The sequence below is a fragment of the Neomonachus schauinslandi genome, chromosome 10 (assembly GCF_002201575.2).
Source record: "Neomonachus schauinslandi chromosome 10, ASM220157v2, whole genome shotgun sequence".
Taxonomy (NCBI): Eukaryota; Metazoa; Chordata; class Mammalia; order Carnivora; family Phocidae; genus Neomonachus; species Neomonachus schauinslandi.
Genome location: NC_058412.1, coordinates 52,937,286 through 53,081,464, shown reverse-complemented (window position 1 = coordinate 53,081,464; position 144,179 = coordinate 52,937,286). Strand labels below are relative to the sequence as shown.

At 45.0% G+C, this 144,179-nt stretch overlaps 2 protein-coding genes across 4 annotated transcripts; both read left to right on the top strand.

Moving 5' to 3' along the window:
- The first annotated feature begins 1,133 nt into the window (after nucleotides 1-1,133).
- On the top strand, nucleotides 1,134-9,968 carry PROKR1 (prokineticin receptor 1). Its single transcript, XM_021699229.1, has 2 exons — nucleotides 1,134-1,618; nucleotides 9,216-9,968. Exons 1-2 carry the CDS (start codon nucleotides 1,134-1,136, stop codon nucleotides 9,910-9,912), a joined length of 1,182 nt encoding a protein of 393 aa, XP_021554904.1. The 3' UTR covers nucleotides 9,913-9,968.
- A 42,971-nt stretch (nucleotides 9,969-52,939) lies between these two features.
- On the top strand, nucleotides 52,940-139,416 carry ARHGAP25 (Rho GTPase activating protein 25). 3 transcript variants are annotated; one of them, XM_021699086.2, is made up of 11 exons: nucleotides 52,940-53,050; nucleotides 92,214-92,413; nucleotides 101,028-101,115; nucleotides 105,315-105,431; nucleotides 119,516-119,723; nucleotides 124,862-124,994; nucleotides 128,304-128,377; nucleotides 129,831-129,952; nucleotides 130,767-130,963; nucleotides 133,752-134,284; nucleotides 137,330-139,416. In XM_021699086.2, the coding sequence occupies exons 1-11, from the start codon at nucleotides 52,990-52,992 to the stop codon at nucleotides 137,535-137,537; spliced, it is 1,941 nt and encodes a 646-aa protein (XP_021554761.2). In that variant the 5' UTR covers nucleotides 52,940-52,989; the 3' UTR covers nucleotides 137,538-139,416. The 3 variants fall into 3 exon arrangements, with proteins under 3 accessions (XP_021554761.2, XP_044774509.1, XP_044774508.1); XM_044918573.1 differs by lacking the exon at nucleotides 52,940-53,050 and adding an exon at nucleotides 78,238-78,246; XM_044918574.1 differs by lacking the exon at nucleotides 105,315-105,431.
- The last annotated feature ends 4,763 nt before the right edge of the window (nucleotides 139,417-144,179 follow it).

The window sequence follows — 144,179 nt, the reverse complement described above, 5'->3', positions numbered from 1 at the left end:
CCTCTTGGTTTTGGGTCCCCAGCAGGGTAGGCCCCCCCCCCCCCCACCCCGCCCTCAGCCCCCATGTGCTTCGGTGGAGTCATCTGGTCAGGATTCCCCTCCCCTTCCTTGTGGCTGACTGAGGAGGCCTGAGCACTCAATAGTAATTCTTTGCAGTCCTAGGGTGTAACACCCTCCCTCTCTAGGGAGCTCCGTGCTTTACAGATGTTATTGATCTGCTGCCTGGAGGATGTTGAAACCCTGAGTGTTTAAGCTATTTACCTCAGGACACACAGCCAGTCAAGGAAGGATTTTGCTCCTGAGCCCCCCTTCTAACCTACTCAGGGATTTAGGCTGTGATTTCAACCCTGCAGCCTCTGCCAGGGGGGCAGGCCTTGGTAAATGCTGTGCCGGACTACCAGGGTCGCAGCGGACTTGGGTGTGGGGACAGGAAACCAGTGAGCAGAGGAAAAAGGGGTCTGCTAGATAGGCTCCGGGATTTTAGAGCTGTGTTTTGCCAGAGGAGGGAGACCAGCTCAGGGGGAGCAGACACGGTTGTCTCATACACGGCTGATGGATGATATTCAGCATAATTTCTCTTAAGCCCCACAGAATCGGACAATTTCACAAAGACCAAGTTCAAGCTGTTAGGACGGGGAGTAGAGTTTGGAGCAGGGCACTTCCATTCTCTTTAGCTTCCCCACACTCAACTTTGGTCCTTGAGCAAACCGGCAGCATTTCAGATCTTCAGTAGAAACGAAATACACTGAGCCGGCGCCTGGTTGTCTCTACAGCAATGCAGCCTCCCCTGTAGGAATGGGTCTGTGGTTTTTGTGCATCTGTTTTCTCTCCCTGGTTCCTTTATTTCCGCTTCATCACTCAGTGTTCGCTCTGAGCAGGTGGCTAATGGGTCTGCTTGGGTTACAAGATGGTTTTGAATTTGGCCAGTTCACTCACATGTGTAGCCAACTGCTTGTATGTCTTTCAGAGGCTTAGGATGGAGCTCAGATACTGTCCCCCAAGGATGCTGGCAGACACATTCTGACTCATTAAAGGAGAGCTGAGTGTAAGCAGAGAGGGGAGAAGACATCAGCCTCCCACACGTCACCTCAGAGGAATTCTAAGGAGCGCTGCTCAGAGCACCACCTGGCCCGATGGAGATCACAGCAGGGGTCATGGATGAGGACGCCAGCAACACCTCCACCACCTTCCTTTCTGTGCCGGCCCCCCCTGGAGCCCACGCTGCTTCCTTCCCATTCAACTTCAGCTATGGTGACTATGATATGCCTTTGGATGAAGAGGAAGATGTGACCAATTCCCGTACTTTCTTTGCTGCCAAGATCGTCATTGGCATGGCCCTAGTGGGCATCATGCTGGTCTGTGGCATTGGCAACTTCATCTTCATTGCTGCTCTGGCCCGCTATAAGAAGCTGCGCAACCTTACCAACCTGCTCATCGCCAACCTGGCCATCTCTGATTTTCTGGTGGCCATTGTCTGCTGCCCCTTTGAGATGGATTACTACGTGGTGCGGCAGCTGTCCTGGGAGCACGGCCATGTCATGTGCGCCTCTGTCAACTACCTGCGTACTGTCTCTCTCTATGTCTCCACCAATGCCCTGCTGGCCATCGCCATCGACAGGTGAGTAAGGGGGCACAGAGACAATAGGAAAGGGGCATTGGAACTGTCCCTTCCTTTACAGCAGGTGTGGACTGATGAGAGAGTTTATTCTCCATCCATGTGGATGCATGGGGGGTTAAAAAGCGGGCCCATTGACTGAATAGTAAGGAGAGTTCTAGTTTCCCAGGTGTGGGCAGGGACAGTAGAGCTCTCCAGAGTTGGGCAGTTGGGAAGGCTTTTGATCCCTCTGCTATGGACATGCGCCTAGATGTATCCGGTCAAGGTCTAGAGGTACATAGGTAAGCGGAGCGTGGAGGGACAAGTTCAAGTTCCAGGCGGGTACCTCTTGAGTCAACTTAGAAATCCTGAGGAAGATTTTCTCAAAATACAAGCAGCCCTTCCCCAACCCCCAGCACCAGCTGATTTTAAAATAAGATTGATGATTTGTTTTGAACAAAATAGAAAAAAGAAAAAGGAAAAAAGGTAACATACTTTTACTTGTTCTTTTTTGTTGTTGCATTAATCAGTTTGCTCCTTTCCGTACATTTGCACATGACGGTATAGAAGACCTGTTTCTAGTGATGGGAAATCAAAGCAATAAGAGCAGTCTATGTAGATCTTTCTTCTGTTGTGTTTAGTCTCCTCGTTTAGGACAATCACTTGTGCTAAGAACCAGGATGGGTTTTGTTCCCTCAGGACAATCTTTGCAAACCTCTCTGCCCAAAGTTTACTCACATTTACGAAGCACCTTGGTATAGTCCAGAGCCAGTTGCCTGGAGGGTCAGGACCAATGTGTACTTGGATCTGAACAGCCCGTCTCTCTCCCTGAACCCAGAGAGCCCGGAGCCCAGATGCCCTCCCAGTTTCGAGGCCCTAGGGCTCTGGTGGAGTTTAGCCTGCCCCTCGCCATCAGGACATCCCAGGGCAGTGTTCCAGGGAAGAGCACAGCAGATCGAACCTGTTTCCTGAAGCCAAAGGCAGAACAACCAGAGATTGGATAACCTGGAAACAGGCCACTACCCAGGACAGGGAGTCAACCCTATTCTCAAGAAGAACCCTGGCTTTAAAAGCATTAAGGGTTGGGGCCTTTGTCGCCTTTCTCCTGGGAGGAGTGATAGGGAGTTCACCGCTTAACCAGCCCCAGCTCTGTCCCCTGTGGAAAGAAAGTGCTCGGAGTTGTCATCCCTGCAGAGGGCTACTTTGGCCAGGGTCCTCCATAGGAGTCCGGGAGCTCCACGGCATTTTAGCCACCCAGGAACAGACCCTGAATCAAGAAAGGGGCAGTCAAGTAGAGTATCTGTCCCTAAGTCCCTTTCAGGGCAGTCAAGGAAGAGCTCCAGGAACCTTGTCTCTGATCTTTCTGAAAGTAGAGGCTGAAAGCATAGAAGGTCCTTTCCCGAAGTTTCACTCCAGCAAGACATCTTTGCGGAGGGGGTGCTCCCAGCCACTAGAAGTGGGGTAGGTTACTGCCTGCTTTGGGGCAGGCCCGTGTTCCCTAGGTGAGATCCATTTTAGGATGTAGGGGCCCATTGTTGGAAGGGGTCACACGGCAGGAGGGCATGGCTTCAAGGGGGACAGAGGCCAGGATAAGTTAAGGGGCCTTGGGTTATTCTGAACATGTAAGAGGTGATGTCTGTGTCAATCAATCCACCTCGAGCTATTGCATTTTTTCACATTCGTATCCTACTTATGTACCAAACTCAGCTGTCTAAAATCCTGCAGGCATTTCTCTTGCAGTGTGAGTTTATGTAATGCAATTTAGATACAATAAAAAAGTTCATTGGAGAACGTGTTTTGCATCGTGGGACTGCTAGTGTTTACAGTGGGGTTGTGATTGGAGACTTGGAAGCCAGACACTGGAGGAAAGCACTGTTGGCCTGCACAGGCCGTCCAGGGCCTTGGCCAACTAACTGGCTGCTCCAAGGTGTGAAGTTACTTTACTGATGTTTGTGATCCTTGCTTCAAAGTATCTGTATGCGTTTTTACCATCTAATTTCACTTTTGTGGTCAGGACCCCATTGATTTTTGTCTGGCCTTGTGTGTTGTTCAGGATGTGATCAGGGATTTTCAGGTTCTATTTGGTTAGTTCGGGACAACTCATTTTTATCTCGATCTAACAAATACACTCCAGTTATAAAAATGCCTTTATTTTTGTTTAATGAAATTGTAGGGGTAATGTTAGTGGTTATTCTGCCACTGCTGCTGCTGTACCTGCTAGCGGCTGGGCCCCGTGTGAGTTCTTTAACGCCTCTCTGCCTCGGTTTTCTCATGTGTACAATGGGAATAATAAGAAGACTGAAGGATGGGTTGCCTTGAGGTTTAAAGGAAGTAATACATGTAATTGTTTGGAACACGGCTTAAACTGGAGTAAGCAACAAATAAACAGTGGATCTTAGAATTTTTAAATGAACGCTTCCAGGAACAACAACAAAGCAAACACAAGTAAACTAATGGAAGTTTTCTATTGAAGTGATTCATTTTCATTGACGTGATTGTTTTTAGGATGTGATGTTTAAAAAAGGATAATGCAAGGTTTCTAAGAAATGCAGTTATGACGCTGTAGCAGAACAGAACTACTTACGTTCTAGCTTCTCTGTTTCTGAGATTGGTTCCGTGGTTCTCGCAGATATCTACGCTAGCACGGCTCTGTTGTCACGGCTGCTCTCTCCCTTTCTCCAGCATGCCTTTGGTTTAAAGGACCTGTCAGTGCCTACTCCACCCCCCCCACTCCCTCCCACGGGAGTGGAGAGAGATCACAGTCAGGCAAACAAACAAAGGTAATTTCAGAAATGCTCTGAACAAAAAAGACAAACACTGAAAGTGACGGAGGATGGGAGCTGCTCCAGGTACGTCATCAGGAAAGTGTCCCTGAGGAGAAGGCATTTGAAGGGAACTTTGAAAAAAAAAATAAATAAATAAAGCCAGCCAGGTGAAGATGGGGAAAACGCATTCCACACAAAGGAAATTATCAGTGCAAGGGCCTGAGACAGGAACAAACATGAAGGGTTCAAAGAACAGAGAAAAGGCTCCTGTGGCCCAGGGAAGAAAGCAAGGCTGCAGCTAAATTAATCTTCCATCTTGTACGCATCTCCCCTCTCTTGCTCAAAAGACCTCTACGAACTCCATTGTCTACAAAATATGGCTCAAATCCCTTCACCTTTTATTATGATTATTGAGTCCCAGACAGCCTCCCAGGCTCAGGCTAGGTAAACACATTTATGTCCTGTTTTCTAAAAGAGGTTGCAATCTTTTTGAGAACTGTCACGATGGCTTGTTACATTTCTATTCATCCAGTGCCAAGCACTTGCTGAGAGTGAAGGTTTACTAAAATCCTAGGTGCCCAGAATTCACTGACAGTAAGAAGTTACAAAAGAAGTAAGACTGAGCTCTGGAGGAGCTTACCATCAGGGGGAGGGGGATGGGGATGGTGGAATAACACTTAGTAAACAGAACATAAAGTAAAGGATGAATTCTAAATGAAATTTACAGAAGGGTGACATCATTGTGTACTAGAGGAGTCAAAGGAGGCTTCATGGAGGAGGCTGACTTTTAACTGGCCTTCAACTAATGATAGTCAGTAAAGGACAGGAGAGGTTTTCCATGAGGGTAGGGCAGTGTTTGCAAAAAGACGAGGTGGGAATGCTTGAGGTATGAGGTCCCTTGGGGAGGTCTGTGGGATCCTCGGGGGCAAGGAACAGAAGCAAGAGTCGAGATCAGAAAGGATAGGGTCATATTCCAGAAGATCTCAAAATCTAGGTACAGGAAGTCAGACCTGATGGAGCGGGGAGCTGAAAAAGATCATCAGAGGACTCTGTCCCCCAAAGTCTGGGTTCCCTCTTGGATGTGGAGACACCTGCACTGGACTCAATGTGTAATCCATAGATCCCAGGGGAAATGACCAGCCAGCCTGCCCACTGACCGCTCTTCTTTTCTGTCTGCATGGGGCCAGCTAAGGTTTGAGTACCTGTGCTCAGCCTTAAGAAGCACAAATGCTCCCCAGTGAGTTCATTGATGGGGCTGACTGGCCTGGGGCGTGGGTTCTGAATTCCCTGATGATCTCATGAATGGCCTAGAAGCTGCTGCAACCACCATTTCCATGGTTTGATCTGGGGCTGGGTCCTGGGGATAGAGGAAGCCCAAATTTTCTTTGCTTAATCACCTAGCCCACCCTCATCACACAATCACTGCTTAGATGTTTCTTTGTCCAGCAGCCTTTATTCTTTGTTCTCTGGGAAATGTAGGCTCTAAGTGGATCTGGACCTGAGCCATTATACTGGTAGACACATAGGGCAAGCCAAGGACATACACATAAGTAGAGAAAAGTAGCTGCCATTGCCTGACTCCTTGAAACATCAATAGGTAGAAATCAACTGCGATGGAGAGAAAAGAGAAAAAGGATGCTAGGATTCTGGTAGGATGCCAGGAGGGTAGAAAGAAGGGTAGAAAGAATTGCTCCAACAGGAAAGGGAGGGAGGGGACAAGTGGCGTATAGGAGACCCAGCTGGATTTGGAGCAAGACATGGATGGCTCTGCAGCAGGTTCTGTCAATTTCTAGCTGTGTGGCTTTTGGCAGGTTATTTAACTTCTCCGAATCTCAGTTTGCTCATCTGTGAAATGGTCATCTTTGTTCTCTTACCTATTCAATAGACCTAGGGACAAGTAATGAGAAAGTGGATTTAAAAATGCTCTGTATAGGGCGCCTGGGTGGCTCAGTTGGTTAAGCGACTGCCTTTGGCTCAGGTCATGATCCTGGAGTCCCAGGATCGAGTCCCGCATCGGGCTCCCTGCTCAGCAGGGAGTCTGCTTCTCCCTCTGACCCTCCCCCCTCTCGTGCACTCTCTCTCTCATTCTATCTCTCAAATAAATAAATAAAATCTTTAAAAAAAATGCTCTGTAAATTGTAAGCTGCTTTACAAACATAAGCAAGTATTACTATGCTAGAGTTCTGGAGTTCTGATCCTAGCATAGCCAAGACTGCTGGCAATCCTTGAAACAGTTTTGCAATTTTCTTTTTGGTAAATGTATTTGGAGGGCTTCTTGCACAGCTCCTGGTGCTAACCCTGGGGTTGGAGTCGGGGTGAAGGCCAAGAGAGCCGGGATGGGATAAACATCTGATGGGGAGTCACAGGTTACCCTGAAGATTAATTTTGATGTGAAGATAAATAGATCGAATAAAATAGCAAGTAGCAGAGAACTTGAAAATGAACTATTTGCCAATAACAGGTAAAAAAAAAATTGCTGTGTATACCGAATAGCTCTGAAAAAAGACATTTTAGGTTGCTAACCATTTCTTGTAATTAGAAACCTCTGGTTGTTTATGTGCAGTTGATGCCGGCAGGCTGGGTCTGAGCGCCCAGAGGGGGTCCCGCAGGACCAGCCAAGAGGGGTCCCTGGCTGCACGCAGGACAGAAGGCAAACACGAGCCAGCACGAGGTGAAAGCAGTTTATTGAAGGTTTAGAGAGAGTGCAGGGACAGACAGAGTGGGAGACTCAGAAAGGAAAGGAGGGACTCTCTCCTTTGTTCGAGGTCTGGGGATTTTATTGGGGACTATGGTCTAGTATACGTGTTCTCTCAGGCATCCAGGAACTGGTTAGAACAAGGACCAGGGCCCAGGTGCTACTCCTTGGAGCTGGGGGTCTTCGTGTTGAGATGTCTGGAGCCGGTGGTCTGGAATATGCATCTGATGGCTTTGTCGGGTCATTCTCATGTGGCCCTTCCTTAGGTGATGTCTATTCTAAAGAAATCATTAACTCCTTGTCCCTTCCAAGGAGGACATATACTCTTTGCATTATGAGGCATGTGTAAAATGGGGGTGCAGTTCCTAGCAAGAATAGAAGCAGGAAAAGGAGGAAAAAGCAGATTTTTATGGAGTCCTTTAGTTCCCCTATGTCACACTGTCTAACTGGAACCTTACAGTATCTCTGTGAGGTCGGCGAGGCGGATGATATTCCCATATTACAGATGAGTAAATCGAGCCCATAGGGCTAAGAAAAGTGACTCAAATTCACATAACAAGTTTGTGGCAAAGCTGGAATTAGATTCTTGGTCTTCTGACTCCTAGATCGTCATCCTCTCCTGCTGGTTCATTGAAAAAAAAAACCGCTCTGATCTTGAAACATCATAAGGACTTAGGAAGTTGCCACTGAGAAAGGAAGGAATAGAATTATACAGTGAAAATTCATATAGTAAACAAGTATAAATATAGAAATATTCTTTGACAGAATAATCAATAGAACATGGTGGGGCAGCTAAAGAGGGAGAGAGTGAGTGAGAGCAAAGATACTAAACTCTTAGTACTTGTTATGAGTCTGAGTGAGTTTGGCGCAGTCATTGTAGTGGGAGCACCGCGGTCTTTCTGAAGGGCCCATACACGTGCATTGCCAGGAGCATTGCCAACACCCTGCAGACATTCCCATCCCACCCTTCAGTGCTCGGGAGATTGACAAGAGTGACAGGGACTGTTGCCGGTGGCAGAGGACATCAAGCAGCCAGCTGGGTGTACAGAGGGTGGACCCAACCCATCCAACTTCATCTCACATCTCTAGAAGAGAGCAGGAGTCTCACTCCAGCGAACTCTCCAAATGACACTCAGTGGAGCTGGCTGCCTGTGTTTGGGGGAAGAGGGACACAAATAGCAGGAATATAATCAGGAAAAAAAATAGGAATGAACTTCTTCCAATCAAAATCCCAAGAACGATGACCTCAAAGGCATTGGTTTCAAAGGAAATAGAGTAGGTCTGGCTTTCCTTCAGGCTTCTCTCACATTTGCTCTTGGCTCTACCTGGGAGAAGCCATGGACACGTGAGAATATGGCATTGTTTAGCCATTCCCTCCCACTTCACTCTCCATCTTTCTCCTTCTCTAACTTCTACCCCCTGCCAGACACAGAAAGTCTTCCAGGAAACCAGAACTCTCTGGGAAGGAGGCTTTCATACCACACAAATGACTCATACCCCCAGAAAGTGCTCTCTCTTTGTTCCTGGACCACTGTGGCAACAGCAGTGTGGTTTTTTGGGAAAGAACAAAAGCAGTATCTTTTACTGTCTGATGCTTTGTGGTTAAAAAAAATACATTCAATGTATATTCTTGATTGATTTTTCACATCAACCATGAGATGAGGTTAAATGTTTTCTGTCGAGGGTCCTGGGGTATATGACCTTGAGAGTGTCACTCATCTGTCTCCAGATTCCATTTTTACACCTGAAAAATAAGGTACATTGTACCTTATTTGCGCTCTTCCTTCACTTTTGCATACGGAACAATATTTTTAAAAATGTGGAATGAAGACAAAACTTTGCCCAGGGCTCCCACTGGAAAGGGCAAGTTCTCCTGACAACTCTTTGGAATTATCAGGCCCTCTTAGCTCTAAACGGTGGGGTTATTAGGATGAATGGCCCTGGACACAGGAAGGACCTGGGAATAGTGCCAGGCCAGAAGCCAATGGGAGGCATTACTACTACACTTAATAATAGTTACCATTTATCGAGTATATATCATATTTAAAACTGTCTCCTTCACACGTACTTGTCAGTTGCACCTTCTAATATTGTTGCCGAAACAATATCACCCAGAACTTCCTCCTCACAGTCGTTGACCCTATTTCTGTTCTTGTCCTAGATATCTGGCCATTGTCCACCCGCTGAGACCCAGGATGAAGTATCAAACAGCCACTGGCTTGATTGCCTTGGTGTGGATGGTGTCCATCCTCGTCGCCATCCCTTCCGCCTACTTCACAACTGAAACGGTCCTCATCATCGTCAAGAGCCAAGAGAAGATCTTCTGTGGCCAGATCTGGCCAGTGGACCAGCAGATCTACTACAAGTCCTACTTCCTCTTCATCTTTGGCATCGAGTTCGTGGGCCCCGTGGTGACCATGACCCTGTGCTACGCAAGGATCTCCCGGGAGCTCTGGTTCAAGGAGGTGCCAGGCTTCCAGACGGAGCAGATCCGGAAGAGGCTGCGCTGTCGCAGGAGGACGGTGCTGGTGCTCATGTGCATCCTCACCGCCTACGTGCTGTGCTGGGCGCCCTTTTATGGCTTCACCATCGTGCGCGACTTCTTCCCCACCGTGTTCATCAAGGAGAAGCACTACCTCACCGCCTTCTACGTGGTCGAGTGCATCGCCATGAGCAACAGCATGATCAACACGCTGTGCTTCGTGACCATCAAGAACAACACCATCAAGTACTTCAAGAAGATCGTGCTGCTCCATTGGAAGTCTTCTTACAATGGGAGTAAGTCCAGTGCAGACCTCGATCTTAAAACCACAGGGGTGCCAGCCACGGAGGAGGTGGACTGCATCAGACTGAAATAAGCCGATGGACCTTTCAAAGTTTAAGCAAAGACAGACCTTTGGGACACTGACCAGTGTACTAGGACACAAACCATCAACCAAGAACCCTTGGTTTGCTGCAGAGAGCAGAGTAAATGGACAACTGTGTGAACACTGTGCCCAAGGAGCTCAGAATTTCTAAAACTGATGTGACTAGGTACCAGCACCAGTGGCCAACATTCGCTAAATGTCTAATTTGTGCAGAGTAGGCACTGGTGAAACGTGTATGTGTGGACAACATTTAACTGGCAGAAAGAAATAGGGATTAAGCCAAGAAAAATACTGGGGCATAGAGAGCCTGAAATGAGAGATTTTCCAGAAGGGAACCCAAGTAGGCATCTAGGACTGCGGTACATGTGTTTGTAGGGTAATGGTCTCTCTGACCATCTCAGCTACTCATCAGATACTGATGTAGCCCATCTCTAGGATTGTCCTGAGGCTTGAGTTCACTCCTAACATTTGTGGAGTTGGAGCAAGAATACAAAACAGGCTCCTAATTCTTTCTTCAACCCTTCTATTCTCATCTCTGGTCCTGATTCTCACTGTGAGGAGCCTTATGTGCATGCACATGGACACCCCAATATGCATGGGCAAGTTCTGTCCAAACCCTCCTCCCCAGCACTGCTCCATGGCTACCCCTTGGGCTTATGGCTGTGCCCATACATGGTGAGACTCATCATTAGGAGAAGCCACAGAGACCCTGGAAGCCATTTGGTCAAGGTATTAAGGGGTTCCGGATATTTTGACTTGCTCCAGGGAAGGCCTAGGCTCAGGATGAATATGTTCTCTTGGCTCCATGGACTTCTCATCCCAAGGGGAGAAGTGCAAATGGCAGACCTCTAAGAGCTTGTGGGGCTCAGGACAGGAGCTCAGGTTTTCTGGGTCAAAGGATGATACTGCTTCTACCTCTCAGTTATTCTGGCTTGGACCTATTAGGCTTCCCCTTACATCCTTCTTTTCCTTCCCTTGTGTCCATGCTTGTGAAACATAGAATCTTTGAAAGTAGACACAACACCTCATGGATACGGCTGTTAGCCATTTCCCATTTCCACCAGCTCTCACCCTCACTTGTTACGATTTGAGGGTGAGATGTGTTTCTCACACCACAGTTATTAATCCTTTGGATTAAGACTTGCTTTTCTTTTAAAATGGATATAGTCTTGGGACAGATAACCTGTCATATTTCCACTCCTCATGTAAATGAAGCCATGTGATCCAGTGGCAGGTGGTGAAGGTTGGTGGTACAGCCCTGGGCACCCAGGAAAGACAGGGACATACAAATGGGTGGTGGGCGCCCAGTGGGATTCAGTGACTCCACAGGCTTATTGAAGGCTCATCCTACTTTCTAACGCACCCTCATTGTTTGGTGTTTCAAATTGTAGAATTTGGACTTGCGGAACAAGAAGATCTGATCCAGCCTTGGCTCTGTCCCCTGTGTGACCCTTGGGAAAGCTTCTCAAAGGGGACAAACATAATACCTGTGATAGCTCCTGATGAGGTGGTTGTGAAGAACCAATGAGATAATACGTGGGTAAACTCTTTTCGGCCACACGAGTAATCAAAGGAACGGACCGATAACTGTGTGTAACGTGCCTGACAAGGAAAAACTTGTCGCCTTGGCTTATGTATCTAGAAACCTTATCATCTCCCCCTTTCCATTATTCTTTGTGTGAATTATTCCTTTACCTCTCTTAGCCATGCTATATGTGTTACGTTCCTAACAACATGGGGTTCAACAAGGCAGTGAAACTTGGTGGTAAAAGTGTAACAGGGAACGGCAGTGTCCTCAGTTAGAAGATGAGCTCAGGGTTTTAAGAATTTCAGAATCAGAGCATCTTTATAATCTTGGAAGTGTTGACCATGCTCCTGTGCCTGTTCCCAGCCAGCATGAATCTGGGCAATGTGATATTGTTTCTCAATCTTTTTTCACTCTCATGGGTATGTGTACCTAAAGAATAGATGTGTCCTTTTCCTCTCAAATAATTTGAGAGCAGCACATTTCTAAGGCTATTTAACTAACAATTGTATGGCGTTTCCCCTCCAAATATAGTCAACTCTTTATTTTTGGCAGCAAAGTTCATTTTTTTAATAGTTACTTATTTCCCTGGAAGACACATTCAAATACCTATTTATTTCTTCCTATTAATCATCCAGCAGACTTATTCTACAGTGCAATCAGAATACTCTCAGAGAATAAAAACTGATTAAACTATTATCCCAAATCCAACATGCCTTGGAAGGCAATTCTTGTTTCTTATAAAATTACATGTTACATTCTAAAATCGGGAAAGTTAGCTTTGGACCAAAACATAATTAAAGGACATAATATGTTGTTGTTCCATTCACCTTTTCCATTAGAAATGCTAAGCAAGAATCGACTATTAAATAGGAGCTTTTTATATGTGACAACCACGCTTCTTTTTGCTTTTCAGCCTAGAATGTATCAACTTTTCACTTGTTGAACTGTCTGTAATATTTTTAGATGTTGTGTCTGCTTGTGGTTTTACAGTGAATGAAAGTGTTGTGATCAAGTGAAATAAAAAAAAATGCACATATATAATCATGGACCGTAGTGTGCCTATAATTTTCATCCCTCTTCCCCATCCTCTTCTTAGTTACAGTGTGGTGCTTCTTTCAGTGAGCACTGAATAGAGGCTGATTCCATGATCAGCAATTGTGAGAACAGTACTACCTCATACCCCTTTTGCCTTCGAACTTCTCTTCTCTGTCCTAAAGAGATTTCACTGATTTACATCTTCTTCCTATAAGCCTGCTCTGGTAAAACCATTAATGCTTTTTAGCATCTGAATGCCAAGACTTGAAACCTGAGGACCCGTTTATGCCTCTTACATAAGCTACGGCTAACCCTTTGAATAGGCTTAATGTCTGCACATGTGAAACGAACCAGGAGATGAATATGAAGATTCCACACCATGTTCAGATGAGTGGCTGACCCATTGAACTGAGTGGTAGCCTGCCCAGCTGATGTTCTCCCCAAAAACTGGGGGTGAGCCCAACAAGGTGACACTGGTGCTTATGTGTTCCTTTGCTGTTTTCTATGCATTTTCGATATGTAAAGAGATGTGCACATCGTCATATACAGAAGGATAAAGACGTGATTTTTAAAATCAAACCATTTCCTTAACTAAAGCAAAGGAGCAGGGTGGATTTACAACAAAGCTTTTGGAAATTTTGCCTAATGATTACACACTTAAAAAATAATTTCTTAAAGGGACGCCTGGGTGGCTCAGTCGGTTAAGCGTCTGCCTTCGGCTCAGGTCATGATCCCAGGGTCCTGGGATCGAGTCCCGCATCGGGCTCCCTGCTCCATGGGGAGCCTGCTTCTCCCTCTGCCTCTGTCTCTCTCTCTGTCTCTCATGAATAAATTAAAAAAATAATAAAATCTTTAAAAAAAAAAAAATTTCTTAAAGACACTAAAACTGGGGCGCCTGGGTGGCTCATTCGGTTAAGCGTCTGCCTTTGGCTCAGGTCATGATCTTGGGGTTCTGGGCTCAAGCCCTGTATTGAGAGTCTGGTACCCACCCCCACCGCGGGATTGTGCTCTCTCTCTCACTCTCTCTCTAATAAATAAAATCTTTTTTTAAAAAAAGACACTAAAACATGGCAAGGTGGCGGTCACCATGCCAAGCCCTCAAGCGTGAAACAAGTTCCATGCTTATGGAAAAGAATGCTAAAGAATTTGTGATGGCCAGAAAATTCTAAATATGAATCCTGTTTCTTGAAAAATCTGATACACTTTGGAATGTATCCACAAAGAATGAGTCCAGTTCCGCCTAGAGTGTAAGTGAGAATATTAAATTCATCGAATTCATTTTACCGTTAGTGAAACTGAAACCCAGAACGGAGAAGAGAGGTTCAAGTTCTGATAGCGGGTCACCATGACAGCCAGGGTTAGACGTCAGGGCCCCCAAAGCTGGGTCCACGGTTTTTCTACCCCAGCCTTCATGGGTGCAGGAAGCATTTTTGGAAGGGAAGGATCTTTCCCAAGAATCCTTGAGGTGACTAGTCAGCTCCAGTCGGGCCTTCTCTGGAAACCCTTAAGGAGTTAAGCAGAAACATTCCTGGTTCCTTTGCAAGCCAAATTTAGCTCATCTTAATCCCCAGGAACTCACAGCACAGACAGGGAGATCAGGAGGTTTTAAGGGAAGAACTGCTAAAAAACGTCCACCGCTGCTCTTTCTTCACATCGCCTAATTGAGGGTGCGAAAGAATATAAAAGGAAAGATACAAGGCTGTTCGAGAGAGCGGCAGCCCTGCCCCAGCAAAGCAGGAGAGAAAGAAGCCGTGCTTTGCTGAATGTCCACACTAGAGGGCAGGCCTCTGTGTTCAGGGTTCCGTGGCATCAGAAGCCTACCTCCTGCTGCGGCAAGAGAGGACAGAGATGGGGAAGCTTGGATGAGAGAGGACTTGAACTGGACGAGTGGGGTGTAGAGAAGCAAGAGGGCGAATACTCCACATGAGAAGAGAAATGTCTGTTTCACCTGCTCTTGGTAACAGAAATGGATTTTTTCCGGGAGTGGGTTCGGGGGGTGAGGGTAGGCTTCTCACACAATGAAGGGATTGTCATCCCTGGAACAGTAACCGAAAAACTGAAAAACACAGGGACATAAGGAGAGACAGACACTAGCCTCTTGAAACAAGTCTGTATGATGGGGTGAGGGATGCCGCTCACAATAGGAAGACAATCAGTGAAGGGCTATGGAAGAGGAAGCTGGTGAACACAAATTTGGCTGACTTGAACTCTAACAGCCAGGAGCATCTACCATGTGTTGGGGCTGATCCAAGCAGGGCACAGGAATGTCTCACTACATCCTCACAGTGCCCCCTCTCAGAGCAAACGACCCTCATTTACAGATGAGGAAATCCAGTCTCAGCTCAGAAGGGTTGCTCAGGGTCACACGAGGAGTGAATGGTGCTCTGAGATTTGAACCCAAACCCACGCTTTTGATCGCACTATGCTGCAGCCTCTAAATGGTTTTCCTCCACCTCCTTGTGCTTTCTAGAAAACTAGATAAATGCCTCTCTCCTTGAGTGCAAACATGAGGTGATAAATCATCTTCTAAACTAACTAGATTTGTCTCAAAAACTGAAAATAGCACACTCCCACCTTTGTTTGTCCTTCTATGAAAAGTTTTGTTCACCCTCAACAGCTGATCCTAATGCGGAGGTCCTTAACATTTGGTGTCATGGGTGCTTCTGGCATCCAGTGGATTATAGCCCATTCTCAGAATAATGTTTTCAAATTTATTAAGTAAAATACATAGGAATGTCAAAGAAATAAATTATATTGAAAAGAGATTAAAATATTTTTAAAGTTTATGATATAATTGTATAAATCTTTATATCAGATTTCTTTGTATTAAATCTTTATTTAATGCCTTAAACAAGATTTAGCATCAGGGCTAACAACTACCATAATTCTGAAGTAGTGATGAATGTGAATGAGTATTTAGGTCTTTCCCCAAATTGCAAGGTAGCATAAAATATCCGTGATCTTTCCCGGGGACAGTTTCAGGGACTGCTAAGACTAGAGTGGCTTGCTGCCTAGGTCATAATGGCGGGAAAGGCTCGAGCTTGGTTACAGGTTAGTGAGAATAACAATGAATTTTTTTCATCCATGTTCCTAGCTCTGGAACTGGTTAAGAAGACCTTCCCGAGGGATGCCGAGGCAAGCGCAGCCTGGAGTGGGTACTGGTAAAGATTTTTTTTTTAAATTTTATTTATTTGACATAGAGACAGAGAGAGAGGGAACACAAGCAGAAATGGAGATTGCAGGAAGAGGCACACACATTTAGATGGAATTAATCAGTAGAACTTCACTGGGTGCTCTTCTTGTGAAGACACCTCCGTAGGCGTTGGGGTTCCCTGACTCTCCGCCCTGTGCCTTCTCGGGGCTCCAAACCTCTTCCGTGTGGCAGATTCCTCTGAGAAACCGACAAGCTCTCTCTTTATAACATGAAGATTCAGGACTCTTTTACACAATTATTTAACAAACATTTATGGTTGTAGGTTGTGATGTTACAAAAATGAATGACACAATGATAACTCTTGTCCGTTGATGACCTGACTTAAAGAGATAGGATGCTTTGGTTGTTGGGAAGCACAAAGAAAAATCCTATAAAAGCAGCGTTGCAGATTTACTTATCAAGTTGACTGCTTTGCTCTCTTTTCTTTTGTTACTTTCTGATGTTATATTATTTTGTTGCTGCTTTCCTCGCTTTAATCTTTTGGTCTTACCTTCTTGAGTTGAACATACACGTGTTTTTGTTATTTTTTGTGTTACTTTAAGGGAGTGAGTTTCCTTTGAACAGAGCTTTACTCTTGGTTGGACATATAGAACATCTTTAGCTCTGAAACACCCCTTTTTATTTCATCATTTTTGATATATGTATCTCTTGGGTCATGGTTTCCATATTCTCCTTACGTATTTAAAATTCCCAGGATTTGTTGTTTTCCTTTCTTTCCCATGATATTTCTTTCTTTCAGAGTAGACTATTCCGTTTTCTTTTGCAGGCTCTAGTCTTTTCTTTTTTCTTCCCTTCCTTCCTTCCTTTCTTCCCACCCCCTTTCCTTTTTGCATAATTGTATACAGTTTTTCTATTGCTTCTTTTCATTTTGCCCACCTTGGACAATACACTTGATATTATATCTGGTTCTAAGGTGAATATTTATATAGGTATCTATCTATCTATCTATCTATCTATCTATCTATCTATCTATCTATCTCTCTCTCTCTCTCTCTATCTGTCTGTCTATCTGTCTGTCTATCTCTATACCTATACACAGTTGACCCTTGAACAACACAAGTTTGAACTGTGTGGGTCAACTTCTAGGCAGATTTTTTTGATAAATACAGTACAGTACTATAAATGTATTCTCTCTTCCTTATCATTTTATAATAACATTTTCTTTTCTCTAGCTTACCTTGTTGTAAGAATACAGTATATAATACATACCAGCTATGTGTTAATTGACTGTTGATGTTATTGGTAAGTCTTCTAGTCAACAATATACTATTAGCAGTTAAATTTTTGGGAGTCAAAGGTCACACTCGGATTCTTGAATGTGCGGGGAGTGGCCCTCCCCCCCAGGGTCAGTGCCCCTCCCCCCCCAGGGTTGTTCAAGGGTCAACTGTGTATGTTACTGTTGTTTATTTCAATAGGTTTTATGATCCTGTGTCTCCTTCACCGTATTTCCCCAGAAGTCTATCATGTTTGTGTAGAAGAGTGCAATAGGACCACTGATATATTAGAAGGATTAGTGGCTGGAAGGACTAGAATCAGAAAGACTAATAAGGAGCAAACAAAAATACAAAGGAAGAGATTGTTGCAGTGAACGTTTTATAGGGTTACTGGAGATAAGGAAGGAGGCATAGGGATGGATGATGCTGATGGAAAATTCAGGAGCAGGAGCTGGTTTAGGGCAGATAATAAGTTTATTATTAGATATGTTGATTTTGAGGTACTGATAAAATTTTGATGTATAGCCAACGAGTAGTTAGAAATCTTGATGAGGAATTTAGGAGAAAAGGGGAAGTTAGAGAGATGTGGCTACCATCCACATTGAACTATCACAAAGGGTCAGATTGTCAAATTAGACTCATAAATTAGAGCTCTTATTCAGTGTCAAGCTTTGCTAGTCATCTCAAGTTTCAAGAGATCAAGAGGCTCAGGTAGAACAGGGCTTGTCTAATACAATGCAGTGACTATGCACATCCTTTTTGGTATAGCCCTTCACTAGGAGATGACCTTGGATTATCCAGATGGGCCCTAAATGTAATCACCAGTATCCTTATAAGTGGGAGGCAGAGGGAAAAAAGGTGATGTGACCATGGAAGCCAAGATTGGAATTATGTGCTTTAAAGATGGAGAAGGGGTAACAAGCCAAGGCCACTAGAAACTGAAAAAGTCAAGGAAATAAATTCTCCCCTCTGAGTCCCCAGAGGGAACCAGCCCTGCCAACACCTTGACTTTAGCCCAGTGAAACTGATTGTTGGATTTCTGACCTCCAGAACTATAAGATGACACCAAACTCTCCTTAAGATTGTTGCCTTGAGTTTACCCTGGAGACTTTAGGTTTCTACCCAACCCCTCAGCTCTGCTTCTAGAATCCGCTTAGGGGAACTCCAGTGTTGGGTCTTGGCTGCTTCTCAATCCCAGGCCCTCAACTCTGGACTCCCTCTGCTGTTGGATTCCAGGCTCCAGCTGCCAACCCCGTATTGTCATGCTGAAGATGCCTGCCAAGTTTTCCTTGGGGGACATGGCATTTTTGGAGAATGAGATTATTATTATTTGTGGTAAAATGAGATATTTGGATTACCAGTGGATTTCTTTACATTGTCCTCTCCATACCACTTACTACAATGGAGATATTCCATAGGAGTTGACAGTCTAAATACTCTTCTCAAAAAAGTCTCCCTCATGGTTTAAAGAAAATCCATCTCCTCCGCATCCTTATGGCTTGGAACAGAAAGAAACTAGCTGGGAAAAGGCAGATCAGCACTGCTGATCCCTTCTTCCGACGTCTTTCTGAGCCATCATCAAGAATCACTTTCCTGGAGAGCTTAGCTCATTTGGAACTGAGACTCCTTTGGCCTTGGTGTGTCCCAGTGGAAGCATTTTATTCATGCAGAAAATGAGCAGAGGCAGCTGCTGGCTTGTTTACATGCTTAGCTAATAGAAGTGCTGTGTTGCTCCCCTTCCGTGCCTAAGGTTCTGCCAGAAGGGAGATATCTCTGGGGCTCACAGAAGAAATGTCAAGAGCAAGTTGTTCAGGCCAGATATTCTGTTTGCAGCTACCCCCTCCAAGGCTTATAGGTGTCACAAAAATTAAACCAATTTCCTTTGTTTTTTGTCCAAACTTTTACTTTACTTTGCAGATTGAAAATTCAGGGATTCTATAAAAATAGTCATTACAGTTGGTATCATTGTTTTTATCATGTAACATTATTTATTTAACAAATATCTATTTAGTGCTTACTATGTACTAGTACCATGTAGGTTTTGGGGATTCAACAGTGAACGAGACAAAAATTCCAGCCCTTATGGGGCTTATAGCCTAGATCAACCAACCAAACAAGCAAATAAGAGCACATGCATAGACATGTAATTTCTGACAGTGGTATTATGAAAAATGTAGAGCAGAATAAAGGGCCAGCAAGTGACAATTCATGGAATGAGACAGAAAGGGGTTGGAGGTAGTTTAAGTTGGGAGGTCAGGGACAGCTTGGCTTCTTGGAGACTTTGCTCTGCCAAGATCTGGGAGAAGAGTTTTATCAGCAGAGGGACCAGCAAGTGCAAAGGCCCTGAGGCAGGAGCAAGTTTGGCGAGATGAGAAACAACAAGATGCTTACATGGCTGGAATGAGTGAGGAGGAAGTGACCAGAATTGACTTTTGTGAGGGGGCCATACATCAGATCATATAGCCCCTCATAACTGTGTGAATTTTATATTAAATGTGAGGGGAGTTTGCTGGAGAGTTTTGAGCAAGGAATTAATGTGACTTTAAATTAGGCTTTCGAATTAACCACTGTGCCCATTGCACTGGGCCAAGTTTGGAAGCCAGGAGACCAGCTGCAAAGCTATCCCTTGCTCTACTTTCTGGAAGATTTCCATTCCATTGATTCTATTTTCACTTATGTTTCCATATTTGTAATTGTTAAGATTTTTTTTGTTCTCTTCATACTCCATTTTATAGCATTCTTTTCTTGTTTCTGACATGAAGTTCCTTCTCTTATATTTCAAAGGATATTATTGGTACTTTTTGAAGTCCTATTTTCTCTGAATTGTCTCTATTGCTAACATGGGTGTTTTATTTTATTTACTTATTATTACTTTTTGACTTAGTTGTTAACAGCATCGATTCAAGCCACATTGTCTGGTTAAAATAAAGCTTCCCCACTTACTAGTTGGGTGAATGTGGGCCAATTACTTAATGTCTTTATGCTTCAGATTCTTCATTTGTCAATGGAGATAATAATAGTATTAAGTCAAATGCTGGTTGTGAGGATTAAATGAGCAATTGCATAGAAAGTACTTAGAACAGTGCCTCGCTCCTATAGGGGCTCAATAAAGGTCAGCTTTTACTTTTTCTATTTGGTTTGGTCTACCTGTTATACCAGATGCTTTCCTCACATGTATGGGGATTCTTGCCTCTCTGTTCAAACTCAAGACTCTGAACAGCCTCAAGAGCCCTGATTTGATCAAGTCGAGCAGATTTTCTTTGTGATTTCAACAGCCAAGGGCAAAGAGCCCACTCTGGCCTTCAGCTTGTTGTTAAAGCCTGAGAGAGCTTGGAAAGTTCTACTCTCATCTTTCCCAACTTCTTAACCATGAGGTTGTCATCTGTCCATGGGAGAACAAGTCAAGTTTCTTATTCTCCCTCACAGTAAGCTAATACCTGAGGGAGGCATCTCATTCTACTAAGTCAGTTTTTATAAAGAGGATAAAATTCCCCTGAATGCATGAATAATAGGATAGATATTTCCTCTCAGGAAGAGAATCCAGCCAGACTATGTGTAGAAGACAAAGCAATACGATGAAATACAGGGGATGAGTTTGGGGAAATGGAATCAGTGGTGACCCAACCAGTGCCAGGATCAAATAAAGCACATTAAGAAGAGAAGATGAGTGCTATAGCAGGACAGGCCAGGGGTGGGGTGGAGGAGGAGAAATTATTTGGAAAGTTTTATCTGCTGATGATTTTACAGTTTGCATTGTGAATATCCTAATTATGAGAGAGAAGTTCTTAAAATAATATGTCTCAAAAGGCTTAACTCTTGATTATTCTGTGATTCAGAACAGTAGACACCTACAAGGCTTGGCGTCTTATGGATATCTACCTGCCAGCCTGGAAAAACACTTGGGCACAACCCTGGCCAAGATCACCCCTGATACACGATGACCTGCAAGAAACCAACTATCAAATGGATACTGCAACAACTGAATACCTCAATGGCAAAGAATGAACCTCAAGTCTTATCTCTCTGTAGAAACAAAAATTAATTTCAGATGGCTCAAAGACTTAAAAATATTAGCAAGAACTATAAGGATTCTGGAAGAAAACTGAGTATCTTCAAAATCTTGGGGGTCAGAAACAGATTGATTAGGACATGAAAACCATAACAAAAAATAAAAATGTAGTAAATTCAATTCATCAAAATTAAATATTTCTGCACATTTGAAGGCACCTTTAAGAAAATAAACAGGCAAGCCACTGCCTGAGAGAAAATATTTGCAAAACATATACCTGACAAGGGCTTGGATACAAAATATATAAAGAATTCCTAAAAATTAACAATAAAATGACAAACAACCCAATTAAAAATGACAAAAGACTTGAACAGATACTTCATAAAAGAAAATATACAAATGGCTAATAGGCACATGAAAGGTTCTCAACATCATTTGTTATTAGGAAAATGTAAAATAAAACCAGCTGATGCCAATTCCCACCAACTAGAATGGCTAAGATACAAATATTGGCCATACTCTACATTAGCAAGAATGTGGAAGGGCTGCAACTCTTTTTTTTTTTTTTTAAGATTTTATTTATTTATTTGACAGAGAGAGAGAGAGAGAGATCGAGCGCCCAAGCAGGGGGAGCGGCAGGCAGAGGGAGAAGCAGGCTCCCCGCTGACCAAGGATCCCGATGTGGGGCTCAATCCCAGGACTCTGGGATCATGACCTGAGTCGAAGGCAGGTGCCCAACCGACTGAGCCACCCAGGCGTCCCCGAGGGGCTGCAACTCTTGTATATTGCTAGTGGGAATGCTAATTGACACCGCCCGTCCCCGCAAGATGATGACTTCTGGGTCCTTCTATAGCTTCCTGTAAAAATGATCCCTCTAAACACCTCCAGTGCCACATTCTGGACCACCAAGCACATAGAACACACAGCTGGATATGAGTGTCGAGCCCCTACCCTACCACACACAGAGGAAAGGGTATCTTAGTTACTGTGTATTTCCTAGAAAAATATGAAATTTCCATGTCAATTTAAAGGAAAGCTATGACTGCACAGTCTTTCACCATTTACTCCATTTTCTCCCTTTTCAAACTGCACTGTGATCTCTTCATTTCTGAATCTCCAGAACCTAGTACAGTTCCCAGACTATAAGAGGCACAATAACCATGGGTTTGGTCACTTTCATGTGGAACCCACATAAATGGTGGAAATAAATTGGTTAGAAATGTCACCCATTCATATTATTCATTTATTCAAAAATATTTATGGAGCTATTATTTTCTGCTTATTGATTTATGATTATTATTTCTTTTTTTCCTTTTCCCTCTCCTTTTCAAATTTTTATTTACATTCTAGTTAGTGCAATATTGGTTTCAGTAGTAGAATTCAGTGTTTCATCACTTACATATAATACCCAGGGCTCATTATTACAAGTGTCCTCCTAATACCCATCACCCATTTCAGCTTATTAATTTAAAAAAACCTTGGGCTTTTGGAAGAAAGACCACATATCCGCCATCTCTTAGCTACCAAGCAGAGCAGAATCAGTAATTAGAAGAAATGTGTTTTATGTGAAATTTTTTACTCACAACAACACTGTAGCTGTAGCTGAAATTGACATCACATTCTAAATAAGGGACTAAGTAATTCTTGTATGAAATGTAAGTCTGGTATGAAAATTTACTGCTTATCTATAACACTTCTAGGGAGCCATTTCCTCCCAAGGGGCCATTTGGTTTGCATTCTAGGTCACTGCTGAGAAATTTAGGTCATAAAATTCCTTTATTCCATGTGACTTGTATTACTTAAAGTTTCAGAGTTGGAAGGGACCTTAGAGACCACCTGCTCCAATCCCCCCTTTTTCAATTGAGGAAACGCTCCAGGGAGGTTAACCCCAGATGAAGACCACACAGCTAGTTGAGACTTGGGATACAAATCTGGTCTTGCAACTTCTTGTTCATTGTTTTTCCTTTACCTCAGGGAGGTTAAGAAGAGAAATCCTGGGAATGGCTTATTTTGGGGGGCCTTGGGGGACCAAGTGTCAGCTTTGGGGAGAGTAGGTTTATTACAGAGCTTTCCAGAAGCCCTGTTTCTCAGAAGCCAAGCTATGCATCTTCTTTCCTCCTTTGCATGTCTAGGTCAAGTTGTGGGAAGGGGGTGCTGGATACTAAAGGATCTAGAGAGAATGAAGTTCAGCAACTTATTTCACAGAAGAGGAACTGAAACCAGAGAGGTTAAGCAACCTTCTTTTTTTTAAAGCAACCATCTTCACCCTCCTTCTTAGTGAGAGCTAATTCTGTTGAAGCTGATTTTGAATATTGCATTTAATCATGATCTCTGGGCTATGTGCCTTATTGTCACGAGGCTCTCATTTTACTGATTGATAAAGGAGAAAAACAGAGATGTGGTGTGCTGTGATGAGAATTCTGGCAGGAAATGAGATGGCCATTACCACTTGGGGCTCTCCTCTTTCTCTCTCTGCAAGGCTCCTTTTGAAATCTTCTTGTGTTGCCTTCCCATTGAGTAATTTAGCAGGGCTTCATTTAAATTGTGCTCATCTGCATTAACTCTCATAATGAGGGAGTATGTTCCCAACTGGACTGGAACAAATCCTGTGGTTACTTTGTGCCTTCTGCACTGCGTCCATTCCCTGCGGGCCTGAGCCCATCATCAGTCAGAGTAGGAGCAGAGGAAGGAGGCGACTGGCAGGAGCAGACCGTGGATAAATGGAATAACATAATAGGTGCCCTGAAGCCTATATCATAGTCAATGTTTGTGAGCTCCTAGTATCATTGCAGAATTATCATGAAGCACAATACAGCAAGTCCTTTGGTTCAGAGGTGTCATAAGGCCTTATAACTATTAACCAAGCTAACGAGTTATTGTGAGTTATTGTTTTAGTCCATACTTTTGTTTTAAGATCTGAATATTAATTCCAAACAGATATTTGATCATTTGGGGTTTTTTTTAAAAAGATTTTATTTGTTTATGAGAGAGAGAGAGAGAGAGAGAAAGCACAAACAGGGGGAGCGGCAGGCAGAGGGAGAGGGAGAAGCAGGCTTCCCCCTAAGCAGGGAGCCTGTTGCGGGACTTGATTCCAGGACCCTGGGATCATGACATGAACCGACGGCAGATGCTTAACCAATGGAGCCACCCAGGCATCCCAATCATTTGTAGGAATGTTATGGGGTAGAACCTTCTGGAATTGACATCAGAATGACTAAAATGATAAGGTCCTTGTGTTCACGCATCCTAACACATAGTAATTACAAGCTGAAAGTCAGTGGTAAGACATGCTTCTCAACCTCCGATGGAATACAAGGAGGTGTTCACAGGGACCTGTGTTGTTCCCAACACATCTGACCTGGCCTGGGCTCTGCTATGCAGGTAAAGAAAGGTGCAGTCCCTGTACCGAGACCCCCAGAAATAGAACATTTGGGGAGAGAAGCCAGTTCTGTAATGTCGCTGCATTTGGGGAAGGTCTCTAATTGATTCAGGTGCTTAGCTGAGGACAAAGCTTTCCAGAAAGTGATGTTCTCTCTGCACCCAGCCTGTGAGCTCTTAGCCAGGCTTTAACCAGCAGGAATGTACTAGTGAGCCAGATTCCCTGTCAACAGCTGGGGCAGAAGGGTCTCACCCTTGTTTCTCCTGAGGAGCTGGCCTGGAAAATTTTTGTCTAGGTGGAGGTGATAGCTCTGGACACTTGTCTAAACATGCTATTGAAATTTGAGGGACAAAGAGCAAATAACAGAGGTGACCAGACCTTCGCTGGGTCATTGGTATGTGTGGCTTAGATAACTCAAGGTCTCTGGGCCCCCTTGCTCAGTGATTTCACTTCAGTCCTCACAGTTTCAAGAATTCTCATGCTCTAGGCTCAGGCTTTAGTTACTGTGGCCCCTTCTGTTATTTTTCAACAAAATCCCTTACCCAGATATAAAAGAAGTGGAGGGGTGTTTCCTCCCTCCCATTTTCCTTGTACAATACAGATGAAATCAAATAATGCATATGCACTCATGATTTCTGATCCTCCCTCTGAGCCTCCCCTTGCCCATAAGGAACATTCTGGAAATTCTAGCGTTGTTGACTTAGTATTATTCCTTTGACCACACCCCTTCTACTCCCCTTCTCCTCTCTTTATTCTTGCTCCCTCCTCTCCTCCCCATCGTCCTTTTTAGTATTATGAGGATCTAGTTTCTTAGAGAACAGAAGTGTTAGCTAGACAACTTGTAATGGAAATGAAAGAAAAAAAGCCAATAAATCTAAGAATGAGGTGAAGTGCTAGAAGAGCCCCATAGGGTAGACATCAGAGTTTTAAGTTGGGAGCTGAGTATGGGAGGCAGAATGTTCCCAGGGAGTATCTCCCATCCACATGGAAGATATTGAGGATGGAAGAGCTGAAGAGAGAGGGTGCTTAAGATGTTTGAGTCTGGGGGAGACTGGGTGGCTCAGTCAGTTAAGCGTCTGCCTTCAGCTCAGGTCATGATCCCTGGGTCCTGGGATCGAGTCCCCCATCAGGCTCCTTGCTGAGCGGAGAGCCTGCTTCTCCCTCTCCCTCTGCAGCTCCCCCTGCTTGTTCTCTCTCCCTCTCTCTGTCAAAAAATAAATAAAATCTTTTTGAAAAAAAGAATATTGAGTCTGGCTTAAGAAGGTGGTTCCTCAAGAGATGCAACAATATTTCAATTAACTTGAATTGTTTTTAATGACTATTTAGTTGTCTTTCTTTGAATTAGGTGGTATTTTTGGAGTTTGGTCCACGGGTTGGGAGCAATTATATAAATGTTCTTCAAAAGAGAAAAACATGGTGAACCCGTCTTTGCACCAAGTGCAGAAACCATGTCTGAAGAGAGAAGGGACACGTCTTTCAGTAACCCTTCAGAAGGGTGGCCAGTGCCTTTGTGTGCTGGCCTCACCTCCTGCCTCCAGAGCCACTCGTCTTTGGGAGCTGGGAAAACTGCCTATGTGAGTTGCTTTCCCTGCAGCAGGGACACCGTGCCTCACGGCTGCTCATGACACTTGGCTGACTGTGCAGAGGTGCAGTCCCTGGCCAAGAGCCAACTCACGCCGTTGTCGTCAGCCTGTCCCCCCTCACCCAGCGCCCCTCCTGATGGTGCTCCAGGGACTGCAGGCAGTAAAGTCTTCACTGAACCCAAAGAGTCAATCTTATGGGATGCAGGAAAAGAAAAATATCAAAGAACCTAATAAAAATTTCCAAATACATTTAAAAAAAACCTGGTTTAGCTGAAAAAGAGACATAAGGAGACCCACAATTGTAGTTGAATATTTCAACACTTCACCCTTAGGACTAGATGGAACAAGTAAGTAAGGATACAGAATACTTGAAAGAAGGCGTCACCTACTTTTACCTAGTTAATAATGATAGAAAAATCCCTCACCAGAACAGAATACACTTTCAGGTGCACATTGATCATTCATGAAAATAGGCAATATTCACAAGAAACTTAGAATTTTAATTATATAAAGTGTGCTCTCTGAACAAGTTGAACTTAAACTAGAAATTAAAAAAGTAGAAACATACCTGAAACATCCTCAGATAACTGAAAATTAAGCAATACACTTTAAATAACCCATGGATGAAAGAAGAAGTCACAGAGAAAATTGGAAAATATTTTGCATTGAAAATAAAAACAGCAGTAAAAGTGATGCTTAGAGGGAAACGTATAGCATCAAATGCTAATTTTGGAAAAAGGATAAAAAGTCTTAAATAGGTCATTTAAGCCTCCATCTTCAGAGACTAGGAAAGGAAGAATAAATGTAATAATAATAGGAAATAATAAAAAGTAGGAATTAATAAAAACAAGAGCAGAAGTTAATAAAACAGGAAACAAAAATACAATAGAGAAAAATCAATGAAAAGCAATAAAACAGTATACTGTTGCTGTGAAAAGGCACAAAAGTCACTCTGACATTCTCATCTGGACTCTGATTTGCACATATCCCCCACAAGCAGACCTTGACAGATATTAAATTTTGTTACTATTCCTCTCTCAGATTCTATTCCTAGGGGATCGGTCACACCCAGGGCAGCTAATTTAGTTGTTGGAAGATTATACCTTCCCTCTGTGTGCCAGTCAGTTCAGGATCAGTGTCCCTGCACAATACTGGCCAAGAGGAATCAGACATTGACAAATCTTAACCACTTTATTGACCTGAGAGATGGTCCTGGGTGGTCATATTTAGTGACCCACTTTAGAAGTTATCGAACACACAAACTTCGTTTTCAAAGACTTCCTTTTAAAGGGATGATGTGTAAAACTTGCCTATTTTATATTCTATTAACGGCCTCACAGACATCCCAAACTTCTTATGTCCAGAACAGACCTTTGGATCTCCTCTCCCCTCAGCCCCAATTCGTTTTGGCTCCCAGTCTTCACCACCTCAGTAAGGGACATTAGTAAACACCTATTGCCCACTATAAGAAAGAGGACGTCAACTTGCTTTCTCCTCCTTCATCTCCTTCTTTTAATCCAACAGCCAGACCTGTGTCTCCCATTTCCAGTACAGATCTAGGATCTGTCTCTCCATTCCCACTGCCACCGCTGTGGTCCAAGCCACCGTGATCTCTCCCCTGAGCTAGGGCAATAGCCCAATAGCCTCCTCTGTGGACTTTTCACATCCTTCCTTGTCTTCTTCCAGTCTGTTTCCTCCACAGCAGCCAGAGTGGTCTTTTAAACACACAAATCAGGTCAGGTTACTCTCTGCTTAAATCCCCACGTGGCTATACAAGGCACTTAAAAATACCTGAAATTCCTATTTAGGATCGACAAAGTCCTGTGCTCGCTTCGGCAGCACATATACTAAAATAGGATCGACAAAGTCCTGAATGGTCTGACATTTAGTCATATCTCCCAACGGATCTCAATCTGCTCTCCCTCTAGCCAACTGTGTGCTAGTATTGTTGGCCTTTTCTTCTCTTCCTGGAGCATGTCAAGGGACTTTGGCAATCCCTTCTCTGCTAGGAACATGCTCTGGGCCACCATACCAGCTGCCTCGATAGTATCATCTTCTGGCTGAGTGGCAGCTCTTCTGAGGAGCATTCCTGACCATATTAAGTAAGTTAGTTTCCCTCCCACCCTCATCACCACCCTTTCACTTCAGCCTGTGGGCCCCCTCCTCACAGGCTTTGTAAGTGCCATGACAGTGGAAGTTCACACCCATTTGGCCTGCCGTTATATATGTGGCATCTAGCCAAGTATCTGGAAACCAGCAGTTGTTCAGTAAAGACTTCAGGGCTTTGTGCCTGTTGTTTCCTGTTTTGAAGAACTCTTCCCCCATCTTCACAAGGCCTGCTCTTTCAGGTCTGTCCCCTGGGCTCTGCTCACCAGTCACCTCCTCAGAGAGGCCTTCCCTGACCACCCTGTAAGGCTTCTCACCATACACACCCATCGCTCTCTTTTCCCTAGTTAAGCTTTCATTATCTTTATTCTTACCGCCTGATGTTAAGTGAATACTATTGTTGATTGTCCATTTTCCCCTAGGGAATGTGACTCCACAAAGGCAATGACTTCGTTTAGTGCTATATCCTCAGCACTGAAAATAGTGCCTAGAACACAGTGGACACTTCATAGATATTTATTGAGCGAATGATGCAGAAAGCCTGGCAAGGTCATGCTAAATTCCATAATGAAATGGTTGTGAAGATTAGAAAATGAGCTGGCACTGAGGCCCAATTAAACCTTAAGCATTTGGGGGTTTAAACCCCTTCCCTTGTCTCCTGGGCCCATCCCCTATGAGCATAGGAAACGATTCAGAGTGTTGGTCTCCTTAATTCTTTCTAGTACCCAGTGTATTTTCACTTCACTTTGGCAGCTTTGTGTGAGCTTTGCATTCATCTTTTAGCTTTTGGGAAGAGAAGATAAAGTGAATGGAAGAAGGAACATTTCAATGAGAAAATAGGAGCGTTCTTAGTGGATGCTTGAAGGTGTGTGTCAGTCTTCCTCTTGGAGAGTCACAAATGGCTGGCAAAGCATTGTTGACATGATAAACAAGAGTCTCCCAAATCTGGTGCATGACGGAGCTATAGTATATTGGTAATAAAAATATATGTTTTAAAAAAGATATGTCTCTGACAAACCTAGAGAGCTTTATCTATATTTATCTCAGGACTCCTTTTCCCATTCATAGAACATAGATCATTTCAATGTATTGGTATTGGTATTTTTCAGAAGGTCCCTCACAGGGGATTAAATTTGAGTGCTTGTGCATTGTGCCATTAATTGAGTTCTTACAGGTATTTTGGGTTAATATTTGTCAAAACTGAAAGATTATTTTCAATAATCAAAGAGCATATCTTAAAGATGTTAATCTATTTTTTCAAAAAATTTTCTGATTTAAAAATTACAGGTTTATGTAAATATATAAAAATGTGTGTGTAAGAATATATATAGATATATAAATATATATACATATATGCATATATATATATACACATATACACACAGAGAGACACACAAATCAGTTGTAAAAAACTGTTGTAACAAGTCAACACATTTGTGGTTATGAAACTTGGTTGTAAAACACCTATTAATCTGCTTTGTAAAGAATGAAGGGTTATAGGAAAGTATTACATTGTGTGTATAATATTTTCTTAGAACAAACTGTGTGTTTTGTTCTGTTGTCTTTTGTGTACTTTGGCCCATGACTATTTGGTACAAATTTTGAGTTATTTCCTTTGGTAGGAAATAACCAAGACCACACATTTGTAAGGTGTCTGGCCAAGGTCTTGGATATAGCCTAGAGCCCTGAAACCATTTTCCTTGGGGCAGCTCTCACTGGGGTATGTAGAATTTGAGTGCTGCCCTGGCCAGTGAGAAGCAATCTCTTAGTCAATGAGCCGATGTGCCAAGACCTCTTCTCTTGCCAGGGATGGGTTTGATGTGCAGACCTCAGGATTATGGGGTCAGTATGCTGTGTGTGTCATTCAGCACCGTGCCCCATCTTCCCTCTCATCATGTGCAACGAAGAACATGAATATTTTGGGAGGTGTGACCCTTCTGTCATTGAGTGGCTGCTCACCAGCTTCAGAAGGAATGCACTGACATTAGCAAAATCCTTAAGAAGAAGAAATGAGGAAACCAAAGATGAGAAAGTAGCAAGGCTCAGAAACATGAGTGCATGCAATGCTGAACGCCTCTCTGAATTGCTATATTCGTTCTGAAAATCTTTCAAGAGGATAGAAACTGGAAAAAAAAATAGTGGAATTTGGGGTTTTTTAGCCTGATCAAGCAAGGCTATAGGTGCCATTTATTTATTTATTTATTTATTTAAATTTTTAAAAAGATTTTATTTATTTATTTGAGACAGAGAGAATGAGAGAGAGAGAGAGAGCACATGAGAGGGGGGAGGGTCAGAGGGAGAAGCAGGCTCCCTGCCGAGCAGGGAGCCCGATGCGGGACTCGATCCAGGGACTCCAGGATCATGACCTGAGCCGAAGGCAGTCGCTTAACCAACTGAGTCACCCAGGCGCCCTATAGGTGCCATTTAAATAACCAAGCCTATTGGGTCAGGTTAATATGCTGATTCTTCCCTGCCCCCGAAGCCTGTAAAACAGATACAAATTTGAACTGTAGGAGCCAGAATACACACATTAAATATAAAACAGAACTTTTAGGACCTGTGGTTCCTAACCAGGAGGTGCAACAGCGTCACCTGGGATTCTTTTTCTGAACAAACAGGCCTGGGCCCCCACTCAGGCTTACTTCTTTGTAAGGCGGGCTGGAGAATCAGCATTTTAGTTTGCCCCCGCCATCGGGTTGGCCCCTCTTCCGTGTTCATCGTTTGGTGCCCTGGGTTCCTTGAAAAGGTTTTCCCAGTCGATGTGGCCCTAACTTCCCTCTTGGCTCATGGCTCACGTTTGGCCCGAAGTTGGCCCACTAGGCATCCACCGCACAGGATCTGGTAGCGAGAGGACAGATGGTTTTCGGAGAGGCCAGCAGAGGGAGCTGAGAAACAAGTTTTCCTCTGGCCACGTGCCCCCATGGCTACGGAGGTAGACAGGTACTTTTTCTCTGTCAGATGATAATTTGGAACAAATTAAACCAAGATTCCTAAAATCCTGAAATTTGGCAAGCGAGTGTGCCTGGCATTTCAGCCCCACTTTGCCTCCCCGAGCCAGCCGTGCGGTCCTTGTCCCTGAGGGCTAAAACACAAACGTAACACCCTGGGAGCCAGTGTGGACGTCCGTGCTGCCTTATGATCCTCTTCGGGAGGGAGACAAAGACAGCGGAATCACACTGGATTCCGGATTACAAGACAAAAAAGACCAGTACATTTCCCTTCAGGTTTTTTTCTCTAATAAGTTAAAGAATCGCTTTCCCTAGGGTGATAATGTTATTCTTTTTGAGAGATGCCTTTTTGAAAGGCCTGACGACAAGCTCCTCCGTTTGATCCAGAAAGGAAACAGCTAATTACTCGAGACAGATAACACGAGGCTGATTTTATGCTAGGTCTGCCGATGAGTCAAACAGGTAATTTATACATGAAAAGGAGAATCAGCCACAGAAAGGGAGGAAAAAACAATAATTCGACCTAGCTTTACAATTGCAAAGGGAAATGGAGATACTTAAGAAAAAAAAAAAAAGATGAAACCCGAATTGTAAAAGAAATGTACTGATGAGTGGGATCTTTCAGTTCCTGAGCAAATGGAATAATAACAATAAAGTTGTGCTAGTGGCAGAACTTTGGATTATTTCCTGGGTATTAGTGGGAAATGATGACCAGCACTAAATGGAACATAAGTATTATTTGATCAGAGTCCCTATCCTTCAGATGGTGAATGAAATAATGATTTTAGAGTGAATCAGGCTAAAAACAGCTATAGGGCTTTTCTTTCTTTCTTCATTGATTCAGACATCTGCGATGGGTCAGATTTGGCTTTTCTGGTTTCTGTGTAGATAAATGGCAACCTAGGAGCTCTGAGAGTTGTTCTACCTGAAGGACACACTCAGTTTTTGGCCTATAGCTCCCGCCCAGGTGGCTCTGGACACTGCTAGACCACTGCTTCTCCCAGGAAGATGTCTCTGAGTGACAGCTCCTTCTCAGGAGGTCAGAGCCCCCAGGTACCTGGCAGCTTCACAAGGCTGAAATATTTGCTCCCTCACATGAGCTTGGTGGTCTTTTCTTGTTCTTATATAACTGGGTGTCACCTGAGGGCTGGGAGACATAGGTGAAATCTTCAACGCTCTCATAACGGGGCGTCCCTGCAGCAGGGAGAACCTCACGTTATTCTGAGTGTCCTTGGTCTTCTGTTTCCTCCGAGGTTGTCTGAGTTGTCCCATGTCAAATGTGAAACATAGCTGCTTTAGTTTCCACCACAAAATATCACTCACACAGGATGGATAAGACTCCTAGCTGAAGAGGATCCTGGGAAAATGATGAAGGATGTGCAGGTGAACTCAAAATACAGCCCATCCCTCTCAATGGTACCATTTTTCTCTCTTCCTCCTCCCTGTTCTCCACTGGATTTCCTTGGGAGGTCTGGCAGTTTCTCCCCTTATTTGCAGAGCATTTCAGTCTTTTTCTCCTGAGTCTTGGTGCTGGCCTTCATGGAGGTCTGTGCTGGTGGTGGTGGTGACCTGGGGAGGAGTAGAGGTGAGCTTTTCCCTAGATTCTTGTCAAATTATTTTCCAAAAATGAAGAGTGCCATTCTTAAGACAAATTTTGGTACAAACCGTAGGTTAATAGTTTATCAACCTCATTATGATGATTTTAGCTCAATTACTGGTATCTTTGAAAGATAACCACTTTCATGTACATGAAGCTCGATTCACAACCTTGATCTTGATAGGTACATAGAAACGGCTGGTTGGAGAAAGGAAGAAAGTTGAGACTATTTAGTAGGAAAAACGTGCACTATAAAAGTGTTCTTATTAAAGAATTATTATTCAGTAATACTGGTGAAAAGAAAAAATCCAATCAATTCAGATGGGCACATAAGCAAAATAAAATATATCATCACTTCCTTTCTCCCCCCACCCCTCCCACTTGCTTCCCTGAGATAGCCACTTGTGACCATTTCTGCTTTTAATTCTTCTGATGGTTATAATCATAACTTCCCTGAAGGAGAGGGTTGACTAAGCTTTGAGCATGAGGGCAGGCTGCATGCACCAGAAGGCTTAACTTGAAACGTGGGTGGGAAGTCACGGTAGAACCACTCAAAAGCCTTTCACTGTTGGCTGTCTCCTCAAATCTAGTGATGCTTAAACCAGCACCATCAGCATCATCTGGGAGCTTGGCAAAAATGCCAACTCCCCAACCTACCCCGAGACTCACTGAATCAGGACCTTGGGGGGGTTCCCAGAAATGGGTTCTTTCAACCAGTTCCCCAGGCCATTCTGATGCCCACTCAAGTTTAAGAAGCACTGCTCTGAGTCAACCACAGAAATTCCAGTCCTCTTGCTAGTGACTGGTTTAGGGGTGGGCATGTGACCCTGTTCTGGCCAATGAGATGTGGTAAGAGGTTGGTTCGGGGGGCTTCTGGGAAAAGAGCTCTTGCTCTTAGGAAAGAGGCATGGAAGAATGGGAGCCATCCTCAGTCCTCGCACCGGATGTTGTCACATCTTGGGGGGAGGATGGAAGTGCTACCGGCATCTTGCGGTCATGGGTGAGCTGATGCACTGAGCAGGGCACCTGAGAGACGGAAAGAATCTATGGGCCTCCTCATGTCCCTGAGCTCTGAAATGAACCATCTTGGAATCATCCTACCCTGGACTTGTTGTGTGAATGGGGGAAGGAGGGGACAGGAAAATGAGCCTACGCCACCATTTCTTCCGCAGGCATCTGTCTGTTCATTTTCATACCAGCTGTCCCCGAGTCCCCTGCCCCTGTTCTTTGCAGGTTTGTCTTGGGCATGTTCTGAGCTGATGTCCCTTTTGCCGTGTTCATTCCTCAGTAGATTTCTACCCAGTGACTGTCTTCCAGAGATTCATGAAAACCCTTGGCCTGCTGATCATCTCCGATGCCCTCCATTCTTCTTTGCCGGTCAATACTGTCACGTAGATGGGATTTGGGGAGGGCAGAGAGAGAGGAATATGCTTAGTTTGCCTACTTGCATCAGAAGGCCCAGTTTGTTTGTTTGCTCTTATTGAGATGTGGCACCCATTTCAGTAGAAGGAAAGATGAAGTATATAGAGAAAGAGAAGAGCTGTTCCTGTGAGGTCTCCTCTGGTATGTCCGTGTAACCCTTGTGGGACACACACCGATGCCATGGAAATTATTCTTAACTCTTATATGCCGTGGCTTTTCCCAAAATGTGGATTCTTCAAGATAGACAGGAATAGTGCAGCGAGGAAGCATGGCAGTGAAGAAGGCCAGCAGGGCTCCAGAGCTTGCCTTTGGTTGCTTTTTGCTTCACCCCCCCTGGAACTTGGGTCAACATCCTTCCCTCCCAGCTCAGAAGCTGCGGAATATGGGTCCTTTTCCCGTCATAATTCTATAAAACTGAAGTTTCAATTGTCCAGCACATGACGATTGAGAATGTATATATAGTTTTATTCCAAACCTCAACCACATGATGTAAACTTGAGGTAGTACTTACATTGGTGAGAAACCACCATGGGGTCTCTAGGGCCATCTCAGATAGGCATCTGTATTCTATTATATAGAGTTTTCTGACCTAAACTTCCTTCAACCTGATGTGGTTTTGCAACAGCTGCTATTTCACTTTACTCTTTCACCCTAGTTTATCAAACAATATGTGCGATTCTCTCTCTTTAAATGTCAGAATGTGACATTCTGTTTGTTTATAAGTGTTTGCCTTATGTGTATTCCTGACCGCTTCTCTTAGAGTTACATATATGTTAAACCATCTGTCTTATGCTGTTTCTAACCAGGGACCCCCGTGAAAGAATACAGCTTGGCAGAGGCACCATGATCTGGTGTGATCATGGGGAGGCTTCTACTGGTTCCAGAATCGAGTCAATTCACTCCTTTCTTTTTGAGCTTCAGATTCTTCCTCTGCAAAAGACAGAGATTAATCACAGCCTCTGACAGGTTTGTGGTGGTGAGGCTTGACAGGAGTGGTAGGTAACAACTGCTGTGTTGTGTAAGTAAAACCAAAGGTCTGAAGCATAAGCAAGTACACTATCACCACCACCGAGAGTGGTATCAGCCACTTGACCTTCAATTCTTCACCTAAAAACCAGATGCGTATCCTTATAGCTTTTCTTGTCTACGTGTTTGCTATGTATAATGCACTCACAGGACAATTTTGGTTTCTTTAAAATGGGAGTGAAAATTTGAAGGCGTATTTTAAAGCATTCTAAGTGCAGAGAGTTTTAGGATTCCCCCCTCCACTTACTCACATGTGATTTGACATATTTTATAGTGATATACATTTTCTCTTTCCAAATCCATTAACTGAATTTTCATAGAAAGAGCTCTGTGTTTTTTCTTTGCACTCATATTTCATTGGTTTAAGTAATCAACTTCGTCATGTAATTAAAATAGTAAGCACAGCTTGTATTACCCTGGGATGCATTTGCTTGGGAACAGATCCAACTGAGATAATATGTACAGTTCACTTGGTGGGAGTGAAAGTGAATGATGTACCACTAGTCATGAGCACTCTGCAGACCCTGGGCACCCATCAAGGAATTTTACAAAGGACTGGATAGACTTGGGAAATTGCTTAAGGGCAAGTCCATTAATGGAGGCTCTTGTGTGCTATTCAAATGTATTCCTTTCAGAGTGGTCCTCTAGAGCCTGGCTACTCAAACTGTGGCCTGGGGACCAGCTGCACAGCATCATCTGGAACATGTTAGAAATGCAGAATCTCACGCCTCACCCCAGGCCTCCCGAGTCAAACCCAAGTGATTCAAAATCACAGGGAAGTCTAAGATCATTACTCTAGTGTCTGCTTTAGGGCTTCTGTTCTTCTCACTCCTTACACGCTCCTTGGTGAGCTCATCTACTTTTGAACCTGGCACGAAATAGGTATGTCATAAATATGTGATACTCCTGTTCTGGAAAAATGAGAAAGTTTGTTTTGCTCGACATTGCTTCCAGAGTCAGGTTATGGGCCACCCAAGAAAATTAGTTTTATAACCTTTGTATGAGTTTCTGCTTGCTGTTGTAATAAATTACCACAATCTTAGTGGCTTCAAACAACACAGATTGATTCTTAGATGGTACTGGAGGTCAGAACTCCAACATTGGTCTCGCTGGGCTAGAGTCAAGGTGTCAACAGGATGATTTCCCTCTGAAGACGCTGGGGGGGACATCTGTCTCCTTACCTTTTCCAGTTTCTAGAGGTCCTCTGCATTCTTCGGCTCATGGCCCCTATCTCTGTTCGTTCGTTCGTTCTTTCTTTCTTCTTTCTTTCTTTCATTCAAAGATTTTATTTATTTATGAGAGAAAGAGAGAGCGAGAAAGCAGGGGAGGAGCAGAGGGAGAGGGACAAGCAGACCCCTCGCTGAGCATGGTGCCTGATGCAGGGCTCCATCCCAGGACCCTGAGATCATGACCTGAGCCAACACCAAGAGTCAGCTGCCCAACCGACTGAGCCTCCCAGGCGCCCTTTGTCGCCCCTTTCTCACCTTATTCCATACTTGCATCTATCTCCCCCTGCTTCCTTCTTATAAGGCCCCTGTGGTTACACTGGACTCACCTGGAAAATTCAAGATAGTGTCCTCATCTCAAGATCTTTGACTTAATCATATCTGCAAAGCCCCTTTACCCATTCTCAAGTTCTGCGGATTAGGATGTGAACATTTTTAGGGGGCCATTATTCAGCCTTTTACAACCTTGTTGTCAAATCTTGTTTAAAGGAAATTTAGCATTATTATCATTACTATTTAACAATGCCTGCTATGTGCCAGGAGCTTTCCATACAGGGAAATCTTCACAAGTATAGCCCACAATAGCTATCATCAACCTGTCCTTGTAAATGAGAAGCCTGGGGCTCAGAAATCACAATGGAATGGAGCAGGGATAGTTCTCATGAATCCAGGTTTACTGAGCACCTCTTGGCTCCTGGCTCATGTCACCAACATAATCACCTGATTTATTCCCAAACTTAGCATGCGTGATGTCAGACAGCCCAGGGTTGTCCAGTTACCCGTTATGTCCATTGATCTGAAGTCCATGCTTATTTTGAGAAGGAATCTTTAAATGTAACCCAGAGACCAAAGTGATGGTTTTGGTGAAAAGCTCTAGCAACTTCCTGTGCACTATCATCTGACTGATCAGGACTCATTTCTAGAAATCACACACCCAGACAGGGAGGGTCCCCATCTTTAAAATCACAGGAGCCAGCAGAAATACTGCCCCTTGGCAGGAGGTGGTTTAAGAGATGCCACGTTGACGAGCTTCTATGATAAATTGTGGCTCCAACTTTTGGTGGAGCAGAGGAATGAAGCTGGGTCAGAACAGAGATCACAGACATGGAAATATTTCAAATAGCTTTTCTTAAAAAAATAATAATAACTCTTCTGCTTGCCCTGGAAGCTTTGCTATGGGCAGAGATCAAATTCCCCTCAATTATGTGACCATAATCACTTTGTTATTGGAATCATCCAAAAGTGCATGTTGTTGGTTCAGAAGGACCACAGTGTTCTTTGAAGATTTCTCCATCTCCCAGATTCAAATGTTCTTTAGCAAGGTGGGCAAAATCCATGTGGTTTTAAAATGTATAGGCTATTTTCTGATACGCTATGCCCCCAAACCCCACCAGATGTTTTGGAATATTTGAAGGTGATCTTGATAGACTCCTCTGCTTGACCAGTATTATCTTTCTAGAAGGAAATACGTTTTTATAGAAATCCAGCTATGCTCACAGATGTGATTGAATGCAGAAATGCTTAAGACACCCTCAGACTCCAAAGTCTTGTTCTTTTTTTCCTCATTTTTTTTTTCCTTCCCCATGGTCATGAAGCTTCTTAGTAACAACTTTAATACCAACTTTACATTAACATCACAAACAGTTATGTCTCAAATGAAAATGTGTACAAATCTTAATTACAATGGCTACTTAAAATTTCATAAACAAAGCCTTTTTTGAACAACAGGTAAAACATGGTGATTTGTTTTCGTTTTATGAAACTGACCAAAACTAATTTCCTCTTTTTGCCATAAGAACTAACAATCAGAAATTAATTCCTTGCTTTATTTCGAATTTTATACTTTATTTCAAGGGTTATATTGTATATTTTCTGACCATTAAGATTTGCAACAACGCAGTGCCCCTGGGTGGCTCAGTCAATTAGCCTTTGGCTCAGGTCATGATCTCAGGGTCCTGGGATTGAGCCCCACCTCAGGCTCCTTGCTCAGCGGGGAGCCTGCTTCTCCCTCTCCTGCTCCCCCTGCTCTCTCTCTCTCAATTTCTGTCAAATAAGTAAATAAAATCTTAAAAAAAAGATTTGTAACAACTCCTGGACAAAATACAGATTTCTGACTTGGCCCTTAAGCAAATTGCCTTGCCGGTTCATGCCTCAGTTTTCTTATCCGTAAAATAGGTGAACGATATTTGCCCTATTTACGTGAGGGGAAAATGGATTTGCAGTGGGCCTGGAAGTCAAAGTGTTCTCTTTGCCAGTGTGTGGAATTAGTTTAAAGTCAAGTTACATGCTTGTACTGACTCTTCTCTTGCCCCAGCGGGGTCTGGCTTTCATGAAGTCACATGAAATGCAGCTTCAAGGGCTCTTTGTGTAATTATTCAATGTGAACTGTGGGTTTCGTATCTTTGGTGAAATCAGCTGCCTTTGTCACTTCCTGTTCTGGCAGCGCCCTGCTGAGCATCTCGTGATCTCAGGAGAGTAGAGGCAGGCTGGCAGAGCAGTCCAGGAGTGGCTTAAAAATAGAATTTTCAAACTGTTGGCTCAATGTTCCTCCCAGCGAATCCCCACGTAGACCGAAGATGACAGGTTTGCCTGTCTGCAGCTTGGATCCCATTCCCTGTTCTGGGTGTGCGGGTTGGAACTCTCCCTTCCTACCTACTTTTCTCCACAACACCACTTCCTTCCTCCCAGTATGTCCAGGCTGATAAAACTGGGTGTGTCATGGTGTGCACAGGTGCGGGCTGCCGGGCGGGTGGGAAGGGGCTCTTTAAACCACACCACGAGTTTGTGGTCCAGAGTCGGTCTCCATCCCCAGCATCTCAGCACCACAGAGCTTTGTGGACAGATGGCGGCCTCCCTCATGCCTTTCCATGCCCCTCCCCAACTGGTCCAAGATGGCTTTGCCGCCTGATGAGCCTTTGAAACAGGAAAGGGCAGGTCCCTCCCGTACCCCGGGTTGAAGCAGATGTAGCATATTTTAACTTGTTAGCTATCAGCTTACTTTCTTAGGAAGTGACATGAAATGCAGCTTCAAGGGACATGTAATCTCACCAGTGGAAATTATCTTCTTTTTGCACATTTATTAAGAGCTCGCTACATGCCGGACACCATGTTGAGTGTTTTCCATGTGGTATCTTATCTGATATTCTCATCAGTTCTACGAGATAGATATAATTCCCTTCATTTAGCCTATGAGAAGAGTAAAGCCCAGGGAGGTTAGTCAGCATGCGCACCGTCACACACTTAGTGGAGGAAGTAGGATTCAAACCCAGGAGGCTGGCTCCGGGTCCTCTGCTCCCTGTAATGCTTCTCACCCCGGCTCAGGCTCCTGAACTCCCTGACCCTCTCACATCACTGTGGGCACATGAGCGCTCAGGGACAGCTTTGTAACGCACCGCGAAGGACCCAGGGCAAACACGAGCATGTTTCACTTGGTGCTGATGCCCTCGGGCAGGCGGTCAGCAGACGCAAGGTTTTCCCCACTCTCCAGACTGGGGAGGTGATCTTGGTCTGGGCTCAGCTGGATGCACATGGGCTTGTCCTCCAGCAAAGTGGCGCTACCTCCTCTTTGCTCTCTCTTCTTATGGGGCACTGTGACGGTGGTTGTGCTTTGCTCATGGGCTGGCCATTTGCTATGGTTGATAAGGAGTGTGGACCAGCCAGCAAATTCCGCGATGCTGGGCCCACTGGCAGGCAGTGGTCATAAGTGGGTTCCTGTAGTCAGAGATTCCCAGCAGATGACAAAGGAGGTCAATTATAATCTAACAGTCTGTGGCTACCCATTTGCGAGAGGTGGCAACTTCCTGCCCTAAGAATGTGTTCAAGAAAGTGAAGCCCTCTATTTGGGAGCAGGGAGCATATAAGGTTAATCTGCTAGTTGTGGGCCAGGCTAGAGCATCAGGGAATTAATCCCCATTCACATAGCTGGCAAGCAGGGCCTCTCAGTGTCCAGTAGCTTCCTTGTGGCTCTTCCCAGTCCTCGGAGGCTGTCTCCCCATGGTGAGCAGGCATCCTGCCGGCCTCTGGGGTCTGCTGTGGCTGTACCATATGGTGGCTGCATCCGAAGCCTCCGTGGGGTTTTTCATTCCAAATGCTTTTCTCAGAAACGGTCCCTCCTGTGGAGCACAAGCCTACACTTGTAGGCTAGAGGGGGAGTCCGTGGGTACCGGCTGACCCCCCACCCGTGGTTCCAGTCTGCACCAGTGACGGCACCAGAACATTCTAGGGCAGAGTGAGCTGATGTGGAATGAGTGCTGCCCAACTAGATGTGTATAAGGGATCAACAGAGTCCTTCGCACACCCGCCCTCAGGTTGAGCCGGACTCCCAGTGGTCAAGTCTGCATACCTGTGTGGGGTATGTAACTTCCCAGAGACCCCGGATACAAAGTTGAACACCCTTGCTAAGACCACAGGGACCCTGAAGGCTCAGCCTTACATACTGTCGGATCCCAGACAGGATGGGTACAACTCCCAGGTCTCTACCCAGGAAAGAGTTAGGAGATGAAGGGTAGAGGAAGCTCAGAAACGGAAAGTGGGTGCCTGCCATGACAGCCCCTCACCAAAACAAGATGGCTACCAGCATTTTTGATAGACAAGAAATGGAGGAGTATCTAATTCTTAAACCAGGGGACAATACTGAAAGCCTAAAAGGGAAAGCCAGGCTCAGCTGGGTCTGAGGAGAACCGGGGCAAATGCACATGAGTGCTGTCTCTCTGGGCACTTGGCTTGGTTGGCCTGCACAGGGCAGGAGGACAAGTCTGGGCTTGAGAGCCTGTAGGCAGCCACCTCAGTGTCTGCTGGTTAATGGCAAAAAAGACTCAACGGAGCCAAGATGAGGAAGGGGGCTTTGGTCATTCAGGGTGACAGGTGATCCAGTGGTCTGACCACACTGGGCCTCTTGGGCAGCTTGCTCAGGCCTGTCCCTACTCCAGGACCAGCTCAAAACAGAAAGCCAGTGGGCTATCCCAAATCCTGGAGGGGCCTTTGGAAAATTATAGGAATGAGCTACATTTATTGGGAACCTGCTTGCGGCGGTTTGTAATCATTGGGAGAGAGTACAAAGGGGTAGATGCAAACCTAGAGCCGTTGTTATAAGGAGTATGACCGTCCAGAACATGGTCAAAGAGGAAGATGGGTAACAAGGGCTCCCTTCTTGTACTGGGGTTCCCTCTAGGGATTAGGGAGCAAGCACCACCCCCTAGGTTCCAAGGGCTTGGAGGGAAAAAAAGGGACCTGAATGTTGGCATCTTGACCATCTCAATCTATTTTGGAGATCTGTTGTGAGCTGAGTGCTTTGGAAATGCAGATGCAGGGACTTGCTGAGGGGGCAGTCAGAAGGCCTAGACTCTTCTGCCATAGGGAGACTCCTGGACCTGTGATCATGGAGATCTGAGTAATGGCAGGTGGGAGAAGCTGTGTTTCCACCCCCTTGCTTACCTGGCCTTCTTGGCCCAGGTCATCCGGCAGATTGCTCTGACCTCCCATCCTGGAGGGTGGTGTCCAAATCTGCAGGGCACTTTTAAACATGCCTGAGCGTGGGGGAGGGGAAGGACACAGACACACCACTGCCTATAGTTTGGGATGGACATATCAATATGCTTTGGGTGATTTTACTAACACATTCTCTGGTCCCTGGAGTCATCTGCGGTGGCAGGATGGAGACTCCCGATCCCCACAGAGCTTATTGCTCCAAAGAGATGAATAATCTGGCTCACTTTGGCAGAGGTGAAAGACCCCAGGTGGTTGGGCAAGGATACTTCCAACACTGGCAAGTGGGTGGGGTGGGGTCAATAATCTCCCTCCTAATCCAGATACAACAGAGCTCTGTCCCTGATAGATGAGCTGCTGGGGTCAAAGAGCAGGACGGTGAGCTGGGCAGGACTGTCCAATGAGTGACCTGAGGAGCTCTCTGCACAGCTGCGGGGGATGGCTTCCTCCTTCCAGTGGGGAAGGTTGAGACCCTCCTGGCCTCAACTTCCCACCATATCGGGGCCTCCAATTTGCCAGGTGTTAGGTTGCTGACATTCCTTCCAAGTTCCCTAAACCTCTGGCCTGTAATTTAGACTGCTTGACATCTGAGCCTATCATGTTGGTTTCTCCTGGGTAAAACCTCCCTCATATTAGCCCCATAAAAAAGGAGAATGACACTGGGCAGCCACCAAGCTGTCTCTTGGTCGTATTAGGCTTGCTTCCACCTCTGGTGACGAGGCTCTTGCGCTCACTCTTCCTTGTGCTGGAAGGTTCTTCCACAGATACTTACCTGGCTCAATCCTCACTCTCCTTAGATCTTTACTCAAATGTCACCTACCTAATGAAGGCTTTCCTCGCCGGCTATTTCAAACTGCAAGTACCCCTCCTGAAACCTACTTCTTCTCTCACTTCCCATGACATACTTACTTTTCTCCACAGCACTCACCACCAACTAGCTTGTTATACTTATTTCATTTATTTAGTTATTGTGTGCATGTCTGTCTCTTCTCACACAGGCTTCACCAAACCAGACATTTTTGTCTCTCTTGCTTTTGGCTACATTCTCTGCATCTAGGACATTGTCTGATACATAATAGGTGAACAATTCATTTGCTATTTGTTGAGTGAATACGTGGCAGGAAACAGAGTGGGCCTCTTACAATGAACCCTATGAAACTGTTGTGTTTGCTGGTCAAAAGTGGTCAAATATCAGCAACTTCATGTGGTTCAACCAAATATGCAACCCGTAACTGGCCCAAAGGAGGTGTTACGTGGGGGGAACATTTCCCCCGGATTTGCTTTGTGTGCTCTGGTTCAAAAAACTCAGGTTCTGTTTATAATCCCGTGGTTATACATTTCCCGTTTAGATAGACATTCCTCTCTCTTACGCCATGACCCAGGGAACAGTGTTCCTCTAGTCAGAGCGTTGGCAGTGACAATGGCAGCCTTGGCCTTCAGAACTAGAAAGATTTCTTTATTTCTTTCTTTCTTTGGCTATGATGGGAAAAGAGTAAAGTTTAATAGACTATCAAACTGTGACCAGACATCAGAACCAACACCAGGGACCTCGGCGGAGATGAGATCAGTAACAAGGCCATGTCACTAGGCCCCAGAGGGACAAGGCTCTGAGCCAAGACACCTCTAACTGGTCCCCTGAACTCCAACAGAGTGTTCAGAGCACAAAAGTCTCTTGCTCTACCAGAGTTTTTTGTTTTTGTCTTTGTTTGGATTTCCCTCATGCAGCCAAGGGAAAGGGAATCAAATCTTGAACTTGTGCCTTCTAAATTCAGCTTTCTTAGAGATATAGACTATCCAATCAATATGAAAAACATCTTTCTTTTTGGTGTTGGCAAATGCCACGTTCCAGGAAACACATGCTGGGGAATCAATCAGCCACGAGCACAAGTTGTACCCATGAGCCCTGCACACGGGAGTAGCTGCTAGAAGTGAGTTGCTAGGCGAGTGTGCCCTCCGTGTGGGACCCCACTACAGCGCGGGAGCCAAGTGCGGGGTAGAAGCAAGCGAAACTGGCTGGCCCACATCTGCAAAGAGACATGTTGTCTCCCAACTTTTATGACCTCAGACTACTTTTTTTCCTCCCCGCTTTTGAATGAGACATGGGTGGGTACCACGGATTACATTTTTTCTTCTTCAGTCTGTTCCAAGGAAAACAACAGTACACATGTGCCTACCAAGGACACCCATCCCTGCCTCTGGAGAATGGAAGGGTTTGGGCCAGCTGGACCTGTGTGAGGAGGGTCAGCCTCGGCTGAGCTCCCGCTCCCGTGGTCTCGGGGGCATGCAGGTACTGCATCACTGAGCGTTTCAGGAAGCCAGAAACCCGCATTCCCATGTGAATCTCCTATCTAAAATCATGCAATTAATTCTAATAAAAAAAACCCTGTGTGAACAGACAGGGGGAGAGGTGTCAAAAAAGTGGGTGCTCTACGCAGGGGACTTTTAGGGCAGTAAAACTCTGTACAGTACCATGATGGTGGACGCGTGTCATTACAGATTTGTCAAACCCATAGAATGTGCAACACCACGAGTGAGTCTTAATGTAAACTCTGAACTTTAGTTAAGAATAATATACTCACATTGGCTCATCATTGTAACAAATGTACCACACTAATGCAAGATGTTGATAAGAGTGGGGATGCAGAGTGTGTGGTGAGTTGAGGGGAGAGGTGGCATATGGGGACTCTGCTTTCCATTCAATTTTTCTGTAGACCTAAAGATGCCTAAAAAATAAAAGTCTATTAATTAAAAAAAATGGGTGCTCTACTCAAATTGTCAGGATTAGCTCATTAAGATGCAGGCTTTTAAGGCATTTATTTTTATTTTCATTTATTTTTAGAAGTTTTTATTTACATTCCAGTTAGTTACCATATGGTGTCATGTTAGTTTCAGATGTACAATTTAGTGATTCAACACTTCCATACAAGACCCAGTGCTCATCACAAGTGCATTTCTTTTTAGCATAGCGTCCTGCAGGCTTTCTGACCGAGCCATCTAATTCAGATTCAAGGCCCGTGGAAGGAAGAGGGGGTTTCTTAGACCACCACTGGGGAAAGTGGGGTAGGGGCTTGGATAGGAGTTCAAATCCTTGAGAAGCTGGGGTGGGAAGGAGTGGGGTGGTGTGGATTTTGCAGGTGGGTGGTGTAATCAATCAAAATACACAACACTGGCAGGTTCCACAGCAAGGAGAGAATCCCCTGTGGAGGAGGTGGGATTATCATCAGCAGGGGCTGTGGGGACCTACCACGGGGGTGGGGGTTGGAAGTGGTCCAACAAAGGGAAGGAGTATTTAGCACAGACATTATTTAGAATTACTATGCATGGTGATGAACTTTTAAGTAGGTGGCTTTTAGTTTTGTTATACTTTTAGGGGGGGGGGGAGGGGGGATGGGTTAGCCCGGTGATGGGTATTAAGGAGGGCACGTACTGCATGGAGCACTGGGTGTTATACGAAAACAATGAATCGTGGATGTATTGTATGGTGACTAACATAATAAAATTAAAAAAAATAGAATTATAAAAATAAAATAAAATAAAATAAAATAAAATAAAATTCTCTATGGACAATGCACTCAGCTGCCTGATCAGAGCAGACCCTTCCCATTGCTTCCCCCTCTTCCCCCACTGCACACTCACCACTGAAAAACAAAGACATTCGATTCACGGAACTGCCACCATGATCAAGGCCTTAAAATTTCACCAAGCAACTCTTCAAGGACTGTGGGAGACAGGTGTGATGGAGGCCAATCCTCTGCCACCTCTTTATATGCCAAGAGTTTTTTTGGTTAAATAGTAAAATGGAAAGTCCCTTCTGTTTAAGCTCCAAGAGGCTCAAGATTCATCTTCGCTCATGTCCCTCTCCCAATATACAATTAGTTCTGTTAAAAACAGCATCAGCAACGTGTTTGGGTAGCAACAAAGTTCCTCTTTGTTCTTGGTAAGGAGAAACTTACAGAAACAGGGAATGGTCAGGCCACACAAGGAACCCAGCCCAGAGAAAGCTCCCTGGCTTTGTCTCATGAACAGAGACCTCCTGACGAAAGTGGGCACTCAAGCGTTGTGACTCTCCTGGAGTCTACTCAGACGCTCCAACTGTGGATAATCCAGAAAACTGAACTCGCTTTCTCTGCCATCTGTTTCTCTGATGCTGATCCGTGAGGCAGCTAATGTATTGTCCTTCTGGCCCCTCCAGGCATTGTTACGAATCCTTGCAGAAAACAACAGCCACGACGATAATGATGATGAGGATGATGGTAACAACCACCACCTAAAATGGGCAACGGGGAAAGAGAGGGAGGGATTTGAGGGCAAGGGCATCCCTCCAGCAAATCTAATCGCTGCCGGGAAGGTGTGACTGCTTTTTTTTTTGCAGAGCATCCCTTAAAAATTCCTTAGAGCCAGGCAGGGGGTAGGGGAACGTGGCACTTCAGCGGGAGCGGAAGCACATAGGAAAAGGACAGCTGGAGATTTGGGATGATATTTAGCACAGTGTATATCAGCTTTCCCTAAGGAAGGACTTAAGTTTTAGCTGAATACAGTCTTACACAAATGCAGATTCCCCGTGGCTACATCTTTGGATATTTCAAGAAGCAGAATTTAGGTTTTGGAAAACCAAACCAGCCAATAAGCACACAGAAAGATGCCCAACATAATTAGCCATCAGAGAAAGGCAACCCACAATGAGATGCCACTTAATACCCACTAGATTATTAATACCCACTAGAATGGCTAAAATCAGAAGGACAGATGATAACAAGAGTTGGGGAGGATGTGGAAGAAATGGAACCCTCCTACATTGCTGATGGGAGTGTAAAATGGTGCAACCACTTTGGAAAATGTTCTGGCAGTTTCTCAAAAAGTTTGAAAGTGAGTCACCCTATGACCCGGCAATTCCACTTCTAGGTACATATCCAAGAGAAATAAAAGCATACGTTCACATAAAAACTTGTACACGAATGTTTATAACAGCATTATTCATAATAGCCAAAAAGTGGAAACAGTCCAAGTGTCCATCAACTAGTGAATAGACATAGTGTGCTACATCTGTATGGTGGAATATTATTTGGCCATCAAAAGAAATAAAGTTCTGACACCTGCTACAACATGGATGAACCTTGAAAACATTATGCTAAGTGAAAGAAGACTAAGTGTCACATATTATAGGATTCCATTTATATGAAATGTCTAGAATAGGCAAATATATAGAAACAGAAAATAGATCAGTGTTTGCCCAGGGGCTGAGTTGCGGCGAATGGGAAGGGGCTGCTCATGGGTATGGGGTTTCTTGGCGGGGGGGAGAGTGATAAAAATGTTCTAAAATGGATTGTGGTCATGGTTGCACAAGCCTGTGAATATACTAAAAATCACTGAATTGTACACTACAGATGTGTGAACCGTATGTTATGTAAATCACATTTCACTAAGGTTATTAAAAAAACAAAACCAGTGAGATGAAGTACAAATTGTCTCAAAATGCAGAGGATTAGTAATCCAGGTGACAAAATGAAAGGCAAGGAGGCAACAAAGTGGAGGGCTAGCATGCAGATAACCAGAAGTTCCGAAGGAGATACTGGAGCCAGGAGCCTGAAAGTCACAAATGAAGATTGAAGACTCCCCCGCCCCCCATCTGCTGGTTCCTTGCAAAATCATTCAGACACACAGACACCTAGATGTATCTGACCCCTACAAATGGCCCATAAGCACATCCAAAAATAACTTGCGTTGCACTATTTAGTGAGGGATTTTTTGCTTCAAGAGTTGGCAGTGGTTTGGTTTGGTTTGCTTTTGAAATAAAAATGCCAGCACTTAGTGAGGCCAGGAGGGAACTCGCCCCTGAGGGATTCAAGTAGAACCTTCTGGAGGACAGTTTAGACATATCAAGTCTTAACATTTTCTCATGCGCTTTCCCAGCATTTCCACCTTGAAGAACCCACCTAGGGGTGGAGGGGTTTTGGGGAGGGAATGGATTTCCCCAGACATTTAGCTACAAGAATATTAGGAAAACTTGTATACATCTCACACGCTCAGTGATACCGAAATTTGTTGAATAAATTATGCTCTCACTACGTAATTACAGACTATGAGGCCATGAATGATGTTTTGGGAAAACGCTTAATAAGGTAACTATGCGTTTTGCTTTGTTTCGTTTTTGTCAAGGGAAGATAACAGCTTATAAAACAGCATACACACTAATTTTTAAAATTAAAATACATATACACACAAATAGAAAAAGAGTGATGGAGATCGAAATGCGAAAATTCTCCTGACACGTTAAATGGTTAACAGTGATTTTTTAGTTCTTTTTTAAAAAATATTTTATTTATTTATTTGTCAGAGAGAGAGAGTGAGCACAAGCAGGGGGAGCAGCAGGCAGAGGGAGAAGCAGACTCCCCGCTGAGCAGGGAGCCCAATATGGGGCTCGATCCCAAGACCCTGGGATCATGACCTGAGCTGAAGGCAGACGCTTAACTGACTGAGCCACCCAGGCGTCCCAATTTTTGTGTTCTTTATGCTCATTGAAATCTTCTCTGAAGATCATGCAGGGACTACTGTAATGGTAAAAACTACAATAAAAGGGATGTTTAAAAAAGCTCTCCAAAGACCATCACCTCAGAGCGGAGTCCAACCCCTCAGCCCGCGCATCAGGCGTGGGTCCAGCAGGCCTGGCCCCCTCCGCCTGGCTCCCCCTCTGGCCTTAGCCTGGTGCACCAACCCCGGGACTTCCCTGAGAATGAGTCTGTGTTTCAGCAGCCATCTGCTGTTTCATCTGCCCAGGAGTCCTCCGCCTGCTTGCCTGCCTTGCTTCGCGCCTGGCTGCTCTCCCCTGAGTCCCCTCTCCTGGGAAGCCGTCCCTGGCCACCCAAGCCGAGCCCACCGTTTCCTGCTGTCACCCTACCCTGTGTGTGCACTCTTTTTATACCTCGAACAGCACTGCCATTATGTTTATACTTCTCTCTTTCATTGAGTCATTTGGGGATTAGGCCAGGATCTTAATCATCCTTGTTTACTCAGAATCCAGCCCAGTCCTGGATAAATGTTTATGGAGTGGAAGAGTGAACGAATGAATGAATGTGTTTGCTGAGCTCTAGGCTCAGGGCAGCTGTGCTCCAGGGTCCTACAGGTCTCTGAATGCAACATGCCCCAAACTGAGCCCAGCGGCTTCTCCCTCTGGCAACTGACTCCCCGCTAGTTGCTAGTCCTTAGCAACCTCCTCAAAGACCCTCACTCTTTTGGTGCACTCTCTGACTTTGTGGTGGGAGTTCCATCCACCTCCAGGGACTGGAGCCAGGACCAGGCACATCTGTTTTCTTCCCACAGAAATTCCCCTGGGCAGTCAATCCCACCACCAGAATGGTTCTTGCCTCGTTTTCCCTTCTTTGCCTGCACACTGCTGCTGACCTCTTTCTCTCTCCCTGGCTCTCACCTGGCCGTGTGCCACAGCCCCTCATCCCAACCCCAGTAATAATGTATACGTGGTTTCTCTTTCCTCCAGGGTAAAGTCAAAACTCTTTAGGAGGCTTACCAGGGGTCCATCCCCAATCCAGCCATCTCTCCATCTCTCCTCCCTCCTACCACTTTCATCCTTTCCCGGAGCAACCTGATGAGTTCTTTCCTACCTCTGTGCTTCTTGCATGCCCTTTGTTTTGTCTGGAAGGCTTTCCCAACCCCCTTGCCTCCCTAAGTCATTCATCAAGCCTTAATGTAAATGACATTTTCCCCAGGAAGCCTTCCTTCACTCCCCAGATCCCTATTAGGCACCTCAGATGTAAACTCCCAAAGCTTCCTACACTTCACCCAACATAACCTTTCTCATGCTGTATTTAACTCTTCTTCTCAATGAACCGTTGAGAGCAGAAACATGAAAGCAGAAACAAAGTCTGCTTGTTCATGGACATTCCTCCAAAGTCTAGCAAAAATGAAGTCCTTACTCAAGAAATGGTTAATATTCAGTAAGCAAATAGATGAACGGGGTTTTGCTTTTGTTTTTGCTACTGCAGATGCTGATTTAAACTTTGGGGCCAGACAGGACATCCAGTTCTTCATTCCCTGAAGGTCAGGAAGAAGGGGAGAAGCCCCGCCACAGACAGCTGCTCTCTAACCCTGCCCAGCAGCTGGCTGACCCAGAGTGGGCTCCTCAGAGGGAAGCCTGCTGGGTTGGGCCTTTCCAGGGGTGCTTTTCATCTGATTGTCTTTCCAAGTCACACCCAACTTCCGCATCGGTCATGAGTTTTTCCAAGACTTACAGGAACCTACCCTAAAGAGCAAAGGAAGTTCTCTGTATGTTTCTAAGTGCTACCTTCAAGATATTTTCAGAGTTCCAGAGTTAAAGCTCCCAGGACTGGAACTCTGGATGGTGTCAATTCCCTGTGGAGATGCTGCTGGGCTGGGGCTCAGGATGGTTATCCACTGCCCCTCCCCTCCAAGCCAAGATAGAAAAAAGAGCGTTGGTGTTTGGTAGTAATGCAGAGTTGGGGCTCCAAAGTCTCTGGTAGGATGTGTCAGCTTCAAAGGAACCCAGCACCCCTGGGGAAGTTGGAAGGTAGCTAAGTGAACTGGGTTCGTGTGATGGATTGGAGTCTTGATCAGCAAATAACCACTCCCTTCTCCCCTCCCCCACCACCTCAGGACTGTGTGTACTTCTTGCCTCCCTGCCTTTGGACTTGGCCACGTGATGTGTGTTGGCCACTGCAATGTGAGCAGACATGATGCAAGCAGAGACATGAAGTATGCGTATGTGGTTCTTCCCCCTTACGCTCCTTTCATTCGCAGTGAGAATATGCCTCAGGTCACCATTGTTCCTTCAGCTTGGTCCCCTGAACAGAGGTTTTGGACATGATTACTTTCAGATGGTAGTGAGATATCTAAGCAGAGATGTGTATGATTGGGGGCTTGGGGGTGGTCTGGGCTAAAGGTCTCCGCTGGCACGATCAGCAGATGCATGGCATTTAAAGCCTTGAGGTAAACGAGCTCACCAAAGTGTGGGTATGGATGGAAAAGAAGTCCTCCAATTTGTAGCAGTCAGAGAGATGAGAAGGCACCAGCAAGGAAACAGAGATGGAGTGGCTGGAAAAGGCAGGCAGATGAGCAGGCCAGTGAGGGATCCTGGGAGCCAAGCGGAGAGAGAGCTCAGAGTTGGACAGAGTGATCGGTGTGTCCAAAGCTGCTGGTAGGGCACTGAGTTGACATGCAGAATTGAAAGTGATTTAGTGACAGGGATGCTGTCGATGTCCTTGAGAAGAATATATTCCATCAAATCCTGAGGGCAGAAACATCAACAGAACAGTTTCAGGAGAGAATAATAGCACAAGCATTTGCAAGTGTAGACAATTCTTAACAAAGTGCTGCTCCAAAATGAAGAAAAGAAATGGGACTGTAGCAGGAGGAGGAAGTGGAATTTAGAGATTTTTTTTAAAAACAAGCTTGAATGCTAACGGGAACAATCTAAGAGAGAGAAGGAATTGATTCAGATGGAGGAGTGGTAGGGGCACTTGGGTGGCTCAGTTTGTCTGACTCTTGGTTTTGGCTGAGGTCATGATCCCAGGGTCTTGAGATCAAGCCCTATGACAGGCTCTGCACTCAGAGTGGAGGCTGCTTGGGATTCTCTCTCTCTCCCCCTGCCTCTCTCCCTGCTCATGCTCTCTAATTAATTAATTAATTAATTAATTAATTAAAATCTTTAAAAAATGATTGAAAAAAAGATGGAGGAGTGATGTGGTTCATCCACTGTAACTAGAAGTTTGAGTGTGTGGGCTTACATGTAGGACTTAGTCAGATGCAGTGGTGGGAGCTTGCAGACATCCTCTTCCAGTTGTACCAACTTTTCTCAATAAAACAGGAAGTCAGGTCATCAACAGAGAATGAGCATATATGAGGCGAAGAAGAAAGTATGACAGAGTCATCCAGAAGGGTTGAAGAATGAATGGACCAAGGACGTGTAGCTCGCATGCTGGTGAGCAGTGCCTCTTGTGAGCCCTTTTACCTACTATCTAATAAAGCCTCACAACAGTCATATGAAGTAGGGCCTATTATTTGCCTCATTTACAGATGAGGAAATGGAAACACAGAGTGGCCAAGAAACTTGTCCAAAGTCACACAGCAAGAAAGTGATGGAACCAGGATTTGAACACAGGACATCTGGCTCTGGACTCAAATACTTAATCATTAGATTAGGCTGACCCAGAGCTGAACTAAATGAAATAAAGGTTGAATTAACATTTGTGGTACAGCCACCGTGTGCCAAGCTCTGCACTAGATGCCTTCATAAGTCCCTGCGGTCATGGTTATTATCGACCTCATTTTACTGCTTGAGGACATCAAGGCCCAGAGAGATTCAGTTGTTTGTGAAAAGCTGCAGAGCTAAGGAAGAGGAAGATCTGCATTTTGAACCCATGTCAGTCTGATTCCTAATCCTGTACCCTGTACACAATGCCAAAGAACCATTATATCATGTGAGTGGGTCTACCCAGCTAAAGCTAACTTAGTAGCTAAGAGCATCAGAGCCCTCCCCACATGAGGCTTTATCCCGAGCTGGTGGAGAACTTACTATTTGGTCCTACTAGCAGAGAGAATTTAAAAGAAGGAAACTTTGGGGAGGGGGGGTGATGCAGGTTGTCTTACTGACCATTTTTGGATGCTTGATCCATTCAGTTGGGAGGAAGGCTTAGAGGTATATGGTGGGACTCTTGGAATTTTGTATTTCTTTTTCTTTTGATCAAAGCTATAGCCTTATATCATGAGAGCACTTATTCTACTTATATGAGCATTTCCAGAAACGGTTTTCTCAAGAAAGAGGGCTCATAATGCATCATCTATACCGAACAACCACCCACTTCCTCAAATGCAAGGAAGCAGACAGTTAAAAAAAAAAAAAAAAAAAAAAAGCCAAGACGCAGTTGTTTATCACGACCTCGCCTCAGTGAGGCCTGAGATTCTTTCGAACAGGAGCTCTGCTTCTCATGACGCAGAGTGAAGTTATCAACTTGGATATTTCTGGTAAAACTGAAAGCAAGAAAAAGCAAGGTGCACACTTCAGGAAGTAGCAGCCCCCGTGGGACAGTTGGAGGCCTTGGGGGGATTTGGGTGCCATCCCCCAGTGACATACAGATGGATGGACCTTTCTTCTGAAAGAAAGGAGGACACATGCTGGCAAATCAACCTCAAACCCAAGATTGCTTGTGAAGAAATCATAAAGGGGAACACACACACAAAACCTAGAGGGAAAGAGCGAAAAAGCGAGAAGGGCGGGAATCGAGGCAGACCTGTCGCTTCAGCAGCTACTCACCCGAAGCGGGAGCAAAATGTCCCTGAAGTTGCCGAGAAACTGGGATTTCAACCTGAAAGTGGAGACTGGGAAAATAGGTATGGTCAATGTCTTTTTGTTGCCCTTGGGCTTCTTATACTTGAGCACCCACCATTTGCATGTTGGTCTGCAGGGAGCTTTGTCTACTTAAAAATAGATCTCTCAGCAAATCTGAGTTTGGGGAAAATTTGCATTCAAGTTGATATGTTGGCTCAAAGTTCCCAGACCCTGAGAGGGGATTCTTTTCTGTTTGGAGGTGGTGTTGGAATGGAGCTCGCTAGTGTGAGGCCACGATGGGGTACTTCGGATGGGCTAAAGCTACAGATCACACACAAATCTGAGAGTTTTTCTCTCTTTTTCATGAAAGGATAATTTCCCTCCTGTTTGGACACTTGTCCATAATTTGAGAGGTTTTTCATAGGAGCACAGAGAGTAGAGTCTTTTTGAAGTGCTTGATCTGTGAAGAAACTCAAGGGGTCTGTGAGGCAGAAGGAGCAAAAAGTAAACAATGAGGACCAGGCAGGAACGTAGAGACAGTTGAAGGTATAATAGAGACACTTTTAGTTAAAGGGACAGAATGGGAGGGAATTCTTAGTGAAGTTGTTCAAGAGAAATGCATTATAAGTTAATTAAGGGATGATAGAATGTTTTCTGAGATATTCTGGCCTTGAATCCAAAGCTCTTCTTATTAATGATAGTAGTGACACATTGATTTTAATCTGCTATATAACTGTCATCATAAGTTTCTTTATATGGGTTTCTTCTATTATTAATCGATCACAGTAATTTGGGGGAGAGCAGTTGGGCTGAAAGTGATTTCCCTGTGTTTTACACTCACACCTGCACAGTGAGCTAACTTCCTTGACATTAGATAAGTGGGGGGGGTGTTTCTCATGGCTTGGAAAAGTTTTGCTTGGAACAAGGTTTAGACGTGGTCTTCTACTGGGGGTTAATGTGTTCCTAAAATAATTCCTAAAATAAGCAAAGCCACACAATGAAGAGTTAATGATGTAGGTCTGAGAAGAGATTTGAAAAAAAAAAATCGAGAGTAATCAGAGAAGCCATTAATCTTGGTGTCCAGGGAGGATTTGTGGTCCCTAATCAAGCTAGGAATCACTGCATTCTGAGGTTAGTTCCGAGAATAGGTAGTGTGCATACCTCTTACATAAGCAAGAGTTTTTTCTCCCAATTACTGTTGATACCAGTGTACTTGGCAAATGCTCATTTTATTATATGTCATAAAAATTAGTTTTTAGAAGTAAAACTGCTATGGTTTTGTTCCTTTTTAAGTGTCCTGCTTCTATCTACACGGGCTCATTCTACCCTCTCACCATCTGTGTTTGAACAGGTCTTACTCTCCTCTTTAAAAATAGGAAACATGAGATTAATGATTAAATGATTAATTGATTAAATGGATAAATGATTTTTCCCCCCTAGGGATATAGGAAATGACCACATTACAGCTCAGGTCTGCATGTTCTCAGACCTGGGGTTAGGTTGGGTAAATTTCATGATTTTATCAATGTTTATTAAATCATGGTCCCGTGGATAACCTATGTGAGAGTCACCTCAAGTACTTGCTAAAAATGCAGGTTCCGGGGCATTTTCCTGAATTGGAAATCAGAATATCTGGACGGGGGCTCATGTGCCTGCAATTTAACAAGCACCCCTCCCTCCATCCCATCCGATGAAGAAGTCCTGCTGTAGGGGCTATGGTCTAAGTTAGTGGACTCGAAGAGCTACCATTCATTTGGCATAGAGCACAGTGTCTGGTCCTAGTGGGCACACAATAAACATTTGTTGACTAAATGAATGATTGACTATAAGTGGATGATATAGTTTAGTATTATTTAATGAAAAAATAATAATTACATCATGAAATATAAAGAAGCCCTTCTCACTATCCATGTCATTTACAAGTTTATCACCCCAAGAGATTGGATGCTGCCAGAGTATCTTTCATGAGTGTCACACTGATGAGAATTCAGATCACAAGGTGAGTTCTCCTAGGAGAGAGAGTCACTGACTCAGCCACAGGACCACTGGTCCACTCTCCAGCATCCTGTGTCCAGCTGGGACTGTAAGAACTGGCTTAACCATATAGCAAAGAATCCCACAGCTATTTAAGAAGACGTGTGGAACTGGGAGTCATGTCAGGGAAGTCAAGGACCAGCCTGTGTAGTGAGGAGTAGATCAGGGTTTCTCTATTAATATTTGGGGCTGGATAATTCTTAGTGATGGGGACTCTCCCGTGCATTAGAGGATGTTAGCAACATCCTTGGCCTCTACCCATTAGACGACGGTAGCACTCTCCTACTACCACCAGTTATGACAGCCCAAAATGTCTCCAGACATTGTCAGATGTCCAGGGAGAGACATCTGCCCTAGCTGAGAACCACTGGAGTAGATGATCATCCCAAAGAGTGGAACCCAAGTATTACCTCATGATTCACTGCCTGGGTCAATTTTCAAGAGACTCTTGGTAAGCTATAACTTCAGGGGGATGAGCAGTAGCCTAGGGTGGAACTTAGGGAACTAGCAAGGCTCTGACACATTATGTGACCCAGGAGGGGATCCTAGCTATTTCTTTTTGCCAGCTGTGTTTCCAATTTCCCCTAAATCTTGTGAGTGAGGAGACTGGGCTGGAGTGAAAGTGAAAGTCTGTGAGAGTGGGGGAGGGGATCCCCCATTGTACTTCCAACTCAGAGAGCTGAGGGTGGGGGAGGGGGGAGCATGGCGACTGGCTGGCAGGGCTGACCCGGAGACCGCCAGCATGGGCCCAACAGTCCTGGGGGAATGTGACCAGGCCAGCCTGCATCTGCCTGGTGATCCTAGTGGACCACCCTGGAGCAAAGGGGAATGGAGAGCAAACAGATTTGACTTTAGGTGGAGCCCAAAGCGTGCATTTCTTTGATCCTTTATCATCTTCCATTTAGTTCAACAATGAAAACCATGACAGCCTTCCACTGCTTTCATGCTGTTAGTCAAATCTCCTTTTCCACATATTCGTCCTCACTGAATCATAAGCTTCAGAGGGCAGGTTCCAGGGCACAGCATCTTCTCTTGCACACAGTCCGGGGGAATCTGGCACATCTGGCACCCAGCGTGCAGAGGGCATTGACTGTCCAGAGAATGCCCCCTTCTACCCCGTGGGTTGGGAGCATTTAGTGGGAAGATTACCTGTAAATTTCAGGACCACCCGTATTGCCTTCAGTCTCGGGTCCATCTGATTTGGTTCTCAGTTCCCCCAAGTCCAAATGGGAAGCAGACCTTAGAGAGCATATGGACTCTGAGACTCATAATGAGAGGAACTGTGGACATGGTGTTTTAACGTTTCTTTTCCTCTCTGAAATTTAATGTTGAAATCAGAAACAATTGAGAAAGAAAATTTCATTATTCTAGTCTCCCAAGGAGTAAAGGGTATAATGACAATGGTGGGGCTTCTTTTTCCTACTTGATTTTTGTTTTCTGTTTGATAAATCGTTATTTGTCTGATATACTTTGTCTAGTTTGGCTCTTTAGAAAATCACAGTAGAGGGAATGAAAACGTTTGTTCCTTAAGACTCTCATTAACTAGACCCAATTAATAAAACCTAAGGTTTTATGCAACGAAGGTTATTATTCTTGTTAAAAGAAGTCAGATTTGAAAATATAGTTTTAGATAAATAGATGCATCAATAGATGCACAGATACACAGAGATAGAATTCATATATAAAGCAGTCCTATGAGTCAATAAAAATGATAAAAGGAAATAAACATGAATAGGAATTTTACAGAAGGGGAATGATACCACCAGTAAACATATGGAAATATGCTTAATTGCAATAATCAGGAAATGTAAATTAAAAGCATGACAAACTCGTTGTCACCCACCAAACTGGCTAAAATGAAAGTTTGACAATACCATGTGTTCTTGAGGACATGGACCAAAAGGAACTGTCTCGTACACCGAAGACACAACCATTTTTGAAAAACAACTTAGTGAAATTGATGATGCACCAACCCTCCGAAGCAGCCATTTCACTGCGGAGCCGGTCCCTCTGGAGAAGCTCCTGTGCATGGGAATCAGAAGAGACACGGAGTTTCCAGAGTAGCATTGCTCATAATAACAGGGGACAGGGAGCAAGCCAAATGCCCATCAGCAACAGGTGGAAAAAGAAACTGTAGTATTCTCATTAAATAGAATGCAGCATAAGACCAAAAAGAAATTATAGTTACGTAGTGAAATGAGATTGAATAGCAAAAACTTAAACTTCGGCGGAAAAGGAAAGGCACAGAAGAGCAGAATGGGAGTCATTATATTAAGGTTAAAAACTCTTATCTGTTCACAGCTGCACTGTAAGGAACAGCAAGGAGCTGACTAATATAAAACTCAGGGTGATGGTTACTTCTAGAGGGAAAACAAGAGAAATGCATTTGGGAAGCTTCAAAGGTGCCTAACTATAGTGTTAGGTACATGAGAGTTTATTTTGTTATTTAAGTAAAATGAACAAAGAAATGAACATGTGCATAAACCCTCAAAAATCTGGAAGGATGTACACAATTTGTTAACAGTAGTTAACTATGGGTGAAGGATTTATGGGTGAGTTATACCCACACATATATGCATAATTATTATTAATTATTATTATTATTATTAGTGTACTCCTTAATCCCCCCCACCTATTTCACCCATTCCCCCCACCCTCCTCCCCTCTGGTAACCATCAGTTAGTTCGCTATCGTTAAGTCTGTTTCTTGATTTGTATCTATTTCTCTCTTATTTTTTCCCTTTGCTTGTTTGTTTTGTTTCTTAACTTAAACGTATGAGTGACATCATATATTTTCTTCTCTGACTGACTTATTTCACTTAGTGTTAGACATTTTACCTCCATCCATGTTGTTGCAAATGCTGAGGTTTCATTCTGTTCTATGGCTGAATAATATTCCATTGTATATATATATATATATATATATATATATATATATATATGTATATATACACCCAGAAGTGTGATTACTGGATCATAGGGTAGTTCTATTTTTAACTTTTTGAGGCATCTCCATACTGTTTTCCAGAGTGGCTCTACCAGTTTGCATTCCCACCAACAGTGCAAGAGGGTTCGCCTTTTTCCACATTCTTGCTAACACCTGTTGTTTCTTCTGTTGTTGATGTTAGCCATTCTGACAGGTGTGAGGTGATATCTCATTGTAGTTTTGATTTGCATTTTCCTGATGATGAGGGATGTTGAGCATCTTTTTATGTGTCTGTTGGCCATCTGTATGTCTTCTTCAGAAAATTGTCTGTTCGTGTATTTTGCCCATTTTTAAATTGGATTATTTGTTTTTTGGGTGTTGAGTTTTATAAGTTCTTTATATATTTTGGATCCTAACCCTTTTTTAGATATGTCATTTGTAAATGTCTTCTCCCATTCTGTAGGTTGCCTTTTAGTTTTTGCTGATTGTTTCCTTCGCTGTGCAGATTTTTATTTTGACGAAGTTCCAATAGTTTATTTTTGCTTTTGTTTCCCTTGCCTCAGGAGACCTATCTAGAAAGAAGTTGCTATGGCTGATGTCAAAGAGGTTACTGCCTGTGTTCTCTTCTAGGATTTTTATGGTTTCAGGTCTCACATTTAGGTGTTTAATCCATTTTAAATTTATTTTTGTGTATGGTGTAAGAAGGTGGTCCAATTTTATTCTTTTGCATATGACTGTCCTGTTTCTAAAGCCATCTGTTGAAGAGACTATTTCTCATTGGATATTCTTTCCTGCTTGTCAAAGATTAATTGGCCATATAATTGTGGGTTTATTTCTGGAATTTCTATTCTGTTCCACTGATCTGTGTGTCTATTTTTGTGCCAGTACCATACTGTTTTGATTATTACAGCTTTGTAATATAACTTGAAGTCTGGAATTATGATGCCTCTGACTTTTTTTCTTTTTCAAGACTGCTTTGGCTATTCAGGGACTTTTGTGGTTCCGAACAAATTTTAGGATTCTTTGTTCTTGTTCTGTGAAAAATGCTGTTGGTATTTTGATAGGGATTGTATTATTATTTTATGAATGTTTTCCAGGCTTCCTTTGATGAACAAGTATTATGTTATTAAAAATACTTAAAACTAGGGGCGCCTGGGTGGGCCAGTCAATTCAATGTCTGCCTTAGGCTCAGGTCATGATCCCAGGGTCCTGGGATTGAGCCCTGAGTCGGGCTCCGTGCTTAGCAGGGGAGTCTGCTTCTCCCTCTCCTTCTGCCCCTACTTGTGCTCTCTTGCTCACTCACTCTCCCTGTCGAATAAATAAATAAAATCTTAAAAAAAAAATACCTAAAGCTAAAACAATTCCAAAGTGCTTGGTTAAGCATGTTGGCATAAGATATTACAGGCAACACATGCCCTTTGGTGATCTGCAGCCAGCTGCAAAACCTTCATCTGACTGCAGAGGTTGGAACAAGCCAGGACCCACAGCTGATTATCTGTAGACTTTCTGCACCTCTAGACCCAGGATGGAAGGTTTTCTTGGAAGAGCTACATGGCCCCAAAGTCACCAGGCCTCCCCATTTGAGCATATTTCTCATTTTATATGAACACAAAAATGCTGGTTCCCCAGGTTGGGAATTCCAAGACCATGAAGCCCATGGTGAGCTGGTCCATTTGGCATTCAACTTTGCTTTCTTCCTTTTATTTTTAAATGATTTTATTTATTTGTTAATATCATTAAATGATATTATTATTTATTTGAGAGAAAGACAGAGAGAGCTCAAGCAGAGGGAGAGGCAGAGGGAGAGCGAGAAGCAGGCTCCCCGCTGAGGGCGGAGCTTGACACGGGGCTTGATCCCAGCACCCTGGGATCATGACCTGAGCCGAAGGCAGATGCTTAACTGACTGAGACACCCAGGTGCCCTGGTTTATTCCTTGTTTGAGTAAAAATGCCTACCCTGTGTTGTCATCGACTTATCTTTAGGCATCAATTAAATTCTTTCCACAAGTTGCATATCTCTTGCTGCCCAGGCTGAGAGCCTCCTGGCCATTTGGGGAAGAGAGACTGATGCTATTCTAAACAGCAGCGGAGTGAGGGGCAACTCGAGTGGTAACAGGGAGTCAAAATCTTGTTTTCTGTTCACTCATTGACAAAATCCTCCCTGCAGAGGCCAGGCAAGGTCGATTTAGATTCTGGACTTTGTGTTAGACTGGGAACCAAAGTATACTTGGATGGACAGAGGTGAGCTCAGTGGCCTGGTGAGTGTATCTCGGAAAACGGGTCCCGAGTGAGATACCCCATGGTCCTCACATGGTATACACAGCCAAGTGTCTTCTAGTTACGGTACTACCGCTGTCTTTGGCTCACCATTTATAAAGTATCTGCACAGACTGTCTAGTGGGGAACCATGTAGAGACTTGGCCTGTCCACTTCAGAGCTGGAGTGTGGTCCTTTGGGTAAGGAATGCACGCTTTGGGGTTTTGGAAAGATCCTGGGAATGATTGAGAAGAATAAGCTGCTGCTGATGACCCTTCACACACAAGATGCTTGAAGGGAAAAAAGTATAGCCTCTCATGAAGCAGCCCGCGGTTGGCTAACTGGATGCAAGAGAAGGGAGTGTGTGAAGAGCTGACGTGCAGCCCCGGCTGTGGCCACAGCGATTAAGGCCCACTGGCAAGGCTGAGGAACCGGGGGCAACACCAGGGGACATCCATGGGGAGGCACAGGCCAATCGAGGGATTCCTTCCAGGGGATGGTATGTAAATTTTGTAGAGTTCCCAGACAGGAACTGAGATATGGAAGTTACAAAAAGAGACAATAATTTACATTTCTTGTTTTATGCTTTACTTGTCACCATGTTTCTCCTTGAAATTTTTCCTTTGATCGTTTTCTAAAAAACCAAATATCACTTTACAAAAAAATAATTTTACCCATAGGTCTGGTAGCCAAATATAAAGATAGTCTTGCTCTCTGCTCCTGCAGGGCTTACAGGCTAGTGGGGCACAGACAAGGAGACAATTATAAGACAAGTCCTGTGTTGAGAATAGCCAGGGGAGGGTGGAGGGTGCCTATGAAGAGGAATTCTGGTCCAGCCACCTCCCCCATCTCTGCCATTCTTTTCTTTAGGATATAGACATGTGCTTTCTTTAGTGAGTCCCAGCCTTGGCATCTTTCTCAGGCTGGCTTTCCTGTACTTAGTTTCTGTTTCTTTGGAGAAGAAAAAAGCTTTGTAATTTTGTATAGCTCCTCCTGGTGAAGGGATTAAACTCAAAGTCCTTAGGATCTGGCCCTGCTCACCTGCCCACTTGACCCTGCCATCCCTGCTTCCCGAGGCAAACACACAGTCATACTCCAGACCTCAGCCACATCTGACCTTTCTCAGCTCCCTGCTCTTTCTCATCTGCCTGGAGCCCTCCGTAGTCAGGGCTCCCTTTCTCCCAATTCCTACCCATGCTTTGGTTACAGCGTTGACATCTTGCCCTCTCGGAGACTCTAAGTCTTCCAGTTACTGGAAATAGAGTAAAAGAATCCTTTCTCAAGCTGCTTAAACAGAGAGGCTTATAGATTAGAGACTGTGGACTTCCTCTGAGGTGAGCTCCATGAACGTTCCTGAACTTGCCTATATGCGTCAACTCCACCAACTTATGGTTTTTGAACCACAGAAATTTGTCTTACTCTGAAATATGCAAAACCAGTGCTCTAGGCCCTCCCTGGAGAGAACAAACTCGAATTGCCTGTAAAAATTGTCTAAGGGACGAATTGCTCATTGGCTTTTCTTGATAGGAGTGTAGGCGGGTAAGAGGGTGTGTGGTAGAGAAAAGAATTCATGTGTTTAAGACCCTTCTGCTAATTTTTAGTGAATCCCAGGACAAATTGCTTAGTTATCAAATAGGATAATAATACATGTGTTGAGAGGAAAAAAATATTTCGCACACATAGCCCATGTTTAGGTGATCAGCAAACACCTCTTTCCTTTCTCTGTAGATAATCTCATTTCCAACTCAGATCAAACTAGACACTGTACTTGGACTACACGACCTTTGCATCCTCACAGAATGGGCTCACTGAGTTATGCTTCCACATTGTACGCTTGGTTTTTATCTTTACTGCAAGTAATGACTTCATGAAATTTGCCCCTGATTTGTGTCATAAAATGAGAACAAGGAATGGACAATGCCATTGCCACCTATGTGAAACTCTGTGTGAGAAAACTCACTGAGAATTCAGCGCTTGGAAATACTTTGTCTCCTTGGAGGGACTGGTGCACTTTCTCCTTTCTGCACAGTTGTGCAAGTTATTGTGTTTCTCTTTTTGTCTTGGCTGCCAGGAAGCTCAGAGCTAAGTTGAAGCTCGATCACAACTTTTACCTATTCACTTCACACATGTATATTTCCTTTGTCTGTGATATAACTTTATGTGTTCATTGCAAATGAGTTTTCTCTTTGAATATGAAAAGCCAATTAAGTCTTTGAGGAAGGGGGGGTAATTATAGGCAATATATTAGCACACAATTCCTCAGATTTGCTGTGGCTAGGTTTCCTACTTATTAGTAGCAACTGGGCATGACAATTTTTTTAAACAATGGTGTCCAAAGAATGCCAAAGCTGAGAATGAGGGTTTTTTTAGTTTATAAATGCAAATGCAATTCTATGACCGCTTATATTCTTTCCCTGGAGTTTTATGAAATGATGGTATCCTCAGTACATTGGGGCTGGTCACTTCCGTCATTCATTCATAAAACGTTTATTTGCTGACTTCGACATGATAGGTCCTTTTCAGGGAGCCTTCTCAATGTTGTGCTCCTCATGCTGATAACACACGCTCACTCACACCTCCATCTTTCTGGAAAAAAGTGTTTTCAAATGTTGGTGCCACCACATTTTCTCCGTAAGCTGTGAGGTGTCAGTCACCAGGACTGTGACTGACTCAGGTCACAGCTGCTTCACTTCCTTGCTTCCTCCTTATGCTACCCGCCCACCCCCCAAATGTGAGCACACGGACCTTAGTTCCAGATGGGGCTGGTGATTCTCTACTGCTGGACCCTGGCCTGTGGCTTCTGAACCATTCGTGTGCTTCCTTGTTGGTTTGGGAATTTCAAAGTGAAAGAGGAAGTGCTACGGTATAAAGATTTTAAGGCTAAGTAGAATTCTTTTAATATTTTAAAAGGAGCCAGCTGTAGATGTGGTACAGTAGTTTGAAAGCTAGCTTTGGAGTCAGACTGCCTAAATTTGATCCCACCATCACTAATCGCTAGCTGTGGGACTTGGATCCTCAGTTTCTTCATCTGTAAAATGGGCACAATCATAGGGCTAACCAATACGGTTATTGTGAGGATTAAAGGACATGATCTTTGTAAAACCCTTAGCATAATAGCAAGCATTGGTGTGTGCTGCATAACTATCACTTGTCATCATCACTGCATGGGCATGACGACACTGTAGATACGGTATCAACTCCTTCTATCAAGTCAGCGCTGAAAGTCCCGGCCAGCGGTGCTAGCGTTTTGTTTGTCTTGGTCCAGTTAAGTTCTTCTGTCTTTTCTTTAGACAAATGGTCTTTGTAACATCTGCTGATCCACTTTCCTGCCCAGTGTCGGTCCCTGTCCCACAGCAACCAAGCTGCACTGTTGCTGACTGTCCATCTCTTGTTTCTTACTCCTTTTATCTCCAATCTTTGTGCAGTCCTTCCTTGCGTTTATATGGCTTCTTTTTTCCGTTTTCTTTCTCCTTGCTTTTCTTTTTTGTTGTTGTTTTTTTAAAGATTTTATTTATTTATTTTAGAGAGAGAGAGTGTGTGAGTGGGGGGAGGGGCAGAGGGAGAGAGAGAATGTCAAGCAGACTCCAAGCTGAGTGTGGATCCTGACACGGGACTCGATCCCAGGACCCCTGGGATCACAACCTAAGCTGAAAGCCACCCAGGTGCCTCTCTTTTTGCCTTTCTTCCTTTCTCTTTCTCTTCCTCTCTTTTTCTTTCTTTCTTCCTTTTTCTTTCTTTCTTTCTTTCTTCTTTCTTTCTTTCCTTCCTTCCTTCTTTCTTTCTTTTACCATTTCTTTCCTAAATCAGTAAAGTACCTGAGTTATAACTTTCCAGAAAGCCTAATGGGGAACTTGTGCTAAGTTCCCTGCAGAATGCCTGTGGGAGAAATGTCGCCGTCCCTGCGTTGTGAGAGGAGAAGTTCCTCAGACTTTCCTTACTTTGGGGAGGAGAAGAGTGACTCTGGGCTGTGCACGGCCTGGAAGACCCTCCCCCATTACTGAGGAACCACTTCCTCCTGAGCTGCTAACCTCTCCCTCTGTCACATGTACCTCTGGCCACCGAAGTGAGGTTGTAAGTTGTTTGTTTGGGCCTCACTGGAGTCCGCGTTCAATGTTGGTGATCACTTACATGGGGCTTACAGGCACAACAGGCCAGTTTTTCAGGTTTACTGTAAGAATCTTACTCTTGTGCCTACTATTCATTTTTAGATCATTATTTTTAGATATAATTACGAGGAAACAGCAGGCCCTTCAAAGTGAGACTCCCATTTTCCCTTGGCCTCAATTCTGCTGTTGTAACTCAAGGGTTTTTGTGAGTGTATTCCTTCCCCTCTGATATCCTTCTGCATTGTATCCTGTGTGCTAAGAACTCAGAAACCCATTTTGCTGGTGGGTGAAAAATCTCACCATGCACACCACCTAGAGTTGTGATGATAACAGAGACAGAGTATAGTTGTCACCTTCTCGTCCAAGGCCCTTTGTGCTGTGTCCTGCCACTGACCTGCCTTCTCTTCATTCGGCACTGACCTCCTTGTGAGCCGTTCTGAATTCTCCCCCTCAGCTAGGGTGACCAGCTGTCCTGATTTGCCTGGAACTCGGTGGTTTCTGAGCTGAGATTCTCATTATGAAAACCAGGAAAGTCACCCTGCTCTTAGTGCTCAGTCTGAGAAAATAAGGTATTTTGAGAACATTGTGAGAGGTGCTCTGTATATCTATCGAACTGAATTTCGGTGAGGTCACACAGTTTAGGGTAAAAATGAAATAATAGGAACATTTCTTTAAACCTTGACTTGTCCTTTTCTTTCAGTGCCCATGGTCGGAGGAAGTCCTTCCAAATTCTTTCTTCAGCCTACGTGCATCTGCTATACTAGCTTCCTCTACCTGCTTTTATGAAATTTTTTTTTATTCTTGCTCATACTTTCTCTGGAAGGATTGGGAGCCTCGCCTGTCAGCCATATGGCAGGGTAAGTCCTTCCAGAATCACACACACAAAAATCCCTGTCCTGTGGGATCTCTATACCTGCCCCCTAGGTTTGCCATTCTACTTTCTGGATTTTCTTTTTGACTCTAGTTCCCCCACTGCCATCACCATGGCCACCACCCATCGCCTCCTGGAAGCCTTCCTGAATTGCCCAAGTGGATTAGTCCCTCCTGTTCTGTGAAATTCACCACTTTGTTCATTTTCCTTCTATTCTGCTTGACACATATTTATTGGACGCCTACTATATGCTGGGCACTTTACTAGGCTCAGGATATAAGAAGATGAAAAAGACTAAGGTCTTGACCTCAAGTAGCTCACAGTCTCAATGGGGAGACACTCAGAGGGAAGCAGGGCTCTCCCACTAAAGAGAATCAGAAGTTCCTAAGTGAAGTAACTGCTATTGTGAAATTTATTTTTTTTAAAGATTTTATTTATTTATTTGAGAGCTAGAGAGAGAGAGGGAGCATGGGCAGGGGGAGGGGGAGCGGCAGGCAGAGGGAGAAGCAAACTCCCCACTGAGCAGGGATCCTGATGCGGAACTGGATCCCAGGACCCTGGGATTATGACCTGAGCCGAACGCAGATGCTTAACCGACTGAGCCACCCAGGCGCCCGCGATTGTGAAATTTAAAAAGTTTCTGTAACTAAAGTTTCCTTGCCCCACTTGAACCACAGCCCCTAAATATCTACTAGGGGCAAGTTTTCACTTGGTAATTCAAGTCTATTCTCTTCCGAGAAGAGACCAATCAAATTTCTGATCCCAGGCTGCTATTCTGATTGACCGTCCATAGGGGGCGCCCGCAGACAGCGTAGTTGCATTTCTACCCCTAAACGTGGTTGTTTCTATTGTTACTCTCCAGAAAGCCCTGGGTTTAACCAGTCTCTGGGCAGCACAGCGTTGTCTTTATATCTTATCCTTCAGTGGCTTGAAATGCCCAGCGTTATAATGAAAGCAAATGATAATTTAGTCCCTTTTGTGTCTTTACAGATAAAAAGTGAGGTTCCACATAAAACGTGTTTCTTGAAAGAGAAAAAAAAAAGAACCCACAAACAAATTCGAGTTAACTAAGAAGCCAGACCTGAGTGTAGTTGGGGGTTTGGGGGGGAAGGTTTTTAAGAACACAGCCCTTGAAGTGAAATAAGCTGGATTTGATGTCCAGCTCAGTCCTTGGTCACCTGTTTGACTTTGGGCAAGTAGCTTTAATCTCCCTGTGCCTCAGTTTTTTCATCTGAAAAATGGGGGCAGTAGTCCTGCCCACTTTATAGACCTATTATAAGAATCAAATAATGTTTGTACACGTCACTTGGCACCGAACTGGTGTTTTTATTATTGGTAGTATCTCTCCTTTGACGGCCCCATCCCCACTAGTACTTTCTCCACCCTGCTCAGCTGCTCCTAGTCATAATTAAACTGTGTCATCCCCTACAACTGTACCATCCCCGAAAGCTCACTTTTAGGCTTCCCATGCTGTGGTGCCCAGTTTACCCACTTCAGTCAGTCATTCTCTGACCTCAATGAGCTACCATTCCATTGGCTCTACCACTTTTTCACCGCTGAACAAACGCCCGTGAGCCCCTTGCTTCTCTCCCACAGTCATCCCCACGGGGAATATCCCCGAACCCTGTTTAAGCCCAGTGACCCCCCTTCTGGGTGCCTGTACCTAGACAGCTGAATGTGGCTGAGGAGAATCAGACCACTGAGCCGCCTGGATTGACTTCAGTTTGTGACCAATTATATCGGCTGGATAGTCAACAGAGCCAGACAAGCCTACCATGCCTACCTCGTAAATTTACTTTCCTTTTCCCAAAAGCCTTTTTTTCTCTCTTCAAGGCTTTACCTCCTCCTCCTGCCTTCACCCTCACTTTTATATTTCATAGAGAAAAACACGGGTGGCTGTGTGAAAACCCCCTCCTTTTCCTATCACCCAGTGCTTTCACCTCCAGCACTAACCCTTAGACCTGGGCCACATGGCTCCATCTGGAGGTCCGGCCCTGCTCTGGTCCGGCTGCAGCTGTGTTCTCCTTCCTGGGGTGAGGCGCCTGACCAAGGGGACATGCCCTGCTTGCTTCGAGACCATGTGGGACCATAAAATTCCCTACACAATTGGCCAGAGCTGTTTCCAGACTCGCACGAATGTTTTCCTAGGACCCCCCCACCCCGGGGTGGTTGATTGCAGGGAGGTCCAGAGCACAGCTAGCGTGTCCGGGCTGACGTGCCCCCAGGCACGTGTGTGAGGCCCCTCACTGTGAGAAACAGAGCTGGGTGCCGAGAGAAGGGACGTGGACTGCAGGATAGGGCCTCCATTTGTGCTCTCGGTGGTGGACCCGGTCACGTCTTGTTCTGCAGTAACCTAATTAAACATCAGTGCACACCACTCCACCAAGAAAGTCGTCATCAAAATCGCTAATATTTGTACCTTGGCGAGCCAAGGGTGGACTCTGTTCTCTTCTCACTTGGCTGCTCTGAAAGCTTTGACTCGGTCAGCCATTTTCTCCTGGAGATAATGTCAAGGCTTCCTTGACAGCACACTCCCTGGCTTCCCTTTGCCTCATTAGCCATTCTTTCTGGGTCTTCGTGATGGAATCTCCTACTCCCCCTGACCTCTTAACTCTGAAGTGTCCCAGGCAGAACCAGCCACAGCATTTGAGGGGCCCGGAGCAAAATGAAAATGTGGAACCTCTTGTGCCGAATATTAAGACTTTCAAGAGGGCAACGGCAGAGCATTAAACCAAGTGCAGGGACGGCGTGAGCGTGGGGCCCAGTAGGACTGCACAGCCTGTATGACGAAGAAGCCAGCCCTGGTCCCAGGCTCAGTTCCCTTGTCCTGACTCTCTCCTCACTAACTGGGTGACCTCATCCCTTCTGTGGCTTTACATTCCTTCTGCCCTGTTTCATGCTAGCCCCACCTCTCTGGGGGATTCTAGACTGCCCAATACCTCCCCCCTGGAGGTCTCATGGGCTTCTCTCTCCCAACAAGTCTCTCTGTCCCTGCCCCTCCCCATGCAGTGCACCTGCCTCAATAAAGCCTCCACCATTCACCACATTGCAGAGATTCAACACCCACAGTCCTCTTCCATCCATCTTCCTCTCTCCTACCTTGCATCTAATCCACTAAGAAAAACTTTTGGATTCATTACCAAGTAAGGCCCCCAATCTAATTATTCCTATGCCTCGGGTACTGGAAACACATCATGTCTTGCTGAGTCTACTGCGATCATTTGCTAACTAGCTTTCCTGCCTCCACTCTTGTCCCGTATCTTCTCTCTGCCCTGCGGCCAGACTCCATACCTTCAACAGAGAAATCAGGTTATGTCATGTCTTTTTTGAAAACTTCCGTATACGTAGAATGAACTTCAATCTGAGGATCCCTGCCTGTGGGATCTGCACCCCACCCCCTCTCCCCACCCATCTGCCACACCTTGGCTCTTCCCACACTGCCCTTCAACCAAGCCCACCTTCTAGTTCCTTCAACACAGGTGCTCAAGGCTACTGCATGGCCTGCTTGCTGCTCTCTCTGAAACACGCTTCCCTGGGTCTCCCCGTCGTCTTTCCTCCACCCCATTCAGTTTCACTTCAGATACCGGCTCTCTGAAGAGCTCTTTCCTGACCACAGCATCTAATATGGTCTTCCTGCTCCAGTCTGTCTTTATCCCAATATCTGATTTTATTTTCTTCATAACACTTTTTATAGCTGAAATGGTATTTACTTGTTTGTGTGTCCGTGGCCTCCACCTGCCACTAGACTGTAAGCTTCGCGAAGGCAGAGCTTCGTCTGTTTTGTTCCCTTTGACGTTATCACTGCCGACGATAGTGCCTGACGTACAGCTGCTGATCAAGGGATTTTTGTGGGCTAGCTGGGGACTGGCCTGTGGCCCGCTGGCTTTCTTCCATCCCAGCGAAATGAAAAAAGTCAGAGAGGCAGTTCTGACTTTCTTGTGGAGAAAGAGGTAGAACTTTTGGTTCCTGAAGCTAATTAGGACAGCATGTGGATGACAGAGCATTTGCCTATTCTCGAGAGAGATCACAGGGCTCACATTGCCGAGTAGAGTCACAAGGGATACTTCTTGCCCCTATAGTCAATCTTCTTGATGACTGAGACTGAAGTGTGGCCAACGAATTCCTTCACCTCAGACTCAGGGGGCTGGGAGCCATGTTCACCAGCCTGCTTCCTTCCCTCTTCTCTTTAACTGGACACCAGTTCTCCTCTTTAGCATCCAGGGAGCTCCTAACTCAGGCGCAAAGCAGCTTCACTCAGGAAATGCAAATATTTTTTTTTTTTTTTTTTAAGATTTTATTTATTTATTTCACAGAGAGAGACACAGCGAGAGAGGGAACACAAGCAGGGGGAGTGGGAGAGGGAGAAGGAGAAGCAGGCTCCCCGCAGAGCAGGGAGCCCGATGCGGGACTCGATCCCAGGACCCTGGGATCATGACCTGAGCTGAAGGCAGTCGCTTAACCAACTGAGCCACCCAGGCGCCCAGGAAATGCAAATATTAAAGTTATATATCTGTGCTGTCATACAGTCAGATAGTACAGTGGATGGCTGAGCTAAGGAGCGAGGACGAGCAAGGGAGAGGAGGAAAGGTGGGAAGCCAGAGAGTAAGAGAGAGGTCCTAGTCTCCTGTAATACCCCCAGCTAGCACTTCAGTGGCTCCTTCCAAGGAGCAGAACATCAGTCCAGGGGTCTTCCATTCTAGTCGTCTCTCTCCACGCACCCCCTGCTCCACCCTCCCTGCTCTACAAGTGGCCAGGATGCCCTCCCCAGGGATGGCTGTGTGGACACGTGAACTGTGCTGTTACGCACGGCCCCGTGCTCACAGAGTCCTGAGTGTGCTTTAGTGCTCTGCTCTTGCCGTCTTGAAAAGTCAGTATTTTTAAAAAATATGTACTTATTTGAGAGACGGAGCGCGAGTGAGAGGGGGAAGGGGGCAGAGGGAGAGGGAGAGAGAGAATCCCCAAGCAGACTCCCTGCTGAGCGAGGAACCCGACGTGGAGCTTGATCTCACGACCCTGAGATCATGACCTGAGCCAAAATCAAGAGTCAGACGCTTAACCAACTGGGCCGCCCAGGTACCCCAAAAGTCAGTCATTTTTGAACAAGGGGCCATACATTTTCATTCTGCACTGGACCCTGCAAATTATAGAGTTGACGGTCTTCCACTTTGTAATCTGGAAACTGGGTCATCTTTGAGTCCACCCTTGAGCTCAGGGCCTCTTGCCCCTCCAAGTTGTGCCTATCAGTCTATTGGCTCTGCTTCCTGCCCGTATTGCAGATCTGCCCACTTGTCTTCTCTCCATTTCAGGCCCAGATGACACTGCAAACCTCCTAAGCACTGTCCAGCCTCTGGTTTTCACCATCTTTAACTCGTTCCCTGTGAGCTCCCCAGTGCCTGCATGTGTCCCTAGTTCCAGGATCACAGCAATCGCCCCACAGCTCACGGAAACCACGTGCATGTGGTATCCAGCTCAGGGGTGGAAGCTCCCCTTCACCTCCCCTAAATCACCGCTCAGCAGACATGGATGCTAGTCGGAATTGCCCGGGGAGGTCTTAACAAATTTTGCTGCCTAGGTTCCCCTCCAGAGGTACTGATTGAAGTGGCAGAGGTGTGGTCTAGGTATTTGGGACTATTTATTATAAGCTCCTAAGGGACTAGCTACGCAGCAAAGATTAGGGTCTACTGCTACGAGTGCTTCCGAAGGGCAGGGCCAGCAGGCGCTTCACCTGCTCGAAGCATGCACGGCCCAGGGAGTGTCCTGGGAGCACTTGCTTTTGCAAGAACACTGCAGACTCAGCAATTGTAGGCCGCTTCTCTTTCCATGATTTTCACCTGTCCACAGTGTCTCTTCTAGCCCCAAAGGGATTAAGGAATGCTTGTCCTCAGTCAGAGCCCAGAGAGGGTGTGGGACTCACTTACACCCACCTGGGTGAGTTGGGGTGCTGGCCTCATCCCAGCCAGTCTTCCCATTCCCACCTCGGGACTAGCTCCTGCTCTGCCAGGGACTCTGGACAGAAACCACCGGGAATGGGGAAAGCCGGGAGAAACTCAGACCTGTAAATGGGGACCCGTTGTTAAGGGTGAAGGTGGAGGATACACAGCATGAATAAATATGGGTCAAGAGTCATATGGGCATTTGACACATTCTAGAAGACAGTAAGGGGCTTCAGATCCTTCAATTACCCGTGACATTTTTCCTTTCTGTTTCAAATGACTTCAGAGGTGTGGTCTAGGTATTTGGGACTAGAGCGGCTTATGATTATACATTTAATACCCAACTAACATCTTTCTCAGGCCTGTATTTGCTGCCCTTCCCTTTGTGTCCTGGATTGGCTTCAGTATGTAAAAAAAAATGTGTGTGTGTGTGTGTGTGTACATGCAGATTTTCAATGGGATCTGCGATCTTATAAAGACTAAAACCACTGCTTTATGTTTCCAAGCACAGGAAAACATCTCAGTAAGGAGCTCTGCGATCATTAGGCATAATGTGACGGGCACATGGCTCCCATCCTCTGCCCTGCCCCTCTTGCCCAAAAGTAATTATTGGGTGCTGTGTGTAGAGAGATGTGAAGAAACAGATAAGGCTGGCTGGGAAAAATCACATGGGTTCCCCAGTCCATAGTCTTTTCCTGACCCAGTCTTCCTGGCCTGGGCCAATAGGAGGGTGACAACAATGGGGACATTCCTAGAATTGCTTCTTGTTCCTGAACCACAGGTCCTTGTCCGCCGCAGAGCCCCATCCCGCCTGTCGACCTGTAGAGCGAGGCTGGCCGTGGGCACCAGGGGGCAGCACGCACAGCCAGGGCTGGGACGGTCTGCGGGCGCCGCCAGACCCCTGCAGCTGCCTCTGGGAAACTGGGCCGGTTCCTGGCGGCCATTTCCTTCGCTTCAGAATAACGTGACCGTGGGGAGCCGTTGATTGACTTTCAGACCCCGCGTATTGTGTCGGAGGAGGGATGTACTGTACTTTCTGATATCTCACTTGGTCCTTCTATCGTAAAGGGTAGGTAGCAAAATTACCCTCCACATCCTGACAGCTCTAAGGTGTAACTTGGAACAGCCATAAATATGCAGAACTTATTACAGCTCATGCAATCAGCGATGCAAACTGGGAAACATCCGTTATGTGGCAGTTTAAAAATTGCAAACTATTCTTCAAGACAGAACAGAAATTAAAAAGAAAAATTATAAATTCCATTTGAAGGAGAGACCTGCCATTTCCTCTTCCAAGTGACCCGAGGCCCCCAGTCATTTATTTAACTGAAGGCTTCTGGAGGCTAGGTGGCATTATTATCACTTTCCTGATAAATATAATAGGCCTCCTGGGGGCTGTTTCCCAGCTCCCCCCTCTTGGAAGGCTTCCAACACAGTCTTCATGGGTGGCACAGGCTTGGCCTTTGTAACCCTGCCCCCTTGGACAGAACTGACAGGAACAGGATGAACAGCTGACTTAAGCTGCGTCTGTTTGGTTTTCTCTCAGTCTGAGGCTCACAGAGAACGGGCATTTGGTACTGAGCCCTGCAAATCACCGGGCACTAAGAGGAAGCCCTTGAGCTCTATTGAGAGCTCAAAACTCACAAAATCTACCTTGATTTCTACTCATCCTGAGGCATGATTTTTTTCCTGAAATTTCTTTAAGTTTTTGTTTCAAAATAAGGTTATCCTTTAAAAATTCTATATACACGCACACACGTGCTTTATTTATATATGCACGTGTGTGCCTGTACTCATATCCACCTCAGCACTATTGCCATTTGGGGCCAGACAATTCTTTGTTGTGGGGGCTGTTCTGTGCGTCACAGAGTATTTAGCAGCATCCCTAGCCAATATCCCCTCCCCATTGTGACAACCAAAGATATCTCTAGACATTGCCAAATATCCCTTGGGGGGTAAAACTGTCCCCACTCGAAAACCACTTATGGATTGATCTATCTATCTATGTATCTATCTGACTTAAACCAGTTTGGTTCAGAATCTGTTTCTTATAGTCAAAAAATTGTTGACTAAGACAGTGAGGAAACATGGGAGAAATTCTGTGAACTGCCCCAAATTGAACACAGCAAGTTAGCAGCAGAACCAGGATTGGATATTAGGTCTCCTGAATACTACCAAGTGGACTACCTACTGTTTTCCACAAGAGAACTTCTTTGCAGGGTCTCTAACCCCGTCAACTTGCCTACCATCGTGCCCTCCCTCACACTAAACACCCAGTACCACCAGAAATGGGAGATTATGTATATGGAAGGAAACACCCCTGGCTTATTTCCTTATTTGTTTGGGACACCAAAATGAAGAATCTGGATGAGGGTCATGTTCAGACTTTCTTCACAGGAGTGTGGACTTGTTGCTGGGGATGGCATGTCATGACCTTCCCTAGCGCCCATCAGAGAGACAAGCTCAATGAAGGGCACTACCGCCAACCCTGGGAACCTGATCCCTTACCATCTGGAGAGATTTAGCTTGACGTGTTAATCTTCCCCACATTCCCATGTTTTCTGAGGCCACTCACCTCACCCAAACCACTGTGGATGGTAGAAATAACTGTTTTTTTCCATTCAAAACTCCCATTAGCTATGGAAAATTTGAAGGTCAGAAGGAGGTGAGAATGCCAAATAATTCTGGGTAACAAGCACACAATAAATTTGAGCAGATGAAAAGGATTATTTTGAAATTGACATCTAGTAAAATTTATTCATTGTGGTCGGCAATTATATGAGTTTTGGCAAATGGCTGGAGACCTGTGACAACCACCATAATCTGGATAAAAAGAGTTCCATCATCGAAAAGAATGTCCTCCTACTGTCTCTTCTTAGTCAACTCCTCTTCACCAGCCTAGGCCTGGGCAACCACTCATCTGTTCTCTCTCCCTATAGTTTTGCTTTTTCCAAAACGTCTTCTAAATAGGATCATGCAGTATGGAGCCTTTGGAGTCTGATTTCTTGTACTCAACAGAATGCATTGGAGATTCATTCATGTTACTGCTTGTCTCAGTAGTACTGTTTTTATTGCTGAGTAGTATTCCATTGTATGGATGTGGCCATTTGTCAACTGAAAGATCTTAGGGTTGCTTCTAGTTTTTGGAGATTATGAATCAGCTGTTTTAAATATGTGCCTATGGATTTTGGCATGAACATAACATCTCATATCTCTTGGATAAATTTCAAGTAGTGGGACTGCTGGGTTATATGATAAATGTATGTTTAACTTTGTAGGAAACTGCCAAATTGTTTTCTGAAGTAGCTGAACCATTTTGTGTTCCCATTAGCCATGAATGAAGATTCTAGTTGCTTCTCGTCCTTACCAGTATGCGATATTGTTAGCTTGCTTTAAAATTTTATTTTAGGTATTCTAATATGTTTGTAGTGGCATCTCATTGTGGTTACTTTATGTTTATCTAATGACTAAGGATGTTTAGCATCTTTTTATTTGGTGAAGTGTCCACCCAGATATTTTGCCCCCTTCAAAAATTGGTTTGTTTGTTTTCTTAATGTTGAGTTTTGAGAGTTCTTTGTATCTTCTGGATACAACTCCTTTGTCAGGTATGTGATCTGCAAATGTTTTCTCCCAATCTGTGGCTTGCTTTTCATTCTCTTAGTGCCTTTCACAGGAAAAAGATTTTAATTTTGATGAAGTCCAATGTCAGATTGTTCTTGTATAGATTGTGTTTTTGATGTCAAGAGTTGTTTTTGACAATCTCAATCCAGGATTTTCTGTGGATATCAAATATGCTTCACAAATGTTATGGACTCTTTGAGTCTCTCATTCAGCTCCTGCCTGCAAAGGTCTGCAAATGTTTTCTTTCATTTTTCTTCTCCAGCACTGCCCACGTGAACACACCCACACACTTAAGCATTACAAACACAGATTTCCTGTGTCACTCGGAACCCTCAGCCCACCCTTTCCAGGCTTCCTCCCAAAGATCACAAAAGTCACATTTTCCAAAGTGATTTTTTTTTATCAGGCAGGGGAAAGTGCTGGAAGATTGGAATGGTCTATGCTATTTTTATGGCCGAACACTCCAGAATGTCATTCTGGATCCCTTTTCTCAAAATCATGCAAGCAGAAGTGGTATTCTGGAAACTCATTTCCCACCCCCAACGCCCCCCTCCAAAATACATCCATCCCTGGTGTAACAAAGTCATGCTACAGATCAATGGACTTTAATGTTCAATCAGCTAGTTAGCTATGCTTATCTTTTTTTTTTTGAAACATCTTCCCATATGTTCAAAGGAACAGATGTTTTCAGGGGCTGCTCTTAAGTCTGGGGGCAGTGTCTTCCCACTTGGGTCCAATGCAAAGCCAGCCATTTTGCAGTTGCTCCAGTGAGGGAATGCCAGGAAAGTGGAGGGGGTGGGGAGGGTGGAGTTAAAGCACAGAAGAGGAAAAGTATGATTCATTCCTGAGCACATGAAGTCCTTTCTTCCATTTTTTTTATTCCACATTAAAATCTTTACCACTTTTTTTCTAAATGTGCCCCATGCCAGTTTATTAGAAGACATGTATTCTATGTTCAATGAATCTCCATGTAGTGTCTACCTTGAGTTTAGTGAAATTATTGCCTTAAAACAAACCCAACCCAAACATTACAAGTTATTTTTCATCTTGAAAAGGTCTCTGATGCCATAAGATGCGCCAGGCCAGGGGGCCTGAGAATTGGGAGCAAATCCTGCATGTCATGGTGTCAGTCACCGAGTCACCCACTCATGGTTCCCCTTCTTCCACTTCCTGTTTGTCCATTGGTGCTTCCTGCTTCTTTGGCTTCTGCACCAGAAGCTTAGTTTGTCCTTCAGTGACCAAAGTGGCTAAAAGCAAACAAATGGATAAAGGAAAAAGAATGATGTCCTTCTAGTTCTTCTGTGGGCAACAACAGACTTGGTATGGAGGCTGTGAGAACCGTCAAGTGGGGCCAACCACAAAGGGACCTGTCAGGGAAAAGGGCTATGTCTGACCACCATGAAAGCTCGGGTCAGACAGATGCACTACGGTTGTTCACAGATACATACAAAATAAATCCTAACATTTTTGTGAGGACCTCGGGCGATGAAAGGGGAACCCCCCCCCCACAAAGCATTTTGTTTTCAGACAGCTGGTAACATTTGACGGCTTTGAAGAGGAGACAGAACTGCAGGATGTTAGTGGCAGAATCACAGGGGAAATTCTGCCTCCTGCAAGGCCTCTCTCGAGTACTGTGAAGCACAGCCTGAAATGGGTAGAAACGCTGGTAAAGGACATCATTTTAGAAAAAAGTGACATCACAGTCATTCCTCACAAGTCAATAGCTCTAAGCAAGATTTTGACATTGATGTTTTTCCGTTTGATTGTGTTTCATGAATTTTAGTACGATTTCTTCTGTCAAACCCTAAAACGTTTTTTTTTTACCAGCATTGCACAATATCACGGCAATGGAAATTTTCACCCATTCGACAGCCCTCAACTATATGACACAGTAGAAGCGTGGAAATGTTCGGCTGTGTCATTTTCTGTGCCTTTGATGGGCCTCACCTGCACGACTTTGTTTGTCCTCATACAACCCAAACAGCAAACACTTGATCTGATTCCCAACAATGTATGAGTCTTCCAGTCTTCAGTAGCTGACTTTTCAGGAACACAGAGCATTCTCTCAGTGCCCTGTATGAATATGCATTCTTTACCACCTAAGAAATATTCTCCCGTTCTTGACAGTTGATTTTCTCATATGAATCTGTATTGAACTTTATCAAGTGTGAGTTCACAATCTTTTGAAAACATATGGCTTTTTAGTTCCTGGACCTATTGATGTAATGAACCATTATGAAAGTATTAGAGTAGTTTTTCTAATATTGAAGTATTTTTACATTCCTGGGGTACTCTGGACACTTGGGATACATGAGTGACAAAACAGGCAACTCTCTAACTTTGTGGAGTTTATGGTTGATTTAAAACGATTTTTATAAAAAGAGTTAGGCATGATTCCTTATTTTTCTGTGCAGAGACTTTCAGTACTTCCTTGTGTGTGTGTGTGTGTGTGTGTGTGTGTGTGTGTGTGAACTAAATATATACAGTTCTTGATCTTTCCTTTTATAGCTTTACTGATGTACACGTTTTTATGGTACAATGCCATAAATTTTTTGTCATTGTAAGTTTAGAATTCAATGATTTTTGGTAAATTTATAGTGCTGTGCAGCAATCACCACAAACTCGTTTTAAAACACTTTTTATCACCCCAGAAAGTTTCCTTCTGCCTATTCATAGCCGTTCCCTGCCCTCATCTCAGCCCCTGACAACCATGATTTGCTCCCTGTCTCCATGACATTGCCATTTCTGGGTATTCTCATACACGGAATTGGAACATGCCATCTGGTGCATTCCGTCTCTTTCACTGTGCATGATGTTTCTGAGGTTCGCCATGTTGGAGCAAGTGTCTGGGCTTCATTGATTCCTTTGGCCTTTGAGTAATGTTCCATTCCGTGGATGGGCCACCTTGTGTTTATTGTGTTTATCCATCGCCCAGTTGATGGACTCTGGATTGTTTCCAGCTTGACCACGAAGAATAATGCTGTGGGGAACGTTTGCTTCCAAGAAAGTTGGTGCTTTCACTTCTCATGACTTGATTCTTAGAAGTGGAAATGCTGGGCACTAGGGTAAACTTACGTGTAGCTTTTTAAAAAGCATCCAGTGTAGGGAGTAGCGCCCCTTCTGAAGAGTTTCTTTTTTTTTTCTCTTTATGTAGCCCCAGAGGAGTTGGAAAAGTATCCCCTGCTCTCACTGGTCCAGTGACCCCATTTGAGAGCCAGCAGGACAGGGCCATCAATTTTTCCTGGCCAGACTTTGAGCACGTGGGGTAAGCTGGAGATGACATGGCCCAGCCGGGTTTCTGGTCTTTGAGCACTTGCAGAAGTGGCTCTTGCGGTCTCCGTCGTTCCCCATCTCCAGCACTGCTGTTCTGCTCTTCAGAGCTGGTGTAGACTCTTCCTGGGACCTTCCCCTCTGGGTGAGCGGTGCTTCCTCTGCTGATACTGCATTGCAGGCTGGCCGGCCCTGCCTTCTTCCGTCATACAGAAACCCTCCTCCCCCCAAAGAGCACGCAGGTAGCATTCTTTTTTTTTTTTTTTTAACGATCTTATTTATTTATTTGACACACGGAGAGAGAGCACAAGCGGCTCGATCCCAGGACCCTGGGAGGTCGCTGAACCAACTGAGCCACCCAGGCGCTCTGCATTCTTCTTTACTTTTACTTTCATTTCACATTTCCCCAGATTCTTACTAAAGTAATTTTTTGTCATTTCAATGGAAATTTGGATATGGGTCTGTTACGCCATGAGGTTAAACCGCCTGAACTTTTAGGTGGTTCTCCCTTCCTGAGCTCCCTCAGAGCATCCCCCTGTGCTCCTGGCATTTCTACTGCCCTTTCTCTCTCCCCAAGGACTGCCTCTGTGTAGCCGCAAGGACCGTGCGTGTTCAGGTTCTGTGGTTTCGATGATGTCTCGGCGGGCAGCTTCAAGCTCTACGGATGCCGCTCCTTCCCTGAGCGCTTTCTCTTTTGTTCTTTCCCAGATAATGAATCCCTCATTCCTGCTGCCTTTCTCTCTAATTGTAAACTCTGCATACCTTATGGTCTTAGTAGAAACTGAGAGACTCAAAGAGTCCATAACATTTGTGAAGCATATTTGATATCCAGAGAATAGAAGAATTTGGGGGCCGAGGAGGACCTTAGCAAGCATCTTGTTAAACCACTTCATTTTATATATGTAGCCCCTAAGCTCTGCAAAAATTCTTCTTGTTAGTAATAATAATAATAATAAAGCAAATCTATACCCACTTTACATTTCAGAAAGGACCATTTATATATTGTATCCTGCTGGCAAATAATCCCATGAGGCAGGACAGGGTGAGGTGCCCCTGATGACATAGCTAGCTACTGAAATGCTCTCTTTCAAAACGTCTGGAATTCCCTTTGGTTTAGATTATGTAAATTCTTTCTAAGATTGGGACAGATTCTCCTTACTGATTTCTCTTTCTTGACTCACTTACTTTAGTCTTAAAATCTTTGCTTTGGGAGACTCAGCCTGAAGGTCATTGAAGAGAAAGCTAACACAGAGCTGTTACAAATAATCTTTGTTGTTGTTTTTATATAAAAAAAAATGACAGCAAAGAGAAAACATAAAGATTACTCATATGCCCACCTCTCAGGAAAATAACCTTTAACCTCATGCCAGTCTGGTGTGAATCTTGCTATTATGTTTATCTGTGTTATACCACATTTGTATTTACGATTTTCCAATGGTATACTGTGCGTATATGGGTATGAATGCGTATTTTTTTTTTTAACAAATTGAGTTCCCTTGTATGTACTCTTTTGGAATAAGTAATTTTTAACCCAACTACATAAACTCAACATTTTCCATGTCATTCTAATCCAATAAAGCATCATCTTTAAGTCTACATAGTATTTTACTTTATAGGCATCCCATACTTCATTCAACCGATTCCATGTTTTTGGACATTTAGTGGTTTACATTTTTTAAACAATAGTACTGTAGTGAGTATCCTTATAAATAAACCCAATAGACAAACATTATTATCTCATTAACTAAACTACTAGAAGGTTTCTTTAGTTGAAAGAGCATGGATGTGTTTGCAGTTTTTGATGTAGAAGGTCTGGTTTAGAGTCAGAGAGAGATACACAGGAGATGACGGGTCCATAATATTTGGGAGCTAAGATATTGCTCCAGAAGAGATGGACCACACAGCCTGTTGCTTTGTCAACCCTTGAGTAATAGTCACTGTGGCTTTTGTCTTTGTACTCCCCACCCTGTATCATCACTGGGACTCCTCAGGGGACCTTCTGTGGCCTAATACTGAAATTCACAAATACTCTACCCAGGGGTATGCCAAACCATCTGTGTTTAATTAAAACTGCCCAGAATATGTCTTTTGCCAAATCCATTTTTTCTTAGTTAGTTAAATAAATGCATTGCTAGAGGCCCATGTTCTTGATATAAAACTGGAGTCCTGCCTGAGTTGACAAATTTAGACCTGTCGCACCTAAAATAGGGTTACAACACAAATTAAGCAGCTGAAAGATGCTTTGTAGGTTAGTCAGAAAAAATTTAGAGTTGGAATTGCATTCAAGATGGTTTATTTTCATCTTGATTTTATAAATGAGGAAATGAAGGCTCAGAAAGGCGCAGAGAATTATACCGCTGGTTTGTGTCTGAGCTAGACCTTGAACCCGGGTCTCATGAAGCCCAATCAGATACACCTCCCACTACACTATGCTGCCTACCTCTCTACCACAGGGCCGGGGGAGCGAAGATCGACTGGGCCATCTACCAGGCTGCAGGGGAAGCCTATGGACTATCACTTTCTCTAACTTCTGACATTGCAAACACCGATAATCAGTCACTCCATTTTTCCCATTGAGTCTGTACTAGGCCTCAGATGTCCCAGACAGTCCCCCCAGTTAGACGGAATTGTCATCCAAGACGGAGCCTCCTTGCCTTCCTTGCCACAGCTGTTTTTCAAGGTGGGGTTGTCCATTCCTCTTTCCCCTACGCTGGGGAAGTGTGTGTGTGTGTGTGCACGTGTGCGCACACACACACACACGGGTACATATCCACGTGTACGAATGCACATACACACACCATCACCACCACTAACGGTTTGGGTAAGAGTTGACTTTACAGGAAATACTATCCATAACTGGGAGCATCGGGAGTCCCTCAGTTCTTCGCCTTCATTAAGTGATAAAGTGACAGCCCAGGGGGACGGAGGGGCAGGATCTGTCCGGGAAGAATGTGTCCGTGTGTGGTAGGACATCTGTGTAGGATCATTCTGCTGTGCTCAGAGGAATAACTAACAGGTCTGGAAATGCAGGCCTGGGAAAATGAGCAAGTTGAAGTTCAGGGCAATAGTTGATGTGTGAAAAAAAAATAAGCCTAATAGAAGGTATTTTTAAACACTTATTAGAATCTTGAAGAAGATTTTTTATTAAATGCACGTTTCAAACACCAATATAGAGGGTAAGTATAATGAACCCCCATGTATATCCATTACTGATATTAAATAGATATTGAGATTCTGTCGCATTTGCTTTAGCCATCCCTTTTTTTTTCTTTTTTTCTTTTCTTTGCTGAGACATTTTAAAGCAAATCTCTGATGCTATGGACTTTTATTCCTCATCCTTAATTATGCATCTCTAAAACATGGACATTTTGCTTACTAACCACACTGACTGATCACACCCAGCAAAACTCATTAATAATTTATTGGTACCATCTCTCCTCTACCCTTAATCTAATCGCCTCAATTTTTAATAGAATCTTTTTATCAGGTTGTAGAATAAGAGAAATATATCATGACTTGTATGCCAGGCCCATCCCACTGCAAGAATTGCTCGTTGTTCACATTCTTAGTAGGATTGTAGGGTTAAAAATCACTAGTCCCGAAGACCGGGGGGGGGCTGTAGGAACAGAATGGAGTGACATCTGTGGGATGGGTAGCCTTGTGCTTGGTCACGGGGGCCTGTCTTGAGCATTGCCCCTGCTGGATCGCTGCTGGGAAGCACCGGGAGGGACCCCAGAATTCATCCGGGCTTATAAAATGCAAATACGTCAAGCATTCGAATGCATTATTTATTTATGAATGCCAGTGACTAAGCAAAACCTCTTAACTAGAAAAAATGACTAGCAGTGACAATGGAAGGGGAACTACTTCTCCCAAGGCCCTTCTTGCTTCAGCACAGCACGTGAGCACCAAGCAGAGCCTCCTGTGCTGTCCCACGGTCCTACATGATGCAAAGTCTTTCCTTGTGCTGATGTCTGGGAAGGCAATTAGCATCCATCCACGAACAGCCACACTGTCAACACAAGCTACATTTACCACCCGATTGCCAAATCTCCACTTCACCTTGTGCTGAGGAAGAGGCAGCCCAGGCAGTGTTGAGTAGGAAGCATTCACAATTCTGCAAGCTTCTTGTTATTACACTTGGCTTCCTGTTATGCAAAGATAGAAGGAGGGGGGCCCTTGAAGTGTTGCAACTAATGGAGACACACACCCACAAGAGGCAACTGTGCTCTAAATTCCTAAGAAACGCACAAGCTCCAAAATGTGGACACCAGAGGGGTGGCCCTGGAAAGGCGCCCTTGACCGAGGGAATTTGTAAGCGCAGAAGACCTTGCAAGCCCAAGAAACAGGAAGCCGATTCTCTCCCTCCCTTGCCCTGTCTCCGCCCCCTTCTCTCTCTCTCTCCCTCTCTGACACCCCCACCCAGTTCTTGTCTCACTCTCTCTCTCTCCTTTATATTGCTACTGAGACCACATTTTTAACCTCTTCCTGCAAAAGACAGCGATCTGGGCTAAGTGTCTTTCCAAAACAGAATTTGTTTTCTAGGCCGAAATGTTTACTTGTCAAACAACGAAGGGCATTTCTATAGCCCATACAATATGGGAAAATGCAACCTGCTCAGTTCCTGGGTATGGAGGCAGGCGTTCAGAGGACGACTTTTAGACAGCTCTTTGAATGAGGTTATGTAAATTTGTCCCATGGGTGAGTGTCCTGGGGAAGCCCATGTGATTTAACTTCAGGTGCACAGAGCAATCCCCTTGGCTGCCCTCAGTCTTGGCTTGTTGTTTTTTGCAGGTGGCAAGGATTTTCATACTAAAATTAGAAATGAAACTTAGAATTCAAAGAAAAATCCAGGAGAGTAATCACAGGATACATTTTTCCTAAAGTTTAAATGCCAGGTTTTGAAAGTGAAAAGATTTTAAAAGTTCCCCACGTCCCTGAATAGTGGGTGCTTTAAAATGGAGAGCAATTTGGGGCGCCTGGGTGACTCAGTTGGTTGAGTGTCTGCCTTAGGCTCAGGTCTTGATCCCAGGGTCCTGGGATCGAGCCCCGCATCAGACTCCCTGCTCAGCGGGGAGCCTGCTTCTCCCTCTCCCTCTGTCTGCCGCTCCCCCTGCTTGTGCTCGCTCGCTCTCTCTGTCAAATAAATAAATAAAATCTTGAAAAAAAATAAAACAACCACCATTAAAAAAAAAAATGGAGAGCAGTTTGCCTTGGAGAGGGAAAAGAGAAAAGGAATAAAGAAAGTGAGCCTGGAGGTTCTGAAGTTAGAAGACCTAACTTTCTTCTGGGTGGGGGGGCATGTTCCCACAGTCTGGCAACTGGATAGGCAGGTCTGTGTTCGTCTGCGTGTGTGTGTGTGTGTGTGTGTGTGCATGCTGGGAATAGGGAAGGCTATAAGATCCCTGTTAATCAGGGATTTGCCCGGCTCCCCAGCTGCCCCATCCTCAGCCTCGGTGGGCCGCCAGCCACAGGCTGTGGTGTGGGCCTGAGTGCTGGGCTGGCCTGGGTTAGCTCCTCCCTCCCACACCTCGGCCACATTGGGCTTTGGTCAGAATCCTTAGGTCTCTTTTAATGAGCTTGGGCAAAGCACTGGTAAGACATGACAGGACTACCTATTATGTCCATTTCCCTATCAGCGTGTCAGCATAGCCTCAGGGATGGGCTGGAGGTTTCAGCACCATTTTTTGTCACTGTTTTTTTTCAAGACCTATTGAGGCTTACAGAACCTACTGTGGATAGGAAAAGTAGCACAACATTGTTTATGCATAATATGGAGGCAAAATGGGTAGAGGCTGAAGCAGGTGTCTCCCGTGATGGGTTGGGAATAGTGGCTTTGGTCCCTTGCCCCGAGGAAGGGGAGTACCTTCTCTTCTTCACTTCCCACTTACCATCTGACCCTGGCAACTGTATTACACATTGATTCCCAGCTTAGGTGCCTCTCTTTAACCCTAGAATACATGCTTCTCTGGGGGTACTGTAGCCTAGAAGGGGTATTGGGCTTTGAAATCAGATTTCTAGCAGTAAAACTGGGGCAAATCATTTCACTTCTGTGAGCTTCAGTTCTTTGTCTGTAAGACGGAGATGACCTTGTCTGTAAGACAGATATGGTGCTTCCCATAAAGAGTTCCTGTGAGATTTAAATGAAACTAGATTTATAAAGTGTTTGCACTGTGGCTGGCACATGATAAATATTCAGTAAATATATCACTATTGATGGGCATCTTTATTAGATCAGGGGTTATATCTTCTATTGGCCACTCTGCTTGAGTGGGCACATGTGAACACATCTAGAAATCCCATGAATAGGTAAACTGGCCAATATTTGTTGCATATATGCAATACCTGATAGAAGGTTGCATTTCATTCTAAAATGTTGATTTTATTCACTTAACAAATATTTATTAGGAAACTTCAATTGGCCAGATGCTCTTCTAGGAGGTGTGTTTAGATTGGTGAAGAAATTGGTTGAACTCCCTGACCCTGGGACCCTACTTTTTGATGGTTGAGCCTCCATTCCATTTTGTTCATCAGTGCTACTCTTTTCTTATTCTGATTTTACCAGAAAGAAGGCCTCAACTAGATGCTCATCTCTCCTTTAACACTGTCTTTTGTCACTGTCTTTTGTCACATGTGATTCACAACTGATTATGAATCCCCCTAGTTTATACAAGGAGAGTATGACAGGGCTGAGGTCATCAAGAAATAAGACTGGGGTTGGGGCAGCCATGGGAAACAGTGGAATGCATTTTGTATGCCGGGGTGCACAATAAGGACTTGAAACCCCACAGTCTCAAGTTCACCAATCTAGAAGGTTTCCTCTATTTTTTAAACCTTGCCCATTACCCAGCACAATGCCCTGCACATAAGAAATGTCCAATTAATTTTCCTGATTGGTTAATAAAGGAAATAAGAGAGAAAGACTAGTTTTTTTTGGTTAAAAATCCATGTTATCAATCTTTTATCAGAACATTATTCAACATTGTTTTCTCTCCATAGCACGCACACACACACACACACACACACACGCTCAGGCACACATGCACATATACACCTCTCTCCTTTCTTCATTCCTCCCAGTTACCTTTTCTGAGCCAGACACTATGAGGCTGCTCAGGATACTAAAATGAATAAGACATGGTCCTTCTTGCTCTCAAGAACCTCTTTATAGCTCTAGCAACTTATCACCTGCAACCATGCAATAAAAGCACAAAGATGTTTATCCCTGAGGCCATGGGGCTTTCAGCCCACCTTTGGAGTCAGGTAGACCTTTCTGAGAGAGAAAACTGAGATCAGAGACTCAAATACTCCTTTAAAAAGAACATCTTGCTTTTGAATGGTGCTTTATATCCTTAAGTGACCTCTTGCAGAACATGGAAGGTTGTAGAAGTGTGCACTGTACAAGGGTCTTGGCAGAAAGGGTGAGTAGTGCTGAAACCCACTGGTGCTCCTCTCTTCAAGTTATTACCCTGGTGTGTGGCTGCATCCATCCATCCAGAGGCAGAGGAAACCTATTTCTCCACTCAAAGGCCCAATGTGCTCCCCAAGGACAGCTCCCGGCCCAGGCATGTGAAATGGGCCTGAACTGGCCCTGGATCTTTGCTTGGCACAGGATGACAGCCTCTCTCCTCTGATTTTGCCCTTCTAGGTAGCCCTGCTCCACCCCCAAACTCTTGGTGATAATGGATTTTCTTGCTACACTTCCTTTCCCCCATATTTAGACCTACTGCAAGCTCTCTTTAAGGTCCCAAGAAAAATGGTAATAATGTCTTCCATCTCACATCTAAGTTTATCTCCATAGCCTCAAGTTAAAAATGCTTCCCTCTGTGCTGGTGTCCTGTGCGCCCAGGCTTTTCTTTGGTTTCTGAACATCTGTTGTGTTACTTTTCAGATCTGAGATTTTCACGTCACTCTTATCTCCTGGCTTTCGCTTGCACCTTTCCCTCTGATCTCTTTCTTAATCCCCAGGCCTTACCTGTCAACACCAGGGCTCGGGCGAAGTCCACAGCTCTTGGTCCAGCTTTACATCTAACCAGGCCCAGAACGGGATTCCCCTGCCTGTTTAAACCCACTTTGTCCTCTGACCTCCTTCCCTGCCTCTACGAACAGGTCTCCCAGACCCATGAGCTATTTGAGGACAGGGTTGCATCTAGTTGATCTTATATCCCAGAACCTGACACGGTTCCTGGTACACACTGTGTGCTCGGCCAGGGTACGGCAAACGAACAGATGGAGCAGGCTGCCTTACCTGAGGTCACCCCAAGCCTCACACGAGTCTTCGCCTCCCACTCCTCCTTGTCTGGCGGTTCCCCTCACAACCGCCTCCCCTATTCTGTCCTTCTCCACTGCCACCATCCAAACTAGGCCTCTGGATTTGCACCTGGAATGTTGTACAATGCCCAGCTAGTCTTCTCTTTTTCCTTTTCTCCCTCTCTCTCCCTTCTTTCATCCCTTCTCTCTTTCATCTCTTCTGTCTTTTCTCTCATTTAACATAAAATCGAGTCCATTTTAATAATAATAGCCTCCATTTAATGCCCGTGTTCTAAGAAGAAGACAGTGGCTTGGGCCTCTCCACTTATCATTATTCATTCTTATAGACTAGCCACCCACAAGGTACGTAACATTATCACAACTTCACGGGGGAGGAAACCGAGCCTCAGAGATAGAATATGACTCACCCAACGCTACATATGTAGAAGCCTGTGCCCTCTGCTACTTTACCCTGCCCTCTCTTTCAGGCACTGTGTTAGCTGCTGGGGATACAAGGATGAGCAAGGCCAAAGGCAGAGCCCCTTTAACTCTTTAGAGCATATGTGGAGAGGGAAGACAGAGTAAGAGAGAGGACTAGGCAGGATGAGAAGTGCTCTGATGGAAGTGTTCCCAGTTAAAAGCGAACAGAGCCCAGGGAGTGACTGAGTCCGGCTGAGCTAGGAAGTCTTCTCATGGGAGATGTGGGCTGAAGTAAGTATTGAAGGATGAACAAGAGCTTTCCAAGAGGTCAAATTGGGGGTGGGGGGGGTAGAATATTCCAGCAGAGAGAATAGCATGTTGTCAAGAAGGAAAGGCAGTATGCATGAGGAGAAGGAGCGGGAAATGCAGGAGGAAAACCACAGGACTCTGAACTCCTGGTAGGGAGTTTAGCCTGTATCTTTTAATGATGAAGGTGCTGGAGGATCATCGGAGGCTTTAGGCAAGTAACATGATCAGATTTGTGTTTTAGAAGGACCATGTCATAGACAATGTCACCAATGAACTGGAGGTGAGACTGCTTAGAAGAGACACATAAGGGAGCTATTGTGGAAATCCAGGGGGAGAACAGAAGGGCCCACAAAAGCAGGGAGGTGGGTGGGTAGAGAGGAAGGCTGGATCTGAGAGAGAGTTGTTGATTGTGGTGACTGTGGAATGGGGCAGCTTTCTGGTTTGCTTGGTTGGCTGGGAAGACATCCCTCACAGCCCATCACGGAGATCTGTGGAGGTAAAACAGGTTTGGGTGTGTGTTTGTGGGCGTAAGGTGAAGGGAATGGTGGAGGGGGCAGGGTAAGGTGGCACTGTCACTAGCAACATGGTGACCTTGAGATTCCCATCAAAGTACATGTAGGCAGTTGGACAGACAGGTCTGCAGCTCAGGTTTCTGGGGGTGAAGCATGTATTATCTACTCCCTTTTCAAAGCCATTTGACATGGTTCCCAGACTAATGCACAGTTGTTTGAACATATTGAGAAAATACCCAGCTTTGGATGAACCATTAGCATCTCACCCGTACATTTGACCATCTAAAATAGAATCTAAACTGAAGTGTAGCTGAGAGCAGATAGAAGAAATATCTCAAAAGTAGACCCTAGAAGATTTTGTGATTGATTATTTTGGGGGTTAGGGGTCAGAAGATGGGAAGATGAAGAAAGGAAGTGATAATGCTTCCCAAGCTGACTTCTCTGTTTATACTTCTATCTTGAATTTTCTCTTGCTCCAACTTGGGGCAGAGAGTAGCTAACTTCTACTACAGAAACAGAAGTTTCTGGGCTTCCTCTGGGCATGTGGCACTTCTTCCATTTGTCTTCTTTTCTTTCTGGTGCCCTCCCAGACTGCAGACTAAAACTCAGCATACACATTTCGTCTATATTTTCGTCTATATTTTCTCCCGGGCCTCCCTTGCCAAGGTACATGTAGTGGTTCCATATAACCTCTCAGATCAAGGCTGAGCTTCTCGCACTGCCACCTGAAGCCACTTCTTCTCAGGGATCTCTAGCTTGGTTTCCTATTTGATGAAATGCTGCCCCACCATTTATAACCCATTTTTGTCTCATGCTTAGTAACGGTAACACTCCAATTCCAGGAAGTGCTGACCAATAGAACTTTCTGTGCTGATGGAAATGTTCTCTGTGTTGTCCAATCCTGTAGCCAAGAGCCACCCGGGGCTACTGAGCACTTGAAATGTAGCTGGTGTGATTGAGGAACTAAAGTTAATACATTTTAATTCATTTACATGTACATAGCCACAAACAGCAAGTGGCTACTGTTTTGGACAACACAGTCAGAGGGGCTTCTTCTTTCTCTCTCTACTAAAGTCAGGGTGGGTTTCTGACTTTACTGAGGCGCTCACTTCCCACTTCCCCAGAGGGTTCTGTAAACGCTTAGCAACTGCTTTCTGACTTCCTGCCTTGCCTGGTCTGCCTGCAGCCCCCTCTCCAACCCACAGCCTGGCTCAGATCTCCTTCCCACAGGGCTGGGAGCGTGCACTCAGTGTGCAGTGACTGGCTCACAAGTGAAGCTTATCACAGTTATTATTTTCTTTATGAGAAACAGCTCCATTAATAGTAACAGATTTCTTTGTTTACTTTATCTGGGAACAAGTCACACCCACAAAGAAGAGAGACTGTTCAAAAGAATTAACAAGGAAACTTAGCCAAAAACAAGTCAGACTCAAAGCCCACCAGGCTTCCTTCCCTGATATTTGAATCATCTCAGGATAGGTCTGATTGATGAGCAATGCTGAAGGCCAAGGTGGGAGATGGTTCTGATGTGGGACAGAAAGCTCCCCTGCTTAGTCACTGGCTCACTGGGGGCCCAGCTGTCACCTCCCCAGTGTTTGGGGCTAATTCCAGCAGTGTGGAGGCTTGTACTGGGCTATCCACATTCCAACTTGTAAGCATGACACAGTGTGTATAGTCATACCACCCACAATGAGGATGATAACAGGCACTCAAGAAGCACTGGGTGGATGTCTGGATGAATGGTATCATTTCTGGAATGTAAAAGATGGTTAGTCAAGGCCTTGACCGTATGCAGACAGACAAGGTGGTTGCCTACCAGTCCTAAGGGTATCCAAGTCCCTCTTGGCCAGGTCCGAGGACATAAGATCCTCATACCTCCTCTTGCCTTTGCTAGGCCGTTCTGTAGAGCACAGATGTTTCTAGAGGAGGTTTTGTTTCTGTGTATTTGTTTTTGTCATCGTTTTTGCCACAACAGAGCATAAAAATTGCACAGAATTAACCAAAGAATAATATTCCAGCAACCAAGTTCCATGCTGAGTTAATTCTCTTCAATCTACAGTGTCTTTTTGGTGTCTGTTTCCCCCATCCCCCTTTAGTTTCTCCCATCATGGTTCTAGCAATTTCTTTGGGTCTCTGGGGGTGGCTCAGGAGGCCTGAGTCCTCATAACCATTGTGTGGCATCTGCTTGTTTCTATCCTTTTCTGGGCTGGCTTCATTTGGTGGCATCACCCCAGAAGCCAAGTGAAGCTTCCTCATTATGGCCCTGTTTGGAGGGCAGCCCTCCCTCCCTAGTCTGATGCTACTTCAGGAGAATGGTCATACTAATGCTACTTTAGGAGAATGGCTGGGCTATGCTGAGGCTATTGAGGTGAAGGAGAACACCCCTGAATTTGCCAGAATGCCTCACTCCTCCATTTTCTCTAAAGGTTGTGGGTACGAACATTCTTTTTCATCTCTGTCTATTATCTGCCCTTTTCTAGGACAGATAGGAGTCTTCACAAGTTACGGTCTCTGATCTAGAGAGACACAGAGCTGTACACAGTTCTTCAAATTCCTTCCTCCCATTTTATTCTGGCCAAGACCCTCCTATCATTCCTTTAGATCATGTACACAGCCTTAGAGTACGTGACTAGCCTCAGTGTGGTTGTTGTTTGAACTACAGGTGGAAGATCATGAAGACAGTAGTTAACTGAGGAGCAAGATCTAAGATAAAATTCTTAACTGGGGTGTCAGGACACACTGATATAAAGCAAACCCTTTGCAAGCATGCTGCCAACTTGTCATCAAAATGTCAAATTACTGTTTACTACAACCGGGCTTATGCACTGTTACGATGATGTCTGCCCAAGAGGAGGTTGAACCGAGTATGCCTTGTCCTCCGGTGTCCAACATAGTATGGCCTCTCCCTTCCCTGGTGGGAGGTGAGGGGTGATTATAGGCTACAAGGGATGTAACAGGAACATAGGCTCCTTGTGAGGATCAAGGGAGCAGAGTCGTCTTCAGACAGCCTTATAGGACTGAAGGGTAAAACACATAAATAGGGTGATAACTCTGAATACAATTAGTCTGTGTTGCCATATAAAATTCTGGTATTTGAAAGTATGCCATGAACAGAAATAAAGGTTAAAAGCCATAGGCAAAGAAGGAGATAGAAAGAAAGGAATCAAAAGCAATGGGAAAGGTTGTCGATTCAATGCATTAAAGATAGGAGTGAAGAAAGAGAGGAAGCTTGATGATGGAGCGACACCTTGAAATGCACAGGGAAGTTTAGGAAGCTCTCAGAGATGATCTCCAACCTTGTAGCAGAAGCAACGTTACCTGTTGATAAAATGAACAAGTCACTTTTGCTTCCCTTGGACAAGTTATGTATGTCCAAGTTATATATGTTTATATATGTTAGCTTGTTTAATCTCTACAATGATTCCATAGAGTAGGGACTGTCATTACCCTAGTTTAACAAGCGAGGAAACTGAGGCTCAGAGAATTTGTGTACTGGACTCAAGGGTCTAAGAGCCAGGAAAGGAAGAGCTGGTCTCCAACCAGGCTGGGAGAAACTGGTCAAAGTGAAGTTGGCTGCGTTCAGCTGTGTCATGAATGTTCCGGGGACCCACAAAGACTGAAGGGGCTATAAGAGACTTCTTCCAGCAAGAACAGGAGTGCAGGCACTGGGGGGTGGCAGCACATGATCGGGGTTTGGTGCTCCCATGTGGTGGACCTCTGTAGAAGGGTCCGGTAGAACTGGCAGGGAAAGAAAGGAGGTGGGGCTCAGAGGACATATCCAGCCGGACCACAGGCCTGCAGACCCATTGCTGTGGAGGGAAGGAAAGGAGACCGCTATCCGGGCTGGGAGCTACCCTGGAGACGAGCTGTGGACACCTGGACCTGATCTGGTGACAGCAGCGCTCTGGTGTAAAAACATGAGGGTCTGGATTCAAATTCCCCTTCTGTGTTCTGCTGGCAGATGCGTTTTCCATTGGGTCCTTGTGTGTCGTCAGCGCAGGGAAGGGCCCACCCGACAGGTCCCGTGGTAGGAAGGCAGCTACGGTGAGGCCCCTGGTGGAGCATAGAGGGCTGTAAATACACTCAGAGGGCCAGGGACAGAGTGGCAATGGATGACACTGGGCAGGAGCACTCCGGAGGGGCCAGCGTCCTGCACGGTGGGGGCGTGGAGCGGGCCGGGGGCTCGGGGTCTGCTGCGGAGGGACGCTGCGGGGCGCCAGGTCCTGCTCTGGGGACAGTGCCCGGCCAGCTTCCGGCTGCCTCTGCAGCTGCGTAGGACTCCCCGAACCCTCCGAGCGGGCACCGTTTTCTCTTTCTCTTGTCAGATACCGACTCCCACGCAGGAAAAAGGAAGCACCTTTTGTCAGATGCTGCGGCCACTTCCTCTTCAGAAGGCTCCAGCCAGCCTTTCTCTTTGCAGAATGACGGGGCTGGCGCCGGGCGCCGGACTGCGTGTGCGTCGGGCCTCTGGCTGTCGCCAGCTTCCCGGTCCCTGGCCGGCCCGCGCCCGGAGCAGGCCTCTCGGCTGCCTCTCGGCCGCTCAGGGCTTCCTCCCTCCCCCAGGCCTGGCCCCCTGAGCCAGCCTGGCTGGGGCGCAGCCAGCCTCTCGGCCCCCTGGGGCTTCCTCTGTGGCCTCGGCGCCCCCCCCCCTCCCCGCTTCCCCCCCCCTCGCCGCTTCATGTCCCTCAGCCAGCCTGCCTGTCTGTTCCTCTCCGTAGCTCGGTCCAGGAGTGTGATGACCGGCGAGCAGATGGCCACCCTCCACCAGCCGTCGGCCCCCAACCCGCTGGAGAGGCCCATCAAGATGGGCTGGCTCAGGAAGCAGAGGTCCATCGTGAAGAACTGGCAGCAGAGATACTTCGTGCTGAGGGCGCAGCAGCTCTACTACTATAAGGACGAAGAGGACACGAAGCCGCAGGTACCAGCCAGCCCGTGAGTCCCCACTGGCAGGGCTCCCCTGCTTTCGCCCTAAGATCCGTCGGAGAGGTGTCCCCTTTCTCCTTCCCACCAGGTTTTAGATCCATAAACTGAGTCGCAGAGAGGACAGGGTGATCCTCGGTGTGCGAAGCCCCGAGGGGAGCACTGAGGAGCTTCCTAAACTCAGCCCTTAAGTCAAGGCTGGTGACACAGTCTTGATGGTGACGCTGAGTGTGAGGGCTCAGAGCCAGCGGATTTGCCTTCAGGCAAATTGATTTGTTTGTTCCACCAACATTTACTGAGCATCTGTTATGTACCAGACATTGTTTTGGGTACTTGAAATCAACCAGGGAGTAAAACGGATAAAAGTCCCTGCATGTGGAACTTAGATGATAAGGGGACAGACAGAAAATAATAAATAAGGAGAGTATGTGGTTTGTTAAAAAATGGTGAGTTCCATGAGATTTAAAAAAAAAAATGGGTTAAGGGGAGATCAAGCATTTGGGGAGGTGATATGATTTTATAAAGGGTGGTCAGCATGATTAAGAAGGAGAGAGGCAGTTAGCCAGGCAGATCTCTGGGGAAAAAGCACTTCATGCAGAGAGGAAAGCCAGTGCAAAGGCCCGGTGGTGGAGCATGTCTGCTGTGCGCTGAGAATACCAAGGAGGTCAGTGTGGGAGCAACAGAACTCAGGAATGAGAGAATCAAAGGGGATGGGCTCAGAGAGGGGAGGGCGGGGCCCAGGATCACAGTGCAGATAGCAAAGAAGAAGACCACTGTAAGGACGTGAGGGTTTATGCTGAGGGCTAGGGGGAAGCATTGCAAGGTTCTGAGCAGAAAGGGGACATTTCTTTGGCTTATGCTGTAAAAAGAAGGCTCTGGCTACAGTATTCAAAATAGATTCAGGGCCAGAGGAAGGAGGCGTGAGGGTAATCTAGGGGAGAGGTTATGTTGTTTAGAATGTCAGTGGGGGTTGTGGGCTGGAGGAAAGTGATCAGGTTCCTGGTATACTTTGAAAGTACAGCAAACAGGATTTCTAGTTGGAGTGGATGGGGCCAGAGAGGACTTTGGTCCTAAATCTTGGGACTAGTGATTCCTCTTGGCCATCATGGTGCGTGAAAGTGAAAGGGCGTGCTATTAACAATTACCCTGGGACCCCAGGTGTAAACTGCATGTCTTGGAGCAACCAGAATGACTGGCCACCCCATCTAGAGCTCATGTCTGTGGAGGTGGAAGAGTGAGCTTGGCCAGAAGGAACTTATTAGGGAAGACAGACTCTAGAACCTTCTGGACCCAGGAACAAAAGCCCCAAGAATGGTAAGGGTATTGAGGGTATGTAAAGAAACAAGACAGTCATTTTGGAAGAGGACAGTTCTCTTTTAAGAATAAGCTTGCGGAGGGGCGCCTGGGTGGCTCAGTCGTTAAGCGTCTGCCTTTGGCTCAGGTCATGATCCCAGGGTCCTGGGATCGAGCCCCGCATCGGGCTCCCTGCTCTGTGGGAAGCCTGCTTCTCCCTCTCCCACTCCCCCTGCTTGTGTTCCCTCTCTCGCTGTGTCTCTCTCTGTCAAATAAATAAATAAATAAATAAATCTTTAAAAAAAAAAAAAAAAGAATAAGCTTGGGGATCTGTGACATATCAGCGGCACCTGGTTAACCAGGCCCTCCACTTGAGTGTCTGTCACTGCAAAGGCTGGAGAAGGGCCAGAGACCCCACCACAGACTGGGTTCTTGCTCAGTGACCTGCGCATGGTAACCAGACTTCCTTTTACTTTATGAACAACCCAGACCCTATCAGAGCCAAGCAATTATAGGCTAAGATGGTGGTGACTAGTGCATGAGGAGCTGATGCAGCGAGTCTTCCCATCTGCAGAATGAGGGAGGTGGCACTAAAGCATTAGCCTTCCCAAATCAGCAGGAAGGACAACTCAGTGGGGTTTACTTCCCCGAGGTGTAGATGGTGAGAGGTATAATATGTCCAAGCTTGTATTCCTTCCCTGGCTTTTCTACCAGGAAACTGGCCAGGTAACTATTTAATTTTTCTGGACTCCTCTTTCTTCTTTTATAGAATGAGACAATCATATCTGGCCTGCACTTACCACAGGCTCAAATGATATGAAGCATGTGTATATAAAATGTTTTGTGAAAGCTGATGTCAAAGGTTAAATAAATTATTGGAGGTCCTAGCTTCTCTCCTTTGCTTCTGAAGGAAGTCCTTCTGGGGGTAAGGTAGCCTGGGATAATTAGGCAAAGCTTCTTCTAGGATGAAAGTATTTTTTTTTTTAAGGAACTCTATTAATATAATATATCAGATCAATAGGTTGAGATCAATAAGTCAAATAAGGAAAAACTGCACAACCCCTAAATTGTGGCTGAAAGAAGCATTTGGTAAAATTCAATACTCATTTCAGATATGAAAAGTTTTTTAAAAAGCTTTTAGGGATGAATGATAATGTATTAGAAAGAAGATTTTACTGTATATAGATATGGATACTTTGATTACAAAAGCTGTATGTGCGCATGGATGGTAGGAAATCTGGAAGATGTAGAAAAACACAAAGCAGAAAATGAAAAAGATCCCATTAGCAAAAAATAGTCACCCAGATTCTCACTTCTTCCAGTTCTTTCTATACATATACATTTAGAAACTCATCTATTCTAAATGTAAATTAGTATAATAATATTCTTTATTTAAAAATTAACAATAAGTCATGAATTACTATTATTATAAATAAATATTCTTTTATAATGTAATTCTTAATGGTGGCAGAATAATCTACCGTATGGACATTTTATAATTTATTTAACTAATTTTCTAACGAATTTGGGCTGATATTTTTATATTATTATTACAAATAAGAGTTAAGTGGACATCCTTGTAGACTTTTTATATATCCATAATTATTTTGTTAAGATAAAGGAAATCTATTAAAAATAAAGCACTTATTGGGGTGCCTGGGTGGCTCAGTTGGTTAAGCAACTGCCTTCGGCTCAGGTCATGATCCTGGAGTCCCGGGATCGAGTCCCGCATCGGGCTCCCTGCTCGGCGGGGAGTCTGCTTCTCCCTCTGACCCTCCTCCTCTCATGCTCTCTGTCTCTCATTCTCTCTGTCTCAAATAAATAAATAAAATCTTAAAAAAAAAAAAAAAAGAAAGCACTTATTTAACACTGTTTTGGGATTCATAGACATGTCAAACATCTAGAAATGACATGAAAGTTACAGACATGAGCTAAATTCTTGGGGAAAAATAAAGGTATATTTCTATGCTATGTTTCACACCATTCATGATTCTGGATGGAGTGAAGACTTAAATGTAAAAAAAAGTGAGTTCATAAAAGTCCTAGAAGAAAATGCAGTTATCTGCATAATCTTTGGAAGGCAGGTGTTTTTCAAGCATAATGTAAGCAACAAAGATAGCACAAGGGAAAGGCTAATTTAATTACATAAATAAAAATATCTCTATACCTTAAAAACCAATTATCATAATGTGAAAAGGCAAATAATAAGAAGGAAAAATTGTATATGTGCATATAGTACACAAATATTCTTAATATTTAAAGTATTCTTTCAAACCTATTTTTAAAAAGTCCAAATAGCTCAATAGAAAAGTGAGCAAATGACGCAAATGGACAATTTACCAAAGAAATGTAATCGCCAATACATGTATATGAAAAAGTTCAGTCTCGGTAAGAATTAATTAAAGACATACAATGTAATCTAACGAGACATCACTGTCCCCTTATCAAATTAGCAAAGCTTTTCTAGAAATTTCGGTGTTGGTAAGGACAGGGAATAGGAATTATAATGCACAGCTGATGGAAATGAAAATCTGTACCACCTGATTCTGGAGGGTAATACATGCCTTTTTAAAAAATGCAAACTCTTTGACCCTGCATTTCTAATTCTAGACATTTAACCAAAGTGGTTGCTTAAGACTGGTGTAGATAATTATTTTTCTAAAGATTTTATTTATTTATTTATTTATTTATTTATTTATTTATTTATTTATTTATGTGAGAGAGAGAGAGAGAGCGTGAGCCGGGGGCGGGGGAGGGGAGGTGGAGGTGGGACAGAGGGGGAAGCAGACTTTCCGCTGAGCAGGGAGCCCAATCCGGGCTGGATCCCAGCACCCTGAGATCATGCCGGAGCCAAAGACAGCTGCTTAACTGAATGAGCCACCCAGGTGCCCCAAGACTGATGTAGATAATTAAATTTACCTGTATATGTTTTCACTACAGTATTGTTTATAATAGTGATGTTAAAAACAATGCCCAGTGGTAAGGGCTAAGTTATACCAAGGAAATTTTGTATATTTATACAATAGAATATAAGTCTGTTGTTATGCCCTAAATTAATACTTTTTGAAATAGAAAGATATCCGTAATATGGCTTTGAAAACAAAAGCAAAAGGCCAATTCACAACAAAGGATGATGTGTCTAACTAATCCCATTGTTGAGGGAAAAAAATAATGAATGTGAATTTATGGGAAAACGGCTGGGAGAGAAATACTCAGACCTGTTAATAGTGGTTATCTCTTCTGAGCACTGGAGTTGCAGACAATTTTTGATTTTCCTCTTTTTTGTTCACTTTCTAATTTTTCTGTAAGGCATAAATTAGTTACAAATTTAAAAAGAACACGCACAATTCTATCCCTTAAAAAATCTCAGACAGAAACCCCAGTAATCTTGGAGCAATCGGGTGAAAAAGGCCCTCATGTACACTGATGATATGCATATGAACTGGTGCAAACTTTCTAGAAAGCCATTTGGCCGAATTTCTAAGAGCCAAAAAAATATCATAGGCTTACAGCGAGTCATTTTAGTTTTAGGAAGTGATCCAAGAGAAATAAGATACATGCAGTGCTGTTTATAATGAGAAACTTTGAACTTAATGTCCAACAAAGGAGAATGATTAAATAAATGATCGGCCCCTCTCTGATGGACCTCCTGTGCCTGCTTCCCAGGAAGCTCGGGGCTCGACAGAAGGCAGTCTGTGCATTTTTTCCCCTGAGGTCTCAGCATGATCTGTCCAGCTTTAATAGCATAATGCTCTGTAAATCTTTGACTTAGCTTGATAGAACTCATTCCAAAAGGTTCTTTGTCAGGGAAATTGTTTAAACCAGAACCTCAGCAAACTGCCCTCAAGTCCCTGCTACAGTGAGGGTTCTGGACAGTCCTAGCTTCTTTGTTCCCTTGTCTCATCTCCTTTTCAGGGACGTTACCGCAGGTGGCTGGGAGTGTTTCGCAAATGGCTGTCTGGTGGCCGAGCTGATCGTGATGCAGTATTAGCCAATTTCCATGGTGTAAATACCCCAGCCTGGCTGATTCAGGCTGCTAACATGACATCACTGAACACAGAGTTGAGAAGAGATGTGTAAAGCACACTGTTTTATAGTATTTTAACCACACAGATAGAACAGATGTAAATAACCACATGAACAGAAATCATAGTAAAATAGAGTAAATAACTAGGAATCGCTGAACTCTGAGTATTATTACCGTTATTTTTAATATAAAATATTTCATTATAAGCTTATATAATTTAACTTTCGATAACGGCTGTGTTTAACAACTGCTCATATTGTTCCTGAAGCTGTGGCAGTGCATCCTTGCCAGCCGCTGTACGTGGGCTCCAGCATCCCACTGCCCCGGCTATCTGCCCTGCTTCATTGCTGTAGGACGTGTGGCCTCCTCCTTCCATCTTTGTACAGCGTCCACTCCAGTCGACTTGCAATGTGGGGGAAAGTGGCCACTTGAGCCCTTCCCTGTCCGGGGCCATTCCTCCCCCTCCATCAGTGTCCCCACCCCCACTACTGTCTCTCTGATGGCTTCCCACTCTCCTCTCTTCATTTATGATGTCCAGGGTTCTTGTGCTCAAGATGAGGAAGGGCTTGCAGTTTGTCATTTATGTCTTGGTGTGAATAAGTTTAACTCTGATGGTTACATCTTCCCCCAAAGTAAGTGGGACTTGTAAGTAAAGTCTTACTTGTCATTCTGAAATCCCACTGACTGGAGTTTGAATCACAGCACTCCTATTAACTAGCGCTGTGATCTTGGATCATCTAATTAACCTCTCTGACCCTTACTTCCTCATGTCTCCAGTGGGGAAAATAACAGTCTGTCCTTCAGAGAGTTCTTTTTATTTATTTGACAGAGAGAGACACAGCGAGAGAGGGAACACAAGCAGAGGGAGTGGGAGAGGGAGAAGCAGGCTTCCCGCGGAGCAGGGAGCCCAGTGCGGGGCTCGATCCCAGGACCTTGGGACCATGACCTGAGCCGAAGGCAGACGCTTAACAACTGAGCCACCTAGGCGCCCCCTTCAGAGAGTTCTTATGAAGATTTAATATGATAATATATTCAGGGCATTTAGCACAGAGCCTGGCACCTAGTTACTGCTCGATAAATAGTACTTACATATTTTGTACTTTATTTTTACTATTTTTGGATGAAAGTAATTTGGATGTATCAAATAATAGAGGTATTTAGGAGAGACAGATACTTCTGAAATTATACTTTCCTTTTCTTCTGCCAGGCAGTGCTCCTTCTTGTCTAAAAATAATGTGGCTTTTTATTCTAGTGCCATAACTCATGCAAAGAAGCCCAGCTGCACAATCTCAGGGTCATTTTTTTTCCCGAGGCCATTGATATTATTTAAAGATGATGAGGACCTTGTAGGTTTGAGGTTATTTTCAAGTAATAAAATTAGAGAAATGTAGAAAAATGCAGAATTCCCTTTTATAGACAGATACTTTTTCTTTTTTCCTCTTCCCCCTCGCTGTCTCTCCCCTCTTCCTCTTTTCCTCCTCCTTTTCTTCTACTCTTTTTCTCATTCAGTCTTAGACATTTTTATTTCTAGACTCTCAAGAAACATTTATTCTTTGAGGCTCCTCAGCTGATCTGAGAGCTCATTAAGACTCTTGTCCTATACTCTCAAAAGTTCAGAAATAACAGAAGTAAAACCAATGAATCACCGAAGTAATAATTAGTAAAAATTTATTTTGTGTACACCAAAAGACAGTTTGCAAACTGGAAGCACTTAAACCAAAAACGTGGAATGAGGCTCAGGGATATATTGTTATAAAGCAGCATTTTAAGTTGAGAAAGGAGTGACTGTTTATTCTTTATAGTGATTGGTTATAATATGAGAATTTCCTTAGGGGCGCCTGGGTGGCTCAGTCAGTTAAGTGTCCAACTCTTGATTTCAGTTCAGGTCATGATCTCAGGGTCGTGAGATCGAGCCTCACTCAGTGCAGAGCTGCTTGAGATTTTCTCTCTCTTTCTCCCTCTGCCTCTCCCCGCCCCTTGCGCACGTTTCCTTAAACGATAGGAAACTGGTCAGTGATTACAGTTCAAGTTTTGCTTATGATTTCCAGAGGCATGAGCAAGAAATGATCCAGGTCAAGTTTGTCTTGCAAAGTAAGCGAAATTGAGCTTTGTATGACTAAACTGGTTTTGTTTGCTCAGGGACTTTTTAAGGCTGCCTCTCTGTTTTTGATGTCAATGGATTTTCTGATGCCGATCCTCTTCATTGACACTCTGTTCTAAAGACACATATATTGCTCAGCTAGAATCAGACATGCTGCCTGTCACGGCCAGTGAGATATAAATTCTGACAAGCCAACTCTAGGACAAATAAGCTGTGTCCCTTGGTGCAGTCGCTTAGATTTCCACAGTATTGATTACCTCGTCTGCAAAGGAGAAGAGGCACATGTCGCCAGGCTTATGGTACACAGCTGTTGTGGGGATCCAGTGGGATATTGCATGTGATGGTGCATGTAAGTGCTAAAGCACTGAGCACACACATAGCGGAAGTGACTTGTTTTTCTGATAACATAGTCACATATAAGAGGTCACCTATCCTTCTGCAACCTCACTTCCTGCCGTGGATCCAGGATCCTCCTCCCCACTTCGGGGGGACATGAAGCTGGTGGGTCCCCACCACCTCAGCTTGAACTCGCTACTGAGAGGAATTACCATTCTGTCCCTTACTAGCTCTGTGACACTGGGCAGATTAGAGAACCTTTCTGGTTCTTCACTTGTAAATGTGCATAATGACACCTGGCTGGGAGGGTTGCCGGAAGGACTTATTGGGTAACATAGTCAAGGTGCTTAGCAAAGGGGCAGATGCTTGGAATGTGCTGCTCAGCAGCTCTTGCTGCTCCTAAGTACTCTATCTTCTTGACTGGCTACCTGTGGTTCCGACCCCCGTGCCATCTCCGGCAGCCGGGCAGGTAGAATGCCCACCATACTATCTCTGCAAGGCATACCAGTCTCTGCCCTGCTTACAAAGGTCCGATGTCTGGTTTGGCCAGGAAGTCAGGTCCTTGGAAAAGTGGGAAGAGGCAAGTGTTGCTGATGGCATCCCCTCCCCTCACTCTTCTGTCAGGACCTTGTTCTTTTCTCTCTAGGCACCTAGCTTGCTCTCAGATAGCTGTCATTTTGTCAGAGGCTTGAATAGCAGAAGGGCCCCATTCAAAACTGGGGCGCTAGCTTTCCATGTTCCTCTCCACCTACCTATTATCTTCTCTGATCCCATCGTTATCCTGTCTGTCCTTCAACTTAATTTTAGGGGACCAAATTGCTGCTTATCTTAAAGGGCCAACTTTTGATCTTTCAGGGTTGCATGTATCTACCAGGAAGTACGATCAAGGAGATCGCCACGAACCCAGAAGAGGTGGGGAAGTTTGTCTTTGAAGTCATTCCAGGTAGGCAACAAAAGTGGGGACAGAGGTACATTATATTCCCGTCTTACTTCAGGATCCTAGAAGTCAAGGCTGAGTCTGTCAGCCAGCTAACCAACCACCCGAGTAAAAATGCACTGTAGTTCTGTATGTAGTTAACGAACTTATACTAGTTCATTAGCTGGCAGGCCAACTAAGCGGGTGCGTGTGTGGTTCAACCCCGTAAGCATCTCGTGAGTGTGTGCTTGGAGACACGTATTCCACCAGGCGCTGACACACTGCTCTGAAAAGTACATCATCCCTGCTCACTAAAAGGAGCTCGGTTTCCAAGTTGAGTAGTTATTAAAATGAACAGTTACAGTGTAAACTGAGCAATGTGAAATTGCCATTTTGGTAGGTCAAAAATGGTCCACGGTCAATAGTCTCATTTGGTTCAACACGACCTAATAAGAAATGACAGCCGCGAATTAGTGAGCACTTAGCACATGTCGGGTGCTGAAGGTCCTCTACTGCGCATGTTAGCAGCACGCTGGAGGGTGCTTCTGCCCAGGCAAGGGTTCCCTTCCTCAAGTGCATGTGGGGCAAGAGGAGTTGATCTTACTCCGTCTCAAGGGGAATTCGGGTTTGTGTGAGCCTAGCACACTGAGGCTGCTTCTCCCTATCTCGTGCTCCTTTGCCAGCCCCAGCCCCGCCAGGAACTCCAGACCTGCTGGTCAGGTGGTGACATAGCAGGGGAGGCCGCCAGTCCCCTGAGCGAGCGCCCCTTCCCTTAACCCCCTCCTTACCACTCGCTCAAGGCAGCGTGCGCATAAGACATGATGAAGAAGGCAACGTAGCCGTGAGGTTAGAGTGCCTGGTCTGGAGCTGGCCTGCCCTCCTCCGAATCCTGGCCCTGCCGCTTTCTATTTGTGTAACTGTGATCAGGTTATTTCATTTTTTCCTGCCTGTTTCTTTATCTGTGAAATGCAGACAATGATGAGGATAGTGAGGATGATAGAAAGGAATCGACTTGGCACATTTGGTCTAGTGACTGATATATAGTCAGTGTCATGTAGATGTTTGATCTTTGGGGATAACTGGAGGAAATTACAATGTAGAAATCAATCCTAAAACTGGCTACTGCTATAGAAAACAAAGAAAGACCGTTTTTAAAGTTCAGCTCCTCCGGGCGGCCTCCTTCCCAGTGGGCACTCCTTTGCTCTTTTATCTGAGTTCTGTCCAACTCTCTTCCTCCTCAAAGGAAGAGTTTATTTTTTAGTCTCTCATCTCTGAGAAAACCCCACCTCTTTCCCACAAGATTCTTCTAGTCCGAGGACCCCTTTCCCAGCACAGTTCATGGGATACAACCGTCTATGGTAACATGTTTCCCAAAGCCTGAATTTTCTATCAAGGGTAACCCTACTGAGAGGCCTGGCTGCAGATTCAATGTGGGCTTTGCACGCCAAGCCCAGTACCCTTGAAGATTGCTATGCTACAGTATCTCATTATCACGTACACTTGCTGCAGGCTCCTGGGTGTGCACGTGCATGTGCGCGCATGCACACACACACACACACACACGTCTCATAAGAACAAACAACAATTCTAAAGCAATAATAAGGTAGGGAACCATTTTCCTAAAGGTTTCCTAAAGGAGCCATCATTCGCAAGTCTTCACCCAACTTAAAGCGAGGCAAGCCTTTGTATTATGATGTAGAGATTTTTCGTTCCTCTTTTTGCCATGCTCTTATGCAAGATTATTCTCAGGGACCAATGCTGGCCGAGGAAATGGCCTTCCTAATCAGGGCCCTCTCTCTGTGATCACCAGTATCAGTTGCACAAAAGCCAGAGAGAAGCCTTTCATTGTAGTTATGCTATGTTTTTCTTTATTTGGGGCAGGCAAAAATTTAGGACAAGTTTCCCTTTCCCTACTTACCTCTAGCAGAATAATTATCTGTTCTCCTTCCACCCAAAGGACGTCATCACGGATACAGAAAGTTATTCCACTTGTTGCATTTCATTCTCATGCTGTCTGGTGAGATGTTACAACAGATTTATTGAGTACCTGCTATGAGCCAGGCACTATCATAGGAACTGGGAATCCAGAAAAGAGCAAGCCTGCATGTAGCTCACAGTCTAATGGAGGAGACTGACAACTGACTGCTTATGACAGAATAAGCACAATGGAAAAAATTAAAGCAAAGAAAGCAAAATTCTCATTGAGGTTGGGATAGTGGCAGTTACCATTTTATTCTTTATTTTTTTACTTCAAAAAAAGTTTCTATTTATTTATTTGAGAGAGAAAGAGAGACAGAGATAGTGAGAGAGAGCACGAGCAGGGGTGGCGGGAGTGGGTGGAGAGGGAGAAGCAGACTCCCTGCTGAGCAGGGAGCCCAACACAGGGCTTTATCCCAGGACCCTGGGATTGTGACCTGAGCCGAAGGCAGACACTTAACTGACAGTCACCCAGGCGCCCCTCACTTACCATTTTAAATAGAGCAGGCACTCCAATGTGCCCAACATTAATTGTTTTATAGGGCAGCAAAAGATTTTCAAATTCCCTTTGCCTTTGATCTCTTGAACCTATTTAATATCATGGAGCTTCACCTTCCTTACCCTTTGGGATGACCTGATTTAGAATCTTTCTTGTGATCGGGTCATCGGCTTTTTTGACCAGAAGTGTCAGTCCATCGAAGTCCTGGCCAGTCAGGAGCATCCTGAGAGCTGGGTGTTCCTCACTGGAGTCGAGAGACAAAACTAATGGCAAAACTAAAAGATCTTCCAGAAGTCAGGGTAAACTGAAAAGGCATGTTTTTGACAACACAACAGACTGGAGAATAGGCCTGGTGGAGAAAGGTGCCAGATAAATTTTGGCTAAGGTCAAATTGGACGCAATAGGGGCTAGTGGCAATTATTGGGAGAAAGATCAGGGGCCGTGCCTAGAGTTTGGTGGTCACTTCCTGGGTGCCAATGGGCAGGCCTCTTTGCATCTCTGGACTTGAGTTCCATTAGCTGTAGAACGGAAATGATACTAGAGCCCATTCTATTTCAAAGGGATATTATGGTTCTTTAGTTCTACCCTGACCACTTTTTACTTCCCATTTTACTTCTGGAAGCACCTAGCTCTCAGGAATGGTCAGGGCCTCCATGCACTGACCCTTCTGGTCAGAAGAGCTGATGACTCAATGATAAGATGGATTCAGAATCGGGTTGTCCCAAAGCATAAAAGAATGTGGTGCTCCTATTAATATAGGTTCAAGAGATCAGAACCAAATGGAATTTGAAGGTCTTTTGTTGCCCTGCAAGAAAGTACAGGTTTGGGCACAAGTGGGGTACTAAAACAAACTCTTTTTGAGAGAAATGCCCTGACATTGTGAGAAGAATGTGTTGGTGTTTACACAGACACTTTGAAATTTAATAGCCTCTTGTAATTGAAAGGGATTGCTATTATGTTCTTGTCCTTCCTAAGACCTATGTTTGATGATTTCCTTCTCCCTCTCTTTTCCTTCTCTGTCATTTTTCTTTTTGTCACTTTCTTTCATTCTTTCTCTTGACATCCTCTCCCTGTTCCACCCCCTTGTCACTTCTTTACCCTTTTGTCTGTAACACAAAACCCAGGAAACATTACATATGTCTGTCCATAATCATGGGTTTAAAGTGCAGATGTAAAGAAAGTCCTAACAAACTTCATTTGTCCATCAACTATGTATTGAGAACCTACCATTTACGATGTCTTGTGCAGGTAGGAGAGTAGAAATCCTGAATAGGAAACACTGATTTTGTGAGAAAGGCACACATGTGCTCATGGTCTCTCTCTCCTGAGTTGCTGTTCTCCTCCTCACCCCAACAGCTGAGCTCATGAGTAGCTTAGGAAAATATCTGTGATCGTGTGATGGACTAAAGTCTTCAAAATTGTACAGGCTGAGCCTCTCTCCTCTAACACCGACACTGCCCCTTGAACTTCTCTTCTTTTCTGGTAGGAAACGGCTTCTCTCCCCGACGGGAGCAGATCTCAGCCCAAGGCATCCCAATTGCAAACCACGGGTGTTCGGTGGTTTATCTATAGAATTAGAGTTTCGAGTGCATAGGTATTTGGTTCCCTTGAGGTTAAGTAGATAATGCTTTTGTGTTGTTTGGTCGTTTAATTGAATCAAGGAAGTAGCTGAGGTTCAGTTTCCCTTGCTTCCCTTTGTCTCGGCCGCTTACCGCTCGAAGACCTTCATTAGTATTACTTCTTCCTCCAGCCTCATGGGACCAGAGTCGCACAGGACAGGACTCCTATGTCCTCATGGCCAGCTCTCAGGCGGAGATGGAGGAGTGGGTTAAATTCCTTAGGAGAGTCGCTGGCACGCCCTCTGGAGGTAAGGACTCTGCAGGCTTTCCTGGGCAGGTGTCTGTGACATCTCAAAGATGGGGAGTTAGGAGCTCCAGACGCAATCCCTCCTTGAACAGTGTTCAAGGGACACCACGAGAGGACAACTCTGAGGCCATGCTCATTGCCAAGCATCTAGCTTCCCTCCCTGCATGACCTCAAAGAGCCGACTCTAGATTTGCTGGGCAGACCGCAGCCCTTTGCAGCTCAGCAGCAAATGTGTGTGATGTCCTGAAGCAACATTCCGCAGCACCACGAGTCTGCCCAGTTATGGGGTCATGGGCCAGAGAGGGTGATGGCAAGACCTATGCCAAAAGCTGGGGGAGGCTGATCAGCACAGGAAAGTGAAGTGGCTGGCCAGAACTGGGGTGGTTAGACTGGGGAGAGGTTCAGGAACTGGGTCCCGCTCACAGGTTCTCGGTGAATTCAGGGTGACCACTTTTCTGGGTTCCATGACTCAAGTGTTTGAGTTTTCTGGGAACCCTGGTGTTGGGGCCCCACTAGAGGAGAAACTGCTGTGAAAAAATATCTATAATTAACACAGTGTCCACAAGAGCCAAAATATGGAAAGAGCCCAGATGTCCATTGACAGATGAATGGATAAAGATGTAGTATATATGGGTATATATATACACATATAATATATATATTACTCAGCCACCAAAAAGAATGAAATCTTGCCCTTTGCAATGACATGGATGGACCTAGAGGGTATGCTAAGAGAAAAAAGTCAGAGAAAGAGAAATACCGTATTTCACTCATATGTGGAATTTAAGAAACAAAACAGATGAACATAGGGGAAGGAAAGGAAAAATAAAATAAGATGAACGTTGAGAGGGAGGCAAGCCATAAGAGACACTGAAATCTAAGAAACAAACAGGGTTGCTGGAGGGGAGGTGGGTGGGGAATGGGGTAACTGGGTGATGGACATTAAGGAGGGCACTTGATGGAATGAGCACTGGGTGTTATATGTAAGTGATGAATCACTAAATTCTACCCCTGAAACTAATACTACACTATATGTTAACTAAATTGAATTTAAATAAAAATTTAAAACAAAACAAAACAAAAACATCTGCAATTAACAAACAGGTGAATCCAGTATATGTTTTTCCTTTCATAAAAATATGAAGAACTGCTGATATGGGGGATCTCAAGTGACCACTTTGCTTCAACTTTTTAGGAACGAACTTTGTGTCAACTCCAGGATGACTGTATATAGTTATTTATCAACTGTGCTGCCTATTATTTTGGAAGTCATGTGGGGGGGGGCTCTTACAGCTCAAATATTAAATATTTATTGGATCGCCCAATGGGTTCTTTAAACATTATGAGTGCCATAACAATTTTGTGGAAATTTGAAAAATATAGGAAAATAATCACCCCTACAACCACCAGAGGAATTTTTATGTTTTCCTTCCAGGTGGTATTCATATATACATTTCTTTTTTTTTTTTTTTCAGAATGACAAGCATGGAATATATACAATTTAATATCTTTTATTTTATAGCTAAAGGGTTTTTCCCATGTTGTTATATTGATTCATTTTAGGGGTTATTTGGTTACCAAAAATAGAAATCGCGTGCAATGATGTTAAGCAACAAAGAGGGATTTACTGGGTTGGTACAGTAGCTACTCAAAGAGACCAAGGGAGAACTGCCAAGAGGACTCAAGACACTGGGGCCAAGAACTGGACCATCGGCCCAGCGCTTATCCTGTCTGTTTCTCTGGGGCCACACAGCTTCGCATTCTGCTTTTCTCTGTATGCCTGCCTGTGTTTGCGTGGTTAGCAGCGCTTCAGTACTCACTCGTGGCCCCATACAGCCGTGCCAGCCCCAGCTTTCCTGTATTTCTCTCTCAAGCACAGCAGAGGCTGAGCTCAGCCTCCACCACCCCATTCCAAACTCCTGAGAAAGACCATCTACCTGGCTCAGCTGGGGGCAGGAGACCACTTGCAGACTCAGGAGCTGGGGCAAGGAGGCAGTCCTGTAGCCCAGGACCTGCCTAGCGGGGGCTGGGAGAAAAGAAGTTACTGATGGGACACCCAGACTCAGGAGTGCCTGCCACAGGTATCCTGAGCAGCTGCATCCTATTACAAAAAGAGGAGCGTGGTTTCGTTAACCATTTCCCAGGTCCTAAACAGTCTCTTTTTTGCTGTGCTAGTCAGTCCAAGATGAGGTTTTTATTGATTAAAGCTCTCTTCTATGCCATTCAGCCTGGATAAGCTTAGCTGTGAGCCTCCTTGTTGCCCCGGATTGTGAGATCGTGAGCCCTTGCCGAGGTTTCCTGCTTTCCTCAGTCCAGCGCTCTAGGCAGCCTGCGTTGACAAGGGTAGTAGACTTGGCCTACATTGCCTGCGTACGCACTTATTCTGAGTCAAATGAGGTCCCTGCACTGTGAGTAGCCTCTGTGCCTTATATGGTGCTGGCTCAGCCTTGCGGCGGTGAGCTACTCTACTGGGTCCTGCGCCACGCGGGGATTTCTTCTTTCCCCCACCTCACCACCTGAGAAGCCAGTCAAGCATAAATCCTGCAGGCAGGGGAAAGTCCGAGGGACGAGAAATAAGAGTGCAGCATATTTATTTATTCAAAGAACGGATTTTGTCTCTGATGTGGCACTTCACATGTTTCTAAAGCCTCTTGTGGATTCTGAATGCTGGATCTCGGGATGAGAAGGCATTTTAAGACAACAGAGAGTCCAGTCTGAGGCCACGAGGCAAGCCAGACATTTGTTCTTCCTGTTTGTAAGTCAGGAAGCTTCTGTCCTGAGGAAGTAGATGATTAGTCCGAGGGGCCCAGCTGCCCAGGAGTGGGGCCGGGGCTCCCGCCTCTTAGGCAGCTCTTGTCACAGCATGGCCCCACTCGGAAAGTGCCTCTGAGCCAGGTCCACTAGATCTGCAGGGCATGCCCCTCAGACATTGGAAAGTCACTGGCAGATGTTGCTGCTGCCTCTTTCCAGCCCTTGCTGAAACTTTCTATGGCTTTTCCCACCCAGAATCCGCTCTCTTCTTACCATTTCCACTCCCACCATCCTGGCTGGGGCACCCTACCGTCTTGTCTGAATCACAATAGTGGTTCCGAAACCAACTCCCTTGCTTCTCCCCAAACATGCAAGGCACGTTCCTGCCTCAGGCACATTGCTGTTTTCTCTGTCTGGAATCCTCTGTCTCCGGGTACCTGTGTGGCTTGGTACTCTGCTTTTTTGCAGGTCTTTGCTCAAGTATCACCTCAGGGAGACTTCCCCCATCCCCATCATCCCATTTGACATTGAATCCCTTCCTTGCCCTACCGCCGGCCCTCCTTGTCCCTCTGTCCTGCTTCATTTTTCTCCTATGTACTACCCTCTTAGACCTGCTAAATTTTTCACTCATTTGTTCGTAGTTGGTCTCCCCTGGCTAGAAGGAAACCTTTAATCTACTTGGCATGAATTTCTTTCTCTGTTTTGTTCAGTGCTATATCCCAGGATCTAAACAGTGCCTGACACAGTAGATGTGAAGGAATGGCCTTTTCTTCCCATGGTGGTCCTGGGTTCTACTCCCGTAGGCTCTCCTCTTTGCTCAATGACCATCAGCTTACCTGGGAAATTACTTGGAAAATGGGTTGCTGCCTCTAGAATGATCTTGCTCCAAGTGTGTTAATGGTGAGCTTTGGTGAAACTCTTTATGGTTTGTAGACCCCTTAGAGAATCTGATAAAAGCTGTGGAAACGCTCCCCAGAAAAATGTTCAGACAGAGCAATTTTGTGTTCAACTGCATTCAACTCCAGGTACCTGTGGGCCCTTTGTACTACCTAGGTACTGAGTCCAAACCATGTTTTACAAGTCACCCTCGTTGACAGTTTTGCAGAGCTAAGGCCCTTCTTGCCCCAGTTTCTTTTCTGGCTCCCTTTCTGCCTTGACAAGAAAGAAGGCCCACATAGTTTCCATGACACACCCCGCTTTTTCCCCTTGGCTCCTCCTGCCTCCTAGCTGCTCTAAACATTCCTCTCACCTTGTCCCTTTCTGGGACCATTTCCAATGTTTCTCCACACGTCCCAGAAATTCTTGGACACCAGCTAGATGTCCAACAATTTAACTCAATTCGGACGCTATCTACCTAGAGATAGTTCAGATTGCACAGGCAAAGGGCTCGGTCCTGCAACACATCTCCCCTTCCATGCATTTCAGGTGCCAATTTCAAGGCCAGATTGTCACCTGTGCTTCTGACTTGGAGGTCCCAATGACCCCCTCCCTGGGTTCAATTAATTTGCTAGAGGGGCTCACAGAACTGAGGAAACCAGTTAGCTTATTAGATCACCAGTTTATTATAAAAGGATATAACTCAGGAACAGCCAGATGGAAGAAAGGCATGGGCAAAGTGTGGCGGAGGCCCTCTCCGAGACTACCAGTCTCCCCCAAATCTTCAGGTACCCATCAACCCAGAAATTCTCCAAACCCCATATCCTTTTGGATTTTATGGAGGCTGTATCGCATCTGCATGATTGATTAAATCATTGGCCATTCGTGACTGAACTCAATCTCCAGCTCCCCGCCCCCCACCCCTGCCCAGAGGTCAGTGGGTGGGACTGAAAGTTCTAACCCTGTGATCACTGGGTTGGTTCCACCGTTAATCAGCCCCTATCCTAGGTGCCTTTCAAAACTCACCTCATTAACCTAACAAAAGATGCCTTTATCTCTCTCATCGCAGCAAATTCCAAGAGTTTCAGGAGCTCGGTGCCAGAAAATGGGTGAAAGACCAAAAATATATTTCTTATAGTAAATCACAATGTCACACCTTGGAAAGCAGCACCGTGGTGTTCTAGTCTTTTCGTTCCTAGCCAGCCAATTTATCTCTTTTTTCTGCACTATTCTTTCCTAAGGACCTGGTTGGGAAAAGTTAGATTAATTTTTTCCCAAAAGTTCTGGATGCAATTCCAAGCGTTCCTGATGTAAGTAGAAGAAAAGGAAGGGAGGTGAACACATCTGGACTTTGAGTGACTTGTCCCTCTTTCTCTAAACCACCCCTCCCTGAGTTGGAGGGCTCTGTGTTCCCTTGATCCCCATCCTGAAACCAGGTGTCTGCCCCACCCCCAGGGAGCAGGCAGGCCACATTGCAAAATGCTGATTGGTCGGAACCTGCTTTGTCCTCTTGCTCCGGAGGCTGGCCTCTCTGTTTTTTTTCTCAGTCCACTGCTGGGTACGTAAGCACTGGACTAAATTGTGCATTGTTCTGCTCTGACCAACCTGGTTGTAAGACCCGGGCCAGGTCCCATGTTTTAGGCATCTTTGTGTGTTTGCCGACACTAGGCGTAGAGTATATAAACAGTGGGTTGTTACATGCCTTGGGTTCCTTTTCTTCCTCTTCTTTCTTAAGTTGTCCGCATCCTTCAGAACATGATTTCACAATCTACAGCAGAGTTTAGCCTGTGGGAGTGTGTTACCTCTGTGACTCATTGTTATTCCATGTGTGCTGATTCTTTTTCTCTGGCTAAACTGGACATTAGGAAGGATGGGTTTTTTTTCTTTTTTTCTTTTACTGATTCCCCAAGAAGGATAATTTTTACTTATTTCAGTAATCCCCCTCTCCCCAGATCCCAACACAAGACACTTTTTTTTTTTTAAAGATTTATTTATTTTAGGGCGCCTGGGTGGCTCAGTTGGTTAAGCGACTGCCTTCGGCTCAGGTCATGATCCTGGAGTCCCCGGATCGAGTCCCGCATCGGGCTCCCTGCTCGGCAGGGAGCCTGCTTCTGCCTCTGACCCTCCCCCCGCTCATGTGCTCTCTCTCTCTCATTCTCTCTGTCTCAAATAAATAAATAAAATCTTTAAAAAAAAAAAAAAAGATTTATTTATTTTATTTGAGAGAGAGAGTGAGAGAGAGAGAGAGGGAGAGAGAGAGCACGAGCAGGGGGAGGGGCAGAGGGAGAGAGAAAGAATCTCCAGCACACTCTCCACTGAGCGTGGAGTCTGACACCTGACACGGGGCTCGATCCCACAACCCTGAGATCATGGCCTGAGCCGACACTTAAGAGTCGAACGCTCAACCGACTGAGCCACACAGGCGCCCCAAGACAGATACTTACCCCTTTAGGCAACAAATATTTCTTGAGCATGTGCCAAGCACTGTGCTAGCCCTGGGGGTACACCAATGTGAAAAAGACTAAGTCCCCTCTTCCAGGAGCTCACAGTCTAATAGAAGACGCAGAAACAAATCGACCCCCAAACCATAACATTACAACTGGAAAAAGTACCATGAAGGAAGCCTACGTACTGCACAGGGGGGAAAAAAACTTTGTCAAGAAATTTAGGAAAAGCTTCCCTGAACTAGTGATGATTCAGCTTAAATCTGAAGGGTCAGTAGAGGCTAACGAGGCAGAGGAGGGAGAAGAGGAACAGTATTTCAGCCAGGGGAAGAGCATATACGAAGGTCCTCTGACAGAAAGGAGAACAGGCTCTGGAGCGAGAGGAAGGTGAAAAGAATGGACATAGCCTTGCTAAAGATGCTGGTCTTCGTCCTAAGGTGGCTTGGACGAGGGTGGTGGTGTCGAAGATGGCGAAAAGATAGCAGGTGTTCACAACGTTTCAGAGGTAACCCTGCCATGACGTGGGAGTGCATTTGACACGGAAGGAGAACGTGGTGTCTGTCCATCGAGTCCTTGACTCCCAGCCTATGAGTGAATGGGGTGAACATTTGGCGGGCAGCACCGCATTCCTCCTCCTGGCAATCCCTCCCGGCTCCTGCCTGTCCCCTCATGCTGAGAGTCCATTTCAAGTCTCCTGGGCATGTCTGGCAGGGTGGCTGCACTGTTTGTTAAAATCTTCTCAACGGGAGGGGGAAATCGTCTTAGTTTACCCCACAACCCGCCTCCAAGAGCTTTCTCTCTGAAGGCTTGACTGAGCTACATGCAACTCTGAAAGCATTTCCAGAGAAGGGTGGGCTGGCTTCATCAACACTAAGGGAAATCCTGTGTTCCTGCCAGACACTTTGATATATGGAGCAATGCTGGTAAGGGCTTGTGTGGGGGATTTTATTTTTTTTTTAACCCACCTCCATTCTATCCCTTGAATGGCAGTTGACAATTAGCTGCTAAGTAAAAGGAGGCACTTCTTATTATTGCGGGCCCTGACAGCTTTATGTTCACTCTTTAAAAGCCAAGACTCATGTGTGTAAAGGTGAGTGGGGAGGGAAAGTAGTGTGGGAAGGAGGAAGGGAGGGCCAGGGGCAGGTGCCGACAGATCCTGTGATTTCCGTGCTGGAGTCAGACAGAACCTGAGCAGTACTTGCAAGCATGTGTTGATCTGGAAGCGAGAAAGCGAGAGAGGATGGTTCTTCCAGGCTGGAGAGGAGGGAAGGCCTGAGGCTGGCCCAGCAGAGGCTGTGGTTCCTTGGCCCCTACCATGCCTCATATTCTTAGGATGCCGCGGTGGGACCTGGGCTGTGACTTTTCTGCCCTGACACTGCTCTCTTGCTGGAATTTCAGGAGGAAAACCCCCAAGCTCCGAAAGAAAGGTATTTCTTCCCTATTTTGTGATTCAGTTCTTCCACTAAAAGGCACTCTGCCCAGCTCCCCTTCCCTCTCCTGTGGAGATGGGGACGTTCCTGGACCTGAGCCCCTGGGAAGCAGGTACCAGTGCTGGGTCCCAGGGCCAGTGGGAAAGAGGGGACAGGGGCGGGGCGGGCCCTCCTGAGGACCGGGGCTGGACCAGAGGCACGGTGGGGAGGGGCTCTTGTCTTGAACCCAGGAGTGTCTGTGTGGTGAGGAAGGGGGGGGATGAGGTTAGAAAGGAGGTGACAGATAATCCTTCCACTTTCACTTCCCCAGAGCAACTGTGTCCTGGGGCTGCCTAGCAAATCTGAGGAGGAAGCTTAGAAGTAAAGGGCGGAGGATGGCCCACAGACAGAGACTTAGGCAGCCACCTACCCCTTTCTTCTTCCCCTTGAGACTTAGCGATGTCTGAAATTTCACCTAGACAGTTGTATTCCACTGGCTTTAAACAGAGAGATTAAAGTATTGAATTTAGAATCATGGGGTAAATATGACAGTGGATAAACTCCTAATCTAAGTCTCAGTTTATCCGTCTGTAAAATGGAACAATAATGTCTATTTTGTAAGGTTCTTATGAGGACTAAGTGAGAGCACACATGAAACCTTCTAGGGCACTTTTTCATAAAATTAACTTAATTAATTAAATGCATTAATAATTAGAATTATTACATTATATATTATAATTAATCAATTAAGATTTGTACCCATTAAGATGGCAATGCCTCTATTAATAGTGACTGGTCCAAAGTGAGGAGCAGTTCTGAGTGGATGACTGGCTGGTAAGGGCAGGAAGAGCAGGGGCAAGCGTTCCTTGAAGGAGTGGGTGCAGCCTGGGAGGCAGGGGAGCCTGGGGTGGAGAATGGTCTTCAAGTGCCTCCCACCCCACAGTCTGCTGTCTTCCTCATTCCCTAATTTCTTTGGGGTCTAGGCTCTTTCATGTCCACCCAGGATCAAAGGGTGGTGATCAGGACTGAGAAGTCAGAGGTGCAACTCGGGATTGGGTCTTTGGAGTTCCAGGAAGAATTTCTACTCCAAACTCCTCCTATGTGATCGGAGATGGAGAGTGACAAAGCCTGATTGAAACAAACTGAAGAAAACCAGGATGCTCTTTCTCTCTTGTTGGTCTTGCGGTCTCTACAGCCTGCAGTGGCCATTTCTTGTTGGAGGGAAGAGCTCTGACTGATTTCTAGGCAGGAAGTGTGCAGTTCAGTGTCTTTGTCGTATGGGTAATACGAAAGCAGTGGGAGTGCTAAGAAACACACGAGGATAAGGGAAGGAAGGCTGAGGACACTCCAACATTTAGAGGACAAGGAGAAAAAGAGGAATCATCCGAGGAGGCTGAGGAAGTGTGGCCCATGAGATAAATCAAGAACCAAGTGGGAGTGCCAAAAGCCATGTGAAAAGTGTCTCAAGAAGGAGTGATTTGCTCTGTCACATGGTGCTGATAGAGCAGTTAAGAGGAAGACTGAGAATTTGACTCCTCAGTTTTAAAAATGTAAGGGCCATTGATCTCTTTGACAAGAGCAAGTTTGGAGAAGTGCTGATCAGAGTACTTTCAGGAGAGAAGGGGCGGAGGACGAGAGGAATGGGAGACCGCCGGTGACGGCTCTTCGAGGACTGGTCCATCATGTGCCAGACTCTGTGCCAGGAAATAAAAATAGATGGTGAACCAGACGGGCTGTCTGCCTTTGAGGAGCCCACAGTCCGGTAGAAGAGAGTCACGTTTAAAACTAAGCTACATGAGAAGTGCTAGGATAGAGCTATCTACAGGGAGCTCTGTGAGGACAGAGGAAGGAGACACCAGTTCCCTCTGAGGAGAAGACAACTGTAACTTCTGCTGCTGGAAAATCAGGTTCCCAGGTGGGGAGAGGGACCTTTTTTCATTCTCTTTATCAAAATCTCCAGCTACCAAAGAGGCTGGCCCACAGCAGATGCTGTTTGTATTTGCTGACTGATTTTGTGAATTCCAGTGGAAGGAGTTTACAAGAAACAGAGTTGCAAAAGAAACCATCACAATAATTTTGACAGTAGCAGCAAGGACAGAGAAGAGAGATGGTTTAATTTAGAAAGTGCTGATCGGTTTGGAGGGAAAGAGAGGGTGTTGCAGATAGATAATCCTAACACTCACACTTTAGCTAATGAGGTTTGCTGAGTTCAGGTACCTTGTGTTGATGGTTTTGTATTCTTCGGGCCTAGGAAAATGCCTGATACTTGACTGCTTGAGTGACTGAATGCTATTGTCTGGGAAGAAGGCTACAGGATAAGCAGTGATTTGGGAGTGTTGGGGGTGGGACAAGAATGAGATTGGAGAAGACACTGGGAGAAATGCCATTAGACATTGGATGGGAAAGGATAGAGAGATGATAGATAGATAGATAGATAGATAGATAGATAGATAGATAGATGATAGATGGATCTGGACCAGACATGTGGATTTACAAGTTACCAGTTTGTAGGTGATACGGAATCATAGGACCTTTGCCAAAGAGAATGTCTAGAGGGAGGAGACAGCTGAGTTTGAATGCCCGGAAGTGACATACTAAAGGAGCAGTTGGAGGAAGGAGCACAGTAAAAGACTGCAGAGGAGCCAGCGGGGAGATGAGACTAGAATGAGAGCAGATGGTTTTGTCATCACGTAGGGAGAAAGTCTTGACGAGGAAAGAGAATCAACAGTATCAAGAGTCTCCAGGGAAGACCAGTAGGGTGTGGGATGAACATAGGCCATGTCTGGCCATTAGGAGGGCACTGGAAATTTTATTGAGTGGATTGGATGGAAAGATGCAGGCTGATGAAACCAGACTGGGGTGGGTTGAGAGGTTGATAAGTGAAGAAGTAGAGCCTGTGAGGATGGAAGTAGACATGTTCTTTTATGAGTATACTGATGAAGAGAAGGAAGGCAAGTAGTGGTGGTTTGGGAGCTGGGGCAGGAAGTTATTGTTTCATAAATTGGCTGACTTAGACTCACTTGGGCTCTTTCGATTGAAAAAAGAAAAATTTAAGATACAAAAGAGATGGAGTGAAGTCCTGGAGAGGTGGGAAAGGATGGAACCCACAGGCTGAAAAAACATCTTAGAGGAAAGCACAGGGTCCTTTTCTTCCTCTGAGAGCAGACCGACAGACAGACAGACAGAGGAGGAGGGACCAGAAAGGCAGGGACTGGGGATGAGGGAGTCATCATGATGTCCTCCACTTTAGGAAGAGAAGGGAAAGAGGAGCCAAGGTCATCTGCTGAGTCAGAGAAGGGAAGGAGTGTGAGTGCAAGGCGAGTGGGGAAGATTTGGAACCAAGGTTTTACAGAGATTGGGAATATAAACTCCCATGATATGGAATGCTGTGTTCCCTGGGAGCTCTGGGTGACAGGTGAAGGTGTGGGGAGGGTACTGGGAGTCAGCAGAGCCGAGATGATGGAGGAGAGAGGAGGGTTGGGAAGTGGGTTTACTGGTGAGAGCGGCATCGCAATGACTGACTGTGGGGCTGGGAGGGATAGAGGATGAGCATAGGATGAGGCTGAGAGGCTGGGATGGGGAGAAAAATTATATGGGACTTGCTACCCAGAGGGTTGTAAGAAGGAGCTGGATTCCAGGTCACCTGCAAAACGGAACATCTGCCTCTGGACCTCAGGAATGGAGCTCCCATTTGACAGCTCTGACATTTCCACGTATATCCCCACGTTGTGTTTGGGATATGGTTCTCTGTCAGGATCTGGGGGGGCGCCCTGAGCCTGAGTTTCAGCTGCTCTGAAACACATCTGCCTCCCCCTTTGCGGTGCCCCTCAAGGGATTTTTACAAATGCCACGTGGTCCATGTTTTAAGTCAGATTATTTCAGTCATTTCCTTCCATATCTATTCAGCTCCTTTCACAGACATATAGGAACCAAATTCTATATGGCTGTTGACATCCTCTAATTGTTTCTCATATTGCACATTGTCATTTCATTTCCATAACTCGAGTGTAAGTTTATTGAAAGCAGGAACCATGTCCTATGTTCTCTTGTCTGTATTACTCATTCCACATGGCCTGCTGCTGGCACTCAATAAATGTTAGTGTGGAGCTGAATTCCTCACCGAGGAGACCTCTACTAGTATTTAAAGAAATGCCACAGTTATCATTAATCATGGAAAGCACTTGCTTAAAGATGAAATAATAAGTAATTCAGCAAAACCTACTATCTACCTTGTGTCAGGCCCTATGCTGAATACTGGGAATGAAAAGAGAGCATCCCCATATTTCCAGCATTGGGGAACCTAGTCATGCAGAGGGTATGGGTATGTACACATTATTACTGTACAGTGTCAAAAGGGATTGGGATATTTGAGAAGGAATATAGGTACACAAAGTAGGGACAGAATCTCTCAGGCTTGGGTCAAGGAAGGCTTGGCAGACGTGATGATATTTGAGTCAGCCAAGGAAGACAAATAGAATTCCAGCAGACAAGGAAGGAGAGATGAACAGACTGGGCAATGAGAAGACCATCCAAGGGTATGAAGACTGGAGAGAGCTGTGGGTTTCGGGAACATCAGGGTGAGGCGCCTTTGGGGACGTGACCTGAAGTCAGACTAGAGAGGTAGGTGGGGGTCAGACCAAATGCCAACCCAAGCAATGCCAGCCCCAACTTTCAAACTTTAGCCGCAGAAATATTCAATCAAACAGTCTCACTGAGATGGATTAAAGTCAAATAGACACCAGCCCAGTGGATTTGGTTGGGAGTAGGGAGTACAGGGACCCCGCCCCCACCCCATGCTCAGCTCCTCCTAGATTCACTGCCCTCACTCCCAGCACCTGATGTGATGAGGGAGGGGCTGCAGAGGAAGCCCCTAGGACTTTGAGGGGTAATTTGGAAAATGCTAATGTGGCAATTGGGGAAGAAGTGGATGACTATTAAGAACAGGGTTGGGGAGCGGGAGAGTGTGCTTAGGTAAATTGGAGGCGGTTTAGAGAGGTAAGCAGGAGGAGAGCTTTGAACATGTCAGAAGAGAACAGACCACAGCTGTGGGAGAGGTGAGAGAGTAGTCTAGCTTGGCTTAGGGCAGTGGGTGGGAGTGCAGAGGATGTGGTAGATTCAAGAGCTCAGTACAGCTCTTTATAGGGGGAATCCACATTAGTTAGAGACTGGAAACAGGGGACCCACCAGAGAGAGAACCATGGGGAAAACCAAAGGACTTTGGGAAGCAGTGTCCTGGCAATTGAAACGGTCGGTATAGCAGGGTCCTAATTATGACAGAGGGAAAATCAGGCAGGACAGAGCTGAAGCCATGACCTGTCTCTGAGCCTCCAGGAACCAAAGGGCCTGGGGTCCTGGTGGGAGAATGGGTAGCCAATGATTGTCCTGATTTAAAAACTAACCTTGTTATACCACTGGGGTGGGGAAATTATAGAGCCAAGTACTGACAGGGTTGGGTTAGAGCTGGTCCACACATGCTTTGCTGGAGGCAGTGTAATTTGGAAAAATATTTTTGGACAACAATTTGCATACCACTGAGTCATAAAAATGTTCAAACCACTTGACCTAGTAATTCTACATATGGGAATTTGCCCTAAGGAAATAGTTCAAAAGAGTGAAAAGCCTATGTTTACCCATCCAAATGTTAATTAATTAATTAAGCAATTAATTAGAAATTATACGTTGCACCGAATACATTCCAGGAACTCTGCTAGGTGGATAATCATGTTCACTGTGGCAATTTTAAAAACAGTAAAACATATGGGGCGCCTGGGTGGCTTGGTTAGTTGGGCGACAGACTCTGGATTTAGGCTCAGGTCATGATCCAGGGTCCTGGATCCTGACCTCAGCGGGATCCTGCTGAGGGTTGCTGGGCTCCTCCCTCAGCAGGGAATCTGCTTGAGGATTCTCCCTCTCCCTCTGCTCCTCTTCCTGCTCACGCTCTCGCTCTCTAATAAATAAATAAATCTTAAAAAGAAAAGTAGTAAAACATAGTAAACAATCTAAATTATTAAAAACGCCACAATGGTTTAATACAGTATGAGATATCCATGTGGTAGACTGTTATATTTTGATGCTATAGGACACAAGCAGAATTCAAAACAGCCAGCACTAACCACAGTTAGTGCTGTGGTTAAGAGCACGTTCTCTTGAGTTTACTGCCTGGGCTTGAATTCTGACTACCATGGCCTGGCACCTGACCTTGGCAAGTTCACTAGTGCCTCTAAGGCTCAGTGTATTTAGTAGTAAGGTGAGTATAACAATTCTACTACCTCGTGGGGTTGCCACTGAGATGAAATGAGAACAGGTGTGCAAAGCGCTTAGCACAATTTCTAGCCCACAAAGGTACTCTGTAAAAATGAGTTGTTATTTTAAATATGTAAAAATGTGGGTCAAGAGAAAAAGACTGACAGAGACCGCCCCAAAGGTATAGCCCCAGGAGATATTATGGGTGACTTGTCTCCGCCCTTTTGTCTAGTATCATTGCACTAAAACTTTTGGGGTTACAGGCACCACAAACAAATCTAGATAGAGGCAAAGCACTTTGACCTATCAGTTCATCCAGTGGAAGTCAGAGTGATGAGCAGGTCCTGTTTTTCTCTTCCCAGCCGTGTTTGGCCAGCGTTTGGATGAGACTGTGGCCTATGAACAGAAATTTGGCCCCCACCTGGTGCCCATCCTGGTGGAGAAGTGTGCAGAGTTCATCCTCCAGCACGGCCTGAATGAAGAGGGCATCTTCCGACTGCCTGGGCAGGACAACCTGGTGAAGCAGCTCAGAGATGCTTTTGATGCTGGGGAGAGGCCCTCCTTTGACAGGTACCCTGTCCTCACCATGCCCTCCCCCTGCCTCACTTGGGTGGGAGAACCTCTCTCTACCAGCTGAGCTATAGGACTCGCACAGATGTTTCCAAGGCCCTGGTTTGCCATAAAGAGAGCCTTTTGTTTTGCTGGTCACTTACATGAGGAATGATGTGAACTTGAAGCAGGGCCTTGCTGATGCAGGGTTAGGGTTAGTGCTGTGGCGGGAGGGGAGGAAGATGGGACCTAGCTCGAGGCCCACACTGCCGGGCCCATGAGGACTGTGGAGGAGCTGCGCTGGCTGTATGAACAGACTCAGTGTGGTAGTGAACGTACCATATCTATGCCCAAGGGCTCCGATGTTCTTCCTCAGCTTTCCAGAAATGGCCAGAACCAGGACTTCTTGTTAGTTTGGGAGACCACAGTAGCATCCACCTCTGAACTTCTGAGCCTTTTTGGAGAGAGCACATACATATTGATGTCTCAGCAGTCTGGCGTCCCCCCGATGCCTCCCCTGTGGAGGTTGCCCAGGTTTGGTTGGGGCAGACCAGCTGTCGTGACATTTCTTCTCACCATCGCTGACCCACCCCACCCCCTCCAGCTACCCAGCCGAGGTTTTCTGTTTTGCCACAGTCACCTAGTGTAGCCTCCACCCCGATATTGGACGTTCTCCACCTACTGTGCAATATTCGCCCTGGTTGCCTGTGTGTGCTTGTCCTGCTGGCAAGAGAGAGCCATTGTTCTTTCTAAATCAGCAGCCCGTAAATCAAGATTTGGTGAGACAGGCCTCAAACTCTATCCAATTTCCAAAGGTTGAAATTCCCCAAGAGGTTATTTAGGACCTAGGAACAGGGCTGATCCCGGCAAAATCACGAACAGCTAAGTGCCGTGAACTCCCTCTCCCCATCATCCACCCCAGTCACCAGCAATGCCCATTCTCCCTCTGCAGCATCTCTGATACCATCTGTTCTCTCCATTCTCACAGCCACTGCCTGAGTTTGGACCACCACATGTCTGTCTTGGCCGCCGTTGGCGTGCAGTAGGTTAACTTACCAAGGGTGCTGTATTTTTACAGGAAAGCAATGGTGGAGTTGTTACTGGAACTATAGCAGGTTATGGGCGTCAAATTTACGGACCTCTCAGCAGCACTATAAATTGCATTTCGTTATCAGGCACCTGTTCAATTAAGCTCACCACCTTTGCATTCAGTTTTCTTCTTATGTTTTTAATTAGCTTTGAGTTGATTAAGAGATACAGTCGGGTTGTTGCTAAAGCGATGTGAACAGCCAGCCAGGAGGAAGAGAGGTGATTGCAGGGGTTTGTCAGATACTTGCCCTGGGCTTGATTTTATGTACCTATAAAGTCAGCCTGGGTGGTAGAGTCATAGTCTTTGATTCCTGTGAAATATTTGGAGCTGGAAGAAGCAAAGTTACACAGCTTGTCATGACCTCTCTACCCCGCCCTAAGAAGTAGAGTTTGCACACCTAGAAATAGGAGGGGTTACCTGGGGCTCTTAAGAGTCCTCCCAGGGGGGCGCCTGAGTGGCTCAGTCGTTAAGCGTCTGCCCTCGGCTCAGGTCATGATCTCAGGGTCCTGGAATCGAGCCCCGCATCGGGCTCTCTGCTCTGCGGGAAGCCTGCTTCTCCCTCTCCCACTCCCCCTGCTTGTGTTCCCTCTTTCGCTGTGTCTCTCTCTGTCAAATAAATAAATAAAATCTTTAAAAAAAAAAAAAAAGAGTCCTCCCAGGGCCGATTCTAGATCTACATAATCCTTGTGGGTACTCATCTAGACCTGTGTTGGTCATAGGTATGGTTTGAGATCTCCCAAATTGTCTCACTGGAATGAAGAGAAATAAAGGAGCTTTTATTTGGTAGATTCTAGTGCAGCTATATCTGATTCTCATTAAACATATACATACAAATTTTCAAATCTCTTTGTTGAGTTTCTGTTGGGCTGGATACGATCTGCCACAAAACTAATATACTTCTGATACCTATATTTCTGTGAGAAACATACAGATGTGCCACATCTTAAGGTCCGGGCTACCAGGGAAGGATTGGCAGAACCATTGGTGTTGCCTGGGCTAATCTCTGGTGGATCAGGTGTTTAACTCAGAAGTCACCTGGCTCCTGACTTGTCTTTAGTTCTTGACTTAAAAAAAAAATCATTTAAAGGTGGTTCATTGGGTTGAAGGAATAGCAAACTCAGGAGAAATCATGCTGGAAATTTAGACTGTAACAGTGACAACTGATTTGGCCGTGTTACGATGGGGGCACAGACATTAAACTAAAAATTTACAGAAATAATTCTATAATTTCCATTGCGTTAAGTGCTAAAATGGAAAACTAGATGGTACTATGAGAACTTAAAACAGGTGCCTCTTTTTAAAAAGGTTTATTTATTTATTGGGGGGGGGAGGGGCAGAGGAAGAGAGAGTCTTAAGCAGACTCCGCATTGAGCCCAACCCAGGACTTGATCCCACAACCCTGAGATCACAACCTAAGCCAAAACCAGGACTGGGATGCTTAACAGACGGTGCCACCCAGGTGCCCTAGAATAGGAGCCTTTTGACATAGTCTGGTGGATTTAGGGAGACCCCGAAGAAGAAATGACATTTATGCTCAGACACATTAAGCAGGCATGAGGAGTTTGCCAGGACAAGCAGCATTATCTTCCTCTGGTAAAATGAATCAGGAAGCTTTCTCTGGTTTTAAATGTTCCAAGATGATTTATATAGATAAGTGTGTTCTTTGGTTATAACTTTGAAGCATCTACACTATATCAGTGGTTATAACCCTTTCTTTTTTCTAACGTTGGATATTTTTGCTGTCGTTTCTCCTGATTGAACTATCTAATAGTTTGTGCGTTCTGTTGTCATTTATCTTCAAAAGATTCTGTTTTTTGGGGGTTTTTTTAAATGTATCATTGATACTGTTTTTCTTATTTCAAATTGTTGTTGGCAACATTCATTGCTTGGATGTATTTTGTGTGTTGGGGGCTGTGCCAGGCAGGGGACAGTACATCAGAGACTGGAACCCTGGAGGCAGGAGGCCAGATAGGAAGCTGGGGAAGGATCCTGGCAAAAGGCCATTACCTACTGAAATAGAGCAGTGAAGGGCGGGACTTAGAGTGATTCATGTGACATTCGGATAGAATTGAGGGGCTTGGGGAGCATAACTGGATGTGGAGTGAAGGAGAGGCTCTGGATTCTGACTAAGACCATAGAGAGGGTTGCAGTGCTGGGGAATGAGGAGGAGCCACTGTGGGACTTTAGGAGAATGTGGGTCAGCAGGTTGTCATTCTGCCATTTTCTTGGGAACTCCTCACGTATTTTGACAAGAGGTCTTTGCCCAGGAATATTTTTAGGCAGTGACCCAGCAGGGAAGACTTTTCCAGAATGCCCACCTTAAGTGAATGGTTCCCACCCCTAATTTCCTGAGGCAGCAATGCAGCATAGTCAGGACTCTATGCCAGTTTCCATTCTCATTTTGAGGCTGAGTGCTCACAGGCTGCAAAGGGGGGGGGGGGGGCCTTTGCAGGAGACAGCTCCGAACACACTGGCTATCAAAAACAAACAAAAAAACTTACTCGGGACATCAAGACAGAGCTTTACAGTCAAGTCCTGATGCCTCCAATGCCTCCTTCCTCCTCCCTCTTCCCAAACTGACCCCTGCTGTCCCTTCTCCAGGAGGCTCTTCTACCAGCCAATTCTATATTCCCCATCCCTGAAACCGAGGAGACACTCACATGGTCTGAACCTCTTACCGCATCATAGCTTTTCAAAATAACTACCTGGACGTTTGCTTAAGAATACTCTTTTTTTTTTTTTTTTATGAAGTAAATAAAATTGAAGTAAATAATTTCTTCACTAATGAACTTCAAGCATATGGTAGATTCAGACTTATTTTCTCTTATAGTGCTGCAGGGTAAATGCCATAGCTCTATAACCAGGAGTCAGCAGACTTTGATGAAAGGCCACATGTGAAATTTTGAGGCTTTGCAGGCCCAGATGGTTTCTGCTGCAGCTACTCAGCTCTGGTCTTAGCACAAAATATAGCACAAAATCAGCCAAAGACAATGCAAGAACAAGTGAGCATGACTATATTCCTGTAACACTGTGTGGATGCTGAAATTCCAATTTCATATTTCACAGGGCATGAAATAGGCTACTTTTGAGTTTTGTTCCCAACCATTTAAAAACATAAAGTCCATCCTTAGCTCAGAGGCTGTACAAATACAGGCATTGGGCCAGATTTGACTCCTGGGCCATGGTTTGCCTACTCCTGCTGTAAGCTGGAGAAGCTGAACTGAAAAACACGAGCCACCTTCTTAGGTGAACAGGCAGTCATCTGCATGCCATCTCTGTCTGCTGCAGGGCCTCTGCTTCCCACCCTCCAGGCTGATACCTGTGCTCCCTCCCCGTGCTGTAACTCCTTGCCACTCTTCAGATCTTGTCCCCTATGACTCTGCACTGGATGTCCCTCTTTTTCATACTTCCATACAGTGCCAGGTCCTGGGCTTTCTTGTCATGGTACTAACCTCACAATATTGTAATGACTTGGTGAGTGTGAGTGTGCACAGCTGTGAGTGTGCACAGCTCCGTGGCTCAGTGAGGCCAGGTGTCCTGTGTATCCCTCGGTTCACTGCCGAAATCGCAGTGCTTGACAGAATATCTTGCCCCTAGTAGGTTCTCTCAATGCTGACTGATTGAATGCATGATTGTGCAAATATGTGAATGAATCCCAGAAATGTTTTAAGCTCTCTGAGGGTTTAAAGAGATCATGGGCCATGGGTATAAATGAGTTATCACATGAAAAATTAGAGACTAAGTAGAAAATGCAAAATTGTGAGGCACTAAGTGACTTGGATAAAAAAGAAAGAGATGAAGACAAAAATAATTTAAGAGGATTAATGAAAAGGTAGACCTTGAACTTACCTTTGAGGTAGTTGGTGGAAGAGATAAAGGAAGAAGTGTTGGGGGTCATTATTCTAGAAGATTAGCAAAGATGGTGTGTTTGGATACATCTTTATCAGACTCTACTCCTTTGCAAAACTCCCTTTGGGAACCTGGGATTCTATTCAGTGGATCATCAGGGGGGAGGGGAGGAGTGTTCTGGAGTTTCACTTTCAAACAACATTGCCTATTTTTTTTGCAGAGAGACAGACGTGCACACAGTGGCCTCCCTGTTAAAGCTCTATCTCCGAGACCTCCCGGAGCCTGTGGTTCCCTGGAACCAGTATGAGGGGTTCCTGCTCTGCGGGCAGCTCATGAATGCAGATGAGGCAAAGGTTTGTATCTCATTTGAGTTAGTCATCCTGTTTTGGAAGAAGGTGATGGTTATTGAACACTATTCGGGTGGGCAAACTACAGCGGGTCAGGGGACCCACACCTTTGAGTGAGATACTTTGTCAAACTGCAACTTTGTCAGCAATAAAAGGCCATTGAAGCCAATCATAGTGACAACCTTGCTGGGATGTGACAATCCAATGCAGAATTGACTATCTTGAATATACCCAAGTCACTTTAAAATTAATAAGAGAAAGAGGAAGCTTCTGAGAAGGGTATCCAGCAATATGGCCTTGCTGAGACCCTCATGGGACAGGAGGACAGGTTGACTAACCTGGAGGTCAGGTGAGAGGTGAGAATGTTCTAGTTCCACAGTGAATGTGTGTCAGGCATGGGCATTCAAGGAATGCATGTGCCAGAGAAAGGAAAGACAAGGAGATTTCTTTGTTCTTTTTCAGCTGCAGCTGCTTGCGGGTTTGTGGTCAGCTGCGGCAGCATGCTTGTTAGAGCGCACACGTTCGCCTGCAGGATTTGTGATCTTATATAAATTGTTTCCTGAAAGTCCTTACAGTCAACAGTCACCACGCTGGAGTCATGTTAATTAAACAAACCAACCAACAGAAGAAAGCAGGAAAACCCATCTAGCAACAATAAAACCTTCATGGTTTTTAACCAGGATTTGCAAAACCAAATGCCCGAGGAATACGTTTATGTTATACTGCAATGGGGTCTAACTCCCCACTTTGGGGGGTGGTTTAGTTCTTAGCACTACTGTGTTAAAGCTCTCTTTGGAAACATGGTGCACGGAAAAGCCTACAGTGAAGACCTGGATTTAACTTTGATTTTGCCTTTAGGCAAATTAAGCATTTTCTACAAGAGTTTACTTACTTAGAGCAACAGAACATTCTATAATGGCAGAACTGGTATATAGTTGCGTTGATCAATATGATAACCACTAACCACACCTGGTTACTGGGCACTTGAAATGTGGCTAGTTCAGCTAAAGAACCAAATTCCTAATTTTATTTTATTTTCTTATTTAAGTAGTCACATATGTCAAGTAGCTGTTGTACTGGACAGCACAAACTGAGACAAATTTCATAATAACATCTGCTATACTTAGGATTGTTTTGAGGACAAGGGATATGAGGTAGATGAGTGATATTTTTAAATTATTGGTTTAAGGAGAGGTTTGTTCTCTGTTTTAGAATTTATTACATAGTATACCTCCAGAAAATAATAATTTTATATTTATAGTTATCATTTTTAAACAAAAGAGCAATAGTACCCCAGACCTGGTAGAAAGCGTAGCTGTGAGAACTTCTCTCCTGACTCAGGGCGAAGAGCCTCACCATTTAAGTGGATCCTGGTACAAGAAAAACAGTGATTTTGTATTTCAACATCAGGAAATGAAAGGGACGATACAGATACCGCTAACACGCTGGAGCTAGTGTAGCTATTTTCCGACACAAGAGTTAGGTTACATGATCTCATCTAGATCTTCCTCAGCAACAAAAGGCAAATGAAGCCAATCATGGTGACAGCCTTCTTGGGCTGTAACAATCCAATGAAGAATGGGACTATAATCAAATACCTCAAGCCACTTTAAACTTAGTAGCTGAGTGCATGATTTGGGGCAGGATTTATGAATTTTTTTGTGGGGGTTGAGACGAGGACATGACAAGTCTTTTTTTTTTTTTTTAAAGATTTTATTTATTTGAGAGAGAGAGAATGAGTGAGAGAGAGTGCACATGAGAGAGGGGAGGGTCAGAGGGAGAAGCAGACTCCCCGCTGAGCAGGGAGCCCGATGCGGGACTCGATCCCGGGACTCCAGGATCATGACCTGAGCCGAAGGCAGTCGCTTAACCAACTGAGCCACCCAGGTGTCCCAACAAGTCTTAATTAATATAGGCATATCAGCTCACCTTTGTGAACGTAATAACACTTTATGGAATGAGGTTTAAAAGTTGTCTAAAAAGACCAGTGTTTCAGGCAACCTCTCAGCCCCCAGCACCAGGGAAAGCAAAGGAGGTACACGGATGCAGATCTGACAATAAGACTCCCACCCCTGAACTTCCCCACTTTGGACCTGTTTCTCCCAACTTGCCTCCATCTCAACATATCTGAGTTTCTAACCTATGGTAATGCACATCTGGGCAAGGCAGAGGGACTACAGCCTCCCTTGTTGGTGAAAATGTGGCAGGGGTGGTAGCTGGGAGCCATGAGTCTACAGCAGCCTTTGCGAAGAATTGACTAGTTAAAATGAAGAGGAGGGAATCCCGGTATGAAGCGGGCATTCTGGATACAGAGGGTCTGCACCAAGTCACTGCATGCAGGCTGACAGGCCATGGGGTGCATAGGAGGACCTGCTCAGGGTTGAGGGAGCCTGTGCGTGTCATGTAAACTGATGCGCTTTTACAATCATGATGTTACCAGCAATCACCACAGACCCTACAGGCAGCTGCAGGTGAAAGGACCTGAGAAAAACTCTCTGTCCTTCCCCTCCCTGGCACATGCATTCCTTGTATGATGGTCTCATGGAGCTAGAACATTCTGACCTTTACCTGCCCCCCACCCCCTGGATTAGTCAGCCTGTCCTGTGTCCCAGCAGGTCTCAGCAAGGCCTTATTGCTTAAAACCCTTCTTAGAAGCTTCCTTCTTCTCTCAATACTGATATTTTTCTTCTTTTGGGGTATTCAGTTTTATTTATTTATTTATTTTTAAAGATTTTATTCACTTATTTGACAGAGACACAGCGAGAGAGGGAACACAAGCAGGGGGAGTGGGAGAGGGAGAAGTAGGCTTCCCACTGAGCAGGGAGCCCAATGTGGGGCTCGAACCCAGGACCCCGGGATCATGACCTGAGCCGAAGGCAGATGCTTAACGACTGAGCCACCCAGGCACCCCTTGGGGTATTTGGTTTTAAAAACCAAATGGCTTGGGGTATTTGGTTATGATCCAGTTCTTTACTGGAGTGTTACATCTCAAGCATTCACTAAGCAAACAATGATTGTATGAATTGTCAAATCATCCTTGCCTTAGAGTAGCTCTGAGTTGGGGAAGAGGGTACGATTAGAGACAAAAAAATGTCCTGTAAAAAAAACACGTGAGCCTCTCCATGCTATTTTTTTGCAGCTTCCTGTGAATTTATAATTATTGCAAAGTAAAAAGCTTTTTAAAAAATCACAAAAACCGTGGGAACAGGAGTGACTGCCCGTGCTGCTTCTGCACAGATCCACCAATTATGTTCCTCCTGTTCCAGAGTCTCATTGCCAGCGAGGGATGTTTACGGTGTTAAAATCTCTTCCCAGGCTCAGCAGGAGTTGGTGAAGCAGCTGTCCATCCTTCCTCGAGACAACTATAACCTCCTGAGCTACATATGCAGGTAAGAGTCCCCCAGCATCAGTTCCCAGCCGTATCAGAAAGAAGCCCCCAATTAGAGTAGAAAAGAGTGTCTCTGTGAACTCAGAGCTTCTGGTCCAGACCTTGGGAAGGTCAGCTGTATTCACGCAGCACTGAAGAGGTTCCCTTTATCCACAAGATGATTTAAAGGATCCACTCAGAGTCTGATTGGCATGCAAAATGAACATGCTTCCTCCTTCAGGCCTGCCCCTGTGCTGCCAGGAGTCCTGGGACATGCAGTAGCACCCAGAATCCTTATAATGTTTCTAGAATTATCTCCCATCTTCCTGACTCTGGGGCCATAACTTTGTGCCCTGGAGACATTCATGGCAACACATAGCATGTAGATTGACCCAGGTCTGTCTGAGCTGGGAGCCTGGATCTCCATGCCAGACAGAGCTGAAATTTATCTTCTTTTTAAAAAATAAATTGTGGTAGTATCCAGGTTATAAAAGTGATACATGCTTGATTTGGAAACCAGGAAAATACAACATACTATAAATAAGAGATAAAAATAATATACAATGTCCTCACTCAGCAAAAATCACTATTACTGCTTGGGGATGTTTCCTTTGGGATGTTTTTCTTTCTATGAAAGATCTTTACATACATCAATATAAATATTGGGGAACAATTTTTTGTATATATTTGTATCCTGGTTTTGGCTTAATATGATATTGTGAGCATTTCCCTATATCATAAAATAGGATTATAGATGACTCTGTAATATTCCATAATGTTTCCTCATTTGAAACACCACCATTTATTTGATAATTTCTATGTATTTGGAATTTTAAGTTGCTTCAACCTATCCATTTAAAAATGGTTTTTGGAGAAGGTATTTAGAAATTCCTTTGCTGATTTTTTTTTTTTTTAATAAGGAAGCTGAGAGCTTCATGCCTCCAATGTGTGTAATTATAGTGAAAATTCATTGCTAGTTGTTGAGCACCCACTGAGAATTTGAGATGCTTGGTGCTGTAATCGGAGGATGAGAGCAAAGAGGCATTGTGGATTCCCCTCTGTGACATCTCCTCAAGATAAAGTTTCCATCTCTGGAAACTTGGGTGGGATGAGTGCCGAGTGCCTGAGAGATAAGCCTATAAAGTCAGAATGAGGGGTAGTCACATACCCATTTGAGTCCTTCTAGTGTCCTCTTAGCTCCCTGAACCAGATCCTACCTCCTGCTGTTGGGGCGCCCCACCCCGAGCCCCCACGCCACCCCTAGCAGCTGGGCAGATCCCTTCTGGTTTCTCTTCCTCCTTGATCTTGAATCTCTCAGGGTGAAGTTAAACTCATGTGGGCTGAGCAGACTGGTTCCATTTCTGAGACTAGAAAGATGGAGATGGGATCCATCTCTGAGATCTCAGTGGTACCTGGAAGTGCTTCCTTCTGGCAACTTCCCATTTCCTACTATGGGATTTCCTGGTTGCCCACAGGTTCCTACATGAAATCCAGCTCAACTGTGGTGTTAACAAGATGAGCGTGGATAACCTGGCTACCGTGATTGGTGTGAATCTCATCAGGTCGAAGGTCGAAGACCCTGCTGTGATCATGAGAGGTACAGCTGATCCTGTGGGGAAGGCACGTGCAGAGGAAGTGACAACAGTTACCTAGCTACCAAAGTGCGCTGCAATTTGCCAAGCATTTTCAGTTGATTACCTTGCCCCAACTGTGAAATAGCCCTGTGAAAGGAGCAGGGCAGAAATTATGTCCATTTTCCAGATCACAGCAGAGCAGAGAGGTTAAAAATTGACCCAGTGGTCACACAGTACAATAGGCTAGCACAAAAACAGTATTTCTTAGTCTTTTATGACTTTTAAATACCCTTAGCCAGAGAAAGCAAGTTTGCAAGAAAGTAGAGAAAGCAAGTTTGATTTTATAAGACAACTCACAAAAAAAGGCTACTGGTAAAGTTGTGTCGAAAAGTCTTCTGTGGCTGTGTCTTGGTTCAGTGAGCAAAAGTCCTGGCATAGAGTACTGATGTCTGCTGTGGATTTGGGAAGGCAGTATGGCTGTCACGTATTTACTGTGTGTGCAATAAGAGATCAGATGACATATCGAGGACCACATCAGGGGGGAAAGATGTCTTCATTTTCTCTACTATTATATTGCTCATTTTCTGATCAAAGACTGACCCACAGGACCGTATAGGCTGAAAATAACCCCCTTTCACCCCACTCCCATATCCTTCTCCTATCCCTTCTCTTTCACCACAATCTCCTACCCTTAGAAGGGTCCCATGAGGAGCAAAATGAGGTCTTTTGGGCCCTGTGGTTTTAGAGCCAAGTTTAGAGACATCCCACGGGTGGAGACCCTGAGGACTGCCTGCCTCCTGCCATGGTCCAGCTTTACAGATCTCTTTCTTCTTTCAGGGACTCCTCAAATCCAAAGAGTGATGACCATGATGATCAGAGACCATGAAGTTCTCTTCCCCAAGTCCAAGGATGCCCCCCTTTCACCCCCTGCTCAGAAAAATGACCCTAAGAAACCTCCAGTAGCTCGAAGCTCTGTGGGCTGGGATGCCACTGAAGACCCTCCAATTTCTAGGACAGATAGCTTCAGTAACATGGTAAGGTGCAGAGAACCTTCTTCCTTCCATCTGACTCTTCCTTTAGTCCAAGTCATTCCATGTAAAAGCTGGTCTAGGGTGGCAGTTTGAGGAGTTTTAGATGATGCCATGACAGTGGGCATAGATGGTACGACCCATTTGAATGCATCTTGAAAGCCTGGCCTCTTTCTAAATCTAGTGTCTGTTGGCATCCTGGAGGTGGGGTTAGTGACACGTATGCCAGTCTCCTAATGACTGAGCAGTGGGAGTCCTCACTAAAGCCCACTCTAAAAGGGAAGCCTTGCCAAACACAGTCCAGGAAAGTTCAGTAGGGGAAATTATATATCACATTGTAAGTGTTTTAGCGAGAGTTGTTGAAAATTCCGGGTGAAAGTCCAGAGAGAACTGGTTTCCTGCTGACCCATGAAACGTGATTTCTTTCTCAGAGTATGTGATGTGTTCATGTAATATTTCTCATTCCCTGATAAGCTGTCTCAGCAATGTCACCCTCCTCATTTGTACTGAAGGGTTGGGGCTCACGTTCACAATGTCAAAAAACTCTGCAACCTCTGAAATGTAGACTAGTTGAGGCCAGTAATTTACAAAGCTCAAATATTTTTATATATTTATAGAGACAAATATTTAAAAAAAAACATGAACTTTGTGTAGCAGCTTGATTCTTTATGTGTGACCAAGAGATGAATTTAAAGTTTCTGGTTGACCCAGTAATGTAAGTTGTCTATAGTACTATTAATCCTGAGGATAATTAAGAAAGTATTGAAAAAAAGGTAGGTAGTGGTAGTGGTTATGATTCTTCTTAGGTGATGTCTGTACATGATGCATTTTGCCAACACTCTCAAATTAAATTAATATTTACAAATGCTCATACTTCATGTAATGAAATCCTATTAGTGGTCCTTGGGAGTAGGCATTGTTAGGCTTATTTGACAGGTTTCTGTTATTTATTGTAACAGTGTAGGCAGCTGTGGGTAGGCACTATTCTGGGAAACTTAAGTAGGTCACTTCTGGGGTCCTCACCATAACTATGTAGGGCAGACTTTGTCATCCACATCTTATCTTTCGGGAGCAGAGTCTCAGGGAGGTTGACCAGCTGGCCCAAGGTGGCAGCACTAGAATGTTACAGAATGGAATTTAGTTCTAGTTCTCACTTTGAGACCCGGTGCTTCTGACTCCAGTGGAGTTGTGGGAGCAAGTGATTAGCTAGAGCGATTAGAAGGAGAGCCTGAGCCTTGATTTTCTGATTTTAGGACTCATTCTTTTTCTTCTCTTTTTTTTCTTTTTAATTTAATTTAAAAATATATATACACGGTTCAAAAAAAAATTAAAATGAGAAAAAGATATACATTGAGAAATCCTGCTCCCTCTGCTATCTCCATTCACCCCATCCTTCCCCGCCTTTATTAGTTTCGTACTTATTCTTCCAGTGTTCCTTTATGCAAATATAAATAGATATGAATGTAAATTATTTACTTCTTTTTTATGCAAATATAACATATTCTCTTGCTCTCTCTTCACACACACATACACACACACAAGCATGCACACGCATGCTACTCTTTATCTTCCATTTTTCCGCTTAAGAGTATATCCTGGAGACCTTTTTATGTCAATACGTGGACAGGTCCCTCAGATGACCGGATTATTTTCATTCCTTTGTACAACAAACAAGGCTGCAATGAATAACCTTGACCATGCTTCATTTTATACTCGGGTAGATGTATTTCTGGGATAAATTCCCAGAATTGGGATTACTGAATCAGAGGGTAAGTAGATTTGTGTGTAATTTTTACTAAAATTGTCAAGTAGAGGTTGTGCCATTTTGTACTTCCACCAGCAATGCACGAAAGAGCCTGTTTCCTTACAGTTTCACTAGCAAAATGTGTTTTCAAATTTGGGGAAGTGTCTTATCTGATAGGTGAAAACTGATATTTCACTAATTTTTTTTTTTTTTTAAGAGAGAGAGAGAGCACATGAGTGTGTATGTGAGAGGGGGTGTGGGGACAGAGGGAGAGGGAGAGAGAATCTTAAGCTGAGCATGGAGCCCAAGGCGGGGCTTGATCTCACGACCCTGAGATCATGACCTGAGCCAAAATCAAGAGTCAGACACTTAAACGACTGAGCTACCCAGGTGCCCTGATATTTCAGTAATTTTAATTTTGATTTGGGTTTCTTTAATAATGAGAGAAGGTAAACATCTTTTCTTATGCATAAGGGCCTTTTGCATTTTTCTTTTCCTCTGTGGACTGTCTGATCCTGTCCTTTATCCATATTTTTGTTGGTCTTTTTCTTCTCAATTTGTATGAACTTTATATATGAGTAGCTTGTTGTCTGTGATATGTATTGCAAATATTTTTGCTAGTTTGTCATTTCTTTTTTGATTTTATATATGGTGATATCTTTGTTTTATTTTTGTTCTTTTTAATTTGGGGGGGGTCATGGAAACCCATGTAGATTGAATTTATCAGACTTGTATTTTATGGCTTTTGGATTTTGACTTCTAGTTAGAAAGGCCTCCTCATCCTAAAGCTATGAAAGAATCCTAGTTTAAGACTCTCTTACAACTAATACACAATTAATTTTTAGAGCATGAGTTAGTTCGTTTTCAGTGCAATAGCCTTGTGGAAAAACACCACACAGATAATCAATAATGTGATGAATTAAGGTCTTCTAATTAAGAGTTTCATGGGTGTGCAGCCAGGAGATACTTTCTTTCAAGTTGCTAATCCTTATCCTGGGGACCTGACACACGGGAAAAACCCATGTGACATCCATGGCCATTTCTTTCTAGACCAGCGACTCAGACACAACCAGCCCCACTGAACAACAGCCGAGTGATGGATGTTTAGAAGAGAGCAGTAAAGCCCCCAGGGAAAAGCTAGGTGATTGGAAGCTGCAGTCACGAAAAAGGACTCAGACACTCCCTAATCGGAAATGCTTCTTGACGTCAGTGTTTCAAGGTGCCAACAGCAGCAAAGTGGAGATCTTTAAAAATGAGTTCTGGTCACCTTCTTCGGAGGTAAAGGCCGAGGAAGGGCACAGGAGAACGATGTCTCAAGGTGTGCCCCACTGTCCCGACTCCCAGCGGACTTCCACCTACGATAATGTCCCTGCCCCGCCCGGGGCCCCCGGGGAGGAGGCAGCTACTGTCTCTTCCCACGCCTGTGACTCCAAGAGAGAAACTCTTGCCAGCCCTAACTCTGAAACCGGGCATGGAAAAAAGAACTCTGGAGAAGAGGAACTTGAATCCTTGCAGAGGGTGGTCCAGGAGCTGCGAAAGGAAATAGAGACACAGAAGCAAACGTATGAGGAACAGATTAAAAAGTAAGTTACCTGCAGAGGGGCCTCGGGCAGTCACTCGGCTTCCATTTTCAGAAGCAACAGGGATTGTTCTCCTCTGCCAACGAAGTGATATTAGAAACCTTGAGTTTAGAGAATACAGCAATCTATAGCAGTTGGGCTTAATTGAAGAAAGGGGTAAAGGGAATGATGAGATGACTACATTAGTGAAAACTCTTAAGTTTTAGGTTAAATTCATGGAAAGTGAAGTATGTAGCTTATGCAGTTTAAACAACTATTTCCAAATAGTGGTTCTTTAAGGATTGACATGCTCTAAAAATTAAGAGGAACTTGACTTTTTTTTCATATTAATGTGATTCATCCCTTCTGAAAATATTTATTGAGCACCTCCTGTGTGCCACACACCATCCCAGCTGTTGGGGAATAGCACTGAACAAAACAGACAAAAGTCCCTGTGCTTATAAAGCTTTCCTTCTATCGGGAACAGACAGACAATATGTATAAGTAATTAAAATATATGCTATGTCAGATGGCGGAGCATGCTACGGGGAAGATAAAGCAGGGCAGGAGGTTGGGGGGGTCCAGGAAGGGGGTTCCTATGTTAAATAGGGTGGTCAGAAAGGCTTCACTGAGATGGTGGCATTAAAGCAAGGGCCTGAAGAGAAGAGGGAATAAGTCAGGCCCACCTATGGGGGAAGAGCAGGCCAGGTAGGGAGAAGCGAAGGTGCAGGTCTGGTATGTTCATGCACAGGAAGAGTGGTGGTGAGCTGGAGCAGCGGGGAATAGCTGGTAGGAGAGAGGGCAGACGAGGGCAGGAGGACGTGCCAGCCACCTTAAAGCCTGTGTGAGACAGAGCTTCTAGCCAGATCTACTTGACTAAAACTTCACCGAATCACTGGCTTCCTACTGAGCACAGGCCCCCTGGGGTGGGGGCGGGGAGGGTTAAGGGAAGGCCAATACGGAGGCTATTGCCACAATTTTCATGCACATCCCTAAGGTGCTTGGACACAATGTGCTCTCTTGGGTAGGTAAACTATTTTCTTGAAATCTTTTTCACACCACTGACTTTTCATGAGCGTAAAGCTCAATCCAGCTTAGCCCATATGAACTACATCAGTAATGACGTAAAATGTGAACTAGTGGGGTTTTCAAATTATGGGTACTTTTTCAGTCCATTAAGACTCAGGTACGTGAAAGGAAGACTTTTGTGAGCCCTCGTTCTTTGTTTCCTATGTAGAGGGCTGCCCGTCTAAAAGCAAAATGTAGATCCTTTGTCTAAGAACCTGAAATCAATCATTTGTAGGACTGCAACATTCATGTGCCATCTTGTCTGTGACGGAAGCAGCCCCAGAGAAGTTTCCCACTGTACTCTCATGTGAATATCATTGACAGGGTAGAGAAAGATCCAGCTGCCATGGAGGGGCCATTCCTCCTGAATGGAACCAAGTCCTCTGAATTCACCCATCAAAGGGGTCCTCCGTCCTCAATAGTGAGAGGAGAATTAACAGTCCATAGCTCCTGCTCTGAGCTTCATGTTTCAGACATACCTTTTCACGTAATCCCCCACAGCAATGCTGTAACATAGATAATATCCCCATTTTACAGAAGAAATGGGGGCTCGGGAAGTATAAAAAGATTCCTCAGGAGGCACACAAACATCAGTAGGGCTGAGATTTGAACCTGGGTCAGTCACACTCTTGAGCCTACCCAGATTCTATCTCTCACCGGAATCAGTCATCTGAATTGAGCTGTAGTCTCTCAGTTGGGATTTCTCCTAAAGCAAGATGGAAGCAAGAGTAAACATGGAGAAGAACTGGATTTGTAATGAGAGGGCCAGAAGGAATGAGACTAATTTAGCTATAGGAAGGGGGAGGCAAGGTTCCAAAGAGGGGCTGATACCTGGAGAATGGTCCAAAGCCCCTGAAGACAGAAGCCAGGCTGGGCTCAAACGGGAGCTCAAGTTTCTAAAAAAAAAAAAAGGCCATTTTGGGGGAGGGGGGTGCCGGGCAGGGAGGCAGCACCTCACAGAATGAAATTCTGAAGCAAATTTCCAATCACACAATCTCCCCACAGTCCTGAAATTTCCTCTTTAGGCTTAAAAATGGCATTGTACTCTCATTCCTAGGAGTTTATTCAGCACAACCTGGCAGAGCAGGGAGCACCTGGGACTAGACTAAGATTTGGGCCAGTAACAGGGAAACTTCTGGGAATTCAGAAACCCAACAGATTTTTTTTTTTAAAGATTTTATTTATTTATTTGACAGAGAGAGACACAGTGAGAGAGGGAACACAAGCAGGGGGAGTGGGAGAGGGAGAAGCAGGCTCCCCACTGAGCAGGGAGCCTGATGCGGGGCTCGATCCCAGGACCCTGGGATCATGACCTGAGCTGAAGGGAGACGCTTAATCAACTGAGCCACCCAGGCACCCCCCAAGAGATTCTTCACTTGGAGCAGATTGGAAGTGAGGGTGGGGCTGCCAGGGCCCCTGCTCCCAAAGGGCAGTTCAAACTTCTCCAAATCTCCACCCCTAGAGGGCCTTAATAAGAGAAGGCACTGGTACTCTCCCTGGAAGCAGGATGGACAGGAACTCATGTGTGCAAAGGTCTTGGGAATCTGGATATGGGGCTTCAGCAGTCAATCAACATTTCTGTTGAGCATGACATGAGCAAGGTGCTGTGGAGGTGAAAATATAGATAGATAGATAGATAGATGATAGATAGATAGATAGATAGATAGATAGATAGATAGATAGATAGATACATTAGAGGTGGTTCCTTCTTTCAAATACTTTATTTATCTGATGGAAGATAAAAAACATAGAACAACATGAAAAACAACAACACAAAAGATGTTATAAGATCATGTTAAATGACAAAAAAGGGGCTCAGACATGCCCTGGGATTTCAGGTTTACTGGGAAGTCTGCGTGTGGGGGGCATGTGGGGGGGGTGGAAGTTGGATATAGGACTTGTGATGTAGAAAGGAAAGTGGACAGAGTGTGTGAGCAAGGGTGAAGGGAGAGTCTAGAGGTCACACCCTGTTCTTTCATTCTGTTATTTCCTTCCTTGTAGCCTTGAGAAGGAAAATTATGATGTCTGGGCCAAGGTGGTGAGGCTCAATGAAGAACTGGAGAAGGAGAAGAAGAAATTTGCAGCCTTGGAAATCAGCCTCCGCAATGTGGAGCGCTCCCGGGAGGATGTTGAGAGGAGGAACAAGGCCCTGGAAGAAGAAGTCAAAGAATTTGTCAAATCGATGAAAGAGCCCAAAGCTGATGCTTGAGGGTTCCAAGCATACCATGAAGACAGCCCACAGAGGCCCAATAACACATTCCCTTTCTCGGTGCTACCTGATGACTGAGCAGCAAAATTACTCCCTAGGAGGGAGAAGGCATTTAGGGGGAAACATCACGTTTCCCAGTAAAATAAATGGATGGAATTTGCAGGAAGATGAGGGTGAGCAGGGACATGTGGGGACATTTATGACCCCTGTGGCTGTATTCAAAAGGATTGCATTATTCCACCATGGTCTCAGGCAGAGGGAAATGGAACCTTCCATGGCTGGGTGACTAAGTCCAATGGAGACATTTGAAACAGGCCACATTCTAGGACCCTGGCAACAGGGGCTGGCCCCCACCAAGGCTGGACTGAGGCATTAGTTCTTTTTTTTTTTTTCTTTGTGGAACAATTCATCTAGTCAGATGGCCTCATGGTGTCCTTGAGACACAGGGGCAGAAAATGATATTTAGCTTTCTTGTACTCATCTGTGGTGAGCTGTGTTTTGGGGGGCCGCACCTGCTGACCAGAGCCCCATTCCGTACCCCCCTTCCATGATGCACACTCTCTAGGGGCTGGAAACTCAAAATTATTATTAGACTAAGACAAAACAAGCAACAAACTTTGTATTTATGAAGGCAAAATTGATAAGAAAGGCATATACAAATAAAGCAGAAAGAAAAGAAGAAAGAAAGAAAAAGAAAAGAAAGAAAGAAAGAAAGAAAGAAAAAGAAAAGAAAGAAAAGCAAGAAAAAGAAAGGCAGAGCAGTTGGTAATCCTTACAGACACCTTGGTGAGCCTTAGTGAAAAGTGCCCTTTCCTGGCACGTGGCATGGTGAGCAGGGCCTGCGCTGGGTTCCAGTCCCTACCTGCCTTTCCACGGCCACAGTTGTATACAGTGGACCTGTGACAGAGACCTTCTCACCATGATGGGACTTCCTTAGACGGTGGGTGGGGGGTTTAGATAGTAATAGTCACGATAATATTTTTTTCTGTTTCACCAAAATGCAAGTGATTTCACTCCTGAAAGGAACCAGAAGCACTAGGGAACAGGGGGGAGGGGAGCCTTCCCAGCAGACAGCTGACTTGTCCTCCTACATTAAGGCAGTCTAGCAGAGGGCCCTGGTGAGGCCCCACACCTCACTAGGTGGGAGAGTGGACTCTTTCATGGTGACTGTCATTGTCCTCAGCAGGTGGTCTCCAAGCTCTTTTGACTATATACCCCATCAGTAGAAAATACTGATGTAGAAATACACCCCCCAATAGATTTCTTTACTTATAAATTATATACATGTACTACTACATTGCTATATCATATATATCCTAAAACACACACAGGACAGACATTGAATAAGGATGAGCCCTAAACACGTATAAATAGATGTTCTCCAAGGTGCCTTCCGCTCTGGAGGCCACTGGCCCGATTTCCCAGCAGGTGTTACCTGTGCTGGGTTTACAGAGGTTGCACTGCTTCCACGCATTTACTTGAACTCTTGAAGCCACCTGGCTTCCTCAGAGATTTGAGATCGATGGTCACCGTGGTGAGAGTTGAGGCTCCCCAGCACGTGTTTCCATCATTTTTCCTTTTTCTCCTTTCGTTTTCTCACTTTTTCTCCTCTTCTCTTTGTTTTCGTCGCTCTGGTTATTTCCCCCCTGCGTGTGGCCGTGACACATTACCCACAGAGCGAAAGGTACCAACCGGAGGGTGAGTGTGGCTCAGTCCTGCTACTCAGGTCCTGCTGCAGCCACCACCAGCCACCAGACTGCTGGAGGGAGGGGGTGAGACCCAGCACATTCTCTTAGAGACCTGCCTACAGAAGACTGGGAGGTGTGGGAGGGGGGTGATTTGGCACATCATTAAGTAAAGCAATAAAATATTCGATTTCCTGGGGCTTACTTGTTTTGTAATTACAGAGTGGAAGCGTGGAGACACTTGTTGAACACCTAATTCACACTGATGAGAGTCTGTAGTTCTGCAGGGCGTGGATTCCTCACACTGATTCTTTAGGCGCTGAAACAGAGCTGAGGATGCAAGTAGCCGGCTTCATAATTCTAAAGGGAACATTTGCTTGAAGGTGCAAAAAGGGGGACCTGAGGTCGGTGTTTGGAGGCTGGTGTTGCACGACCTTGCTGGGCCTCGGAGCAAGAGCTCGGGCTGAGTAGAAGGGCTGCATTCGAATTCCAAGCTCCTCCTGGCCAGGGGATGCCTCTTGTTCTCTTCCTTCCACCAGGACTATGGGCTAACAGAGAGGCTGCTCCAGCCTGGGAAGATGGAGTGTCCCTTCCTCTTCACGATCAAGAGGGGGACTGACTGGCTGAAGTTGCCCTGCTTCCTCCTGTGCCACTGTCCATAGAAGGAGAACACAAGAAACAGGAGCTTTTCTAGTACCCTAGGCCCTGTGAGTGCAAGGAAGGGCCCGCGAAGATCTGGGGTCTGATGTCACTGCCTCAGCGCCCCAGAGGCTACATGTGAGGTGGATGACAGGGTAGCGCTGGACCTCGTCTGGACCAAGAAGCAGCTCCTTTGGAAAGCAGCTCCCAGAGACTGACCTAGGTCATCAGTGTCCTGTTGGCTCCCACCTTTAGCTCTCCCAGGGGCAAGGTCTACTAGATCTGCCTTTTTCCAGCCACCTGCCCCCTCTTCACCTCACCTCTCGTCCACCCGCACAGATAACGAGAAACTAAAAAAGGTCTGCAACACGCACATCAAAACCCTTGGCCTTCTTCCCTACCAAAATTTGTCATTTACCTCACAGCCTCAAGTATGGCACGTGTCAGCTCTCTTTTCTCTCAAATTTGAGGCAGAGCTGAGGGGTTTCTAGTAAGTTTGTGCACCGACAGGACATTGTGTATTAGGGGATTGGCTGAGATGATTTCTGTCTTTGTCCGCTTGGGCTGCTATACAAAATACCACAGACTGGGGGCCTTGTAACAACAGATATTTATTTCTCACAGTTCCAGATGCTGGGAGTCTGAGAGTGGGGTGGAGTGAGGGCCCCCTTCGGGGTTGCAGACCTTTCATGTGTCCGCACATGGTGGAGGGGCTTGCGAGCTCTGTGGTGCTTCTTTTCTGTCACTAATCCCATTCATGAGGGCTCCACCCTCCTAATGCCATCCATCTCTGGGGGTTAAAATTTCTACACATGAATTGGGGGTGGGGGCGCCACCATTCAGAGCACAGCAATTCCCTTCCAGTGAATTTTGGTCAGAGTCTGAGGCCTGGAGTGTGACATTCCTCATGCAGAGCCTGTGTAGAGGTTGTAAGCACCAAAGATTCTTGTGGTTGCTGTTCTGATCAGTTCCTTAAGCCCTGCTTAGCAGCCCATCCCATTTAAAAAAGCACAAAGCAGGAGACTCCAAGGCAAGTCAAGGCTGCCGAGATGGGCGGACGAGGAGCACCATACAGCAACTGTTGGCCAGGCTCCCAGGGCTCAAGACAGGAGGATGTGCGCACACTGACGTCGTGTAAACTTCCACATTCCACCGCTTCCTCTGCAGACGCCACCAGTGGTCAGGCCGTGTGCTTGCCGGGGAGCAGAGAGATCGCTTAGAGGCCGTCCCTGCAATTCAAAGGAGCTGCCTTTACAAGAATTGCACATAAGCTTTCATCCTGCTGGACAAGGCCCCCAAGGGTGGAGGTCTCTCGACTGCTGGAGGAAGCCAGGCTGCCATTTGGCCTGCAGAACGAGGGCTGGAGCTGGAGGACCCATGGGTCAGTAGGCTTCCCAGGGTGACTTCAGACGAGGAATGAGCAGAGAATACCAACGCAGAGGTGCATCTTTCCTCTGATGCTCGAAAACTATCTTAGAATCATAGAATAACAGCACTGGAAAACACCCATGAGCTTATCTAATCTAAGCTGTTCATTTAATGGATAGGGAAACTGAGGCTTGGAGACAAGCTGAATTGCCAGTGCTCACATATCAATGCGGAAAAGGATTAAAGTTAGGGGATTTTTGCAGCTCCTCTAGCCCACTATCTAGTGATTCTTGACATCTGTCCATGAGTTCTTTCCCCTGGGCCATGACCACGAGGTGAAACCCGTTGAGCGTCACTTGCTGAGTATGTCCAGAATAGAAAGCCAGGCTCACCTCTTGGTCACAACTAAGGCTTGGCTAATATGATGCCATTTTCCACCTACTTTGTATTACTGATGCTGTTTTAAGACAGTGGTTCTCAGTCTTGGCTGCACTATAGAATTACCTTAAGGAGATATTTTAAAAATTCTGATGCTCAAACCCCACCCCATGTCAACTGAATCAGAATTTTGGGGGGGTGGAGTCTAAGAACTTTTTTCCTTAAAAAAACTTCCAGTTAATTCTAATATGCAGACGGAAGTGTTAAACATGGTTCTAAAACTGCTGAGTTTGGCTCAAGTCATGACTAATGGTAATATTAAATCTACCTACTCCTTTTTTCTTTTCTTTTCTTTTTTTAAGGTTTTTATTTATTAGAGAGAGAGCATGCAGGAGCAGGGGGCTGGGGGCGGAGGAAGGGGCAGAGGGAGAAGGAGAAGCAGACTCCCCGCTGAGCAGGGAGCCAACTTGGGGGTGGACCCTAGGACCCTGAGATCATGACCTGTGCTGAAGACAGTCGCTTAACAGACTGAGCGCGCCCCCCCCCTTTTTAAAGATTTTTTTTACCTACTCCTTTTTTCTATCCCCAGTCAACACAACTACACATTCTCTGTTCTCCCTGCTTGCTGATTTATCTTGTGTTCACTCATTTAGGAAAGAGATGCTTAAGAGATAGAAAATGGATCTTTGTTATATACCCATTTTTCAGATGAGGAAAACTGAGCCCAAAGATGTTACCAAAAAAACTCAATATAACAGTGGCTTAGACATGAACAAATTCAAGGAGTCTGAGATTTCTTTTATATATGGGAATGTTCTCAACTTGCTTTAAGAAGGTCAGCACTTGAGGGCTTGATTTAAAGAGTCTCAAGAACAGCTCTGATTAAAACCATCTTCCTGGGGCGCCTGGGTGGCTCAGTCATTAAGCGTCTGCCTTCGGCTCAGGTCATGATCCCAGGGTCCTGGGATCGAGCCCCGTATCGGGCTCCCTGCTTGGCGGGGGGCCTGCTTCTCCCTCTCCCACTCCCCCTGCTTGTGTTCCCTCTTTCGCTGTGTCTCTGTCTGTCAAATAAATAAATAAAATCTTAAAAAAAAAAAAAAACAACCATCTTCCTTTCAAACTCATAGTAGATTGAGAAATCTCTATCAGGAGCCTTTGGGAAATTAACCATGAATGTGATATACCTGGGAGACAACCATGAAGCCTCCGTTAATCATTAATACCTAATCTTTATATTAGTTACCTGATTCCAAGCAGAGAGCTGTGTAATGAAAGAATGAGAGCCTGCATGGATAAGATGGTTGTGAGTGGAGGTAGGTCAAAAGTGTGGGATGTCACCAAGGAGTGATGTGGTGTGGGGACACAGGGCATATAATCTGAGGTAGGGTGTGGGGGCAGGGCCCTGAAAGGGGAAAGGGGGATTTAGGTAGCAGGATAGAAAGCTGGTTTGCCCTCAAGCAAACCTGACAACTGGTCAAAGTTGGACTTGGACTTCCTTTTCTGCTCTTGGTTCTCGATTGGCACCATCAGCAACATTATAACAGTAACTACCACTCATAAGCAACAAATACCATTTGCTTTCTGTCAGTCACTGTGCCAAGCATTCTGTACATGACATCTCCTTTAAATCTTAAATAGACTATTGGATTAAGTGCTACTCTACCTATTTCACAGATGCGGAAATTGAGGATTCAGCACAGCAGAGCTAGGAGCTGAGTCTGTCCAATTTGTTCGATGCTATATCGGCCTTGCCCTCATGTGGGGAAGGGGTGTAGGATAGAAAGCTATCTCTAAGTGGTGATGAATTAAAATAAAATTTCCAAGGACTTTTTTTTTTATATAAAGAATACTGGTGCAGGTCCAGGAAAGAACCACTAATTGTGCTCTGATTCAGCATCAAAGTGGAGAAATATCAGCAGGCAGGTCCCTGGGTCACAGCCTGCCTGCTTGTCCTGAGGGTGGCTGGAGGCCACATACCACACCCAGCCCTCACGCAGAGTACATTCATGGTCCCATGTCATGAACTCCACACTGGAAAGGTCTCGTGGGAGTATCTCCAGGATCAGGGTCTCCCAAGAGTCTCTGGCTCCATGGTGCTGAGGAGTGAGTGTCTAAGACCTCTTTGCTGGCCTTCTTCACATATTCTTCACTCTCTTTTCCATGTAGAGACAACTTTTCTCTTTCCACGAGCCTAGAAGGGCCCTCAAGTGGGCTTATTGGATAACTTTGAAGGATGTGCTGCCAATAAGTCCCATAAGAGAGGGAAAACACCATCTTCCCATTCCACGTAGAAACCTTAGGGATTCTACACGAACAGGGTAGTGTCGGTGGGAGGAAATAAGGACACAGTTCCCCATCCTTTCCTCAATTTAAGATGTGTCATAAGTTAAATATAGGCTCTGCCCTGTGGATGTTTACAGGCTAAAAGAGCTCCTTCTGGTCGGAGGCTTGCAGCTTCTGAGTGTAAGGCACTGGGATGTCTTCAGCTTACTTCACATGGTGTGATTGCTTCCAAAGCACTCCCAGTGGATCAGCGAGCAGAGCAAGGGGCCAGTGCGTGACTCCTTGGGAA

Coding starts and splice junctions, on each gene's coding strand:
- PROKR1 (XM_021699229.1), top strand. CDS start 1,134: ATGGAGATCACAGCAGGGGTCATGGATGAGGACGCCAGCAACACCTCC. Junction 1,619..9,215: donor CTGGCCATCGCCATCGACAG/GTGAGTAAGGGG, acceptor TTCTTGTCCTAG/ATATCTGGCCATTGTCCACC.
- ARHGAP25 (XM_021699086.2), top strand. CDS start 52,990: ATGTCCCTGAAGTTGCCGAGAAACTGGGATTTCAACCTGAAAGTGGAG. Junction 92,414..101,027: donor AAGAGGACACGAAGCCGCAG/GTACCAGCCAGC, acceptor TTGATCTTTCAG/GGTTGCATGTATCTACCAGG. Junction 124,995..128,303: donor TGAATGCAGATGAGGCAAAG/GTTTGTATCTCA, acceptor ATCTCTTCCCAG/GCTCAGCAGGAGTTGGTGAA.